The 121,896-nt window shown below is 35.5% G+C and overlaps 3 protein-coding genes across 6 annotated transcripts; 2 read left to right on the top strand and 1 right to left on the bottom strand.

Moving 5' to 3' along the window:
• Positions 1–3,378: 3,378 nt before the first annotated feature.
• Positions 3,379–35,884, top strand: LOC101978322 (cytochrome P450 2C18). Its single transcript, XM_005335308.3, has 9 exons — positions 3,379–3,588; positions 10,545–10,707; positions 10,874–11,023; positions 14,274–14,434; positions 16,296–16,472; positions 23,382–23,523; positions 26,311–26,498; positions 33,414–33,555; positions 35,410–35,884. The coding sequence occupies exons 1-9, from the start codon at positions 3,421–3,423 to the stop codon at positions 35,589–35,591; spliced, it is 1,473 nt and encodes a 490-aa protein (XP_005335365.2). The 5' UTR covers positions 3,379–3,420; the 3' UTR covers positions 35,592–35,884.
• A 24,482-nt stretch (positions 35,885–60,366) lies between these two features.
• Positions 60,367–62,434, bottom strand: LOC101976960 (protein FAM220A). Its single transcript, XM_078020007.1, has one exon. It carries the CDS (start codon positions 62,075–62,077, stop codon positions 61,280–61,282), a length of 798 nt encoding a protein of 265 aa, XP_077876133.1. The 5' UTR covers positions 62,078–62,434; the 3' UTR covers positions 60,367–61,279.
• An 11,148-nt stretch (positions 62,435–73,582) lies between these two features.
• On the top strand, positions 73,583–117,390 carry LOC101963736 (cytochrome P450 2C18). 4 transcript variants are annotated; one of them, XM_078037344.1, is made up of 10 exons: positions 83,826–84,464; positions 88,641–88,803; positions 88,966–89,115; positions 92,411–92,571; positions 96,042–96,218; positions 98,115–98,184; positions 102,767–102,838; positions 105,635–105,822; positions 114,575–114,716; positions 116,457–117,390. In XM_078037344.1, exons 1-10 carry the CDS (start codon positions 84,297–84,299, stop codon positions 116,636–116,638), a joined length of 1,473 nt encoding a protein of 490 aa, XP_077893470.1. In that variant the 5' UTR covers positions 83,826–84,296; the 3' UTR covers positions 116,639–117,390. The 4 variants fall into 4 exon arrangements, with proteins under 4 accessions (XP_077893519.1, XP_077893565.1, XP_077893470.1 ...); XM_078037393.1 differs by lacking the exons at positions 83,826–84,464; positions 98,115–98,184 and adding an exon at positions 73,583–73,795 and having other exon boundaries at positions 102,697–102,838; XM_078037439.1 differs by lacking the exons at positions 83,826–84,464; positions 98,115–98,184 and adding an exon at positions 74,107–74,229 and having other exon boundaries at positions 102,697–102,838.
• The last annotated feature ends 4,506 nt before the right edge of the window (positions 117,391–121,896 follow it).

The raw sequence follows: 121,896 nt of genomic DNA on the forward strand, positions 1-121,896 counted from the left end.
GAAGATAAAACAGTAGCAAAAGTTTATTCCTCAAATGTCTGTCATCCTAGTTATGCACAACCAAAGTACTTGACTTAAAAGACTCAGATAGACCCCAATACAATAATAGTGGTGATTTTAGCACATCTCTCCCACCAATAGATAAGGCATCCAGACATAAACTCATTAAGGATGCTTCAGACCTATAAATATTATAAATCAAATGGACTGAGCAGACATCTATCATATACATAATCCAGCTAAATTAACTTTTTCTCCAGCTGCTCATGTAACCTTCTCCAAAGGAGACAATATTTTTGGATACAAAGGAAGGACTGCCAACACAAGAAACCTATAAATTTCTTGAATCCCAGATGTAATGAATTGGAAATCAACAGCCAGATCATAATGGAATGAAGTTAGCAATCAACAGTAAGAAAAACTTTACAAATAGAAATACCTGGTGATTAAACAATACACTTTTGAATGATGAGTGGGAGATAGAAGAAGTCAGGATAAAAATATAAAACTCCTCTATTTAAACAATAATTAACATATAACATCATCTCTGAAACACTTTGATTTTTTAGACTTTTTAGCGGAAAGTCTATATCATTGTGTACATAAAAAATTAGAAAATTTCAAATGAATTATAAGAACTTAGAAAAATAGGAGGAATTCATTTCCAAAATAATCAGAAGAACAGAAATAATTTAGGTCAGAGCTAAAATTAATGTAATAAACAATAAAAATACAAAAAAATCAAGGTAATTAAGAGTGGTCTTTTGAATAGAGAAACAAGATAAAGAAAACCTAAGTGATCCTAGAGACACAGAGAGACCCAAATTAATAAAATTAGAGATGAAAATGGTGATGTATTCATAGACATTGCTGAAATCTGGAGGATCATTAGAGACTACTATGAAATCTTATATTCTGGTAAATTGAAACATCTAGAAGAAATGGACATTGTAGGCACAGATGACCTACCAAAATTGATCCAGGAATATCTAGAAATCAAAAAAAATTAATGAACTGAATAGACCCTTCTCAGAAAAAGATACACAATCAATCAACAAATACATTAAAAATTGCTCAACATCTCTAGCAATTAGAGAAATGCAAATCAAAACTACTCTAAGATTTCATCTCACTCCAGTCAGAATGGCAGCTATGAAGAATACAAACAACAATAAGTATTGGTGAGTATGTGGGGAAAAAGACACACTCATACATTGCTGGTGGGACTGCAAATTGGTGCAACCAATATGGAAAGCAGTATGGAGATTCCTTGGAAAACATGGAATGGAACCACTATGTGACCCAGCTATAGCACTCCTTGAGTATAAACCAAGAACTTAAAAACAGCATACTATATTAATGCAGCCATATCAATGTTTATAGCAGCACAATTCACATTAGCCAAAGGGTGGAGCCAACCTAGATATCCTTCAGTAGAATACTAGATAAAGAAACTGTGGTATATATACACAATGGAATATTACTCAGCATTAAAAGAGAAAAAAATCATGGCATTTTCAGGTAAATGGATGGAGTTGGAGAATATTATACTAAGTCAAGTAAGCCAAAAAAATAAAAAACCCCAAACAAATGCCAACTGTTTTCTCTGATATAAGGATGCTGATCCATAACGAGGATGGGGAGAAGCATGAGAGGAATGGAGGAACTTTAGATAGGGCAAAGGGGATGGAGGGAAAGGGAGGGTGCAAGGGCATAGAAAAGATGGTGGAATGAAATGGATATCATTACCCCAAGTACATGTAAGAAGACAGGAATGGTGTGACTCTACATTGTGTACAAACACAGACATGAAAAATGTGCTCTATATGTGCAATATGAATTGAAATGCATCCTGCTCCACATGTGTACTATGAATTGGAATGAATCCTGTTATCATAGATAACAAATTAGAATGAATAAATAAATAAAAGAAAAAAGTAATTTAAAAATCAAAAGTTATATATGTGAGAAATTACATGTTAATTTTGACAATACTTGTATATATGAATACTAAATATTATGTAACAGGGTCTTCACAGCAATTTTCCTTATTAAATATATTGTGAATAACACTGCTCTCCAATTTAAAACAAATGCAATATATTTATTGGTACAGCATTACCATTAGTGATCTAGTAGTTTACATCAATCCAATGACATGCAATTCACAACTTCCAAATACTGTCTCATATACCAGCTTGCATATTGTTTCTTGTGGGCTGAGAGTCTGTTCGGTATACTATTTGCCTCCTATCTACCTCTAAAACATCTGCCTCTTTTTCTGTCTCCAGTATTATTGTTTATGGTCTGATACTTTTCATTCCATTACATCTAAATACATACTAACCAGCGAGAGAAGCAGTCCCATCTGGAAGAGGTGAGAGATTGGCAGAGCCATCGTTTCTCAAGCCTCTCCCTTCATAGTTTTGAGATTGTCTCTTCCTCAGTTTTGCCAAGTAAGTTTTACCTCTGTACTGATGGAGCAGGAGAAGCTCTTCTGTGCCTCTTTCTTTTGTGGAATCTATGACCCAGTTAACCTTGGAGTAAATAATGGGTATTGATTTGATGGGAAGCTTGTTAGTCTAGGAACAGAGTCAGTGTGGTGTTTGCTTTACTCTTCTAAGGTGGCTTTGGAGGCAACTCTAATGTAAGCCGTAGCACACCCATTATGGGCATTGGAGCTCATTCAAATTCCAGTTCGGACCCCTGTGAGCTGTGTGAATGAAGGTCTCCCATGCTCACAGAATCTCTGTTTCCCCATTTGCCTAATAAAAAATAAGAATCTCTGTCCTCTGCTCCTCAAGATTGGGAGGGTATTGAGATGCTACATAGCAAATGGTATATACTTTTATTTAGTTATGTCATGATGTACGTTTGGTATTTCAAAATGTTTAAATTGTACTACCCAGTTTATACTTAGTCACTTGCGATGTTAGGTCAACATTTAAAAATATTTAAGAGGTTTGATTTTCAAAGACAAACCATCTTGTTGTTTGATGAATATCACAAGTTCAATAATTTTATATAAAATTTAGAGATACACTGATTTCCCCCAAGTCATGAATTTCCAAGCAGTCATTAGTCTGAGAATCCAGCATGTTTTGGATAAAATCCTAGCTGCACGTGGTTACCACCAAAGGTTGAGTGCTTGTGTGTTTGTTTTTTTTTTAAAATGCCTATTCCTGGGAACTCAGAGTGGCTGAATTAGATTTTCATGGTTAGAGGTTTGGAAAGACACAAGTAAATAATAGTTTGTTTTAATCCTTATCAAGTGACCTATGTACACTCAGAATGATTGCAACTTTTCTAGTTGATTGGCTCAGCAGTTTTTAAGTAAGACACATTCTGATTAACAGGGACCACTATAAAAGTTTTACATTGATTGCAAGTTCACTGCTGTCTCAGTAAAAGAAGGTTTCAATGGATCCAGTTGTGGCCTTGGTGATCAGTCTCTCCTGCATTCTTCTCCTTTCACTATGGAGACAGAGATCTGGGAGAGGGAGACTCCCACCAGGACCCATGCCTCTCCCAATTCTTGGGAATATCCTGCAGATAGATGCTAAAAACATCAGCAAATCCTTAACTAAAGTAAGTATGTTGATGTTTATCCAGTGGGTTGTGAATTGTAAATAAATTAATCCTCCATTTTCAATTAAATATATGCACTGGCAAATTATTAAAAGAGTTTATTGCACCACAAATATTCTCTGTGGATTTTGATGTTTCCATTGCTTTTTATAGTTTTTCATTGTTAGAGGTAATGTAAAGAATGTATCTGGGACCAAAAAAAATCACATTTAATATTTTGATGGAAATATTAAAATGGGAAAATTGTAGTACCCCTTTCCTTCATTGTTTCATAATCAATTACTCTGATTGATTTTCTATTTTCTGTACAATCTAATTTGTTCATGATGATTTTGAGTGAATTTTTATTTCCTTATCTTTACAGTTCTGACTAGTTTCTTTTTAATATCTCTATTTCTTTACTGAAATTCTCTTTCAACTCTGAGTTTTCTCTAATTTATTCCTCAGGGCTTCCTTTAATTTATTGAACATCTTAATAATCATTTATCTATTAATTTCACCTACTTTTATATCAGTGGGATTCCTTGCTGAGGTATTGTGATTTAAGGGGGAAGATTTTTTTTTTGTCTATTTCATTAAGTTTTCAGAGGTATTGGCTTTTTCTTCAATTGAGATGGATTCTTCTTTCTATATTCTATCTATGTCCTTTTGTGTATAGTTATATTTTTTTTGTTGTTGTTGTTTTGGGACTTCTCTCTGTTTTTGATACATGAGTAGGTTCAGGGTTGTGACCTGAGGTCTCCCTCTGGTTGTCCTCTTTGAGGCCTACTTGTTGATTTGGGTCTTTTTTTCTCCTCATTTCTATTTATTGAAGTAATATTGAGGCTAAGGTTTGATTAGAACATGTGTGGGGTGAAATTCGTTGTTACTGGGCTGAGTTGCAATTATTGTTTGGGAGCAAAATGTCTACTAGGTGAACCTGAAGTGACCCACTTACTTTGCAAATCTCCTTAGAGGAAGCACTGAGCAAGAAATAGCACTATTGTTATTAACAGATGTACAGCCTTAGGGCAAATGTTCAGTTTCTATTTTGACATCTGTAACACTTATTGCCACCTCCAGTTCATTAAAAAAGTGACCTGGTGCATGGCTTGTAGGTATTTTTTATTTATCAAAATTAAGTTTCTCTGAAGAAGAAAACTACCTCATGTTAAGAAATACCTATGAGATAGACTGTCAGTAAGATAGTGAAGTACAATATTCTTCATTTCCTTTTGCTCAAGAACAACAATAAGAGAAATAACTAGAAATGAAAAAAGTTCCAGAAGACTTAGGAGTCCATCACAGCAATGCCATGGTATAAAAGCTCAAAAATAACTTCTCCAATGCTAGGAAGAACACTGCCATTTTATCAACAGTTTTCTGTGCTCCAGCATGTTAAAAGAGATCTATCCACTGTGATCAAGGAGGATTCATCCCTGACATCCAAGGATGATTCAACATGCATGAATTAATAAATGTGATACATCATTTCAACAGAATCAAGGGCAAATAGCACATGCCTATTTCAATAGGTGCAAAAAGCCTTTTACATATTCCATATTCTTTGATGATAATACTTTAAAAAACACATGGTACAGAAGGAATTTTTTACATAACACTAATGGCCATGTGTGACTAGCCAATATCTAGAACCATGCTCCATAGTGAAAGTTGAAAGGTATTCCTCCAAAATTAGGGAAAAGACAGGAATGCCCACATTTACTCAGCAGAGAACTGAAATCCAACCAGAAAAAATAAACAAGAAAGAGAAAAAATAAGCAAGAAATCACAAAGAAAGAAGCAAATTAGTCTCTGTTGTGGAATACTCCAAACTTTATCTGAAAACAACTAGAACAATAAATGAATTCTAAATAAGCAGGATACACAAATATTATACAAAATTCAGCAGCATTTTTAACAACAAAATGATAAAAGTTCAAAGAAGTATTTCATTTACAATACCATGAGAAAGAATAAAATATTTAGTAATAAATTTAAACAAGGTAAAAAATAAAAAATATATAAAATATCAATGAAAGAATTTGTAGAAGACAGAAATCCATGAAAAAAATAATCCTTGTTCACATGTTAGATGAATTATTATTGTAATTACTTGAGGTGATATACAGATTCAATGCAATCCCTATGAAAAATTCAATAGTATATTTCACAAAAATTTATCAAGTCTTAAAATTTGCATACAACCTCAAAAGATTCTGAATAACAAATGGTATCTTATGTAAGAAATCTGGGCTTCAATATATGTACATAGTTACAGTAAACAAAACATGGCAGTGTAGGCATAAAGAAGATGCATACACCCATGGATTCCATGAAGAATCTAGGAAATACACCTATTAATTATTCACAAAAGGGCCAGGAATACACATGAGGGAAGAATAGTCTCTTTGCTGAATGACATTTGGAAAACTACATACACATGCAAAAAACAAACTAGACTCATTTCTAACATATACACAAAAATCAATTCAAAATAGATTTAAGACAAATGGAAGACCTGAAACTATAAAATCACTAGAAGAAAACATGGAAAAGATGTTCCATAATCTTGATCTACCAATGCTTTGTTTACAGTCCCTTTTTAATTTACACATAAGAATCATGCATATTTATGAGCCACCATTTCATGTTTTGATATCTGTGTATCTTGTGTAATGTTCAAATTTACATAAAAGTACCTATTGCCTGAAATATTTATCATTTATTAGTGATAAAAATACTTGAAGTTCTCTCTTCTAACTGTTTCAAAATGAGCAGCACATTATCTATCATCACCCTATTGCACAACAAAGTCCCAGGACTTATTTTTCCAATCTAAATCTGAGTACCCATGCATAAAATTTGCCCCATCCCTCCCTCTTGGGGCTAAACCCCACAGTATCTGGCATTCTTGTTTTTATCTTTTTTTAAAGTGTTATTTTAATATGGTTTTATTTTACCTTATTTTATTTTTTTTATTTTACACCAAAATCACATGCAAAAATATAAATACAAAAGTAAAACTAAATCATTCTGAAAACATTTCTGCATACCAAATGAAGCAATCTACAAAAAGAAAAGACCCTATAGAAGGGAGAATAGAGTATCCAAATTTATAAGAAACTAAAAAATCAAAATCAAAACAAAATTAAACTAAAAAAAACTTCATAAATAACCTTATTAAAAATGGGCAAGATGGAAAACAAGTTAAACCGGAGGCCACATACTAAATGAAATAGGCCAGATCCAGAGAGTGAAGGATCAAATGTTTTCTCTGATATGCAAAAGCTAAACAAAAATAATGGGCAAAAATTAAAAGGGTAGATTCCACAAAAATAGAAATTAGTGGAATAGAAAACCGGAATTGAAGGGAGAGAGAAGGGATGGCAAAAATGAAGAACTGTGCAATGAATTTGACAAAATTCACATATGAATATACTACAATGAATCTAGTTTTGTGTGTATTCACAAGGCTCTAATTTGAAAAAAGCACTAAAAATGATAGAAGAAATATTAGTAGAGTAGAGGAAAGGTTTAAGGGTTAAGGACAAGGGAGGAAAAGGAGAAACAATATTGTATTCCATGCTTGCAGAATTATATCAAAATGAGCACTAGTACTTAAATTTTATAAAGGAGCCACAGTAATGTTTATAACTAAAATCTACTAATAGAAAATGGACAAAGAATATGAATATATATTTTTCCAAAAAGCATTCAGATTGCCAATGGGATATGAAAAGATGTTCACATCACTTGTCATCAGGAAAATGCAATTCAAAACCACAATGTTATAGTTTAGAAGTGAAGCATTCCCTACAAGCTCACTTGTGAGACCATGCAAGGTTTGGTTTAATTTTATTTTGCTACATAAGGATTTCCAGTTTTTCCCAGCACCATTTGTTGAAGAGGCTATCTTTTCTCCAATGTGTATTTTGGGTTCGTTTGTCTAGTATGAGATAACTGTATTTATATGGGTTTGTCTCTGTGTCTTCTGTTGTGCACCCTTGGTCTACATGTCTGTCTTGGCTCCAATAACATGCTGTTTTTGTTACTATGGCTCTGTAGTATAGTTTAATGTCTGGTATTGTGATGTGTTCTGCTTCACCTTTCTTGCTAAAGATTGCTTTGGCTATTCTGAGACTCTTATTTTTCCAAATGAATTTCATGATTGATTTTTCTACTTTATGTGGTACACTGGGATTTTAATTGGTACTGCATTAATCTGTATAGCACTTTTGGTAGTATAGCAATTTGGCAACATTAATTCTGCGTATTCAAGAGCATGAGAGATCTTTCTGTTTTCTAAGGTTTTCTTTGATTTCTTTCTTAGTGTTCTGTAGTTTTCCTTGTAGAGATCTTTCAGCTCTTTTCTTAAATTGATTCCCAGTATTTTCTTATTTTTTGAGGCTAGTGTGAATGGGATGGTTTTTCTAATTTCTCTTTCAGAGGCTTTATCAGTGATATATAGAAATACACTATATTTATGGGTATTGATTTTATATCCTACTACGTTGCCAAATTCATTTATTAAATCTACAAGTTTTCTGGTGGAATCTTTTGGATTCTCTAAGTATAGAATCATGTCATTGGCAAATAGTAGTCACTTGAGTTCTTCTTTTCCTATTTGAATCCCTTTAATTTCTTTTGTCTAATTGCTCTTGCTAGAGTTTCAAGGAGTAAAAACAATATGAATAGATATTTTTCCAAAAATCATGCAAATTTTTCAAGAGGATATGAAAAGATGACCACATCATCAGGAAAATGCAATTCAAAACCACAATGTTATGGTTTTGATGTGAAACATCCCCCACAAGCTTTGTGTGAGAAAATGTAAGAAGGTTTGGAAAAGAAATAATTGGGTTATAGCCTTAAACTAATCAGTTAATTACTCCCTGGTGGGAATAATTGAGTGGTAGCTGAAGGCTGGTGGGGTGTGGCTGGAGGAAGTGGTACATTGGGGGCATGAATATAAGGTATATATTTGTATTTGGCAAGTGGTGATTCTCTCTCTCTCTCTCTCTCTCTCTCTCTCTCTCTCTCTCTCTCTCTCTCTCTCTCTCTCTCTGTCCTGATTACCATGTGAGCTGTTTCCCTCAGTGACACACTTCCACCATGCTGCTCTGCTTCACCTTAGGCCCTAAGGAATGTGTGGGCCTTTTATGAACTAAGACCTCTGAAATTGTGAGCTCTCAAATAAACTTTTTCTCCTCTATAGTTTTTATGGTTGGGTCCTTTTAGCCATATCAGTGAACAAGGTGAATAAAATATATTGGGAGATATCACCTCACACCTCAGCATTTGATCTACATGTTCAGAATGATTCAGACTATTATTCAGTTTATTCTCATTATATTTATCAGATAAATCTTCAAATATTGATCAATACATAGCAAGGGTTAGCAAAGATGTAGAAAAAGAGGAAAATCTTGTGCAGCAGTGGTGGGAATGCGAATTGATACAGCCATTACAGAAATGATTGTGTTTTCAGCTTCCTCAAAATATTGAAAAATAGAGCTACCATTTGATCCAATAGCCCACTTCTTAATATATATGCAAAGAGATGAAATCAGTATGTTAAAAGGCATTCACACTCCATATTTATTACAGCATTATCTGCAATAGTTAAGAAATGACACCAACCTAAGCATCCACTTGTGGCTGAACGCATGAATCAAATGTATTTTATATATAAAATAGAATCTTATTAAGTCTTATAAAAGGATTGCCTGTTAATTATCCCAACATGAAATGAGCCTAGAGGCCTTTATGATGAGGGAAGGAGCCACACAGAAAGCCCTTCACTATATGATCTCATTTATATGTGGAATCTTACAAAACAAAGCAAAAAGCCTCAAACTATAGTGATAGAGACTAGAATGGTGGTTAATTGGGGGCTGGGAGGTGAGAAAAAAGATGAGATGTTGGTCCAAGGGTATAATATTCAGTTATAAGGTGAATAAGCATTGGGGACCTAAGACACAGCATACTAACTGCAGTAAATAATAATGCATGTTACACCTGAAATTAACTGACATGTTTTCACCCCACACACATGAAAATGTTAACACAGAGGTGAGACATATATATGATGCATACATTATAGATATAATCAATTTGCAGTGTCTACATAAATCTAAATATCATTTTACACTCTAAATGTATACACTTTTTAATTTTCAATGTAACCTCAATAAAGCCATTAATGGGGGAAAAAAACACCTATGGGTTGAGAACTAGCCTAAGACAGTGAAGGAAAGAAAGAATTAACCATTCAGGGTCCACTGGGTGTTAACAGAATCCTTGTGGGTTTTGCACAAAGCTTAAGTCTGTACCCCATGAATAGCTGCCAGGTGAGAGAAATTGTTCTTCCATGAGATGCTGCATGGCCTGGTGCTGCCTCCCTGGTATTCACTCTCTTGCTGTGTTAGTGATAGCTGTGATTTCAACCTATGAGTCTTAAGATCATCTGGAGTCACTTTTAAAAATATAGACTTCCAGTTCTCATCATGAGCTTACTCAATCAAAATCTCAATGCCACAAGCCCTGCTAATCAGCTGGGTGTTAGTGCAAAGATGGGTAAGCACTGGGGACTGATAAATTGGTATACTTCAGAAGTTGAAAAATAAAATGTTAAGATTTGGTTCTTCTGTTTATTATACATGGCACACCACAAATAAATTTGTAACTCTCTTACTGCATTTCCTTTGCATGTAAAACAGAATAAATAAGTCCTCTAGATGCATTAATGTGAGGATTCGCTATGGTGGCACATCGTAGACCATCAATAAGTGACAGCTATGATTTCCATCACATTTAGGAACACAATTCAAAAATATTTGAAGATTCATCTGACACAATAAAATATAACAGATAATACTGAGAGTAAACCAAATAACAGTCTGAATCATTCTGAACATGAAGATCAAATGCTGATCTTCTCCAGCTAATATCTGCACTTTCTTTCTCCTTTCCAGTTGTCAAAAGCCTATGGCCCTGTGTTCACTGTGTATTTGGGTATGAGGCCCACTGTGGTGTTGCATGGCTATGAAGCTGTGAAGGAAGCCCTGATTGATCATGGGGAAGTATTTTCTGGAAGAGGCAGTTTCCCTGTGGTTGAGAGAGTTACTGAAGGACTTGGTAAGTGTGCATGCATGTGAGGTGGCTGAGCAATGGTCATGGGGAGGAGGAAAATATAGAAGAGAAAGCCAGGTTGAGCTTGACCATTTCTGTGGGTGCCACTTATCTATCTTCTTCCTCTACCTTGCCTGGGGTATCCTCCTAGATTCTGCTCTCTTTCATTTAGGAATCCTTTTAACTTCTGGAAACAGATGGAAAGTGATGAGGCGCTTCTCAGTCATGACTCTGAGGAATTTTGGGATGGGGAAGAGGAGCATTGAAGACCGAGTTCAAGAGGAAGCCCGCTGCCTTGTGGAGGAGTTGAGGAAAACCAAGTGTGAGTGATTCGTTATATCAGTCTCTTTTGCTTTCTGACTTCACTCATGGTTTCTTCCAAGGCCAGTATCTAGTAATTATACTAATCTCTGGTTTTACATTTATTGGCATATCTCCTGGAGAGTTGTAAGGAAAATAATAATGGGACACAGAGACAAGATATAGAGGCAGGAAAAAATGGCTGTTTGTCCAAGCAACCATGTTTATTTATACCAATAGGTTACATTAGGTCATTAGTACCACAACTACGTTATTGTTTAGTGTATCAGTAAGGTTGCTTATACTGCAGTTACATTCTACAGTTATAATATGTAATGTCAGAAGATTTGTGAAACTCTCAAGAAAATCCATTTTCTGAAGTTACTGTTAGGCAGGCCAATCCAGGAGTACCTTATCTTGGTGAAACATTGTCGTTTTCTAGCAAGCAGATTCCTTTATTCTCAGAAGCTATGTGCCAAAGATCAAGGTTGAGGCTGATAAGACTCTAGCACAGAGCCCTTTCAAGTAGGGCATTGCTATAGCAGCTAGACATCGCATATGTATACAGTTATTTTACTAGTTCCTAGGAGAAACTGCAGGGCATTCTAAGGGTGGGAAACAGAGTGCCTGTTACCCTCTGGGTGTTTGCTCACCAGGGAAATGCTTCTGTGTACATTTCCACAGCCAGTATCCCTACAGAAAGTCTCAATAATTATGATTACACTAAATACTTACCTCTCCTGTCTTTTTTACTGACCCAAAGTGTTTTTCACAGTGTCTCTGATTTTCAGCTTGGATTCAGATTGTTCTGTTTTTAAATTTGTCTTTCAAATTAACAAAGAAAAAAAAAGAAAGAAAAAGAAAAAGAAAAAGGAAGAAAGAAAGAAAGACTGACCAAAAATCAGACTTTACCAGTGAATAACATACAAAAGAAATTCCCAGTTTTCCCTAATTACCCTACAACTCTATAACTGAAAGAAACCTTTGTTCTGAAAGCTTTGAACCCTGGAACATTTACAGAGCCTAATGGAGGAGTAGATAACCTGAACGCTTTGCCCTTACCCAATGCTCTATGCTTTCTTTGCATTATTATTTTTTTGTTTATTTCAAATTATTCTATTGTATTTATTATAATCAGTCCATATTAATGAAAGCCACTATGGTATTCCCACATATGTGTGAACATATACTGTTTAAATTCCATCCTCTCTGTCACTCTGCCCTACTCACCACCAGCACACACTCTTTCCCATCTCCAGTGATCACTCTTCTACTTTCAGGGTCATATTTATTTTAGCTTTCACACATGAGAGAGACCAGAAATACTTGACTTTCTGTTTCTGACCTCTTACTTAACATAAAGTCCCCCAGTTCTCTCTTCTTTGCTGTAAATGACAAGATTTGTTTCTTCTTTATGACTGAATACAGATACATCGTGTATGTAACGGAGCATCTTTAGTCACTATTCTGTTGATAAGCACTTAATTTAATATGATATCTAAATTATTATGAATAGTGTTATAGTTATCCTGAACGTGCAGCAATGTATGTTGTGTCTTGATTTCATTTCTTTCATCTATGTACCAGAAGCAGGAAAAAAAGTAGGAGGAAACTCCATACTGTGTTTTTATAATGGTTATCCTAATGTACATTCCCACCAACAGGTATAATGTGTTCTTTTTCTGCACACCTCTCCAATGTTTGTTATTGGTTGTTGTGGTGGTAGTGGTGGTAATTTGTGTTTCTTATTTTCATTTTCATGTTTTGATGATTGCCATTCTAACCAGGGTAAAATGATATCTCTTGGTAGTTTTGATTTGCATTTGCCTGGTGGCTTAATATTATTGATCATTTTAAAAATGTATTTAGTATTCAGTTGTATTTCTTCTATTGAAAGTGCCTACTAAGATTATTTATCCATTTTTCTTTAAATATTCTTTTTAGTTGTTGATAGACCTTTATTTTATTTATTTATATGTGGTGCTAATAGTTGAGCCCAGGGCCTCATGCATGCCAGGCAAGGGTGCTACTGCTGAGCCCCAGCCCCAGCCCCAGCCCTATTTGCCCATTTTTAATTGTATTACTTGGGGTTTATTTGTTTGTTTTCTTATGTATTGTCAATTTTAATCCTTTGTGAGATGAATAATTGACAAATACTATCTCCTATTCTGTAGGATGTCTTCTCAGTCTATTGACTGTTGTGTAGGAACTTTTCATTTTGATGTATTCTACTTGCCTATTTTTGCTTTTAGGATCATATACAAAATAATCATAACTTGTATCCATGTTGAGGTGTTTCCACTATGTTATGTTTTCTTCCAGTTTGTGTAGGGTTTCAGGTCTTACAGTAGAGTCTCTGAGCCATTTTGAGTTGAATTTTGTACAGGTGAGTGAGAAGGATCAAGTGGCAATCTTGTGCATGCTACATTTATTGGAAAGGCTTTCCTTTGTCCAGTATAAGTTTTGGCAACTTTGTGGAAAATCAGTTGATTGTAGATACCTGTTTTCCCTCCTATGGATCTCCATTCTTTCATTGTTCTATTTGCCTGTTTTTCCTTCTCTGTCTCTCAAATTAAGAAAGAAACACATTCCACTTAACTTCTGTGTTACCTTGAATTTACTTTAATATATAAGAATTTCTCACTTTTATTTTCATTGTATATATATATTTGCCTTTTTTCCTTGTAAAACTTATATATTTTCTGCTTGTATTCATTTGTTCCACAAATATACAAAATTGTACATAATTACTCTCTGTTTAGTCTTTACCTTTGCTGGTTTTACACATAAATCTTTCAATGGTGTATACACACACACACACATACACACACACACACACACACACACACACACACACACACCACATATGTGAATGTCCCTAATCCTTTTCCTTTCTACATAATTCCTAATTATCTACAGGTTTAATGGCAAATATGATTCTGCACTGAAATTGAATTAACGGAGGTTTTTAAAGTGATCTTCTAAAATGTTTTCCAAAATACATGCTTCTTTGGATTAGAATAGCTTAAAAACACAGTAGATTTGAATGGAGCATTAGGAAAATCATTATCAAATTGTCTAGAAGGTAAAATTCAATTCAAAATTATAGCAAAATGGGTAATGATTTTTAGCATGCTGAATCTATTCATGTCAAGGGAATTTCTAGATAGATATTGCTTAGAGTTTCTACAATTACCTTTCCCTGTTATCTCTAAGAGAAATATACTTTAATGTATTTTTAATGTGAATTTTCAATGTTTCCACTTCTTTAGCCTCACCCTGTGATCCCACTTTTTTCCTGAGCTGTGCTCCCTGCAATGTGATCTTCTCCATTATCTTCCATAATCGTTTTGATTATAAAGATCAGCATTTTCTAAACTTACTGCGGAAATTAAATGAAAATGTGGCTATTCTGAGCTCCCCATGGATCCAGGTGAGAAAAATCCTACCCCTTCTTCTTGAGAAAACATTTATGTTCTTACTTTGGCAAGTCAAAACTTCTAGTGGTCCAAGTAGTAAAGTGAGTCTAAACACCACAGTCTAACCCAGTGTTTGGTGTCATATAGTGAGCATCAGGAAAATATGACTGAGTCCTTCACTTTATGCACAGAAAAATGAATATCCACATGTAGAGATGACATGCAAATCTATTGGCTTCAGGCCAGTGCTTTTCCTAATACCCCATAAAGCCTAATATTTGTAAAGTACTTTGGTGACTACATTGAGGAAGGTCATGGCACTCAGTGGACACCCAGACCTCTATAAAAAATTTATCATTCACAAGGTCTGCACTCCAATCACCACTTGGAAATGTCATCACATTCCTTGGCACAAATACAGTTATTTGATTCTTGACAAAGGATACAAAACATATGTTGGAGAAAAGATAGCCTTTTTAACAAATAGTGCTGGGGAAACTGGAAATCCATATGTGACAGAATTAAATTGAACCCCTATCTCTCACCCAGCAAAAATCTCAACTCAAAGTGGATCAAGGACCTAGATATTAAACCAGACCCCTGTACCTGCTAGAAAAAAAAAAGTAGGCCCAGCTCTATCATGTTGGCTTATGAAATAAGCATAATGTCTTCAGCAAAACTCCTAAAGCATAATATATAAAATCTATAATCAATAAATGGGATAGTATCAAACTAAAAACTTCTTCACAGCAAAGGAAACAATCAAGAATGTGGAGGAAGTCCCCACAGAATGGGAGAAAATCTTTGCTACCTGCACATCAGAGCATTAATGCCAGGATATACAAAGAACTCAAAAAAAACACCAAATTATCAAAAAAACCCAATAAATAAGTGGGCAAAGGAACTAAAGAGACACGATTCCAAGGAAGAATTAATGAATGTTCAACAAATATATGAAAGCATGTTCAACATCTCTAGCAATTATGAAATGCAAATTAAAACTACACTGATATTTCATCTTACTTCAGTCAGAATGGTAACAGGGTTAAGTTAATGAAATGATGGCATTTCCATGTGTATAGCCCTCAACAAACATTTTTACCTGATGCTTAGCTGGCAGGTTCTGTATTCTTCATTAAAGTTAATTGTGAGATCTTCGGAATTCTACTAAGTACTCTCGTGCGTGGTTACTTCATCCATAGCATGCCCAGCTGCGTTTCACAGTATTTTCAAAGCCTTCTGCGTTCTCTGGTATTTACTCCATTTCTGAGGCTGCTTTATATAAGGAAAAGCAGCGAGCGGCATTGTGCTCTCTTTTTCATTTTTTAGGATTTCTTATTCTTTTTTTAGTTATATATAACAAAAAGATTCCTTTTGATGTAATTATAGAATGATGGAAAAATGTGTCCTAATTCAGTCCCCACTACTTCCCCTGAGCCTCCCCTTGTTGGCTTCTCTCTACTGAGCATAATTCATAATCTCCAAGGATTGTACTCTTTCCCTGATTACCGAAACTCCCTGAAACTCAATTCTCATCTACAAAGCATCAATCATGGTAATTCACATCAAGCTATATTTCCAGATTGTACAGAAAGATTAGACTGAAAGTGGAGAGAATTTATATAAACTTATTTTTATATCTAAAGATGATGGATGAATATAGAAAAGGTTATCATTTCTGATCCCCTGGTCATAGTTGTGCCCCTTAAATCTTTCTTTAAGCTTGGGTATTAGTATGTATGTACAGTGAAAACTTCTCCCTTAAGGTGGAAACCAATTTTTTTTAATTGTTAAAGTTATAGTTTCTAAGATGGACTAGTCATAATATTCATCTTTTTCTTACCTGTTTCTAATAAAAAATTTTTTATTTTGTAGGTCTGCAACACTTTTCCTGTTCTCATTGATTATTTCCCAGGGAGCCATAAAACATTCCTTAAGAATGCTGCTGACACAAAACAGTATTTTTTGGAGAAAATAAAAGAACACCAAGAATCTCTAGATATCAACAATCCTCGGGACTTCATTGACTATTTCCTGATTAAAATGGAAGAGGTAAAATGTGAACAACGGCTCAGTTATCTGATTGCTTCTACATTTTGTGGTTCATTGATTAATGTATGGTTACTGGGGCTAGTTCAGTGGTCAGGCAAGACATTCTTGACAATCACTTTAAGCATATCTTGTTTTTATAGATATGCATCATAGAAGAATTAAAAATGAATTTTAAATAGCTAGAATACATGAATCCTGTTCTATAGATACTAATAATCTACCTGATGAAAGACAAAATCCACACCTCAGGTGAAGAGAAAATGATTATAGACAAGCTAAAAAATATAAAATTGGCATCACAAAATGTGAATTGAAATAATTGTTCCTTTCTCAGTTTGGGGGAGAATGGAAAACTGTACAATGACCAGCCTGTGTAATGGCCCCTTAGTGATCCAGATCAAGTGACTAAAACATACAAAGGTGGTTTTTGTGGGACAGGATCCCTGTTGCCCATTCTAAGGTCAACTAGATGCAGCAGGGAATGTAATCCAGTATCCTCACAGCTACCTGCAGTGGGTACTGCTCTATGGGGAAGAGTAGCTGGTTCATGAGACACTGAGGTTTATAAGAAATTTTCTTAATCAAATATTTCCCTTGATAACATAGTTTTCAGCTCGGTTCCAGAGTTTCAAAACAGTTGCTTTAGAAAGTTCATACTAAGTCAGTAGTTGTTTCTCTGGAAGGACTGATACCTTGATCGTCCTATTCTACCATCTTTGAGTCATTACTTCTGTATGGTCATGTTTTTTAAAGGTTTTTATTTACACATTAGAATTATCTATAAGGGTAGGATGTATTGTGATATAGTCATACATGGACATGGCACAAATTTATCAGTTTCTTTCCCATATACTTCCCATTTCCTTTCTTTTCTCCCTCCCTCATTCCCTTTACCTACTGTCTTTGTCTTTTTTCCATTTTGACAATGTCCTTTACGTTTCCTTTTCTCTCTAGCTACCACATATGAGAGAAAACATGTGACCCTTGACTTTTTGAGTCTGGTTTATCACACTTAGCATTATGTTCTCCAGTTCCATCTGTTTCTTTGAGAATGACATTTTATTCTCTAAGATTGAGTGGAACTTCATTGTGTATACATATCACATTATCTTTATCCATCCATCTGTTGATGGATACATAGATGCATTTTCAAACATTTCTTTTTGTTTCTTTTTTCCATTTATTTTTATTGCTGGATTACAGTTGTAAATTGTGATAGGATTTGTTATTACATATTTATACATGCACCCAATATAACAATGTCATTCAGCCAAAATCACTTTTCAGTATTTCCCCTTTCTGTTACCTCCTCACTTCCCCTGAACCCTTTCTTCTACTCTACTAATTTTCCATTGATTTTCATAAGGTTTTCCCCAACTGTTTTTCTTTATTTAATTCCTTAGGATAATTATTGAGGAGAGGTATAGCGGGGTCATATTGTGGTTCCAGTCCTAGTATTTGAGGAACCTTCATAAAGATTTCCATAGTGGCTGTGCTAATTTACAATCCCAGCAACAGTTTAAAAGTATTTTTTCCCATCTGTGTCATCTGTGGCATTTATTATTTTTTGTGTTCTTGAGGATTGCCATTCTAATTGGGGTGAGGTTAAATATCAGTGTCTGAAAATTTGAATTTTCTTAATTGCTAAAATGCTATTTTTTCGTATACTTGACCATTTGTATTTCTTCGTTTGAGAAGTGTGTCTTTAGTTCATTTGTGCACTTATTAGTTAGGGTTACTTGTGTATTTTGGTGTTAAGTTTTCTGAGTTATTTATGTATTATGGATTTTTTAAAGAGAGAGAGAAGAAAGAGAGAGAGAGAATTTTTTAATATTTATTTTTCAGTTTTTGGTGGACACAACATCTTTATTTTATTTTATTTTTTATGTGGTGCTGAGGATCGAACCCAGTGCCCCGAGCATGCCAGGCGAGCGCATTACTGCTTGAGCCACATCCCGAGCCCCTATATTATGGATATTAATCCTCTGCAGGAAGAGTAGCTTGCAATTTTTTTCTCCCATTCTGTACGTTGTCTTCACATTCTTATTTATATCCTTTCTTGTGTTTAAGAAAAATAAAAAGAAAGCACAGAGACAAGATGCAGAGGCAGGAAAAGAAGTGGATGCTTGTCCAAGTGGCCACGTTTATGGTACTAATGACCTAATACACATTAGGTAGCATAACTTCACCCCTCTGGCCTTGCAGATTGCAATCTACATGGATTTTCTCTTGGTTTGTCTCTGCTCAACTCCTATGGATTTCTTTGGCGGATATTTAATGTTATTAATACTTCTTAAACTCAGGGCTTTCCGCTGTAGATTCAGCTTCCTGCTCACATCATGCATTGCCCTTTCAGGGGCTCTCTGCACAGAAATCTGACCCTGCTCCAATTTGCTTGGTCTCCCAGATCATCCTTTGAAATCTTGGAGGAATCCTTCATGACCCTCTAATTCCAGCATCTTGCATTAATGCAATACTAGAATTACATGTTTGACACCAAGATTTGTCACCGTCTGGATCAACAACCAAGCCTCCAGAGACCATGGCTATGAAGGTCTCCCTATCTGCATCATCCTGCACATTGAAATATCTTCCTAGCTCCTTGTACAAGTAGGGTATTCCCAAGGTTTCTTCTCAAAGGAATTTTTACGTTGACACCTTAAGACTGAGATGGGTGTGGTCTTCCCAATTCCTGAGAGGCTCAAGCCATCTTTCCTATTGTCCTTTTTAAAACTACTTAGCGTCCATTTACTGGCTATAATCTTTTTAACAACCACAAATTCTGTAGCCCCAGTTTTACGTGAACTTTTCTGCTAACCTACAATTTTTCAAGTCTTTCTCCTTTTATTTCTTCTTCTGATTATCACAGTACACTTGACTGAAAGTCACTAGCAATATCCATGACCCAGTCTTAATTCTGTGCAGCCTTAAAATTTCTTCTGCCTGATAACTACTTTAGCACTATTACATTCATCCTCACAGAAAGGCTAAGGACCTGGGCAAAATGTAGATAATTTCTTTTCTGGAACATAACATGAACATGAAAGCAGTTCAGGACCTGGCTATCAGTAAGCAGAGAGTTCTACGCACCAAGGACAAAATATAAACCCAAAGCCACACCCTAATGAACCTTCTCGCAGCTATCTATAATTTCTGCTCATCTGGAAAGATTTTCATTGATTTTTAATTCTGAAGGATAGTTTTGCCTGATATAGTAATTTTGATTGGCAATCTTTTTTTTTTTCAAGGCTGGGAATTCCATTTCCTCCTATCTTTTACTTTCTCAGCTAAGAAATCAGAAGTAATTCTGCCTTGATTACCTCTAATGTGACATGATATTATCTCTTGAGGCTTTTAAAAATTGTTTTTTTATGTTTCTTAGGTGTTTAAGTTTGATGAGTCCGGTAGAGGTTCTTATTTTATCTTTTTTATTTGGCTTTATTAATGTCCTCTATTTGGAACCTCTCTCTCTCCAAAGATATGAAAATTTCACTGAAAATGTTACGCATGTCCTTAACTTTTATCCCAGTTCCTTCTTTAATTCCAAAGTTTTCCCGGATTTCTTTATATTGTGAACTGGGTTTCTTTTCTTTTCTTTATTGCATTATTGCTGATTGGGTTTTAAAGTTCATACACTTTGTCTTAAATATCTAAAATTCTTCCTTTCACGTGGCATAATTCATTGGTGAGATTTTTAATGGAATATTGATTTGACTTGCTTAATTTTTTATTTTCAGAATTTCTATATATTCTTTATTTAAATTCTCTTGTTACTGAGATGCTCTTTCACTTCTTACATTTTCTCTCCTCTTTAGTTCCTTAGGCATACTTTGAATTCATTGACAATTTTAATCATCTAAATTTGTGAATTCAGTTATTGGTAAGTTACATACTTTTGTAGATGTCCTGTTATCCTTTTTGCTCATGTTATCTGGGGTCCTATTTTGTTCACCTGTTAAGAGGGTTTCCTCTTGCTGTTTTATGTGAGGGTCTTTCTAAGTAGTGATAATAAGCCCATGACTTAGCTTCCCCACATCTAATTATAATTTAAAAAGATTAATTCTATCATTGGTATCATTGGACCCCTTTGAAAGGAGAGAATCATCACTCCTACAATGGTAATTTAAGAGCAATCTAATGTTTACAGAAGTCATTACTAATCACTACAACTCTATTGACTAAAGAGTATTGGTTTATAATAGGCTGAGAAGATCAAGTGTTAATATTAGTATATTAAATTTCGTTGGAAAAATTGATAAATTAAAAATAAAGAAATTAGAATAAAAAGGAAAAAAAGAGGGTGTTGGAGGAAATGGAGACACAAGTTAAAATGAGGTGAATATAAAGGATGAAGGACATGATAAAGTAAAGGATATCAGAGAGAAGAAATGGTATATTAAGAGAGAATCCAATTAATTGACAAAATACATAAAATAATTCTGGCAAAACACAAAATTTGGGCAGACACTAGGACAGAGTATCAAGTAGTTGGTGCAACATCTGTCTTTTTGAAAATTTATTTTCCTTGCTCAGTTTTTTGAAATGGAGGTGTTCACCTCCAGAGTTTCAGTTGCAGAATCTCCTAGGAGGAAGAATGTTTTCCCTCATTCTGGTTTAGTGTCCCCTTTATGGCCAGACTGAGTCACAAAATGGGAACTCACCAACTGACTAAATAGTACAGCATAATTTGCTAATTGGTCTTGGGTAATCTATAAGCAAGTGTATCAAGACCCAGTTAAAAAAATCTGAAGTGAAGAAAGGGGGAAAATGAAAAAAAAATAGTGCAATATGAAAGACAAAGGTTAAATTTCAGGGATTTGTAGTTTAACACTTAAGAAATTCAAACATTATTTTTTTTAAAGCTTTCATGGTTTTCCTACTTAACTCTGTCCACTGGGGGATGCTGGGGAATTCTCCCATTCTAAATCAACCAATCAATCAATCTATCTATAATATGTATATATTTAATACATATATATACCCATTGTAATATGTGATATTATAATTTGTTATATTCTGTGCTGCAGTAATTCCCCCAAGCCCTCCTCTCTTTTCTACCTTTGCTCTACTTTATTGGTTTACCTTCTATTTCTTTTCTCTCTCTACCCTCTACCAATAAGCAAAAATATTAAACTTTTGACTTTCTGAGTCTGGCTATTTTTTAGTGTGATATTCTCTAGTTTCATTCATTGATCAAAAAATGTTACAATTCCATTTTTCTTTATGGCAGAACGAATATTGTGTATATTTATCACATTTTCTTTATCTTAATTAAAAATAAAAATCATAACTCTTTATTAGACTGTCAATTGAGGGGCATCTAGGATATTTCCATAACTTGGTCATTGTGAATTTCACCACTATCAACACAAGTATGCATGCATCACTATAGAATACTTACTTTAGTTCTTTTGTGTAAATACCAAAGAGTAGAAGAGCTGAATCATATGAAGTTTCCATTCCTGTTTTATGCAGATCTGTATACTGCTTTGCAAAGTGATAATACCAATTTTCAGTCTCGCTAAAAACATGAGTGTACCTATCCCCTGATATCCTCCAAAGCAATTAATTTTATTTGTATTCTTGATAGTTAACATTCTAAGTGAAGTGTAATTAAATTTCAGTTTAACTTTGTCAGTTCCCTGATCATAAGAGATATTTAAACACACACACACACACACACACACACACACACACACATTGGCCATTTGCATTTCTTCTTTTGAGAAATGTCTGTTTGTTTGCCCATGGACTAATTGGGTCATCTGGTTGTTTGATATTAAGATTTTTTTTAGTTATTTATATATTCCAAATATTAATCCTTTTTCAGAAAAGTACCTGAAAAAAAATTTCTCCACTTCTGTTGGCTCTTCATGCTCCTGTTTTCTTTGCTGTGAAGAAGTTTTTTTAATTTAATGCCATGCTGTTTATTAATTCTTGGTTTTTCTCCTTGAGCTTTAGATATATTATTCAGGAAGTTGGTTTTTTGTGCCAATGTGTTAGAATCCTAACCTAACATTAGATTTTCTGTGAGCCATTTCAGAGTTTCTGGTCTAATTCCTATATCAATTATCCACTTTGAGTTTACTTTTGTGGAAGGTGAATTATAGTAATCAGTTTTCATTCATCTACTTATGGAAATCCAGTTTCTCATCATTACTTATTAAAATAATATCTTTTCTGCAACATGTTTTTGGCAGCCTTTTCAAGTACCAGATGACTGTGTCTATGTGCATTTGTCACTGTGTCTTTAATTCTGAATCATTGTTCTTCATGTCTGCAAATACCATGCTTTCATCAGAGACTCGTGTGTCTTCCATTTTCCTTCACTACGTGTTATAGATTTCATGTGATTTGTTCCCTCCAAAACATATGTTGAATGTAGCAGTGTTGAGAGGTGCTGGCAAAAAATAAACCTCTATTTTTTATAAATCACCCAGTTTCTTGTAGTCTGATATAGCAATGACAACAACAAAAGAAGTAAAATATTGTACTTATACTAGCTTTTATGTTCACGATTAAATCTTGAATTCTCAAAATAATTTTTGTCTTACCTATACTGTGTCTATATTTTGAGTAGAAACAAGAAAAGAGAAGTGGCACCAACAGACACTTGCTTGTATTTTATTGATAAGAAATACATTGCATGTCCTTCCTAGTTACGAAATGGATGGTGAACAGAATATTTAGGTAACAAGGTTCAAGAGGGTAAGAAATGGAGATTTGGTCAATTAATCTGTAATTTACCATATCACACAGTACCTTTTTATAGTATTTTATAACACTTTAATAACATTGTATTATTTTGTGTCTATGTTGACTTAACTTTATAACTATCTGATTTCTTTTGAAGTTATTATAATTATGTACTAAATTATTTGTGAAATAAGTACATTAAATTATTTCTAGGAAAAGAACAAGCCACAGACTGAATTTACCACTGAAGCCTTAGTAAGCCTTTTGAATGATCTGTTTGGAGCTGGAACAGAGACAACAAGCACTACTCTGAGATATGGACTCCTGCTCCTGTTGAAGCACACAGAGGTCACAGGTATAACTGCAGATGGTGAGCAGGGTGCATTTCACTGCAGAAATTTGAAAAAACCACTGCTAATGTCCTCTGTCTTATTTCTCTTAAAAACTTTCTTTAGTGAAATTTCAGTGCCGCTTGTTATGATTAATCCAAAGATAATGAAGGGATAAAAAATAAGAGAACATTGCACAATACGGGACAGTGACTGAGAGAAGTGAAGGACAGCATGGGCAGTAGCAAGGCAGTGGAGCTCTGGTCATGTCTGCATCCCTCTGGGAAATGATTGCAGCATGCAACAGCCAGCATGAGTTGGCCTAAGACTGCATGTTGGACTTCCTAAGGAGAAGCCACTTGGATTATTCTGAGGGTTCTTGCAAGATTTCTGTGGAATTCTTTTCTTATTCTGAAAACGTCATGCTCTAGTTCTAGATCAGGAAAATCAATTCTTTATTGGAGTATAAATAGAAGCTTTAGAAAGTTAATGAGGTGGCAGGGATATTACTATAGACTGAGAAGTTTTCTAAAAGTTTAGAACACTAAACTTTATTTTTGAAATTGTTGCTACTTAGAAGGTGTACCTAAAGGATTTCATTATTCCAGAAGTGTGTTTCCATTAATTTTGTCTTTTTTGAGCAACTCTATTTAGAAACGTACCTTTAAAGAGTTCGAGTAATGCATAGCAGATTACAAGCAAACACCATCTTTTCCTGTTTCAAAACCCCATTGTAAAGTAATCACAAATGAGAGTTACTCCTTTTATGGGAAAAGAGGAAAAGAGATAACAGCCAACAAAACTTCAACAAATTTCTGAAACACAGAGAACACAGGAAGGGACGTAACTTAGCAGAGAGTATCAAGCTATATCTTCTATGTCAGAAGAAAAAGTTGTATTAGTGTAGAAAAGCCAATCTGTGTACCTAAAAATATCCATAAAGTTCAGCATTTAGAAACACCACATGTCAAACAAATTAGGGGAAATTGAGGCAAAAAATAGGAGTCCCTCTATGCTCCAGTGCCCTCCTCTACAACCTCTTTTATCAGTTAAATGTTTTCTCTCATAAGAAGAGAGATTTACACTCTAGAGAAACTGATGCTAGCAGGTCCTGTAATCAATTTTAGAACATCAAAGTCATGTTAAAAATTATATAAACATCAGAATTAAGCCATATATTATTTTCATAATATTATGAATTAGAAGGGTATTAGAGTTCTAAAGAGCAACTGTTATTTTGTATGTTAATAGAAAATGTAAGACCATATGTGGTGGCACAAGCTTAGAATTCCACCTATTATGAGGTTGAAGCAGGAAGTTGAGGCAAATTCAAGGCTAGAGTAGGCCGGCATCTTTCAAAATAAAACAAAAGGTCTGTGGGTGTGGCTCAAAGAAAGAGGATCTGGGTCAATCCCCAGGACAAATAAAACAACACAAAACACAAAAACAAAAACCACTACCGAAACCAACCAAACTATCAAAAAACAATCCCCAAACAACAGCAAAACCAAAACATCAACAAAAAGAAAGGAAAAATGTTTTTACATCCATCTTTGTTACAAAATGTATCCCCCTTTTTCTCTTTCACAGAAAGATACTAGAGTATATGCTCCATCCAAATATTCAAAATCAAGGCAGAGGTAGTCACAGGTTCCTGGGATCAAGATACCATATGTATAAGAAGGGGAGTTTAAAGGAATTCCTGGGAACTAGGCCTAGGAAACAACCAATTGTCCATATTAAATAGATAAAGCAGGTGTAATCAAAGGAAAGTAAAATAAAAGAGAAAATTTGAAACATTTAGTAAATTATTACTAGGAGTTTGAAACATCAACCTAAGCGTATGGATACAATATAAGCAACTACAAAATTAGGAATTGGTATATGTTGTTCAAATATAGGTTAAACATATGCAATGAATGAAACATATACTGTTACTTTACAGGACAAAATTGATTATGCAGTCATAATGTTGTAACAAAATATATTTATATAATAAAAAATTGTGATCAATATATATAGGAGTAGAGAGTGAAAATATGTCAGCTATGTGAGTGTATATATTTATTTGTGGTATGTATTTTGCATGGAGTAGATTTGGATCTTAATGTTTCTTATGAGGAACTCATTAAAAATTGTCTAAACTTGGATAAATCAAGGAACCAAAATATATAATTATTCAAAAATAAGAACATTTCAGAAGAAATTTTTTAAATGATTCAAAAAGTCTACAATTAAGGAATGAGTGACTGAAAAGGGTCCCACAGAAAAACACAAACACACTCATACACAAATATACACATGCACAGAGACATGCATACATATAGATCCATTAGTAGAATTTAATTTTATAATGTCATATATTATTTTGGTGTAAAATTATGTTTCTTCTTGTTTTTCTATCCATGATGATATTAATTATTTAATTACTTATGTGATGACTTGATTTTTGAAACTTTTCATAGTTTCTATTTCTATTTGCTATCATATATGCTAGAATGTTAGGCTTATATAAGTTTATAGATATATTTTAATACCTAGCTTATAGGAGAGTCATGAATGTATGTGACTCCTATATACTTATGTGTATGTATATATGTGTTTTTATATGTGTATCAATACTTGTTGATAAGTATTGATAAATAGAGAAAGTATTATGGTGATCTTTTTACATGTACAGAAGTGCTTGTTGCATATAAGTCATGTCTATAATAACTTTTGGATACACACACAATGCCTCACATAACCCTGAATTATTTTAAGAAATATATTATTTTTCTCTTTTCCATTTGTTCTTATTTGTTTCTTACCAGCTAAAGTCAAGGAAGAGATTGACCGTGTGATTGGCAGACACCGCAGTCCCTGCATGCAGGACAGGAGCAGTATGCCCTACACAGAAGCTGTCCTGCATGAGATCCAGAGATACATTGACCTTGTTCCAACCAATACACCCCATGCAGTGACCTGTGACATTAATTTCAGAAACTACTTCATTCCCAAGGTAAGATTCTTTTTCTCACATGGAAGTCCCCATCTTTGCTGTGTGGCCCTAGTCCTTGCCAACACAGGATAACAGAAGTACAAAACTCACCCATGCAGCACCTTGATGGACTCAGTGCTAGACCAGACTAGGTCATGAGGCTCCATAACTGCTCCTGACATCCAGCAAGGGGAACTCTCCTGATTTCTTCTGCTCTTTCAAGTTTGTTTTGTCTACTCTCAACTGTGTGTATTTCCAAACAAATTTTAGAATCAGTTTGTGAATTTTCTAAAACACTCTCCAGGGATATTTTTCAGCATACTATTAAATCTGTAAATCAGTTTGGAAAGAATTGGCATCTTGACATGTTGAATATTTCAGTTAAAGAACATTGTGTATGTTCTCATTTTCTTTCAGTTTTTAAAATTTTTTTCCAATAATGTTTTGTTTTTAATAGAGTGGTTTCTATACTTTTTGGGAATTTTTTTTATTGATTGTTCAAAACATTACAGAGCTCATGATATATCATCTTTCATACATTTGACTCAATTGGGTTTTGAACTCCCATTTTTACCCTAAATACAGATTGCAGAATCACATCTGTTACATACTCACATTTTTACATAATGGCATATTAGTGACTGTTATATTCTGCTACCTTTCCTATCCCCTACTATCCACCCTCCCCTCCCCTCCCCTCCCATCTTCCCTCTCTACCTCCTCTGCTGTTGTTCAATTCTCTCCCTTTTTCCCCCTCCCCCTTGCCCCTCATAACCTCTTATAATTTTGTGTATCATTGAAGGTCTCCTACCATTTCCATATGCTTTCCCTTCTCTCTCACTTTCTCTCCCCCCATTCATCTTTGTTTACTGTTAGACTTTTCCTCATGCTCTTCCTTCCTGTTCTGTTCTTAGTTGCTCTCTTTATATCAAAGAAGACATTTGGCATTTGTTTTTTAGGGCTTGGCTAGCTTCACTTAGCATAATCTGCTCTAATGCCATCCATTTCCCTGCAAATTCTATGATTTTGTCATTTCTTAGTGCTGCATAATACTCCATTGTGTATAAATGCCACATTTTTTTTTATCCATTCATCTATTGAAGGGCATCTAGGTTGGTGCCACAGTCTAGCTATTGTGAATTGTGCTGCTCTAATCATTGATGTGGCCGTATCCCTATAGTGCGCTCTTTTAAGGTCCTCAGGGAATAGTCTGAGAAGGGCGATAGCTGGGTCAAATGGTGGATCCATTCCCAACTTTCCCAGGAATCTCCATACTGCTTTCCAAACTGGACTCACCATTTTGCAGTCCCACCAGCAGTGTACAAGTGTACCCTTTACCCCACATCCTCGCCAACACTTATTGTTGTTTGACTTCATAATGGCTGCCAATCTTACTGGAGTGAGATGGTATCTTAGGGTGGTTTTGATTTGCATTTCTCTGACTGCTAGAGATGGTGAGCATTTTTTCATGTACTTGTTGATTGATTGTATGTCCTCCTCTGAGAAGTGTCTGTTCAGGTCCTTGGCCCATTTGTTGATTGGATTATTTGTTATCTTATTGTTTAATTTTTTGAGTTCTTTGTACATTCTGGATATTAGGGCTCTATCTGAGGTGTGAGGGGTAAAAATTTGTTCCCAGGATGTAGGCTCTCTATTTACCTCTTTTATTGTTTCTCTTGCTGAGAAAAAACTTTTTTAGTTTAAGTAAGTCCCATTTGTTTATTCTTGTTATTAACTCTTGGGCTATGGGTGTCCTATTAAGGAATTTGGAGCCCGACCCCACAATATGTAGATTGTAGCCAACTTTTTCTTCTATCAGACGCAGTGTCTCTGATTTGATATCTAGCTCCTTGATCCATTTTGAGTTAACTTTTGTGGCTGGCGAGAGAAAAGGATTCAATTTCATTTTGTTGCATATGGATTTCCAATTTTCCCAGCACCATTTGTTGAAGATGCTATCCTTCCTCCATTGCATGTTTTTAGCCCCTTTATCAAATATAAGATAGTTGTAACTTTGTGGATTAGTCTCTGTGTCCTCTATTCTGTACCATTGGTCCACCTGCCTGTTTTGGTACCAGTACCATGCTGTTTTTGTTACTATTGCTTTGTAGTACAGTTTGAACTCTGGTATCGCTATACTTCCAGATTCACACTTCCTGCTTAGAATTGCTTTTGCTATTCTGGGTCTTTTGTTTTTCCATATGAATTTCATGATTGCTTTATCTATTTCTACAAGAAATGCCATTGGGATTTTGATTGGCATCGCATTAAACCTGTAGAGAACTTTGGGTAATATCGCCATTTTGATGATGTTGGTTCTGCCTATCCATGAATAGGGTACATTTTTCCATCTTCTGAGATCTTCTCTCTCTCTCTTTAGGGTTCTGTAGTTTTCATTGTATAAATCTTTCACCTCTTTTGTTAGGTTGATTCCCAAGTATCTTATTTTCTTTGAGGATATTGTGAATGGAGTGGTTTTCCTTATTTCCATTTCAGAGGTTTTAGTTTACAATAATCTATTATGTATCTTATAAATGGCCAGAAGAGACGAGTTCAAATGTTACCAAAGAAACAAAAGGTGATGAAAATGCTACTTGCCCTGATTTGATCATTATGCATGTATACATCACACCATAATCAGTACATTAAAAAAATTGTTCACCACTAAAAGGTCTGCAAAAAAATGCATTTTATTGCTGTCTCACAGAGTTGCCAATGTGGAACAGAGTTTGAGTGAATCAATTATATTCTTTTTTATTCCACTTTCTTTGAAATAATCATTTATTTTGCGAAAAATATTCATGTATTTTATTCTCTTATATAATATTATCCTACATTACCCCATTGGGAATATCATAAATATCTATAGTGCATACATCATAATACCTTTCTAAAATGTTAAATAGTCTAACAATGGAGCAATTTCACCTCTAAGACAGATGTTCATGCTTAATAACTGAATCAGAAAGGTTGAAGACAAAAAAACTGCCCTGTCTCCCCCCACACATCACATGCATATAATATTTCCTTTTAGTCTCTTCTAAATGAATTGGGTACTGCCTTCTGTCAACTGTATCCAATAAAATAAAACGTGAGGCAGCTACTTAGAAATGCAAGTTACCTTAATCTAAGAATTTATCTTACCTAAGAACAGGAAAGACTTCAGTATGAACTCTAGCTCTGCAACTCTTACTCTTGGGTAGATGTCCAATCCCTTTGAGTCTTGGCTTTCTCATTGGCACACTGTTGATAATGCATTATTTGCTTCATTATAATGCTGTAAGAATTCAGCCAGGTAATATATACAAAATAAAAGGTAATACTAGGAGAATTTGGTTTTGTCCGCATCACTGATGCAGCCAAAAGGCTGAAAAGAAAACATGTGTTGATGAAGTTATGTATAAATTACCACTTTCATCTGCTGTTGGCAGGATTCTAACAGGTACACCCATTTTGAAGAATAATTTGGCAGTATATATTAAAATAAAAAATGTGTAAGTCAGGCACAGTGGTATGTACCTATAATCATAGCAATTCAGGAAGTTGAGACAGGAGGATTGCAATTTCAAAGCAAAACTCTATCTCAAATAATAAAAAAAATAAAAATAACTGGACCTGGGAATATAGCTCAGTTGTTAAGCACCCCTCATTTACATCTCTGGTACCTATTAAAAAATTCAAAACAAATATAAAATGTATATACTATAATGTGGAAAGTCTAAATTTTGGCATATACTCCATGTGCAAATAGGAATATCCAATATGTTCTCATTACATAGTTGCTTGTCACAAAGAAATCTTACAAATTGCCTAATGCTTATCAGCAGTGTAATAGTACATTTGTGTTATTCAGGATATATACTGTGGATGTATATATCCTGATATCAACATATCTAAAATTTTTTTATTGAATACAAAATGAAAATACATTGGAATATCTGCTAGTTGGATGAAAAAATAGCAAAGTAAGAAGTTGCATAATCCTGTTACATAGAGATCTACTTGCTTTACATGCATAGATTAATTATGAAGAAATATATTACTAATTGGTGGCAATAGTTGTTTCTGAAAAGTCCAAATTATGTTCTGTGGTAAAGTGAGAGGGAGACTTATTTTTCACCATATATTCATTTTGATACAATGCCTTATTCTATTTTTATTTCTTTATTTGTGTTTTTTAGTTATACATGAGTGTAGGTTGTATTTTGGGTGCCCTACAACAGAAGAGTGGATAAAGAAAATGTGATATATATACACACAATGGAATATTACTCAGTCTATTTTATTTTTAATGGAGTTCTAAGTAATGTGATGTAATATAAAATTCCCTCTCTCTTTTAGTTTCGTTGGTGCTGGTGATCAAACCCAGGACCTTGGGCATGCTAAGCAAGCATTCTGCTATTGAGCTATATCCCCAGTCTATAACTGACTCTCTTATGGGTACAGTCCACTGAGTTATGACAAATACATGCGGTGATGTAACCCCACAACAATTAAGTTATAAAATATTGCTGGGCATGATGGTGTATAACTGTAAAGTCTGCTACTCAGGAGGCTGAGGCAAGAAGATTGCTTGTGCCCACAAGTTTGAAATCAGCCTAGACAGCATAGTGAGACACTGTGTCTATGTAATATGTCCATTACCACATAAAGTTTCTTCATCCTCCTACTACAATCAATCATACTTCCTCACTTCCAGGCCCTGGTGATCACAGATCTGCTTTCCGTACCTATGGTTGGATTTATCACAAAAGTCATATGATAGAATATGACAAAACAATACAGAATCAAATTTTTTTTTATCTCTGGCAGTTTTGCCTTCATTTATTCTTTCTCCAATACTCTTCTTATATAGAACTAAGCTTCTTTTAAAAATTTTTTATTGACGTATGATAATTTTACAGAATAGAGTATTTCATTGTGGCTGATTCATGCATGCACATAACAATAACATCAATTTCACTCCCCAGTACCTTCCTGTGCCCTCCCCTCCTCCTCCCCTGATGCCTTCCTTATACACTGCTGGTCTCTCAAATATTTTCATGTATCTCTGTGTTTTTTTAATGTAACAGAACCTGTTTTAGATTCATTTTCATTTTTATGTATTAATGGTTCATTCTATTTTATTACTGATCTCTGTTCCATTACAATGAATACCATGAATGTTGTTTTTTTTTCACTCATAAGGAGATGAAAAATTTTGGTTGTTTTTAGCTTTTTTTAAAAAAAAAATATAGTCAATATGAACATTTGTGTAAAAATGTTGAGGTGTAATATATTTCCTTTTCTATTGAGTAAATACCTAAGACTGAGATTATTGCATAATTTTTAACTTTATGCTAAACTGATAGAATCATTTTTTTCTTTTATAACTTGTGCTTTATTTCATACATTAAAAAGGGTATTTCCTGGCACAGGATTGCACAATTTATACTTCTTTTTTAAATTTTAATAACCCTAGCTCCTGCAATTAAGTTGTTGATTTATTTCAGATTAATTATTGGTAATATCAAATAATGCTTATGAAACATGTTCCTTTGTTTTCTTCTCATTTTCTTGAGACAAGATTTCTCTATGTTTCCCAGTCTGGCTCCAAACTCCTGGGTTCAAGCAATCTTAATTCCTTAGCCTTCATAACAGCGGGGGCTACAAGCACATGACACCATGCCCAGCCTATCAGTTTCTCTATGAAAAGTGCCCAGTTCTTCTAAAATTTTTGAAGACATATCTGTCTTTATATCCTCAGGAAACATTTGTATCTTCAGGAACCACCACATGATCTGATACTCCCCTCCTCGGCATTTTTACTAAAGACTTAAAGTCAGCATACTAAAGTGATACATGCACCATTTATGTAGCAGCATTATCCACAAAAGTCAACATAAGATCCAGGTTGAATATCCATCAACAGATGAATGAATAAAGAATATGTGATACATATGCACAGTAGAGTTTTATTTATTCATAAAAAATGTAATTATGTCATTTTCAGGAAAACACACAGAAGCTGAGAGCATTATGTTAAGCAAAATATGAAACTCAGAAAGTCAAGGGACATTGTCTCCTGCTATCTGTATAAGTTAGAGAAAATGAATAGGAAAAAAATCTATAGGAGATCTCATTACAATTGATGAAAATCAGTGGAGAAGACAAAAGGATCTGAGGGGGAGTTTAGAGGCGAGGAAAAGGAGAAGTACTAGGAAAGGATACTGACCAAATTATACTATTAAATCATGTGCAAGTCTAAATGTAAAATAAAAAAATCCCACTGTATGTGTAATTGTAATGTACCAAAAAATGGGGAAAAATAAACATCCTCACTTACTCACTAAAACAAAAATGGAATACTTAAAAAACTTTAGCCTTAATTGATGATCTTCACCAAATTGTTGAAAATTATGCTTACTTTAAATTTAGCATTGCTTTTGCATTAGGGGGTGGAAACCTAGGATTTATGTGAAAAAGGACACCCCCACATTTCTAAGGAGAACCAAACATTGTGACCATGTCAAACATTCAGTTGTTTTTTGCCGTACTTTTTATTATCTCAGAATCATCTTATAAACAATATCCTGGATATTTTAAGAGCCAAAAATGACCTATTTTAAAGCATAATCCTACTCAATATGTGTGAAAACTAAAGTGACAAAATAGAGTGTTGAGTAGGAGCAGACACCAGCATCCAAGTTTGATGTTAAGGAGAACAAAAGGTTTGGTGCTCAAGTACTTCAAATGCCATTGGGGACAATTTAGCAATGTCATAGGCACTGTCCTTAAACTCATGCATTTTATTATTTGATGCCTAACTAAGAAATATCAGTGGTCTTCTTTGGACAAGGGTTTCTTATCATAACATTTGGACTAAGTAAAGTCCAACATTTCCTGTAGCTCCATGACTTCTTTAAAACTTGGTTTATCCGTGACTGTTTATTGCAGGGTACAACCATAATAACATCACTGACATCTGTGCTGCATGACAACAAAGAATTCCCCAACCCAGAGAAGTTTGACCCTGGTCATTTCCTGGATGAGAGAGGCAAATTCAAGAAGAGTGATTACTTCATACCTTTCTCAGCAGGTAATAGAAATGTATTTGCATTGGTGCTTCAGGGGGAAAAAACACCTTCATGGGATCAGTTAAACTCACATAATGCTTATTTTGAGGGCTGGTAGAATTGTTCTTTGATCAGGAATAAAACTCCTAGTGCCATGCATTGTGCAAGATCAAGCTACAACATCATTACTGGGTTGGACTACTGGGGCTTTGGGAAAATTGACTAGATCTTCCAAAGTAAGAAAGCTACAATGAGGGTAGATTGAATCATGCCTCAAAATACAACACTGCACTCCCAGAACTCTTCTTAGAAGATTAAATTCATCTCCACTATCCTCATCTTCCCTGTAAAAAGAACCTAACTCCACAACTTTGGTAAGTATATTTCATGTGGTGCCTCTCATTTTCCCCCTGAGCTCTAGGTATGATAAGTATCTACAGCATGCCATGGGCCACCAAAAGGGTCCCACACTTCAGTTAGCCAAGCATATGAATAAATAGATTACTGTAATGCAATATGACTAATCCCGTGGGAGAGAGCAAAAAAGGATTGGTTGTTCATGATGGCAGAGGGAGAAAATGCCTCTTTCCTGTTTACTCATAGCACACAGTGAGGCATAAAATAGATTGAGTGACATTCAAACAAATAAAAGAAAGGACATTAGAGTTGCCTTGTAAGAGGCAAAGAAAATAGACTGAAGAGAGACACAGCATTTTAAGGGAGATAATGAATCATAGTACTAGGATATTTGCTCTTGAAGAAGGATGCCAGAATTTTGTGACTGGAAAATGAGGGTCAGCAAACCTTGGGATTACTATTCTATGAACTATGTCCATTTTCCCAAAGCCCCTAGTTCAACCCAGTAATGATGTTGTAGCCTGATTTTACACAGTGCATGAACACTGCGAGTTTCATTCCTGATCATGTGCTGATTATTCTTTAAGGACACCAGTGCCCCTTGATCTCCCTGCATCTAGTTACTCCTTTGGATATGGTGCCTTTCACACCTTATGAGTGTAATACTGAGTTTCTGGCATATCATTGCCTAAATTCATTCTTTGGCTCTTCAGCTTGCTTTTAGGTCTGGCAATGTAGATACGAATATGACAAAGATTGAGCCCTGCCTTAATGGAACTCTTGTTTCAGAACACTAGAAAAATAGAAAGTAATTATTCAAATAATCTAGGCTTCATTGCTGAGTAAAGCCAAAGAAGATGAGAATCTACAACTGGGAGGAATCACAAAAAGTGCAAAAGAAAAAGAGCAGTTGATCTAGGATCTGAGAGATGTATGAAGTGCATCCTAGTCAAAAAGGAACAGCATGAGATATAGCATGAAATTGCATTGTATGTTTAAGGCTGATAAGAATATTCAGATCAGATGAAAGGGAGGAAAGACCATGGAACATCAGAGTGAAACAGGGAACATACTGAGCTTGTGTTTCTGGGAAAAGATTGACAGAAGCATGAACTGTCAAAAGAACAGTTTTAATGTCCACATGGTTAATAAAGTTCTTGCCATAGAGCTGATGCTCAATGAATATTGATTGAATGAAAAGTGCTGATAAATTATTTGGTGGATAACAGATGTGTTCATTCTTCTAATCAGCCATTCTTTATATTTAGTCTTTTTAAATTTTTATTTGTAAATGGACACAATAACTTTATTTTATTAATATATTTTTATGTGGTGCTGAGGATCAAACTGTGCTTCACATGTGCTAGGCAAATGCTCGACCACTCCACTACAATCCCAGCCCCATATTTACTCTTTTTACATCCATCTATCCATCCAATAACGACTCTGCATTTTTCTTGTGCCAGTCAAAAATACATTGTTCAAGGAGTATTAACTCTTTCTATCTTGGTTATTTTCAGGAAAACGTATTTGTGCAGGAGAAGGTCTGGCCCGCATGGAACTGTTCTTATTCCTGACCACCGTTTTACAGAACTTTCACCTGAAATCTGTGGTTGACCCAAAAGATATTGATACCACCCCAGTTTTCAATGGATTTGTCTCTGTTCCACCGGCATACCAAATCTGCTTCATTCCTGTCTGATGAAGAACAATCTGGCTGCTGCTGTGCTCTCATCTGGAATCTTCTCTTTGGCGCATGCTCCATCTCCTTCTCTGTCAGGCATGTCTTCTCTGACCTGCTTCTCACCATCCTATTTCTTTGAAATCCAGTGACCACCCAACCCCCATTGGAGAGAGTTTCCTCAGTTGTCACAAGGGCATGCTTCCTATTCACTTATTTATTATAAGACTTAAATGAGCCACTCTGTATTTCAATACTCTTGTGTATTATTACTGTGATATATCACTATTAAACCAAGGAAAACCTTTGGAAAATTATGTAAAGTAAAATAAGTCAGGCATAGGAAGATAAAGGCACATGGTTTCACTTTTGTGTGTAATATAAAGAATTCAGACTCTTAGAGTAGTGATAAGTAATGGTTACCACTTGGGAAGGGGTGACAGTGTGAATGGATGGGTAAAGAGGAGAATTTAGTTAAAGGTGCAATGTTTTAGGCAGAGAGGAGGAATGGGTTCTAATAATCTAGTGCAGAACATGGTGACTATGTTCACAATAACGTTGCATACTTCAAAATTCCTAAAGGGGAGATATTAGATATCCAGCCCATAAATAAAGGACAAATAGTTGAGATGATGATCATGTTAATAATCCTGATTTAATCACGCTACCAGGTATACATGTATCACAGTTTCACAATATACCTCCATAGTGCATGTGATCAGTACTTGTCAACAAAAAAACATATCGAACTAGATTAAAAATAAAAAGTGCAATTGAAAACTACATTGTATCCATTTTTAACATTCTTGATTGGCAAAAGAAAATATATCAATCAGGTATTGACAGAAGGAACAAGAGGTAGCCTTATATCTGATAATTCTCAATGATGCTACTCTTAGTATCTTACCAAAATTTATAATTTTCCCTTCACCACCACCTTCCCCATCATTGAACTTCTATTTCCCCTACCCTACTTTTGCCATTTGCTCTTTTTAAAAATTACTCTTTCTCATAAACATATGAGATAAATAGTATTTGTGTTATGCACTATTACTGCCTTAATAAATTACTACAAATATAATGAGTGAGAAACATGCATTAACTATCTTACAGTTCTGAAGTTCAATGATCCAATGCCATCTCCTCTGGGCTAAGATGATTCTGTCAGCTGAGATGGTTCCTTTTGAAGGCGCTAGGGGAGATCCATTACCCTATTTGTTTTCCTCCTGTACATTCTGCCAGCATCCCTTGGCTTCTGAGTCCTTTGTCACATCAATTGAACATCAGTCAACACATCTGCTCTCTCCTTATATCATCTCATTTTTCTTTTATACAAATCTTGCTGGACCTAGGTGTGGTGGTACACTCCTGTGGTCCTATTGGCTTGGGAGTCTGATGTGGAATGATTGCAAGTTCACAGCCAGCCTCAGAAATTTAGAGAGTACCCAAGCATCTTAGAGAGATCCTGTATCAAATAATACATAAAAAGTGCTGGGGATGTGGTTCAGTGGTTAAGCACATTTGAGTTCAATCTCTGGTAACTAACCCCCTGCAAACAAAAACCTTGATGATTGCATTGGACACACCTACATAATACAGTAGAATCTATCCATGTCATGACCCTTGACATAATCACACCTACAATGTCCCTTTTATCATGTAAAGTAAGAAATTTATGGATTCACAGGTTTCAAGGATTAAGATGTAGATATTTTGGGGGTGTGAGGTTATAACAAAGCCTAAGATACCATATTATATCCTACAACTATGAAGATAATTCAGACAAGGCTTTCTTAAGTATCTTGTTCTGGTTCACACATCAGAACAAGGAGGTGAACCCCAGGACAATCTGGCTTTAAAATAAAATTTTCTAATCAGTTGATTTTAATTCTTATTGGACTCAGCATCTTTTAGTTTTATGTCTTTATTGGTAGGTAATTGATATACAGTTAATAATTGTTAATATTTAATGGAAAGGTACTTTAAAAATAAAAAGTGCAGGGGCTGGGGATGTGGCTCAAGCGGTAACTTGCTCACCTGGTATGCGCGGGGTGATGGGTTCGATCCTCAGCACCACATTAAAAAATAATAATAATAATGATGTTGTGTGTCTGCCGAAAACTAAAAAATAAATATAAAAAATTCTCTCTCTCTCTCTCAAAAATAAAAATAAATAAAAAGTGCAAAGAAGTTTTCAGATTTCAAAGAAAACAAAATAAAACCCAATTTCACACCAAGGATCAAGATTCAGGAAAGACTGCAATTTCTCCAAAACATCACAGATTACTAGAATTTTTTAGAGATAGGCCTTAGTGATTTTTTTTAAGGTATTGGAGGTTGTTGGGATTACAGGCATGGAGCACTACACCCGGCTGCCTTGAAGATTCTAAGAGAAACTATTTAAAATCTAGAGACCTAAGTTCAGCCAATTTTCAACTAATTAATAAAGATATATCAGTAAATTGAATTCCTGTATTAGAGGTCTTCAGAGAAAGAGAGAGAATCAAATGATACTTATAGATAGATTGATGATAAATAGATGACAAGGAGTTTATTACAGAAATTGATTCACATGGTTGTGGATACTGAAAAGTCCCATTCTAGGTGATCTGCAGCCTGGAGAGCGAGTCTAAGGGCATGAGAATTGGCAGAGTCATGTTCTTGAAAACACCCCAAAATTATGCTATTGAATATCACTTAATCTAGTCAAGTGGATATCTAAAATTAACCATTGTATTTCTCATGAATTTTTTTGTGAGGGGGAGGGATATTCTTCCAGATGAGAGCAAAAGAAAACAAAAGACAAGAAGGATGCAAAAACAGAAGGTCCAAGAAGATGGTCAAAGGGAAAATCTCAGAGGATGTTTTAAAAGTTAGTCGTAAGAGAAGAGATGGGCTCTAGGGTTCCAGAACAATAAGAGAGAGAGAGAGAGAGAGAGAGAGAGAGAGAGAGAGAGAGAGAGAGAGAGAGAGAGAGAGAGAAAGGAGAGAGAGAGGTGTGTGTGTTAAAAGACTAGAAGTTGCTAACCCCTTCCTCTTTTTGTGTTGCTCACTGATCTGTCAGGTGGAGTGGCCTAAAACTGAAGCTGGTTGAGGTAGCTCTCAGCCTCCCTTCTCACCAGTACAAGGGAGGATGGAATGGGAAGTACTGTAGACTGAAGTTTTGTCTGGGCAGACAAGATTGAGGCATTCCAGGGGGGAGCTGCTGCAGAGCTTTATGAGGAGGAATCCAGCAGTGGAGACTTAAGTCTAATAAGGCCTCAGGGGTCTTGTTGGATGGTATCTGCTCTGGAGAGAGAGATTCGACCAACACACCCTGAGGACCTTGCAAATGCTGAGTTCTACTGAGAGTCTGGATGTCAGGGATCTCCCAAGAATTCTACTCACACAGCAGAGGAGCCAGTCCACACACTCTGCTACCCACAAATTCGAACTTGTCAGGCTTAGTCCCTGAGTGAATGCACCCTCCTGTTCAGTGTCCCTCCAGCTGGTCATGTGAGTTGTCAGATTCAAAGGGAAGATGAGTTAGATTTGCCTTTATTTTTCTGACTTAAATCCCCTTGGGCAAATCCTTATGAGTGTTTCACTCATGCTCTGCTAGGTACACTCTAGCCCACACCTGGGCACTTGTGGTAGCGGTATGGCAATGTTTGCCATGATCATCCAGGCTCCTGCAGCAGGGGGCTGCAGTGTGCCCTCTTCAGGGCGACTCCCAGCCTCAGCTTTCCATGGCCAGTTAAGAAATGCAGACAGCTTTTCAAATACCCGTTCGCTGTGAAGATTCTGGAGCAACAAAGTTTAGTCAACTTTTCTGATCCCCAGGATTTTCCATGCCAATTCGCACTGTGATTCTCTTTCTGTAACCCCTCTCCTTTGTGGTGACCTCTGCTGCGGCAGTATAATGTGACTCAGCTCCAAAGTACTCTTTGTAATTTGAAGTTCTATGCACCTAAACTCATAAGTCTCTAAGACACTCTGACCAATATTGAATTTTAGTTAAATCCCTCTCTTATGATTTAGATAATAGATGTGCCCCCAGGAGTGAGACACATTGCAAGAGGTGTAGATTGGGTAATGAAAGTCTTAACCCAATCAGTGCATTAATACCATGATAAGGATCAACTGGGTGTTAACTGTAGGCAGGTAGGGTGTGACTGGAGGAGTTTGGCCCTGAGGGTGAGGCTTTAGGGTGTATATTTTGTTCATATTCAGGAGAGTCTCTCTCTCTGTCTCTCTCTCTCTCATACACACACATACACACAGACACAGACACACACACACACACACACCCTTACAAACCATATATTATTTGCTGTGGTAAATATGCATAACATGTAAATTGAGTGACATGTATTTTGCATTATTGTGCAACTAGCACTAACAATCATCTCCAGAGATTTTTTTTCATTCTCCTAAACTAAAAGTCTATACCAATTAAACAACATCTCCTATTTCATTATTCCCCGAAAACTACCATTTTACTTTCAGTCCATGAATTTTATCCCAGGTATCTCACAAAAATAGGATCTTATTGGTTTGGTTGTGTTCAAGCTTCAACCATTTGGTAAAATGTGTCATTATAAATTAAGGCTGGGAAATATTCTATTGACTGTATTGGCCACATTTTGTGTATCCATTCTTCCATTGATACATATTTTGGAGTTTTCTTACCTTCAGCTATTTTGGGTAAACATGGATGTACAAATATCTATCTATTCCAGTGCATGCTTTCAATTGTTTTAGACAAATACCCTTAAATGGAGTTCTAGATCATATGGTAAGTTCTGCTTAATTTTTTATTTTTTGATCCATGTTATACAGAGACCTGAAGTTGGACCAAGGTGAAAACTTAGGACCTTCTTAGATCTATCCTGAACATTCATGGTGTTCTAATGTCCCAGGAGTAGGTCAGACATACTTGATGTCATTTATGAACAGCTCTGTTATGGTTTGTAAGTGAGGTGTCCCCCAATAGCTCATGTGTGGGTCAATGCAAGTAGCTCATGTGTGGGTCAATGTGGGTCAATGCATTTTAAAGGTAAAAATGTTTAAGTTATAATAGTTGTAACAGTGAATTAATCACCTGATGGATTAACTTAGTTGTAACTGAAGGCAGGTAGCTATGGCTGGAGGAAGTAGGGCATTGGGGTTTCCTTTGGTGTATATATTTGTATCTGGCAAGTAGATATTTCTCTTTGCTTCCTGATAATCATGTGAGCTGCTTCCCTCCACCGTACTCTTCTGCCATGATGTTCAACTTTTCATTGAGACTCAAGGAATGGACTGGCTGTCTATTGACTGATACTATTGAAATAATGAGCCTTCAAATAAAAATTTTCCACCTCTAACTTTACTCTTTTCAGTTCTTTGAGTCACAGAAGTGAAAATGCTGACTAAAACAAGTTAATTCATCATCTTTTTCTTTTAAGCTTCTTAGTTAACCTATTAATTTCTTCAACTGTTATTCATGATTCCAGTCATCCACAATGCTCAAAAATTGCCTCCAATTGTCTTCCACATATGGCTTTGGTACTAGGAAAGCTCAAAGTCCTGGCAATATACAAATAGCTCTACATGTGGGATCTTCAAGAGATCCACAAGATGAGTCAAATTATGACAAGGTTCTGGAACAGAGCTTTGAGGGAGCTCCAGCTCCATGCTGCTGCCTCCAGTGTCAGACCTCTGCTTTCACCGTGGGCTATCTCTTTTCAGTGCTCCACTACATGTGGAGGTGTAGAGAGGGAACAAGACAACAAGAGAACAAGACAATATCACTATTCTCACTAAGATATTTGCACTTTTGTTAAAAAACTCTTGAAATATTTCTGAAAACTTTGGCTAATTTCCAGAAGTCTGAAAAAAAGTTCAATTCATTGTGCTCTCATTGTTTCATGTTGAAAGGAATTTTCAGGAGTCTTTATCATTTTTTTACTGACATCCTCCAGTATACTATTACATAGAAGTAATAGAGTGGATAACTGCTGAGAGCCATTGCCAAGTAGGAATGACGCATCGAAATCCTTGCCAGCGTACCCCATGTTAAATGGACTTGCCTTGGAAATTTGCTGCGACCTTGCTTGTGTGTTTGAGAAAGGTGACCCTGCTCAATGATCAGGGTGGATCCAGGATTAGGGTGTATCCTGCAGGAAGTATCCCCCTTGGGTTTAGGGCATGACAATAGGAGTTTTAGGGAAGTTGGAGGTTGAAGATTATTCCTGCTGGGAGTAGGGCATGCCTGCTGCCTGAGTTCCCGGCTGATTCTCGGAGAGAAAGTATTTAGGACGTGAATTGTGCGGGAGATGTGGGATTGCCCCTGGACCTGTGTGGAGGCAGTGTGAGAGCAGGAATAAAGAATTGCTGTTTGAACCTACAAAGCTGTGTGGTGGCTCGTGATTCTGTGCCAAGCCGAGACATTGGCATTTGGCAGATAACCTTATTTATCTCAATTTTATGGGGAAAGAGTTCAATATTTCACCGTTAATAAAAAATATATTTTGTAAGATTTTGAAATTATCCTCTTTTAGAATATGGAGATCCCTCTTTTTCTTAGTTTATTGAAAGTAATTAATTTAACTAGGTTTTGAATATTACCTAAAGGGTGTTTTTAACATTTATTGAGGTGGTCACATGTTTGTCAGATGTTCTTCAATTATTGCTACACATTGTACTTTAAATTAGTGTAATGATAATCTGAGGCTCAGGATGACTTTACCTTTCTCCAGCCAGAAGTATGTGTTCAGGAAGCATTTTTAAGGGTAGATCAATGTAATTAGTGAATATAATTATTCAATCCAGGACTCTGGCCTTAAGGCCTGTCTTCAACTTCATGCCTATCTTTATCTTTGGATATAGACTTTCATGGTGACCTTTAGGCATCAACTGAGACCAAGGTATTTAGTTTGTTTTTCCTATTTGATAGGCTCTCAACTCCATATTTTTATTGTATTGCTCAGAATTTGACAAAAATGCTTTTTCAATTCTAAATCTCCTAAATGAAATGGTCAGTCTTTCAGCCTCTTACCTCCTGATTTTAAATCCACAATCATTTCAAATCTCATAAAATATCAAGCTTTCCAATGTGAATTTCCCAATCACTCTGTTTTCTTATTCCCACATTTGACATTGTTTCATGATCATAAATAAATATTCATTTGTGTGTGTGTGTGTGTGTGTGTGTGTGTGTGAGAGAGAGAGAGAGAGAGAGAGAGAGAGAGAGAGAGAGAGAGAGAGAGAGAGAGAGAAAGAGAGAGAATCACTGAAAGAGCAAGACATGGAAGTACACAATCAGTAACATAGATTAGACACTTTTCTTTCAAAATTTTGTGATCATTGTAATGAAATACTGTTTGCAGATAATAAGATTTTTTACTTGAGAAATCCATGAAAGTCAACCCATAAATTTACCAAAGAATTTTAATCCTCAGTATTTACAAAGGCTTGGACAAACTGTCCTTAGTTATACTGACAGTTTAAAAGTAAACATTTATGTAGTATTTAATGTGCTATGTTTCATTGTCTCTGAAAATAAAAGCTCATATACACTATAGTGCACCCATTTTATATCTAAAAAAACATCCAAAGAAGTCCATAAGTAAAAATATATATGTGCATATATATATATATATATATATATATATATATATATATATATATATAAACTCAGTTTTCTTTTTTTAGTTGTAGTTGGACACAATACCTTTATTTTATTTATTTATATGTGGTGCTGAAGATCAAACCCAGGGCCTCATACATGCTGGGTGAGTATTCTACCACTGAGCCACAACCCCAGCCCTGCACATAATCTTTTTATATTAACAATCCAAAAATAATCTAAATATCATCAAAGAGGTATACCTATATAAAAAAGAAAATATTTTTGGCAATTATGAAATAGCCAAACAATGGGGCATTATATATTACATTAATTTATACTACTTGTAAAAATATCTATGACATGTAATTATACAAATGTCATTTTCAAATCACAGATGTTTTGTATACACACATATGTATTTATTCCTGTTTGTCTGTGTTCAAATATCACCATATGTATATTTTCTCCTCTTTTCTGACTTGTCTTAGATTTATTTGTCTCTATGTGGGAGGTTGGGGCAGTCTAACCAGTAGAGGTATAAAGAAAGGGTATATTTGGACAAATTGGAAATTCAGATTGTACCTCATGCTATTCCCTCTTGCTGGAATGATATTTCCATGTTTTTCCCTGAATGCATACACATATACACACATTTACATATAAATACATAAATACATGTCACATTCACAATTATATTCTAATAACCATTGGAAAAGACAAAAAGTACATATGACTCTCAAGTGATTATTTCCCAGGAAATTTACATATGAGTTTGTAGTGGCATACCCTCCTCCACAGAAAATCTTAATTAATCTTCTCTAGAGACCCTCACCATAAATGTTCTTAGACTATCAGCAAGAATTTCTGCAACAGAGTTTTCAGGCAGAAGGAGGGAGGGTATGCTTATGCTTGTAGCACCAGATTGCTATAAGAAAGTAACCCAAGGCTTTCACAGAGGCATTTTCATTTCAAAGAAAAATAATCAGATTCTGAGGAGCTAACAGAGAAATGTCCTTGATTTTGTATCTAGGACTGGGTTCCACTGTTCTGAAAAAAAGTTGCTTTTGTGCAGACTTCTACCTATTGTGAGCCTCTGAGTTCCTCCCCCAACACACTGGGTATAAAGTTCTGAACCTCTCTGAACTTGGGGTTAAGAGGGATGATTTGATAGAGGCAAAATGCCCCCCTTTTGAATCTGGGTGTGGGCAATAAATCTGCTTCCTCCTCTTCTTCCATGTCTGGCCTCGTCTGGCCTACTTCAAGTTGGGCAAATTTCATATTTTTTTTAAATAATTGTAAAGTCATAGAATAATCTCTGATTGCTAATTTGGACTAAAACAAAATATTAAATTTATAAGGTGCTTTCTGTTTGGTAGGCACTGCAAGTTATATGTGATTTATGACCTTAGGACTATGTTACAAGAAGATTTTTATTGGATATACAACAGTAAGATTTCTTTCATGCAGACAAATTTGAACTGGATCTTGAACGGTGGGCAAAATTAATAGACAAAGAGCTCATGGATGGAATTCTTGCCATTAAGGGGTGCAGAATTATTGACATACTAGTCAGAAAAAAAATCCAGCAACAATGATGATAACAACAACAAAAAGCACTTGTTCAAATGACTGAAGGGTCTCCTTCAGAAATCTGGTAATCTTTCTTCAGACTGGCATGAAACAGAGCTCATAGAAGGGTGGTATAGAGCCTAGCCCAACTGCAGGTGGGGTGGTGTCAGTGTCTTTTGGATCCACCAGAGATTTCGAGGTAAAATACTGTAAAATATTGCTTAGGATTAAATACAACTCCATGCAGGACTAGTCCTCTCCCGCACAATCTCTGTTTACAAAAATGACAGATGAATTGATTATACATTTAATTCTAATTCCAAGTTATCAGATGGGAAGGATTAAAGAAATGTGGAATTGATGAATATATTAATAAATGGCTGATTAACCCATAGCTTGTATTCATGTATAGAATCTAGCTTCCTTCCTTCCTATTGCCTACCTTTTCCCTGGAAACTGACTTCTAGGGACTACGTTAAGCAAGGAGCCAGATCTTTTGAATTCAGAGAACTGGGTATTAAAAAGTTTAGAGTAATTATTCTTTCAGTCCCACCTCTTGAGCCACAGTTTCAGCAGTGCAGCAGTGACTGTATTCATCTATCAATACACACCTTTGCATTTTAGGCGTCCACTGTATCTTGGCTAAATATCTATTTGGCTTCCAATGACACCCACTGTCCCTTGCACCTTTCAACCTGGGATGGTAACATCTTCCTGTTGATGCTAGTCCCTAATCCTTTACTACACTTTGCCACTTCCCTTGTCCTGTGTACACCTCTGAAAAACAGCCTCCTCATTAAAATATTCAATTAACATGTTTGAGTGTGTGCCACCTGTTTCTTTCAAAGACCCTTACAAATTAAGAGAAAACACTTAAAGGTTACTTCCTTAAATTTTGTTTTCCTTACACTCTAACTGCTCTTCTTCTACCCCAGTAAGACCAGGCAGGAGCTCCTCTTATTGGCCTTGCACAGCAGCCTCTAGCATAGCATTGGTCAAGCTGCAGTTTTATTGCCTGTGAATTCTTCTTCCTCTCTCTTAGGAAACAGATTTGTTTCTTATTCACATTTGTATCCCTGGATCTCATTGTGGGATTGATACACATAAGATGATCAGTAATGCCATTGATTGAACTGGCTTTTCAGGGAATTGAGAAAATTCTTGGTAGAACTGGACTTCTAGTTGCTCCTGAGAATCTTTTCAGGGTCAGGAAGCAGAATCGATGGGTAGATCCTCCAAACCAGTGAGAAAAATACCTTAAAACCTGGACATTGGGAGTAGTGCCTCTGGCTTCAGAGAAATGGCCATGTGTACAGCCCAGAGGAGCCTCCACACAAAGCCCATCCTCATCTCACTTGTCCCCAGATGCACAGATGAAAACTAGCTTGCTTGCCTGATGAGAAAGCCATGAAGTAGTCACACTTCTTAAAGTTGTCACTTTCATCCAGAAAGTGATCAGGGTCAAACTTCTCTAGGCTGGGAAACTCTCTACCATCATGCAGGACAGAAGTCTTGAATGTCATTGTGTCTGTTACCTGATAGAAGGAGAAACAGATGAACTAGTTTATAAAGGAGTCATGGAACTTAAAAAGAATTAGACATTCCTCACCTAATCTCCTTGTTTTATAATAGAGGAGAGGGAGGCCCACACACAAAAAGAGAATTTATTTGCTCCATGTCACATAACAAAATAACAGTGAAGCCAAATATGTCTTAAACCATGTAATGCCTGGTCCAGGACACTGTGCATTGCCTGCAAGGCCATCCTAACCAGGGTGTAGTCTGACAGCAGCATTTGCTGTACAGAAGATCAAGGAAGCTCTATGAAGTGCATTGCTCTCGACCAACAAATTGCAGTATTGTCTCACAGAGCTGATGTCACTAAAAATTCAGCTAATTTTCTTTATTATTTTTTATTTTTTTTTAAATTTTACTTATATTTTTTATAGACTCAAGTATGATTTCTTCAAGTCTCAATTCCTTGAATGGCCGTGTTCTTGAAAAACCTTCAATTTCCTTGCAAGATGAGAAAGTGTAAGTATACACTCCTATTGCTATGTTCCTTTAAAAACTGTAACATCATCTTTGTAGAGAGCATTTCCAATTTCTAGGTTTTTCAAATATTTAGAGATATAATTTGCACATTCTCTTCCTTTTTAATATAGAATGACTGCTCTCAATGTTCTTCTGTGAACTGGGTTTTCCTACATAATATTATTCTCTTATGTTGTGTTTTATTTTCATTTATCTCTGAATATTTTCTAGTTTTCCTAGTGATTTCTTTTTTAACTTATTGGTTGTCCAAGAGTACGTCCTTTAACATCCACATTTCCTGCTGTTGTTGATTTGTATTTTCATTCCATTGTGATCAGAGAAGATACTTGGTAGGTATGACTTTAATATTTTAAAATCAATTGAGAATTATGCATGATCTACACATGGTTTATCCTGGAGAATATTCTTTGTGTATCTGAGTAGAATGTGGATTCTATAATTGTTAAGAAAAGTGTCCTGTTATGTGTTTGTTAGCTATAGTTGATATCTGATGCTGTTTAAATCTTCCATTTTCTCTTTGGTGTTTGTCCAGATGCTCTATTTCTTATTGAAAGTTGAGTGTTGGAATGCCCCACTTCTATTTTACAACTATTTGTCTCTTCATTTATCAATGCTTGCTTTTTACAATTTCAGGATCTTTTAATCTCTTGATTATTACACATACACTTATAAGGTATGTTGTACATAAATTCACCTCTTTTCTAATATAAAATATTCTCATTTCTAATATAAAATGTCTAATTTGTCTAATTTCATTTCAAATTTTGTTCTTTTTATATATAGATGACAGTAGAGTGTATTTTGACATTGTATATTCATGGAGTATAACTTATTCTATTTAGGATCCCATGCTTGTGGTTGTACATGATGTGGAGCTACACTGGTCATGTATACATATATAAACACAGGAAAGTTATGTCTGATTCATTGCACTGTTTTTCCTATTCCCATTCCACCTCTCTTCCCTTTATTTCCCTTTCCCTAATCCTATGAACTTCTATTCCCCGTCCCTCTCATCTTATGTATGTTAGCACTTGCATATCAGAAAGAACATTCAGCCTTTCAGCAAAATTTTTTATATTTAATTTTTGGTTGTAGTTGGACACAATACCTTTATTTTATTTATTTATTTTTATCTGGTGCAGAGAATCGAACCCAGGGCCTTGCATGTGCTAGGTGAACACTCTACTGCTGAGCCACAACCCCATCCCCTAAGCAAATTTTTATTGATATCTATTGTGTGATATCAGCATACCATCCCCATATTTGGTTACTAATTGCATGGGAAATTATCCACTTTTTTAAGAGAGGAGAGAGAGAGAGAGAGAGAGAGAGAGAGAGAGAGAGAGAGAGAGAGAGAGAGAGAGAGAGATCGATCTGTATTTTTAATAGTTATTTTTTAGTTTTTATTTTTATGTGATGTTGAGGATCGAACCCAGTGCCCCATGCATGCCAGGTGAGCGTGCTACCACTTGAGCCACATCCCCTGCCTAAATTATCCGTTTTTTAACTTTTAATGTAACTGTGTTTGATATAAATCTGTCTCTTATAGATTGTACATTCCTTATATATCTGTATTTTTAATGGTGTTCTTAATACTTTTACAGTTCAAGAGCTGAATCATATTGACAATCCTTGTTCTACTATAATGCTATGTACCCTATATACTTTTGGTTTCTCATTTCTTCTATTATTGACTTAAGTTTTATTTGATCATCATTGTTTATATTGAGCTTTTTATTCCCTTTTGATTTTTAAGTTATAATTTTAGTAGTTACCATGGGGATTGCTGTTAGCATTCTAAATTTACAAATATCTAACTTGAAATAATTCTCAGTTAGCTTTTCAATTGCATACAACTAATTCTGCTCTGATCCAAAAACATTCACCTTTGTCTTTTTTTGGTCACAAATTATATCTTCCTATGTTGTATGTCCATAGAATATATTTATTATTATTTCTTTAAAATAGTATAGAAACAAAAGGAGAGTTAAATACAAAAGTAGAATTCTATTGATATTTATATTTTGGTAGAATTAATACTTCATCAGAATTATTTCTTAAATTTGCAGAAATTTATTTTCAGATATCCTTTTTCCTTTTATTTCTCATTTTAGTGGTTCTCTTTAGTTATACATAAGAGTAGAATATATTTTAATATAATTGTATAAACATAAAATGCATCTTATTCTAATCACACTCCTATTTTTGTGGATTACATGATGGTGGGATTTGCTCTGGCATATTTCTATATTACATAAGAAACAGAATGTTGAGTTGTTTTGGCCCTTCTTGTATGATGGATGTACTCTGAAGAATTTCCTTATCTTTTGGTATATGTTGAAATGTCTTAATTTCCCACATATTGTGAAAGGATAGTGTTGTCAGGCAGAAAATTCTTCATTGACAAATTTCCTATCAGCACTTTAAATCCACAATGCCACAGATCAATGCCTTCCAGCATTTCTGAGGAAAAGCCAACTGTTACTTTTATGAAAGATACTTTATGTGATGCATCACTTCTGTCTTTCTTCTTTCAACAGTCTCTGTCTACGGTTTTGAAGTTTGTTTAAAATATGCCCTGGTTTTAACCCATTTGGAGTTTAGTTTCCAGCATGGGTAGAGTCACAACTTTCCTTGAATGTTAAAATTTTCAGCCTTTATTTCTTCAGAGATGATATGCCTCTGCAAGGAAAGCAAATGGAGACAGAAGCAAGGTGCAGAGGCAAAGCAAAGGCTCCTCATCCAAGCTGCCAGATTTATTTATATCAATAGGTTACATTAGGTCATTGGCGTCATTAGTACATATTGTTCATTATCACAGGTTACAGAGTTGGCAACATTATGCAGCTTATTCCTTAGCTACATACCAAGATGCAATGTGCAAATTTAGGAGCTTTGTATAGCTCTCATGAATGTTCATTGTAGGGTCTGGGATTGTGGCTCAGTGGTAGAGCTCTTGTGTAATAAATGTGAGGCACCGGGTTCAATCCTCAGCAACACATAAGAATAAGTAAACAAAATAAAGGTTTGTGTACATCTACAACTAAAAGAAATTAAAAAAAAAAAAAGAATTGTGTGGGATCGATCTTATTCAGCGAGGAGGTCCACGGAACAGGGTAGAGGACAGTGTTGCTGCGGAGTCCCTAATCAAGACCTTCAGAGACCAAGCAGGAAACAGATCTAATTTTATTGCACAGTTACCATGTATATATATTCTCAAATAGTAGCTAAGCAGATTATAGGCAGCCACCAGTGCAATTTCTGCTAACTGTCCTGGCAGCGATCAATCAAGGTGTGGGCCGTGGATCAAGCTCAGGGACTGCAACACATGGCCTCATGCCTAGGGCTGTGCCTACGGGGTAAGTGGCCTGCTCCTCAGGTGCTTAGCATGAGGGAGTGGCCTGCCACTTCGATGCCCTTAACCTATGCCACGTATGCAGTACTCCATGCACTTTGTCCTCACAAAAGAATATCCATTGCATAAGGTAACTGTTATGTAGACAAGTTTAGATGCAGTGAAACATTGTGGTTGTCTGAAAGAGAGTTCCTCTATTCCCAGGAGCGGAGATCAAGGTTGATGCTCTACATATATTAGTTATCTTACTAGTTCCTGGGAGAAACTGCAGAATATTCCAACTGTTGATAACAAAATGCCTATTATTCCTCGGGAGTTTGCTCACCAGAAGAAATTCGCTGTCTTTTACATTTCCACAGTCAGAACCCTTATATGCCTCTTTTGTCTCTCTTCCCTTTCTGGGACTTCCATCAAGGATGGAAGTCATAATAGATGGAATTCCATAATCTTCTTGGTTCTGTTCATTTTGTTTTGTTCCTTTTTCTTTATGCTATTCATACTGAAATGTTTCTGTTGTTCAGTCCTCATGTTTGCTATTTCTTTCTTCCATTCCTTGAAGTCTGCTGTTGAACTTCTATGCTAAATCTATTTATTGTTGAATCTGTTGTATTTTTAGTTCTGGAAAATCTATTGGTTTCCTTTTTAAATCTCATTCCCCAAAATGAGATTTTTGGCTTTTCCACACATTGATTTTCTGATTATTTCATAAACTTGCAAAAGATAAAAGATTTTATCAAGTAAGTTTGATATCTGGTCTCCTCAGAGGTGTTTTTTGTCAAATCCTCATTTTAGCTATTAAGGGATATTTATTTCTGATATTTTTACACTACATAGTTTTTGCTATCATTGAGAACTAAATAGTTAAAATATTACAAACTGTTAATTCAAGAAATAAAATATTTTTTACCCTTCCAGCAGTACTGTTATTATAATTTTCAAACACTGTATTTCTTGTCATCTGTAATCAACTAAATCTCCATCCCTTTATGTCTGTAGCCAGTCAGTATCCCGAAAGAGATTTCCTTACATTCTTAGATCCAATAAGAAAATAAATTCTTTTTTCTTTTTTGAATTCTTTATTTAAAGCCTCTTGGGAAGTTTCTTGTCCCTCAAATATTTAAACAATGAGTAATGTCTCTGTGCCAGTCCGTTAGCAAACAAAGTCACAATTTTATCAGGACATGGTGGCTCACACCTGCAATCTCAGTGACTCAGGAGAATAAGGTAGGATGATTGCAAGTTTGAGGGCAGCTAGGGAAGATTAGAAAGACCCTAAATTAAATTAAAATGTAAAAAGTGTTGGAGATACAGCTCAGTGGTGGAATACCCTGGGTTCAATCCCTTGTACTGCAAAGGAAAAAGAAGTCACAACCTTGTTGTGTGAAGGAAAAAACAATTGCCATTGCCTAGTTGGAGGCCATCAAGCTGCACAAAAACACAGTTCACTATCCCCCACTCTGCCTCCCATGTAGCTGGGTATGGGGAATGTTAGCCTCTCTGTGAACTGCCTGATTACTGACATTCATCACCAGACACTTTCTTCATCAGGTATTTACGAGGAAGATGCACATACTTGCCCATATTCAAGAGTCCTACTATAATTTCTTCAGATTAATTACCCAAAGTCAATGGTTGATATGGTGGAGAGACAAATGCCTAAATATCTGGGTCTACCATCATTGTGACATTACTCTAGTAATATCACCAAGTTATATTAATATTTTAATCTCTGGCATGGAATGCATTTCCACATAATTATATTTTTGTTTATTTTTTTTCAGCAAATTTGATTTAACTTAACTCTGATAAACTACATGTCTGTAACTGCCCAATCTCCGACTTCACCTCGACAAATAAAAACATTAACCTTGGCTTATAAATGTACTCCCTGAAGTAATTTTAACTTGACTTAAATCTTCAGGATAACTCCTTGAGCTCAGAAATCTACCTGAGGTTGACGTTATCATGGGAGAGGACTGACTCTCTCTAGTTAGTACACATGTTGAGAAGGTTCAGTTCTTGATAAGGGTGCTGATTTACAGTTGGCTAAATAGACCCTAGAGATCCCAGGTTATGAAAGCATTATTAATTTAATGTTAGCCAAGGAATCTATTTCAAAATAATATGTATGTCTTTGTGTGTGTGTGTGTGTGTGTGTGTGTGTGTGTGTGTGTGTGTTTGGGTTAATCATCTCCTGTTCTCAGTATTTAAAATAGCAGCCTTGTTGACAATACTGTGTCACATCTCCTTCTCAGTATAAAACCTTGACTTTCACATTGGAATCACTCCTTCTCTTTCCTTTATCATATTTGTGCAGTTGATGCATCAACTATCTGTCTTCAAGTGACACTTTGAGTGTCACTTCATTTTGTATCTTCCTCTTTATTCCTGTGCTTGTTCCCTGGACCAAGTAGCAGTGGCCTCTCACCTGGATCACAACAATGCTGGCACATCCTGCGTTGGTTTCCCCATTATTGTGCGCTGTGATTCCTTGTAGCTTTTGCTGCCCTAGTAGCTTTTTCTCAATTTCAACTTCATAATAGGTTTGTAGACAAGATTGAGCCCATTTAAAGTTTTGACAGAAGAGGAGAATTGCAGACTCTTGAGTCAGGCTTATAACATCTAGCCTAAAACGTTTCTCATTTCTATTTTTTATTAATTAAGTTTCTGTTTCTCTGAAAATAAGGCAAAAATCTAGCTATTAATTTGTTAAACAAATACTGGGTTTAAAATTTACCTCAAATACAAGGAGTCTCACTGTGGTTAATTCTAGGGATACTACAGTAGCCCCAAGCCTTAGAAAATTGAGTACTTTCCATATTTAGAATGTAGACCTTCATTTTCATGATTAAAATCTCATGTTTCAAGATAATGACTATTCTATGTCCTCATCATATTCATGATTGCAATGAGAAGGAAAAATTCAGAAGGATCATTAATAGTTTTTAGCTTATGGGGTTTTTTTTAGGTAATAAATGTTCTCAAAGGTCTTCTAGCAGTAAAGAGTCTCATAAATAAAAGTCTTAAGCCAACAAAGAGTAAGGCTAAAGAAAATGAAGTCTGGCCAATGATCACAGTGTCTACCATACCACACAGAGGTTTCTTCTTATCCTGGGATCTCCAGGGTTTTTTTTTAGCCAACTGTAAATCACTGTGAGTCATTTTGGATTCAGTAATAATTACAAAAGTTGGCAGATAATTTGACAAAATAAAATAAATTATTCCAAGAAAAAGCAGAAAATCAACAGTTGAAGTTTATTTAGTATCAACCTAAAATTGCTGTGGATGATGTGTTTAGTGCTGGGACAGAGACAATAAGCACCACAGGGAGAGATATTCTGCTCCTGATGAAGCACACACGTCAGAGGTCTGACCACAGATAATGAGCGATATTAATTTCCCAGGGACGTGGGGAAGATGATGCTATTGTGCTCCTCTTGTTTGTCTTAGGGAAGCTTCACTATTTACCCTTCTGTGCCACCAGCTATAATCAGGAGGATGACTGAGAAGTGAAGAGAGCATGGCCATAGGAGAGGCAATGGAGCTGTGGTGCAGTGTCTGGATTTCAAGGGACACTGTGTGTGGCTGGCCCAGGCAGCATAAATCAGCATGGGATTATATATCTGGTTTCTTATGAAAGTTCTACTTTATTTAGCAGATGAAGTCTTGCAGATGTCTTTCCCCTTTGTGATAATTCTAATTCTGGAGTAGGAAAAAGGAAATTCTCCTGACTGAAGTGTAAGTGAAAATCTGAGAAATTAGTGAGGGTTTCTAAGATGGTTTTCACTCTAAGAAGTTTTCTAAAAACTAAGATCCATCATAAAGCTATTCCCCATTTGACAGATGATGAACCTGAAGGAATCTTATTACTGCAGAAGTATGTTTTCATAAGTTTATATCAAGAAAGTAAGAAGGCCAGAGAGAAGGATCAGTAATTTTAATATTCTATGAGAAAATATTACCTAATAAATTTTCTTTTCAAGATGTCCAGTGGTGCAGCACACATGAAACATTCTTTCTATCCTCTCTCTGGATTCCAGTGAAATGAAAGTATAAGGACTAATTCTTTTTTAAGGTAAGAGGAGAGAAAAATAGTAAACACACAGTAATCTTTAAAATAGAAAGTTTAAAGAAATGAAAATGGAAAAATGATCTTAAGAAACAATATTTATGTAATCAGCATGGTTTAAACTCTCAGTATATAAACAAAATTATAGTCTAATATATTCTGTTAAATGGATGAGGGGAAGTCTCTCCATGTGTGTGTGTGTGTGTGTGTGTGTGTATGTGTGTGTGATTGAAGCTATTTGTACATGTGTATTTGTATTTTTGGATTAAGAGATGAAAATTCTTATCTTCCATACCAGGAAATCAATAAGAATTATCTAAAAGTTGACAAATAAGAAACACTCATTGTTTTGAAATATGAACATAAAACTTCAGAAAGTTGTGGAATCAGCTGATAGAATGCTCAGCATGACCACATTTGGGATGTGAGAGTGTGATGGGGCACCACCGCAAATTGCTTATGCAAACAAACCAACAAATATCTACTGATTCATTATAATTTAATTTTTAATACCATGGATTTTTTATATAAATTTAATATCTTTGATTATTGTTTATCTTTCTGCTAGGATCCTAACTTATTGACATAATTATGCTTTTTTATTTTTCTAAACTTTTATTTTATTTACATTACTCCTCATGGATGATGATGTATAGGTATTTGTTGATAATTTGCAATACATAGTTTATAGAAGAGTAATACCCATCTATACTTTGGTAACTCTATATGTAGTAGTGTACCTCTGGACATATCATTTTCATTTACACTGCTTGGCTTCATTAATCATGCTCCATGTAGCACATCAGTGTTATGACAAAGATGACATATTTGGCCTGTCCTATTATTTCTTATTTTTGTCCTACCATTAACATGCAGAAAGAGGTTGTTCATGTGATTGGCAGACACTGGATTCTGTACATTCAGGACAGGAGCTACATGCCCTACATAGATCCTGTGTTGCATGAGATCAGAGATACATTGACCTCATTCCCAATGGCCTACCTCATGCAGTGACCTCTGATGTTAAACTCAGAAATGACCACATTCCTAAGGTGGGCTTCTTCTGTGCTGCACTACAGTGCTGTCAATGTTCCCTAATTCACAGTATTTTCCAAACCTCTAACACACAAGATCACAGTGCTAAAATCTTACCAACTTTACCTTTCTCTGTATAATGGACTTTGTGCTGTTTCTACATTGGGCTATAAATCTTTATAAGAGGAGCTGATATCTGGCAGTGTGAGTCTTCCATGTTTGTTCTGCCACTTCAATATTACTTTAGGTCTTAGGTGTTTGCATTTCCAAATGAATGTTTATCATTCAGCTTATAATTTTCCCCCAGTGACTAATCTGGTGGTTTTTTTTTTCATGGTGAGGGTAAATCGGTTTATGCATCCATACATTTGGAAAGAAATGATATCTTAAACCAATGGCTTTGTCCACTCATGAATAAGGTGGTTTCCAGTGGTTTTGGTTTCTTATTATTTACTCTGTAAAATTAGGTTGTCAGTGTGGTGCTTGTAAAATTTCTGTTAGGATTTACCTGAATGATAAAAATTCTGTTATCATTTAGAATGCCTTTGCCATTATATTTACCTGGTATATGGAAATATGATTGATTTCATCATTCTGTTGATATCATGTTTAGAACCCTCATGAAATTTACTGATTATCTATAGATATGTTTGGAACTTCAAGGTGCATATCCTGCTATCAGGAGTATATTTCCATTTATTATTTTCTAATTCTCATCTCTTAATTTCTCTTTATGGAATTGTTTCACTGGTTAGGATTTATATCATAACACTGAATAGAATTGTTGATAGAGGCATCCTTATTTCACTTCTAATCTGCAGAAATACATGGAGGTTTAAGAAATTAATGTTGAAAATGATGTTTTAAGTAAATTGTGGTAGATATTTCTTATTATATTAAGAGAGTTTGTTCCCTTGTGTTATTTTTGGCTCTGTGTGTGTGTGTAGAATTTTATCAAATATGTTCTTTGTATCTATTATTATAATTGTATATATGGGCTGTTTTTCCTCACTAAATATTTGTATTTTAAGTATGTCGACACAATTGAATTTCATCCATTCCACATTGTTCATGACAATTCTATTTAGAATCCTAAAGTATTTTGCTCTATAACTCTTCTTCCACAAAGTCATCTTGTCAGATTATTGATGTTAAGATAATGTTTACTGCCTAAAGTTAAGTTAGAAATATTCCCTGATGTGGGTCTTATTACATTTCCTTTAATCTTATGACTACTTCAGGATATCTATGAGATATCAGATAATGTTTTATTAAGTTTCATATGTTACACATGAAATAAATGCAGAATTTCAGTCAGTGTTTATCTCCTTTTACAAAATATTGCTCCTTCTCCCTGGGAAAATGGTGTCAGAATGATGTCACACTTCTGGCTCTGGTTCAGCATGGAAGATGATATGAACACAGTCACAAGTAAAATGTAGCAATAAATTATCTCTCTGACATTCTCCTGTCACTGTATTACTGAGAACAATTGTGGAATCACAGCTTTACAATGCTTTCTAGCACATTGTATTTGGGATTTAATTGGTTGGGATCAGATAAGAACAGAGTGACAATCAAGTGAACCTGAGATGATGACTGAATCCCAGGTAAATAAATTTAGATTTTGTTGGAATGTATCTTAACAACCTAGGCATACACTTTCAAACTATCATTAGAGAACAAATTTCACAGCTCATTACCTTGGTAGGTTGCTGGAAGGTTATTCTCATTTTAGCGGGTGCTGAAACTTTAACATATAGTACTAATATAGGATCGACAATAACAGTAAAATTGGTGTAACATTGGATTGAATCTACATTTTAGTAGAAGTTAAACATTCCCAAATAATGTATAAGTTATACATTAGTGCAGGTTTGAAATGAAACTGCTACACCTGCCTTCACTGTAGCATACATGCCACTGAATCTGTCTGAAATAATTTTTTCTTTTCTTTTCTTTCTTTTTTTTTTTAAATAAGAACAAACAAAAAGAAAAAAAAAAAAAGGGTGACTACTTCATGCCTTCTCCTCAGGGAATAGAAACTCATTACCTGATAAGTGCTTTAGATATTTTTCTGGGATTGGATGGAACTTATCTGGTGCCTCCCTGGATCTAATAGATTTGTTCTCTATACATGATTAGGAATGTTCACCAATCTCCATGCACTTCCCTTGATCCATCTTTAATAATGGATAGTGGGAGTTTAAGTTTTGACATAATACATTTCTTCCAAATTAAGAAAACTAGAGTGTGAAGTGTTTGTATACTTCATTTATATACATCACAGAGGTATCAAAGGTCTCCATAGAAGGTAATACTCATTAAGTCTCTCTTTACCCACCAGGAGAAAGCATCTCACTTCCCAACTTGATTGTCTTCTGAATAGTGTTGCCCATTACGTAAGCTCAGCTACAGAATAGAAGTCTCCAATAGCAGAGAACAGCACCATAGACTCCTAACCAGTTAGGGAACAGCTGAGTAATCCATCCATTGTGAAGCAATAGAACCAGTGCTGTGAGAGAGGGTAGCACAGAAGACTGGGGTAGAGGGAGTTATGTGTGAGAAGACACCAGGTTTGTACCCTCTCTTATGAAGCATAAAATGGGTCAAGAAACACTGTAATAATATAAATGACAGCTGAGCTGCCTTAAAAGGGACAGAAAGGAAAAGAAGGAAAAAAAAAGGCAGAGCATTTTGAGGAGTAAATGTACCACCGGAAGAGGATCTTTGTTCTCAGTCAAGAATGTTAGAAATGCTGCTAAGTAACCACAGAGTCATGAAAACATAAAGGATGTGCCAGGATACCCTGAAATAATCACACAACACACTTCTTCCAGTGATGAGCATGTGTCTTGCATCCTGGATCAGCACACCTGCATCATGTGTGCTGAGTCTCTGGCCATGGAATCTCCTTCCTTGATCTTGTCACTTCAATGCCTGCTCTACATCATGGATTGTGGATACCACAATCACAAGGACAGAGACCTCTCTTCAAATCCACATTTCAACACAACAGAAAGATAAACAAATAAATGGAAATCAATGTGTCCAGATGATCTATGCATCAATGAAATCATGAATATTATGTTGAGAAAAACTAATGATGGCAAGATTTTATTGTTTGAGAGAATCATGAAGAGTAGAAAGAGGAAATGCAATTTGACATGGGTGTTGAGGTTGGTAAAAAAAAAAAAAGTGCATTGTAAACAAGAGGAACAGTATGATCCAACAGTGTAAACTACTTGGTGTGTTGCAGACAGATAAACAGAATGTATAACTAAAACTGTGGGTGGGAAAAATTGGGAAAAGTTTCATGAAACATTATACAATCACAAGCAATGTGGATGTGTTTCTAGAAAAACAGATAGAATCTTGAAATGTCAAAAGAGCATCTATGATGTAGGAATATTTAGTAAAGTTTCGGCATGGATATGGAACTCAGTAACTTTTTGAATGATACATTTATTAAGATGAAATGTGAAAGTGGAACAAATTGGATATAACTTTCCTATGTTCATCTATTAATACACCACAGTGAAACTCCACATGATGTACAACAACAAAAATGGGATCTTAATTAGCATTGTAATTAGGATAAGTTATACTTTATAAATGTATGTCAAAATATACACTACTGTCATATATATCTAAAAAGAACACATACAAATATATTTAAAAGAAGATGAAATGGTAGATAGTTAGCAGTCTGTCACCTTTGCCCTTATGACAATCTGGCTGTCCTTCCATACACCCATTCATTCTTTTATTTCTTCATCCTTCTATCCATTCAATGATTCATCACATAATTACTGTGTATTCTCTTAATGCCAGTTAGAAACACAACAATCAGGGGCTGGGGATGTGGCTCAAGCGGTAGCGCGCTCGCCCGACATGCGTGCTGCCCGGGTTCGATCCTCAGCACCACATACCAACAAAGATGTTGTGTCCGCCAACTAAAAAATAAATATTAAAAATTCTCTCTCTCCTCTCTCACTCTCTCTTTAAAAAAAAAAAACACAACAATCATCAGAGTCACAGTTTTTGCACATAAAGAGTAACTATTCTCTTTGTTTTTTATTTTCTGGAAAACACATGTTAAAAGAGGGCCTGGCTCTCATAGAGCACTTTAACCTGAAATCTACAGTGAAGAACCTGAAACCACCCATTTGCCAATGTGTTTACTTCTCCACCACACAGGTGCCTGACTGTTTTCCTGTTGTCATCTACAGTCCTTCCCTCAGGGAAATATTAACATACTTCCCTATGGGGGTTGCCTTCTCTGCCCTGTCTTCTCACATTTCTTCATTTCCACAGGATCCAGATAACACCTTGTCTTCATTTTAGAGTGTTTCCTGTGTCACTGCAGAATTATATCTGCTATTCCCCATGACCTGGTAGGCTGGTATTGGTGACCACAAGTGCCAATGTTTACCTAATATTCAGTTATTCATATGTTATTCAGGTTCAACAGCAAAATGATTAATATGTGACAATTCAGAGCCATTTCTCCTCCACCTGATCAAAATGATAATCATGATTAATTACTGGTGTCAATCTCGACTTTCAATGTGGAGAAATAAATCAGGTAGAAAATTTGGTTCCAAAAGGACATGCTGCCTCAAAATGATAAGTATAGAGCATGGAAAGGGGAAGAGGTAATGAAGCTCTTTGGCAGGGCTTGGGTGTAACCAAGAGGTAGAACACTTGCCTACCATGTGGGAGGCTTGCAATCAATAGGTGATGATCCATACTTACATTAGTTAAGGATTTGCTGATGTTTTTAGCATCTATCTGCAGGATATTCCCAAGAATTGGGAGAGGCCTGGGTCCTGGGGAGAGTTTCCCTCTCCCAGATCTCTGTCTACATAGTAAGAGGAAGCCTACAGGAGAGAATGATCACCAGGCCACAACTGGATTGACTGAAGCCTTCTCTTTTACTGACAGCTGTGAGCTTACAAGCACTGTATGCTTTTGTGGTATTCCCTGATAATTCAGAATGTGTCCTATTGACATAAACTGCTGAGCAAATCAATTGGATAAGTTGCAATCCCTTCTGAGTGTGCAATAGATACCGATGACAATAACAAAAAACTCTTTTTTAAAAAATAAGACATTTATTTTGCTAAAGAACAGATTTTATTCTGCATTTTCCCCAAACACTAAAATAGCACATGGCATAGTAATTTAGCACACAATATAAATTGATATATGCAATCAGTTATCCCCCAAATAGCTGTTTTAAGTCTCACTTTGGGAGTCCTTAAAAACTTACACTTTTAAATGACCTTTATTAATAAAATTATCAATGAACAACAAAAGGAGTCACTTCAGAAAAATCTTAAAAGACATCAACTCTTAGGACTTTTGTAAAGGAGGTTCTTGATTTGCCTCTCTACATCTGAGCCAGAGCAAAGAGTCTCAAGTTCCTTTTTACTTAGGGTAACACTGCTAGGGTTCCTAGTTTGAGATGCTTAAATTTAATATTGTAACTTGTCACCATAGGGCCTCCATTTAAACAGCATTTCAAATGGAAGGAGTATGAGAAAAGAAGTCAGATTTTGCTAAAGACCAAAATTATTCTATGAGATGCAGAAATGGCAACAGCTTGCCATGAGCTTAGCAAGGTTTAATAAAAATACAGTAGGTAGACTTTACAAATATTCACTTCCAGGAGGTGATGAGAGATGAGTTGAGGAGACAAGATGATGTCTGGGACAATAGCCCTTTAAAATGGATAGAGATCTCGAGATACATAAAGAATTTCATGCTTATCTCATATTAAACTGGATATATCAATAATCACCTGAAAGGGTTTTACCAATTCTGAATGTCTTTTAAGCACAATTTAAAACATGCTAAAAATTCCTTCTGCATCGATCAGTTTTTGGTGAGTGAACTTGACTTCCTCTGTCTGGTCAAAGCAGGATCTGAGCAGCTAAGCTGTCTGCATCCAGACTTAATGGGAAAGAAATCATTCTAGGACAACTTCTAAAATTAATCTACTATTTTATTGTTCTGCTTGTACCTTAACTATGGCAGAAGGGATTTGCTAATTGAAAAGGCTGTAGAGCCAGTAACCCCAGTGTTATCTCCAGACCATCTGAGGTACTTTTTACACATGAAAGCATTTTCTTATACTCTGTTGTTTGCTCTGAAAACATGGGCTTTAAATGGTCAAGGAAAACACATCTTGTCTTGTCCTCTAGAAGTACTTCAGGACAGGAGTGCAGTGTTGCAAGCAGCACAGAAAGCAGGTGAGACAGTTCTGACTCAGAGCCTAGTCCCTCGTGAAGAGCACTTGGTGGTTCACCCTTAAAAACTACCATTTCCCACAGTTTCGGATGGACTGGCTGTCCTGACACTAAGGGCTCTCCTTTGGGGCACTGTCCTCTCTGGCTGTCCATGGCTCTGGGCCTGCTTCTTAGCCAATCCCTTCCCAGAGCGTCCCCAACACCGAGGAACACCCCAGCAAGATGCTCTTCTGCAGGAGCAAAGGACAGACCCATGGCCTTGGTTGGAGCAGCTACGGGAGCTAAATTTCTTCCCATTGATTTCTTCAAACATGGAAGTTCTTTGTTGCCACTGTGAAGCCAGAGATCAGTGTCACTCAGATCGTTTTTCATTTCCAATGATAACACCTCATTCTGTGAATTTCCTTTTACATCAACTGCAGACTTATCCATCCAGAAAGGTATATTTTCTGGGCAAGGGCTCTCCTTCTGTGTTCTTTTCTTAAGGCTACATAATTGTTTGTACCAGTCATCTCCTCCCTCCCCCTTTGCTTCTATCAGGCAGGTGCCTAGGGTCCCTCCTCCTTCCCTCATGTTTTGTATTCTTGGATGCAGTGAGCCTGGGGTAACACCTTTGTCAATCAGGGGAGGGCCTTCAGTGGATCTCAAGATGAACCTGTAAACCCAGCTACACAGGAAGCTGAGGCAGGAGAATCACAAGTTCAAGGCCAGCCTTAGCAACTTAGAGACACCCTGCAGGCGCACGTTAAGCATCATGGAAGCCACGTTGTAGAGGTAGGAGAAGTTGATACGCAGCCGCCAGGCCAGGTCGAAGAAGATAAGCAGTGTGCGGGTCAGCCCCTTGCAGAAGACTCCATACGCGAGAGGCGGACAGCCAGGCCCGACAGAGCCGCCGCCATATAGAGACCGGCGCTCCCACTGCCTGCCCGCCGGCCGCCGTCCCTCTCCGCGCCGCGTCGTCCCAGGCCTTCGCCCCCGCCGCTGGCCTGCGCACGGCGGCGCGCTCCGGGAGCGAGGGAGGCGGCGGTGAGGCCGGCGGGAGGGAGGGCCACTGGGCAGCGTGGCACGCTAGGGAAGCGCCTCCGGGAGCCACAAAAAACTCTTGTTATTTATTCTTGCTCTCCTTTCCAGACCTCTGTCTGGGACAGTCTAGTTTAGTCACTCTGAGATCACAGGAACAGGCATTTAAAAACAAACACAAATTCACAACATCTGGTGGTACCAATGTAGAGCCAGGATTAAGAAAAAAAAAAAAATGAAGCATTTGATTAAAAACATTGCTCAACATGCTGGATTCTGAATTATGACTGGTTGGAAATTCATGACTTGGGGAAAATAAGTGTATCTCTGACTTGTATATAAAAATATTGTAACTTGTAATACTTTATCAAAAATTAAGATTGTTTGTCTTTGAAAATCAAATCTTTCAGATATTTTAAAATGCTGCCCTAACATCACAACTGCCTAAGTAGTACAACTTAAATATTTTGAAGTACCAAACATACATCATAACTGAGTTAATGTACGCAGCATTTGCTATTGAGCACCCCAGCCCCCCAAATTCTGGGGAGCAGAGGGCAGAGATTATTATTTTTTAATGTCTATAATGGTATGTTGTGGCTTCATAAGAGGTGCCTCCAAAACCACAGTAGAAAATAAAGGAAGCAAAACACTGACTCTGTTCATAAGCCAACAAGCTTCCTCTCAAATCAGTACCCATTATTTCATTCTAAGGATAACTGGGACAGAGATTCTACAAAAGAAAGAGGCACAGAAGTATTTCTCTCCTTCCATCAGTATAGAGGTAAAACTTATTCAGCAGAAATGAGGAAGAGAAAATCTCAGCTAATTGAAGGGAGGAGGAATTGAGAAAAACTGTGGCTCTGGCAATCTCCCACCTCTTCCAGATGGAACTGCATCTGTTGATGTTTAGTGTAATTCAGGTCAGATGTAACAAAATGAAAAATATCAGACCATAATCAATACTATTGTGGACAGAAACACAGGCAGGAGGTTTAGAGGTGGACAAGAAGCAAACTGTTAGGTGCAGGACAGGCTGAACTATGTTATCTACAGGGCAGACTGAACAAATATTAGCTGCAGGATGGCCCACGCACTGAAACTTCCCTCTGTCTGGTTCTTTATCACCTGTTTGCATCAAGTCTGAACATTCAACCCAGCTCAAGGCTGAACACTCAACCCCCACTCAAGGCTAAACACTTAACTCCCCCTTGTGCCAACATGGCAGCTTGCAGACCCAGAGGCCCCATTAGATTTGGGCTATAAAAACTCCCTCCTGCCGGGGCCTTCTCTCTCTCTTGCTCCGTCTCTCTCTTACTCTCTCTGTCTCCCTTGCGCTCTCTCTCTCTCTCTCTCTCTCTCTCTCTCTCTCTCTCTTTCCTCCTCTGTTGCACTGCTGCAATAAAGATCTCTTAGTCGCTCCGAGTGTTGTGGTCACTTTCCTTTCACAAACAGTATACCAAACAGACTCCCAGCACAGAAGAAACTATGCAAATTGGAATATGAGACTTTATTTGGTAGCTGTGAATTGCATGTCATTAGATTGATGTACAACACTCAATCACAAATGGTAACGCTGTATAAAGATGTGCCTATAAAGATGCCATTGTTATTTGTTTTAGATAGGCAAGCATTGTTATTTATGATGTATTTAGTAAGGAAAATTGCTATCAAGACCCTAGTTACATAATGTTTAATGTTCATGTGTACATGTGTTCTCAAAATTAACATGCAATTTTATACATATTATATCACTCTTTATTAATTACCTTTAATTGAAGTAAAATTATTCCCATTTTAGAAATGAGGAAACTGGGCTTCAGAGATGCAGTGCCTTGGCCAAGGGCACACAACATGTTAGGTTGTAGAACTGAGGTTGGAACTCATATGTATTGAGTCTCAAAGTCTTCCCAAAAGCAAAACATACAGTTCAAACAAGTTCAATATTTACTAAGTATATATTATTTTGAGACTTTTATGATCATAGTAATCAGTGACTGTTGCAATAGTCACTGACTTAATAATGGCAGCAGTCGTTGTTTAAAAAGGTGGATCATAAAACTTATTTTTTAACCTTTAGAACTTTCATTAACTCGTGTCTTGGTGAACTCTTTATCCATGTCAAGGTGAAGCAGCAATTTTTCCTGTGACTCACAGTGGTGTGACATGTAATCCAACATGGCTATCAGGCTCTAAATACTGATAGAACCACACCTATTTATTTTGGAAAAAATTAATTTTCAGATAATTAACTTTATTGTGTATGAGATGAACTTTTCTATTCTCTTCTTCATTCCATGATGTCCTGGCCTGAACTTTTCTCTTTTTATAGAAAGGGAGAAGCACACTACATACCAAAATATAGCGTAAAACAAAAAGAAGGGACTTTATAGCAATGAACTGCTATGATAAAAAATCAACTTCACACATGTATCTAATTATACACCTACAGGATTAAGTACAGTAAGAGGTAAATAAACCCAAAAATAACAGAAGGAAAGAAATAATCAGGATCAGAGCCAAATAAGTGAGAGATATAAAAACTATAGAAGATTAATGAAAGATTCTTAGGAGAACAAATCAAAAAAATCTTTAGCTAGACTAAGAATAAAAAGTAGAATAAACAAGTAAATAAAATTTGAGATAAAAGTAGACATTAAAATTTATAACAGAAATATAAATATCACTTATATTATTAAAAATTATAAATCAACCAATGGAAAATCTAATAGACATGGTTAAATATACAGACACATATAAACAACCATAAGTGCTCTATGAGATATGAAAACCATAAACAGACCTGCAGCAGTCTGTCTGGCACAAAATCACCGAGCCACCACAAAAGCCTTGTAGATTCAAACAGTAACTCTTTATTCCCGAACTCTCACCGGCACTCTACACACACCACCTGGGAATCCACTGCTTCTACTCCGCTCCATGCACCAATTCTCTCAGAACCCTGCGAGAACTCTACGGGAACTCCAAAGGAGGGGGCACCTGAGGCAGCAGGATATGCCCTAATCCTGGAGCCACCCTATTCCCAGCAGGATCCACCCTAAACGCAGAGCCACCCTAATCCCTGAGCAGGGTTACCTTTCAACCCCCAAATGCCAAGCATCATTCCTACTTGGCTATGGCTCTCAGCACAGACCAATAGTGAATACTAATATTAAGTCAGTAATAAAATATATTCTAATCAATAAGGTAAGTATAGAATAGCTTCATTGCTGAATTCTATCAAAGTGTCATAGAAGAATTGACAACATTTTATGGTCAAATAATTACAAATAATTGAAAGGGAGGATAGTCTTTTACACTTATTCTAAAAGGACATCATCATACTCTTTATAAGAGGGTCAGAAAATTTTGATTTTTTTAACCTTTAGAATTTGCATAAACTCAGGACACAATGAACTCTTTCTCCAGGGCAAGCAAAAGATAACTTGCTTCCTGACTCACAGAAATCTGAAGTCCAAACCAATCAAGTCAGTATAATCTCTGAGAGAAACACACTGCCTTGTTTTGAACAAAAAACCCCTGAAGGCTCTCTTTGCACCATTAACTTAATTCCTCATGACATGAGTGTTTCTATTCTTCTCCTACAGAGGCTCTTAACTGAACTTTTCTCTTTTTATAGAAAGAAGGAATCACACAACATAGCAAAAGTTATGGAATAAAGAAAGGCTAACACAAAGAAAGAATAGCAATAAATGCTGCATCAAAAAATAAAAATAAAAATTTCGTGTAACCTAAAGATGCATCTCAAAGACCTAATAAAGCAATGGAAAACTGAAAGTAATAGAAGAAATAAAGTAACAAATATCAGATCAGAAAAAGATATAATAATCTAAGAAAAGCTAGTGAAAGTTAAGTTTTGAAAAATTACACCAAATCAGTAAACTTTTAGTTAGACAAGGAAAAAAGAAAGAAATGAGAAATAACAAAAGACACAATACAACTGATACCACATAAATATAAAATAATATTAGAGACATTTATAAAAACTTTGTGCCGATGTAGAAGAAAACTGAAAAGAAATAGGTGTCTGGATATAGGTAAGTACCAAACTTGAACTATAGGAAACCATTAAAAACCCAAATAGACTGATAATGTCCATAATTTGAGTCATTTTGAGCTGACTTTTGTGCAAGGTGAATAATAAGTATCTAGTTTCATTCCTCTACATATGCCTCTCCAGCTTCCCCAGCACATTTGTTGAAGATGTCATCTTTTCTCCAGTGTGTACTTGGTGTCTTTGTCAAAGGTCAGATGACTTCATCTTTGTGTGTTTGTCTCTTTGTCTTCTTTTCTATTACATTGGGCTATATATTTATTTTTATGCCAGTACCATACTGTTGGTGTTACTATAGCTCTGTATTATAAAGTAAAATTGGATATGGGGATACCTCCAATATTGCTTTTGTTTTGGTTAGAATTGCTTTTATTTTTCTGAATTTTTTATTTTTCCATATGAATTTTAGGATTTTTTTTCTACTTCTGTAAAATATATTACTGGTGTTTTGATGAGGATTGCTTTGAATCTGTAGACTGTTTTGGATAATATGTTTATTTTAACATTATTTATACCTATCCATGTAAGTGTGTGCGTGTGTGTGTGTGAAAGTCTAATGCAAATGGAATTACTTCCCTGATTTTTTTTAATCAGATTGCTTATTTGTATATGGAAAAGCTATTGATTTGTATATCATATTTATATGCTGCTACATTGCTGAATTTCACTATTAGCTCTATAATTTCTCTGGTGAACTTTTTTGGGTTGTATATATATATATATATATATCTTGTCATTTGAAAACAATGATCATTTGACTTATTTTCCTATCCATATCTTTTAATTTCCTTCTATTGCCTAATCAACCCTGACTAAAATTTCAAGTATTACATTTATATTGAGTAGGAGTGGTGAAAGTGAACATCCTTGCATTGGTACTGATTTTAGAGGAAATGATTTCAGTTTTTCCCCATTTGTTATGTTAGATTGGGATTTGTTGTATACAGCATTGATGATGTGTAAGCAAATTCCTTCTATCCCTGTTTTTTATTAGTGGATTATGATTATACATAAAAGTAGGGTTCACTGTGACATAAGGACACATGCATATAACATAATTTGCTCCTTTACACACTCCCTGGTCCTCCCACTTTACTTTCTTTACTGGCTCCCTTTTTGTTGTTGTTGTTGCTGTTGTTGTAGGTTTCATTTTGCATTGTTTCTTATTGAGTGCATTATAATTACATAAAAATTTGGATTCATCGTGCTGTTTTCATATGTACACAGTATATACATTGTATATCTAAACTATATTTTCTTTATCCATTCAGGTATTGGCAGAAGCCTAACATAACTTGGCTACTGTGAATTGCACTCCCTTAAACATTGCAGAGCATGTATTGATATTGCAGGCTCATACTAGTGCTTTGGGATAAATTGTGAGGGTGGAATAGCTAAGTCATAGATAGGGTTGTTCATCCTTGGTCTTCTGAGGAATCTCCATACTGATTTCCATAGCAGGTGTAATAATTTGCAGTTCCAATGACAATGTATAAGTGTTTCTTTCCCCCCCACATTCTTGCTAACATTTATCATTTATGTTCTTCATCATGGCCACTTTATCTTGGGGGAGATGAAATCTCAGTGTAGTTTTGATGTGCATTTTCCTGTATGCTAAAATGTTAAACATTCTTTATATAGTTGGTGGCCAAAGTATTTTCAGTCCTTCTTTAAAAAAATATCTGTTTAGCTCTTGGGATTTGTTTGTTTATTTTCTCTTTGTGTTTTTGGTATTAACTTTTTTGAATCCTTTATATAATCTAGATATTAATCCTGTTGAAGGAGTACTCACAACCACAAGAATGGGATCCAATTATTAATAACTTATACTCCATGTATGTATGATATTTCAAAACAGACTCTGTCAAAATACAAAACACAAATTACTGTCAGGTATATATAAAAAGAACAAGTAAAAATTATTTTAAAATATTTTTGTTTAAAAAAGAGAGTACCTGACAAAGATTTTCTACACTTCTATAGGCTTTCTTTGCCTGCTCTTGTTTCTAGTTTCTTCAGTTTTTATTATGAATGGCTTAAATATTTAAAAGACTTTTTCTGTGTCTATTGAGATGTTCATGTGCATTTGTTTCTTAATTCTATTGGTGATTAATTATATGTATTGATTTGCTTATATTGAACAATCTTCATCTGTAGAAAGAAAACAAATAAATCATGATGGACAACTTCTTAATGTTTTCTTGAATATAATTAGCTAATATTTTATTAAGAAAATTTGCATCTGTCTTCATCAAGGATATTGGTGTCTTGTTTTCTTTCCCATATGTATCCTCATCTTGTTTTAGTATTAGCATGATTCTGGCTTAACAGAATGAATTTGGATATATTTCACTCCTTAATTGTATCTCACTTACCTCTTCAATCCTAAATATTCTTGAGTTTGGTCACTTAATATTTTTGCAGATTTCTTGTATATCCTGATCTGTTTTTCTAATTACTGACTAAATATTCAAGTTCAGTACTTTATCTTCGACACCTAAAAGTTTGTTTGCTATATGACAAATTTATAGACATATTATTGGTAAGACTTTTAACTGAATTATTTTATTCATTGAGTATTTCATTTCCAGACTTTTTGTATGATTATTTTTCATAATCTGTAGCTCTTCAGTGAATTTCTCATTTGTATCCTGTACTGAGTTTCTTAATTCATTCAGTTGTCTTTCTGTGTTCTCTTAGAATTTGCTGATAATTATCCTAGTCATTATTTTGATTATCAACATTATACATTTTTCATTTCTATATCATCAGAGTCAGTTTCTGGTGAATTATGGATCTCTTGCTTTGTCACATTACCTGTTTTTTCATATTTCTGGTGTTCCTGTGTTGAAATTAGGAATGGAATTTTTCTCCCACTTTTATTTAAAATCTTTTTAGGCCTCTTTATGGCCTTCTTTTGGTGAAGTATTCTGGAATATCAGGTTTGGGGGAATTCCTAAATATATTTCTAAGTTGGTTTTGTAGTGTTATTTACAATCCATTTAGTAAGGAAAAATGCTTTCAACACCCCAGCTACATAATGTTTAACCCTCATATGTACAGGTATGCTCAAAATTAATATGTAATTTCACACATATTGTATCACTGCTGATTTTCTTAATTACTTTTAGCTGAAGTGAAATTATTCCCACTTTAAATATGAGGAAGCTGGGCCTCAGAGACACAATGCCTTGGCCAAGGGCATACAAACTTCACGTGGTAGAGATAAGACTGGGCACCATATGCCTTAATGTCATAGTTTCCTCAAAGTAGAAATACAAGGTCAGTGTGTACTGAAGATGCCTTATTTTACATTATTGCCTGATTACACTAATTAGTAACTTTCGAATAGTCACTGACAATAGTTGCAATATTCATTGCTTAAAGGTAGGTCAGAAGAATTTGAATTTTTAACCTTTGAATTTATCTTAACTCAGGAGTTGATGAACTTTTAATCCATGTGAAGGTGAAGCAGTAATTTGCTATGTGACTCACAGAACTTTGACCTCTAGACTAACCATCTCAGGCTCTAAAAACTAAGAAAACCACACTTTTTTATTTTATTTTTTGATAAAATAAACTTGATGGCTTTCTTTAGACCATTAGCTTCATTCTCTATGAGATGAATTTCTCTCCTCTCCTTCTTAATTCCATGAAACTCCTACCTTATCCATTGACTTTGTAATAGAGATAATCAGATGCCATATCAAAATTATGGGACATAGCAAAAGCAGTACTAAAAGGAAGTTTATGCAATAAATGTCTACATAAAGAAATGAGTTTCAAATATATAACCTAATGATGCATCTCAAGGACCTTGTAAAGCAAGAGGAAACTAATCCCAAAATCAATAGAAGGAATGAAATAACAAAGATCAGAAAATAAATAAGTGAAGTGGAGATTTAAAATACAAAAAAAAATCAATGAAAAAAAGTTTAAAAATAAAATCAACAAACCCTTAGCTCCACCAAGAATAAAAAAAGAGAAGGTATAAATAAATTAAATTAAAGATAAAAAATGTGGACATTACAATTTATATCACAGAAATACAAACTGATTATCTCTATTACAAAGTCAATGGATAAGGTAGGAGTTTCATGGAATTAAGAAGGAGAGGAGAGAAATTCATCTCATAGAGAATGAAGCTAATGGTCTAAAGAAAGCCATCAAGTTTATTTTATCAAAAAATAAAATAAAAAAGTGTGGTTTTCTTAGTTTTTAGAGCCTGAGATGGTTAGTCTAGAGGTCAAAGTTCTGTGAGTCACATAGCAAATTACTGCTTCACCTTCACATGGATTAAAAGTTCATCAACTCCTGAGTTAAGATAAATTCAAAGGTTAAAAATTCAAATTCTTCTGACCTACCTTTAAGCAATGAATATTGCAACTATTGTCAGTGACTATTCGAAAGTTACTAATTAGTGTAATCAGGCAATAATGTAAAATAAGGCATCTTCAGTACACACTGACCTTGTATTTCTACTTTGAGGAAACTATGACATTAAGGCATATGGTGCCCAGTCTTATCTCTACCACGTGAAGTTTGTATGCCCTTGGCCAAGGCATTGTGTCTCTGAGGCCCAGCTTCCTCATATTTAAAGTGGGAATAATTTCACTTCAGCTAAAAGTAATTAAGAAAATCAGCAGTGATACAATATGTGTGAAATTACATATTAATTTTGAGCATACCTGTACATATGAGGGTTAAACATTATGTAGCTGGGGTGTTGAAAGCATTTTTCCTTACTAAATGGATTGTAAATAACACTACAAAACCAACTTAGAAATATATTTAGGAATTCCCCCAAACCTGATATTCCAGAATACTTCACCAAAAGAAGGCCATAAAGAGGCCTAAAAAGATTTTAAATAAAAGTGGGAGAAAAATTCCATTCCTAATTTCAACACAGGAACACCAGAAATATGAAAAAACAGGTAATGTGACAAAGCAAGAGATCCATAATTCACCAGAAACTGACTCTGATGATATAGAAATGAAAAATGTATAATGTTGATAATCAAAATAATGACTAGGATAATTATCAGCAAATTCTAAGAGAACACAGAAAGACAACTGAATGAATTAAGAAACTCAGTACAGGATACAAATGAGAAATTCACTGAAGAGCTACAGATTATGAAAAATAATCATACAAAAAGTCTGGAAATGAAATACTCAATGAATAAAATAATTCAGTTAAAAGTCTTACCAATAATATGTCTATAAATTTGTCATATAGCAAACAAACTTTTAGGTGTCGAAGATAAAGTACTGAACTTGAATATTTAGTCAGTAATTAGAAAAACAGATCAGGATATACAAGAAATCTGCAAAAATATTAAGTGACCAAACTCAAGAATATTTAGGATTGAAGAGGTAAGTGAGATACAATTAAGGAGTGAAATATATCCAAATTCATTCTGTTAAGCCAGAATCATGCTAATACTAAAACAAGATGAGGATACATATGGGAAAGAAAACAAGACACCAATATCCTTGATGAAGACAGATGCAAATTTTCTTAATAAAATATTAGCTAATTATATTCAAGAAAACATTAAGAAGTTGTCCATCATGATTTATTTGTTTTCTTTCTACAGATGAAGATTGTTCAATATAAGCAAATCAATACATATAATTAATCACCAATAGAATTAAGAAACAAATGCACATGAACATCTCAATAGACACAGAAAAAGTCTTTTAAATATTTAAGCCATTCATAATAAAAACTGAAGAAACTAGAAACAAGAGCAGGCAAAGAAAGCCTATAGAAGTGTAGAAAATCTTTGTCAGGTACTCTCTTTTTTAAACAAAAATATTTTAAAATAATTTTTACTTGTTCTTTTTATATATACCTGACAGTAATTTGTGTTTTGTATTTTGACAGAGTCTGTTTTGAAATATCATACATACATGGAGTATAAGTTATTAATAATTGGATCCCATTCTTGTGGTTGTGAGTACTCCTTCAACAGGATTAATATCTAGATTATATAAAGGATTCAAAAAAGTTAACACCAAAAACACAAAGAGAAAATAAACAAACAAATCCCAAGAGCTAAACAGATATTTTTTTAAAGAAGGACTGAAAATACTTTGGCCACCAACTATATAAAGAATGTTTAACATTTTAGCATACAGGAAAATGCACATCAAAACTACACTGAGATTTCATCTCCCCCAAGATAAAGTGGCCATGATGAAGAACATAAATGATAAATGTTAGCAAGAATGTGGGGGGGAAAGAAACACTTATACATTGTCATTGGAACTGCAAATTATTACACCTGCTATGGAAATCAGTATGGAGATTCCTCAGAAGACCAAGGATGAACAACCCTATCTATGACTTAGCTATTCCACCCTCACAATTTATCCCAAAGCACTAGTATGAGCCTGCAATATCAATACATACTCTGCAATGTTTAAGGGAGTGCAATTCACAGTAGCCAAGTTATGTTAGGTTTCTGCCAATACCTGAATGGATAAAGAAAATATAGTTTAGATATACAATGTATATACTGTGTACATATGAAAACAGCACGATGAATCCAAATTTTTATGTAATTATAATGCACTCAATAAGAAACAATGCAAAATGAAACCTACAACAACAGCAACAACAACAACAAAAAGGGAGCCAGTAAAGAAAGTAAAGTGGGAGGACCAGGGAGTGTGTAAAGGAGCAAATTATGTTATATGCATGTGTCCTTATGTCACAGTGAACCCTACTTTTATGTATAATCATAATCCACTAATAAAAAACAGGGATAGAAGGAATTTGCTTACACATCATCAATGCTGTATACAACAAATCCCAATCTAACATAACAAATGGGGAAAAACTGAAATCATTTCCTCTAAAATCAGTACCAATGCAAGGATGTTCACTTTCACCACTCCTACTCAATATAAATGTAATACTTGAAATTTTAGTCAGGGTTGATTAGGCAACAGAAGGAAATTAAAATATATGGATAGGGCTCTGGGCTGCTCTCCCTCCTTGAGTGAGCACAGAGTCCCAGCGCGCTGGAATGGATCCCCAATAAATATCCCCTTTTGCCAATTGCATGGAGTCAGTCTCTTGGGTGGTCTCTCCCTCCGACAATTCGCCAGACCTTTATATTTGGTGTGTTGGGCAAGAACAGTGCATCGCTGGACAGGGAGACCCTAACAAAGGACTGCTTCAGGGGGTAAGTAAGGCGCCTTTCTCTCTCTCTCTCTCTCTCTCTCTCCCTCCCTCCCTCCCTCCCCTCTTTCTTCCTTTCTTCTCCTTTTCTCCTCCTTGTTTTTCTTTCTGGATCGCTCGGGTTCGAGCTCCCAGAGAGCGTCTGTCTTTTGCGATCGCTCTTTTGCGATCGCTCGGGTTCTGGTAAGCTCTCAGAGCCTTCTGGTTTTGGGCTGGAGAGCGTAAGCTCTCAGAGCCTTCTGGTTTTTCTGGTTTTCTAGTTTTGGGTTGGCAGAGTGTGGTTGTCAGCGGAGATCCTAAGCTCCCCCTTGCGGTGGCGGATAGACTTGTCCCTGAAGCCACAGACCACATCTCCTCAAAGGACACTTTGGGAGACTCTGGCATCTGTATGCTGCTGCCAACCTGTCTGATCTTGCTGGCAACTATTCTTTCTCTCAGGTTGAATTCACTGTCTGTTTTTAATCTTTGCCTCTGAACTTGTGTTACAAGTTTACTGTTTACTGTGTGTCCGTGTTTGTGTCACGTTTGTATTGTCTCTCTGTGCTCCAGAGCAGAATGGCACACCCTCGGAGTTGAATGGCCCCCAGGAGAGTCCCTCCATCTCTCTCTCTCTAATCTGCAAAGTCAGAGATATTGTCTTTCAGCCGGGGCCGCATGGCCATCTAGATCATGGCTTCTAACCTTTCAGGACCTCTGCAAATCTCTTCCTGCATGGGTGGGGTCCGCGCAGTTTGCTGGGAGGATTTCACCAGGTGTTAGGGAGGATCTGTCCTGTCCCTGTTCCTCCTGGCCCCTCCACCCACCAGTCCTTTCGGCCCCTTTGCCATCTCTTCTCCCCGAGGGGGGGTGCTCCGGTGGGCGGGGTTGGAGGTAAGGTCGGCGGGAACCACCCCTCCCCCTCCTCTGCCGGTGACCATTTCCACAGAAGTGGGGTGGGCGGGTCAGAGATGGAGTCCCTCCGACCACCCAGTGAGCGGGGAAAGGTGGCTAGGGGCACCCGGCCTTTTCCCTCCCTCGGTGGAGGCAGAAGGGACCAGGTCCCCAGAGTCTGAGTCCTCGCTTCGGAATGCAGCCCCAAGGCAGGTGGTAAACTTTGCTCCCCTTTGTTAAACAAAATTAGGAAAACAATGTTTTCTTTCCCTCCCTTAGTCGGCTTGAGTGCAAATAGTGATGCCTGCTGATTAAATTGGTGTTAATTGGCTTTGGGGAATGGGTTTCTGAAGCATTATAAACCAGATTGCCTGGGATTGGATCTATTCAAAGGAGCTAATCTTGCAAGTGAAAGGGGAAATTGAGGAATTCCCAGCAGCTGCCAGAGCCTTTTTCGCTTTGGGGAAATTTCCTCATTCTTTCTCTGCACTGCAAAGATTACTCCACCTAAATGCAGTAAGCCAGTCACACTGAGACTCTTGATTTTACATCTATAGTTGCCCCTACGTGAAAACATCTGGTCCACTCAAGGAAAAGTCTATGGTGCCACAGATGGGAGTCATAATTAAATGAAAGTTCAAAACCTGGAGAGATATATTCTTATCTGGTTGTCTGATTTTTTTTAAGATAATCTAGGTTAAATGTGTGTCTAACAAAAATTAATTTTTTTTATTGTAACAATCTGGTATCTGAATGGGTTTCTAAAGCATTGCACTATCTTGCAGTTAAAAGTTGGGTTTAAGCAATTGTTTAGTTTGGTTTCAGATAGTTCATACCAGAGAACTTAAATACTTAGGATAGAAAATTAAAAATAACTCTACTTCCAAGTTGGCAAATAACTCCCAATCACTCAGTTTTATTTTTTCATCAATTTTTGAACTGGGTAGCCTAAGGAGATTTCACTAGATATACAGTGCATTGATTTGGACAAGGATAGTAAATTATGATTTGGTATCTGTTTCTCTCAGTGTGTAAGATTTAGGAAAAAAAGTGTTAAATTAAAACGTTGGTCTGGCTTATTAAAATGACATTAGATAATTAAATAACAACAGTCTTGGAAATTTTTAAAGCTTAATTTCAGATATACATGGTAGTGTGGTAGTGCGTGGTTCTTTTTAAAATTTTTCAGGCAAATTTAATGTAACTTAATGCTACTCTAGGAACTTCAGAACAAGGAAAGTGGCTTAGAGGTCCTAAAAAAATTTCTTCTGATGGTAGAGATCCTATTTCTAGTTTTATGTGAGCAAGTTTTTCTAGTGTAAAAAGATATAAAATTTTTGGAATTGCTTTTTAAATTTGTATTATAATTTTCGACATTTAAACCTGGAAATTATAACTTAAGGTTAAAATGCCTTAGGCCTAAAGTGACTGCTTAAAATAGCAGTTTTTCCCTGCTCCTTCCAGATCTTAGCCAGGGCTTAAGCCGATATGCAAACAGAAGCAGCTTGGAGCTCAGGCCCAAGGGAAAAAAAAAAAAAAAAAAAAAGAGTAAAAGTGTCTTTTTACCTGAACTCAAACTAGACCAAACCAAGAAGTAAATTGAATGGTATTTACTAATTACTGGCTGGTCATCTTTTTTAGGACTCTTGCTTTTTCTTAGATTCTGTATTTTTTTTTTTTAGCTCAATATTTTGATCCTACAGACAAGTTAATGTTTTCTGATCAGTTCTATTTTTGATCAACTGTGGAGTTTTTAAACATTGCAACGGAGATTTCACCTGAGAAAACAGCTAAAAGGCCTTGTATATGTGTGCACACTTGTGTTATGTGTTGTATGTCGGTATGTCTGTATGTGTGTATGTCCATATATCATGCAGTTATATGACAATTGGCAGATATATGAGGAGCGCTCATAAAAAATTAAAAAAAAAATGGATCCAAATATCTTTGATTCACGTAATTCAAATGGTTCAATTTAGATTGGGTAAACAGATAAAAGTAAAGATGTCTTTAAGATAAACTTATAAGTTTCTCTAGGTGTTCAAAAAGACCCTAATAAAATGTTAACTCTGCTTAAATTCAAAAGTTTACAAGTATTGTTTCAAGATGTGAACAGAAGGAGGTTAACAGATGAAAAAGAGAAACTAGAAGTTTCTAGGTATGGATTTAATAGAGGGAAAATGTGTTTCTGGATAAGAGTTTAAGTAAATAAGAGGGTTTAAGTAAGTGATAAAAAAAGTCTGTGTAAGTTGGTTATAAGTGTAAGTTTTTGAACAGGTAATCTTTAAGAAATTAAACAGCTGATTAAACAAGTGCTGTTGTTTTAGAGAATTGTGCTATGTTATTTCTTTAAAAGCCAAACTTGGTTAGCATAAAATTATCAATGCAATTGTGATGTTACTAATGTGTTCATATCTTCCAGGTATACAAGTCTGTAAGGTAGAAGCTTTACAAACTGGTGTTCTAAAGTTGTATGGTAATTTTAGGTTCAAAAAAACATGTTGGAGATTCAATTATATCATTTGTGTTCTATAACTGGACTTGTTATCAGTAAGATATATAAAGTTCTATGTTGCTTTCTACACTGAGACACAATTTGAATGTATTTTTAAGTTAATGAGAGCCTAATCTGGGTAAAGGTTTTATTGTAAAACACAGAAGTACTTTGCTACTTTTCTACAAAAGGTTAAAAGCTTTCGGCCTTTCTTTAATTCTTGTTTTAGATGTGATATTATGTTGTGTTTGCTCAAGTTCACAACAATTTATGTAGGCTTTGTAAAATGATGTCTAAAAAGCAAAGATCAGCTTCAGAACTATAGTATTTAAGACTGTTTCTGTCAAGTGTGTCTGTATCTGCCAAGAGAGACTGCATGAAGAGCCCCACCTTGAGATAAGGCTCTATGTCCCATCTCACTGTATGTGAAAGTGACTATGAAAGAAGTAGGCCAGATTTCAGTGCATTTAAGGTTGTGTCCAAAAGTTGGTTTTCGTCACGATTGCCAGGATCTCAAACAGGGGATTATAATGTATAACTCTGCCAGAATCCAAAGTAGCTATTACATAAACTAAATATGTTTTTATCCTAGTTAGTTTTGTTTTGTAGTTTGCTTTTAGATGGTCTAAGGATTGCCTGTTAATGTTTTAAAGAGGTACTGCTTTAAGAACTCACACCCTGGCTTAACTTAAGATAAGGAGTTATCACCTACAGGATAGAGAGATAGGTACTAAAGCCCAGTACTTAGTATAAGGCTGTTGAAGTTTATTTGCTGGATGTTTAAGATTAAGTTTTAAAATTAAAGTTAAATTAAAGGGGCCAAGAAAACCAATATTTGGCTCTTGCCCTCTGAGTCAGTCTGAATCAGGGATAGGGTCTTCTCCAAAGGGCTCTGCAACTCTAGGCCACATAACCTCCTGATCAGGGAGATTAATGAGACCAGTGGAGGACAGAAAGCCAATCAGTGCATTTGCTGTGAAGAGGAGGGTCATCAGAGAAGGGAGACATCTCTGATGCTTCCGAGGGAAGCCACATGGTCAAGCAAGGCCTGGACCCATCCTAGTGCAAATGGCACTAGCAGAACTGAGAAGCTGCTGTGAAGTTCCCGAGGACTTCCAGGAGATTCAACTGACTGTTAATAATAGATGGAAACAAAGTCAGTTTGACTTGCTTCATCTTAAACACTTAGCAAAGATGGTCGAAGCCAAAACATAGCTATTCCTAGACATTTTAAATGATAATAATAGTTAAATGTAACTTCCAACAATAAGTAGACTGGAGGCTACAAAAGAGATTCTTAGAAATGCCTGATAACTGTCAAAGGGACTGTTAGAGTAGTTTTAGTCTAAGGCCTTTATTTCTAACCAATGCAGGTAGGCTTGATGTTTGCTAGTACGGTTATCCAGCCCTGAGTAGCAGAATTAAAGATTTTTCTATTAGACACAGAGGTCAGTAAAAGGATTTTGCAGGATCAGATGGCATTAAATTATTAGACTATATCTTAAAGGAAAAGACATCTGTAACCCTAAATGTTAGTTGTTGTGTTGACATCCCTGACATTTCTGACAATGTGACAAATATCCTTAAAGATTTACATGCTCAAATAGAAGCCATGTCCTCAGCAACATTGTCGTGGAAACAGTATCTTAACTCCTAGTTCCTGGTACTGCCTGATAGAAAACATTGTTGATCTTTGTCTTGGCCATTATACTCATTGGCCATTTCTGTGCTGTGGCATTTCTTGCTGCATCAATCTGGTTCCAGTACTAATGAATTCTTGTTTCTCTTATAGACCACCTATCACTCGAATGGCCCTCCAGCCTATTACTTCTCAATTGGACTTTTAGCATGGACCACTCGATAGACCTGATATTTTTAAGGGGGACTCCAAACTGCTTGCCCCACACTGTCCCTTTTCATCCTGAAGAAGCCAGAGAGATCATCTTCGTCCCCCTTCCTCACATCAGTAAGGAGTTCCCAAATTAGAGGAGGGAATGAAGCCAGATTTAAAGTTAGGTAGTCAGTGTAGTTAGATAAATCGGGGTCTAATACCGAGTGAAATCTAAAACGGAGGCCATGCTAAAAATGATTCCAGGAGACACAGGACAACTCGTGGTAATCAGAAGGCAATATGCTCCACTGACAGAGATAAAAAAATGAGACTCCCCAATAATTATGATTCATTACTTTTAAGATTAAAAGTCAGAAAAAGGAGTGGGGAATGAAAGGGTAAAGTTTCTAAGCTGGAAGGCTTGAATGTAAAAGATTAGGTATTATTGAGTTCCTCTGTTACACCCAGATTCCTGAGATAGTTAAGACAACACCCTACTAGCCATTTAGCCTAGGGCCCTGTGCAGTTTGTCACAGGGCCTGAACCAATCAGTTTGAATGTGTACCCCGCTTAGGAATGACCAATCACCCCTGCCCGAGCTGTTCCCGCCAATGAATTTGCCAATCACGTCTCAGAGTTGTTGTTCAATTTCCCTGCGCCTCATGATGATTTGTTCTGATGTATGCAAAGCCCACCAACCTCTCCAAAAAGTGTACTTAAGCTCTGCTTGACCTTTGCTCTGGGCTCTGGGCTGCTCTCCCTCCTTGAGTGAGCACAGAGTCCCAGCACGCTGGAATGGATCCCCAATAAATATCCCCTTTTGCCAAAAAAATAAATAAATAAAATAAAATAAAATATATGGATAGGAAAATAAGTCAAATGATCATTGTTGTCAAATGACAAGATATATATATATATATATATATATATATATATATATATATATATATAACCCAAAAAGTTCACCAGAGAAATTATAGAGCTAATAGTGAAATTCAGCAATGTAGCAGCATATAAATATGATATACAAATCAATAGCTTTTCCATATACAAATAAGCAATCTGATTAAAAAAAATCAGGGAAGTAATTCCATTTGCATTAGACTTTCACACACACACACGCACACACTTACATGGATAGGTATAAATAATGTTAAAATAAACATATTATCCAAAACAGTCTACAGATTCAAAGCAATCCTCATCAAAACACCAGTAATATATTTTACAGAAGTAGAAAAAAAATCCTAAAATTCATATGGAAAAATAAAAAATTCAGAAAAATAAAAGCAATTCTAACCAAAACAAAAGCAATATTGGAGGTATCCCCATATCCAATTTTACTTTATAATACAGAGCTATAGTAACACCAACGGTATGGTACTGGCATAAAAATAAATATATAGCCCAATGTAATAGAAAAGAAGACAAAGAGACAAACACACAAAGATGAAGTCATCTGACCTTTGACAAAGACACCAAGTACACACTGGAGAAAAGATGACATCTTCAACAAATGTGCTGGGGAAGCTGGAGAGGCATATGTAGAGGAATGAAACTAGATACTTATTATTCACCTTGCACAAAAGTCAGCTCAAAATGACTCAAATTATGGACATTATCAGTCTATTTGGGTTTTTAATGGTTTCCTATAGTTCAAGTTTGGTACTTACCTATATCCAGACACCTATTACTTTTCAGTTTTCTTCTACATTGGCACAAAGTTTCTATAAATGTCTCTAATATTATTTTATATTTATGTGGTATCAGTTGTATTGTGTCTTTTGTTATTTCTCATTTTACTTATTTGTTTTCTTTCTTTTTTCCTTGTCTAACTAAAAGTTTACTGATTTGGTGTAATTTTTCAAAACTTAACTTTCACTAGCTTTTCTTAGATTATTATATCTTTTTCTGATCTGATATTTGTTACTTTATTTCTTCTATTACTTTCAGTTTTCCATTGCTTTAATAGATCTTTGAGATGCATCTTTAGGTTACATGATTTTTTAAAATTTTTTGATGCAGCATTTATTGGTATTCCTTCTTTGTGTTAGCCTTTCTTTATTCCATAACTTTTGCTATGTTGTGTGATTCCTTCTTTTCTAAAAGAGAAAAGTTCAGTTAAGAGCCTCTGTAGGAGAAGAATAGAAACACTCATGTCATGAGGAATTAAGTTAATCGTGCAAAGAGAACCTTCAGGTTTTTTTGTTGTTGTTCAAAACAAGGCAGTGTGTTTCTCTCAGAGATTATACTGACTTGATTGGTTTGGACTTCAGATCTCTCTGAGTCAGGAAGCAAGTTATCTTTTGCTTGCCCTGGAGAAACAGTTCATTGTGTCCTGGGTTTATGCAAATTCTAATAGTCAAAAAAGTCAAACTTTCTGACCCCCATTTTGAAGAGTATTATGCTGGCCTTTTAGAATGCATTTAGAGAAATGCCCTTCCTTTCCATTATTTGTAATTTTTTGACAAAAAGATGTTCTCAGTTTTTCTATGACATTTTGTTATAATTGAGCAGTGAAGCCATTCTATCCTTATCATAAGATGGGATAATATTTTATTATTAATTTCATGTTACTACCAATGGCTAATCTGTTTATGGTTTTCATATCTCAGCTCACTTACGGTATTTTATATGTGTCCATAAACTTAACCATTTCTATTAGATTTTTCCATTGGTTGATTTATAATTTTTAATTTTACAAATGATCTTTTTATTTCTGTGATATCAATTGTAAGGTCTATTTTTATCTCAAATTTTATCTGCTTTTTTATTTTCTTTTTATTCTTAGACTAGCTAACAAATTTTTGCTTTCTTCTCATAAAAAAATCTTTCATTGATCTTTTGTAGTTTTTAAGTCTCTCACTTATTTCTGCTCTGACCTTTGTTATTTCTTTCCTTCTGTTAATTTTGAGTTTATTTTCGTCTTGCTGTACATGATCCTTTAGATGCATAATTAGATAAATGTTTGAAATTGATTTTTGTATCATAGCAGTTCATTGCTATAAAGTTCCTTCTTAATATTACTGTTGCTATATGCTATATTTGGTATGTGGTGTGCTTCTGTCTTTCTATAAAAAGAGAAAAGTTCAGGAAGGGCATCATGGAATGAAGGAAGGGAATAGAAAAGTTCATCTCATAGATAAAAAAGTGAATGATTTGAAAAAATATCTTATTAATTTTATCCAAAATAAGAAAGTGTGGTTCTATTAGTATTTAGAGTCTGATAGCCATATTGGATTACATGTCACTCCCCTGTGAGTCACACAACAAATTGCTACTTCCTCTTGACATGGATAGCATTCATCAAGACTTGAGTTATGCAAGTTCTAAAGGTTAAAAAATAAAAGATTTATGACCCACTAATTTAAACAATGAATGTTGGAATTATTAAGTCACTGAGCATTTCATGTCACTGATTAGTGTAATCATGGAAGACTACATAATAATATATACTCAGTAAGTATTGAACTTTTTTGAACTGTATGCTTTGCTTCAGGGAAGACTTTGAGACTGGAGGCATTTGAGTTCCAGCTTCAGTTCTACCACCTACCATCTATGCACCCTTCGCCAAGGCCCAACTTCCCCGTTTTAAAATGGGAATAATTTTACTTTAGTTAAAAGTAATTTTAAAAATCAAAATTGATATATGTGAGAAAGTATATGTTAATTTTAAGATTACCTGTACACATGAACATTTTGTAACTGGGGTCTTGATAGCAATTTTCCTTACTAAATAGATTGTAAATAACAAAGCTCTCCAAATTAAAATAAATACAATGGTATTTTTATAGGATACATATTTATTTGTACAGCATTATCATTAGGAATCCAGTAGTTGACATCAATCCAATGACATGCAATTCACAACTACCAAATAAAGTCTCATATTCCAATTTCATATTGTTTCTTGTGTGCTGGGAGTCTGTTTGGTATACTGTCTGCCTCCTGTTCACCTCTAAAGCACATGCCTGTTTTTCTGTCCCCAATATTATTGCTTATGATCTGATATTTTTCATCCCGTTACATTCGATACTAACCAGCAATAGAAGCAGTCCCATCTGGAAGAGGTGAGAGATTGGCAGAGCCATAGTTTCTCAAGCCTCCCTCTTCAGTTCTCTTAGATTGTCTCTTCCTCAGTTCTGCTGAGTAAGTTTTACCTCTGTACTGATGGAGAGGGAGAAGCTCTTTTGTGCCTCTTACTTTGGTGGAATCTATGACCCGGTTATCCTTGGAGTGAAATAATGGGTATTGATTTGAAGGGAAGCTTGTTGGTCTATGAACAGAGTCAGTGTGGTGTTTGCTGTACTCTTCTAAGGTGGCTTTGGAGGCAGCTCTGATGTAAGCCATAGCACACCATTATGGGCATTGGAACTCATTCAAATTCCAGTTTTGACCCCTGTCAGTTCCAGTTCTGCCCCTGTCTTTCCCCATTTGTCAAATAAAAAATAATAATCTCTGCCCTTTGCTCCCCAGGATTTGGGGAGTGTTGGGGTGCTAAATAGAAAATGTTCTATAAATTTATTTAATTATATCATGATGTATGTTTGTTATTTCAAAATGTTTAGATTGTACTACCCAGTTTAGTCTTAGGCACTTGTGATGTTAGGTCAACATTTTAAAATATTTAAGAGGTTTGATTTTCAAAGACAAACTATCTTTTTTTTTTTTTTTTTTTTTAAGAGAGAGTGAGAGAGGAGAGAGAGAGAGAATTTTTTTTTTTAATCTTTATTTTTTAGTTCTCGGCGGACACAACATCTTTGTTGGTATGTGGTGCTGAGGATCGAACCTGGGCCGCACGCATACCAGGCGAGCGCGCTACGGCTTGAGCTACATCCCCAGCCCCTATCTTATTTTTTTGATGAAATATCATAAGTTCAATAATTTTATGTAAAAGTCAGAGATACACTTATTTTCCCCCAAGTCACGAATTTCCAACCAGCATGTTGAGCAATGTTTTGGATAAAATGCTTTATTTTTTTCTTAATCCTAGCTGCACATGGGTACCACCATAGGTTGTGTGCTTGTGTGTTTGTTTTCTTTCTTTTTTTTAATGCCTATTCTGTTATCTCAGACTTGCTGAACTAGATTGTCATGATTAGAGGTTTGGGAAGGAGAACAAGAGTAAATAATAGTTTGTTTTTATCCTTATCAGGGGACCTTTGTACAATCAGAAGGGATTGTAACTTATCTAGTTTATTGGTTCAGCAGTTCGTGTCAATAGGACACATTCTGATTAACTTGGAGCAGTATAAAAGCTTTACATTGACTGCAAGCTCAAAGCTGTCAAAGTAAAAGAAGGCAGCATCAATGGATCTTGTTGTGGTTCTGGTGCTCAGTCTCTCTTGTATTCTTCTCCTCTCACTATGGAGACAGAGATCTGGGAGAGGGAGACTCCCACCAGGACCCATGCCTCTCCCAATTCTTGGGAATATCCTACAGATAGATGCTAAAAACATCAGTGAATCTTTAACCAATGTAAGTATGTTGATGCTTATCCAGTGGCTTGTAAATTGTTAATAAATTAATCCTTCGGTTTAAATATATATATATGCACAAGCAAATTATGAAAAGAGAATATTGCAAGACAAATACTCTCTGTTGATTATGATGTTTCCATTGCTTTTTATAGTTTTCATTGTTAGACGTAATGAAACAATACATTGGGGATAAAAGAACCATTTACATTTAATATTTAATGGCAATATTAAAATGGCAAAAGTCTGGAATACATTTCCCTGTTTCATAATCAATTACTGTGATTTTCTATTTGCTGCATAATCTAATCTCCATAATCCTTATGGTTTTGAGTGAATTTTTATTTGTTTATGTCTTTCATCTCCAATTCTGACTAGATTGTTTTTTATGTGTCTATGACTTTATTGAAATGCTCTTTCAACTGAGTTTTCTCTCCTAATTCTTTCCTTAGGACTTCCTATAGTTTATTGAAAATTTTTATAATCAGTTTTCTATCATTTTTCTCTGGAATTTTATGCTCTTTCATATCAGTGGGATTTTTTGCTGGGGCATTGTAAATTAAGGAGGAAGACTTGTTTGTCTATTTTTTCAAGTTTTCAGAGGTCCTGTACTTTTACTTCACTTGAGATGGATTCGTTTTCCATTTAAAACCTATGTCCTTTTAGTGTGTAGCTACATTTTGGGAAGGCACTTCTCTGTGTTTTGGATATATGAGTACGTTCATGGGTATGACCTGAGGTACCTCTGTGGTTGATCTTCCTTGGGGCCTGGTTGTTGGTTTTGATGTTTTTTTCTCCTCAATTCTATGTGTTGAAGTAATGTTGATGCTGAGGTTGGCTAGAACATGGGTGGGGTGAGATTCTTTGTTACTGGGCTGAGTTGTGAGTATTGCTTGGGAGCAGGATATCTACTCTGTGAACCTGAAGTGACTCACTCACTCTCCAACTGCCCTTAGAGGAAGTGCTGAGCAAGAAATAGCACTATTGTTACCAATAGATGTATAGCCTTAAGACAAATGTTCAGTATTTATTTTGACGTCTGTAACACTAATTGCCACCTACAGAGGAATGGTGGGATCAACAATACAAACTGTGAGCAAGATCAGTCATTAGACAGCAGGGGTCTAGTAAATTACCAGCTGTGTTAATAGTCATAACAACATGAATGAGGTACAAATTGCATAAAGGATATAATTTTATTTTTTAGTGAAATTACAGTTTCTTATGTGAAGATAAAATAGGTTAGAAAGAAGAAAGTTTGAAATGTTTTAAAAAGTGAAGCCTGGAGAGACAGTATATAGACCACAAATGTTGACTATAAAGAGGGAGAAATAAAGAATTAACCGTAAGTAGTCTACAAATTAAAAAAGAAGAAGAAGGAACAGGAAAATTTGAGTATTATTAGGAGAAGAGAGTGAAGAAGGGGCAATAAAAAGGACAAAAACCAAGGTATAGCAAATAAGTAAATATAAAATCAAAACAATTCAAACCTATATATGAATACATCCCTCCTCTGTGAAACCAAAGCTAAATAATAAACAGGTACAGAAAAAAAGCAGTTAAAGTGAGATCAAAATTATGTGTTTACATATATTAAACCTACTCATACTATGAGAGCACACATGCCCATACACACCCCCAAACACAATTCTCACACAATGGAAAAAAGTAAAAATAAATTACAGTGAAATGATATTTGAAAAAAATTTAATTTGTTTAATTAGTTACACATGACAGTAGAATGCCTTTTGACATGACAGTAGTGCGTATTTTGACTTATTATACATACATGTATTCCATCTAGAATCCCATTCTTCAAGTTGTACATAATGTGGAGTTACAGTGGTTGCATATTCATTTATGAGCAAAGGAAAATTATGTCTGCTTCATCCTACCGCCTTTTCTAATCCCATCCACTCTCCCTGCACTTCATTCCCCTTTGTCTAATCCAGTGAACTTCTATTCCTCCCCTCCCTAGTCTTCCTTGTTGTGGGTTAGTATATACATGTGAAAAAAAAATACAAAAGTGAGGTTAAATCATGCTAAAAATAATTATGCATACCAAATGAAACAATGTACAAATAGAAAAGACCCTATAGAAGGAAAAATATAGTATCCAAAATGTAGAAGGAACTAAAAATCAAAATCAGACAAAATTAAACTAAACAACTTTTCAAATAACCTTATTAAATATGGGCAAAGAGGAAAATAGATAAAACTGGAGACCATCATGCTAAATGAAATAGGCCAGATCCACAAAGCAAAGGATTGAATGTTTTCTTTGATATATGGAAGCTAGACCAAAATAATGGGCAAAAGTTAGAAGGGTAGATTCCACAAAAATAGAAGAAATTAATGGAGTAGAAAAAAGGGTTTGAGTAGAGAGGAAGTATGGCAAAGTTGAAGAACTATGCAATGAATCTGACAAAAATTGCTATGTACATATATGAATGTATTACAATGAATCTACCTTTGTGTGTATTCACAAGGCTCTAATTAAAAAAAAACACTAAAAATAATAGAAGAAACATCAGTAGAGTAGAGAAAAGGGAAAAGGAGTAGGGAGAAAGGAGGGAAAGGAGAAGCAATGGGGACTGAATTAGAATACATTATATTCCATGCTTGCAGAATAACATCAAAATAAGCATACTTAAATTAAAAGAAAGGAGCTTCAGTATTATTTAGAACTAAAATCAATTAATAAAAAGTGGATGAAGAATATGAATAGATATTTTTTTCAAAAAGCATGCAAATTTCCAAGAGGATATGAAAAGAAGCTCACATTACTTATCATCAGGAAAATGCAATTCAGAATTACAACATTATGGTTTGGATGTGAAGCATCCCCCAAAAGCTCACATGTGAGACAATGCAAGAAGGATTGTAAAAGAAATTATTGGGTTATAACTTTAAGGCAATCAATGATTTACTCCCTGATGGGATTAACTGAGTGGTAGCTGGAGGCAGGTGGGTTAGGCTGGAGAAAGAGGTGCATTGGGAGCATGAATATGGGGTATATATTTGTATCTGGCAAGTGGAAATTCTCTCTCTCTCTTGCGAGCGCTCTCTCTCTCTCTCTCTCTCTCTCTCTCTCTCTCTCTCTCTCTCTCTCTCTTTGCCTCTCTTTTTCTCTCTCTCTTTCTCTGCTTCCTGATCACCATATGAGTTGTTTCCCTCGGCCACACTCTTCCACCATGATGTTCTCCCTCACCTTCAGCCCCAAGGAATGTGTGGGCCTTCTATGGGCTAAGACCTCTGAAATCCTGAGCCCTTTTTCTCCTCTACAGTTGTTCTGGTAGAGAACCATTAATACATACATACATATATATATGTATGTATGTATTAATGGTACCTCAATAAAGCTGTTAATTTAAAAAGTTTTTTAAAAAAACAACTATGGGCTGAGAACTAGAATAAGAGAGTGAGGGAAAGAATTGATCATTCAGAATCTACTGGATGGTAACAGAATCCTTGTGGGTTTTTCACAAAGCTTCTTTCTGTACCCTATGAATTGCCAAGTGAGAGAAATTGTTCTTGTATGAGATGCTGCATGGCCTGATGTTGCCTCCCTAGTATTCACTCTTTTGCTGTGATAGTGATAGCTGTGGTCTCAACCTATAAGTCTTAAGATCATCTGGGGTTTTAAAATATAGACTGCCAGTACTCATTGTGGGCTTACTGAGTCAAAATCTCTATGACACAAGTCCCGAGAGTGACCCAGAAGAAAACAGACAAGTGTTGGTATAAAGGTGGATAAGCCCTGGGGACTGATAAATTGTTAAACATCAGAAGTTGAAAACTAGAGATTCAAATTTGAGTCTTCTGTTTATTAAAAATGATATTCTACAAATGAGTTTGTAACTCTCTGACTTCAAGTCCTTTGCATGTAAAACAGGACAAATAAGTCCTCTAGATGCATTGATGTGAGGATTAATTATTGTGTAGACATCAATTGCTTGAGTGGGTATGGCACATAGTAGACCATCCTTAAGTGATAACTATGATTGCCATCACATTTGTGAGTACAATTTGGAAATATTTGAAGATTCTTATGGCACTGTAATATATAATTAATATAATGAGACTAATTTGAATAACAGTCTGAATCATTCTGAACATGTAGATCGAATGCTGATCTTCTTCAGCTAATTTTTGCATTTTTCTTTCCCATTTCCAGTTGTCAAAAGCCTATGGCCCTGTGTTCACTGTGTATTTGGGTATGAGGCCCATTGTGGTGTTGCATGGCTATGAAGCTGTAAAGGAAGCCCTGATTGATCATGGGGAAGTATTTTCTGGAAGAGGCAGTTTCCCTGTGGGTGATAGAGCTTCTAAAGGACTTGGTAAGTGTGCATGCATGTGAGGTGGCTGAACAACGGTCATGGGGAGGAGGAAAATATAAAAGAGAAAGCCAGGTTAAGCGTGACCATTTCTGTGGGTTCCACTTATCAACTTCCTCTAACTTGCCTGGAATATCCTCCTAGATTCTGCTCTCCCTCATTTAGGAATCATTTTAACTACTGGAAGCAGATGGAAAGTGATGAGGCGCTTCTCAGTCATGACTCTGAGGAATTTTGGGATGGGGAAGAGGAGCATTGAAGACCGAGTTCAAGAGGAAGCCCGCTGCCTTGTGGAGGAGTTGAGGAAAACCAAGTGTGAGTGATTCATTATATCACAGTTTTTTTTTGCTTTCTGACTTCATCCATGATGTCTTCCAAGGCCAGTATCTAGTAATTTTACTAATCTCTGGTTTTACATTATTTGTATATCTCCTGAAAAGTCTCAATAATCATGATTATGCTAAATACTTACCTCTCTGTGTCTTTTCTATTGACCCATGAAAGTGTTTTTCACATTATCTCTGATTTTCAGCTTGAATTCAGATTGCTCTGTTGTCAAATTTGTCTTCCAAATTAAAAAAAAAAAGAAAGACTTAAAATCATACTTTAACAGTGAGTGATATAGAAAAGAAATTGCCAGTCTTCCCTAAGTACCTTCTAACTCCATAGCTAAAAGAAACCTTTGTTCTGAAAGCTTAGAACACTGGAACATTTACCTCATCTGTCAGAGGAATACATAACTTGAAAGCTATATAACTTGAAAGTTTTGCTCGTGCCCAATGCTCTGTGCTATCTTTGTATCATTTTTTTATTTGGTTTTTAAATTATTCTATTGTATTTTTATTGACATGTAATCAGTCCATATTAAGAAGGGTCATTATGATTTTCTTACATATGAATGCAGCATATACCATTTAAAATCCATCCTCTCCACCTCTCTATCCTTCTCACCACCAGCATATAAACTTCCTCATCTCCAGGAATCACTCTTGTACCTTCAGGTTCACATTCATTTTAGCTTCCCCACATGAGGGAGACCATGCAATACTTGGCTTTCTGTTTCTGATCTCTTACCATAAGGTCCCCCAGTTCTCTCCTCTTTGCTGCAAATGACAAGATTTCTTTCTTCTTTATGACTGAATACAAATACATTGTGTATATGTAATAGACCATGTTTTTCACTCATCTGTTGATATAAACATTATAATATAATCTTAGTTTTTAGAGTGTCGTAATTTTCCTGAACATGCAGGAATCTCTGTTGTATGTTGATTTCATTTCTTTCATCCATGTACCAGAACTTGGATCATATGGAAGATCTGTTTATGTTTGAGGAAACTCCATACTGTTTTTTTTTAAAAATAATGGTTATCCTAATGTACATTCCCATCAACAATATAATGTGCCCTTTTTCTACATACCTCTCCAATATTTGTTATTTGGTGTTGTGGTGGTGGTAATTTGTGTTTCTTATTTTTCTTTTTGTGTTTGGATGATAGCCATTCTAACAAGGGTAAAATAATATCTCTTGTTAGTTTTGACTTGCATTTTCCGGATGGCTAATAATATTGAGCATTTTTAAAATGTATTTATTGGTCAGTTGCATATTAAGATTATTTGCCCATTTTTAAGTATATTACTTGGAGTTTGTTAACTTTTTATTTCCTTATATATTGTCAATTTAATCCTTTGTTAGATGAATATTTGGCAAATATTATCTCCCATATGAGCATGTCTTTTTTGTCTATTGACTGTTGTTTAAGAGCTTTTTAGTTTCATGTGATCTATTTGCCTATTTTGCTTATAGGATCATGTAAAAAAAATCACTTGAATCCATGTTGAGGTGTTTTCCCCTAGTTTATTTTGCGGTTCAGGTCTTACAGTAAGGTCTCTGAACCATTTTGGTTAATTTTGTACAGGTGAGTGATAAGGGTCAAGTTGCAATTTTCTGCATGCTACATTTATATAAGTTTTGGTAACTTTGTTGAGAATCAGTTGAGTATAGATGCATGTGTTTTTCACCCCCTGGGGATATCCTTTCTTTTCCATTGTTCTATTTGCCTATTTTAATGCCAGTGCCAAGCTGTTTTGCTTATGGTGGTTCTTTAGTGGGCCTTAAAGCAAGGCATTGTCCTGCCTCCAGCTTTGCTCCTTTGCTCAAGATTGTCTTGACTGTTTGGATTCTTTTGTGCTTCCACGTGAATTTTAGGATGGTTTCTTCTGGTTCTGTAAAGAACTTCTTTGGTATTATTATGGGAATTGAATTGAGCCTGAAAATTGATTTAGATAGAATGATCCTTTTAATTATGTTAAATCTTCAATTTCTGAACATGGGAGATTCTCTCTCTCTCTCTCTCTCTCTCTCTCTCTCTCTCTGTTTTCTTCAATTTCTTTTTGTAATATCCATTGTAGAGGTTTTTCACTTCCTTGGTTAATATTTTTTAATCAAGTAAACTTTAAATCTGTAGTTTTGATATTGGATACTTAAAAAAATAAAAATTATTGTTCACCTATTCGTAATTTCCTTTTTAGAGAGTCCCCCCAAAAAAGAACATTTTCCTACTTTAATTTTTAAATTTTTACTACTTTAGTTTCTTCACCTGTAAAATGACAGGATTGAGTAAAACGATGGCCAGCATTAAAATTAGCCAAACTATATTGTTCTACTGGTGAGTATATGATTCAGAGAAATTATCAAGAAGGTCACAAGGGGCAGGATGGCCAAATAGATTATATTTTGAGACAATTGAAGATGACAGGCTCTATTTCCTAAGATGGAAAAACTTCCCTCTCAATTTTTCTTTCCGTCTCTCTCAAATTCTGTTTATGAACTTAACCTCTGTGTTACCTCAAATTTACTTTGAAATAAAAATTTGTCACTTTTATGTTTATAAATGCATGTCATTATTTATGTATGTTTGCCTTTTTCCTCATAAAACTTGAATGTATTCTGCTTTTATTCATCTGTTCCACAAATATACAAATTTGTACATAGATTCTCTCTATTTGGTCTTTATGCTGGTTTTTTACATGGGTCTTTCAGTGGTTACCATCTATATGAAAGATTCATATTTAAAACCAGCACAGGTAAAGACTGTGTGTGTGTGTGTCTGTGTGTGTGTGTGTGTGTGTGTGTGGAGAGAGAGAGAGAGAGAGAGAGAGAGAGAGAGAGAGAGAGAGAGAGAGGTAAAGAAAAATATATATATTTACAATGATCATCCCTAATTTCTTTTGCTTTCTATATAATTCCTAATTATGCACAGGTATAATGACAAATATGATTCTACACTGAAATTGAATTAATAGAGGTTTTTAAAGTGATCTTTTAAAATGTTTTCCAAATAAGTGTAACTTTGGGTTAGAATGGCTTAAAAACATGGTAGATTTGAATGGAGCATTTCCTAACCATTATTAAACTGGCTAGAAGGTAAAAGTCAATTTGAGACTAAAGTAAAAGTGATAATTTTTTAGCATGCTGAATATTTTCATGTCAAGGGATCTTCTAGATAGATATTGTTTAGAGTTTCTACAATTACCTTTCCCTGTTATCTCAAAGAGAAATACATTTTTTATTTTTTAATGATAATTTTTAATGTTTTCACTTCTTTAGCCTCACCCTGTGATCCTACCTTTCTCCTGGGCTGTGCTCCCTGCAATGTGATATGCTCCATTGTCTTCCATAATCGTTTTGATTATAAAGATAAGGATTTTCTAAACTTAATGAGGAAAATAAATGAAAATGTGCAGATTCTGAGCTCCCCATGGATCCAGGTGAGACAATATCCTACCCCTTCTTCCTGAGAAAACATTTATGTTCTTTACTTTGACAAGTCAAAACTTCTAGTGGTCCAAGCAGTGAAGGGAATCTAGACACCACAGTCTAACCCAGAGTTTGGTGTCATGTAGTGAGCATCAGGAAAATATGACTGAGTCCTTCACTTTATGCACAGGAAACTGAATTTGCACATGTAGAGATGACATGCAAACCTATTGGCTTTCTGGCCAGTGCTTTTCCTAATATCCCATAAAGCCTAATATTTATAAAGTACTTTGGTGACTACAATGGAGTACAAATGACTACAATCTTGTCACTCAGTGGACATCTAGTCCCCTGTGGAGAACTTATCATTCACAAGGTCTGCACTCCAATCACCACTTAGAAATTTCATCACTTTGCTTGGCACAAATACAGTTATCTGATTCTTGACAAAGGATCCAAAACATATGTTGGAGAAAATATAGCCTTTTTAACAAATGGTGCTGGGGAAATTGGAAATCCATATGTGACAGAATTAAATTGAACTCTTATCTCTCACCCTGCACAAAACCAAACTCAAAGTGGATCAAGGACCTAAGCATTAAACCAGAGCCCTGCACCTATTACAAGAAAAAGTAGGCCCAACTCTATAATATTAGCTTATGAACCGCCTTCTTCAACAAACTCCTAAAGCACCGGATGTAAAATCAAGAATCAATAAATGGAAAGATGCCACATTTTTTTTTATCCATTCATCTATTGAAGGGCATCTGGGTTGGTTCCACAGTCTAGCTATTGTGAATTGTGCTGCTATGAACATCGATATGGCAGCATCCCTGTAGCGTGCTCTTTTAAGGTCTTCAGGGAATAGTCCGAGAAGGGCAATAGCAGGGTCAAATGGTGGTTCCATTCCCAGCTTTCCCAGGAATCTCCAAACTGCTTTCCAAATTGGCCGCACCAATTTGCAGTCCCACCAGCAATGTACAAGAGTACCCTTTTCTCCACATCCTCGCCAGCATTTGTTGTTGTTTGACTTCATAGTGGCTGCCAATCTTACTGGAGTGAGATGGTATCTTAGGGTGGTTTTGATTTGCATTTCTCTGACTGCTAGAGATGGTGAGCATTTTTTCATGTACTTGTTGATTGATTGTATGTCCTCCTCTGAGAAGTGTCTGTTCAGATCCTTGGCCCATTTGTTGATTGGGTTATTTGTTATCTTATTGTCTAATTTTTTGAGTTCTTTGTATACTCTGGATATTAGGGCTCTATCTGAAGTGTGAGGAGTAAAAATTTGTTCCCAGGATGTAGGTTCCCTATTTACCTCTCTTATTGTTTCTCTTGCTGAGAAAAAACTTTTTAGTTTAAGTAAGTCCCATTTGTTGATTCTTGTTATTAACTCTTGTGCTATGGGTGTTCTATTAAGGAATTTGGAGCCCGACCCCACAATATGTAGATCGGAGCCAACTTTTTCTTCTATCAGACGCAGAGTCTCTGATTTGATATCAAGCTCCTTGATCCATTTAGAGTTAACTTTTGTGCATGGCGAGAGGAAGGGATTCAGTTTCATTTTGTTGCATATGGATTTCCAGTTTTCCCAACACCATTTGTTGAAGATGCTATCCTTCCTCCATTGCATGCTTTTAGCCCCTTTATCAAATATAAGATAGTTGTAACTTTGTGGATTAGTCTCTGTGTCCTCTATTCTATACCATTGGTCCACTCGCCTGTTTTGGTACCAGTACCATGCTGTTTTTGTCACTATTGCTCTGTAATATAGTTTGAAATCTGGTATCGCTATACCGCCTGATTCACACTTCCTGCTTAAAATTGCTTTTGCTATTCTGGGTCTTTTATTTTTCCATATGAATTTCATGATTGCTTTATCTATTTCTACAAGAAATGCCATTGGGATTTTGATTGGCATTGCATTAAACCTATAGAGAACTTTTGGTAATATCGCCATTTTGATAATGTTAGTTCTGCCTATCCATGAACAGGGTATATTTTTCCATCTTCTAAGATCTTCTTCTACTTCTCTTTTTAGGGTTCTGTAGTTTTCATTGTATAAATCTTTCACCTCTTTTGTTAGGTTGATTCCCAAGTATTTTATTTTTTTGGAGGATATTGTGAATGGGGTAGTTTTCCTCAAAAAAAAAAAAAAATAAATGGAATGGTATCAAACTAAAAACTTCTTCACAGCAAACAATCAAAAATGCAGAGAGAGTCCCTACAGAATGGGAGAAAATCTTTGCCACCTTCACCTCAGACAGAACATTAATTCCAGGATATACAAAGAACTCAAAAAACAACACCAAAATACCAAATAAGCCAATAAATAAGTGGGCAAAGGAACTAAACAGACACTATTCCAAGGAAGAAAAATGAATGTTCAACAAATATATGAAAACATGTTCAACATCTCTATGAAATGCAAATTAAAACTACACTGATATTTCATCTTACTTCAGTCAGAATGACAATTATCAAGAGTTACCACCACCTTAATCACCACAAGTGGATTAATGCCCTGGTTCAATTAAGGCTCTCATTTCTCAACTATTTCATTTCTAAACCCCCTTGTATTTTCTCACACATGAGCTCATGGGGAACACCTCTCATCTAAACCATAACAACATTTCAGATGGCATCTGACCTGACAAGGTAATAGAGTTAGTCTAATAAAATGATGATATTTCAGTGTGTACCATCCTCAATAGATACTTTTGCCTTATGCTTAGTTGGCAGGTTCTGCATTCTTCATAAGTCGATTGTGAGATCTTGTGCATAGTTACTTCATGCCCAAATGTATTTCACAGTATTTTCGAAACCTTCACTATTCTTTAGTATTTACTCTATTTCTGAGGTGCTTCATATAAGAAAAATCAGAGAACAGCATTGTGCTTTTTAATTTTTTTTAACTTGCATTAGTTCTTTTTAATTATATTTAACAATAAAATTCATTTTCACATAATTATAAAAGCATGGAATATGATATGTTCTAATTCAGTCCCCACCACTTCCCCTGACCCTCTTCTCCTCCCTCTCCCTGTTCTCTTCCCTCTACTCTACTGAGCATCATTCATAATTACCAAGCATTGTACTCTTTCTCTGGTTACCCAAATTCCCCTAAACTCTGTTCTCAACTACAAAGTATCAGTCATGGTAATTCACACCAAGCTATATTTCCAGATTGTAGAGAAAAATTAGATTGAAAATGGAGAACATTTATATAAATTTTTATCCTTAAAGATGATGGATGAATATAGGAAAGGGTTATCATTTCTGATCCTCTGGTCATATTTCTCTCCTTGTAATCTTTCTATAAGCTAGGGGATTATTATACACATACAGTGAAAACTTCTCCCTCAAGGTGGAAACCAATTTTTTTAAAAAAACTTTAAAGTTATATTTTCTAAGATGGGCTAGGCATAATATTCCCGTTTTTCTTATCTGTTTCTAATAAATAAAGGTTTTTATTTTGTAGGTCTGCAACAATTTTCCTGCTCTCATTGATTATTTCCCAGGGAGTCATAAAACATTTCTCAAGAATTCTTCTGATGTAAAACAGCATTTTTTGAAGAAAATAAAGGAACACCAAGAATCCCTAGATATGAACAATCCTCGGGACTTAATCGACTGCTTCCTGATTAAAATGGAAGAGGTACACTGTGAACAACAGCTCAGTTATCTGATTGCTTCTACATTTTGTTCATTGATTAATTTGTGGTTGCTAGGGCTAGTTCAGTGGTCAGGCAAGACATTCTTGACAAGCACTTTAAGCACATCTCATCTTTATAGATATACATGAATTATTATAGAAAAATTAAAATTGAATAGTTAAATAGCTAGAATACATAAATACTGTTCCATAGATATTAATAATCTACCTGATGAAAGACAAAATTCACACCTCAGGTGATAAGGAAATAATTATAGACAAGCTACACAATATAAATTTGGAGTCACAAAATGCAAATTAAAATGATTATTTGTACACAGTGTATAAGAGAATGGGAAACTCTACAATGGCCAGACTGTGTAATGGCTCCTCAGTTATTCAGATCAAATGACCAAAACATATAAAGGTGGATTTTATAGGACAGGATCCATGTTGCCCATTCTAAAATCAACCAGATGCAACAGGAATGCAGACCAGTATCCTCACAGCTGCCTGCCGTGGATGCTGCTCTATGGGGAAGAGTAGCTGGTTCATGACTGAGATTTATGAGAACTTTTCTTAATCAAATATTTCCCTGGATTCTGTATTATCACTTAGATTCCAGAGTTCCAAAACAGTTGCTTCAGACAGTTCATACCAGGTCAGTTGTTTCAGGGCTATACATGGAAGTTATTAGTCTACCATCTTTGAGTTGTTACTTCTGTACTGTCGTCTTTTTTTAAAGGTTTTTATTAATACATTAGAATTATCCATAAGAGTAGGATATATTGTGATATATCATACATGCACATAGCACAAATTTGTCAGTTTCTTTCCCATATACTTCCCATTTCCTCCCTCTTCTCCTTTCCCCCATTCCCTTTCTCTAGTGTCCTTCTCTTTTTTCCATTGTGACAATGTCCCTTTATTTTTTTTTTTATTTCTCTCTAACTGCTGCATATGAGAGAAAACACATGACCCTTGACTTTATGAGTCTGGTTTATCTCACTTAGCACTATGTTCTCCAGTTCCATCTATTTCCTTGAAAATGACATTTCATTCTCTAAGATTGAGTGGAACTTTATTGTGTATACATACCACATGATCTTTATCCATCCATCTGTTGATGGATACATATGTAGGTTTCATAACTTTGGCATTGTGAACTGTACTGCTATAAATGTGTAGGCATTGCATTGCTAAAGATGTGACTTTAATTCTTTGGGATAAATATCAAGGAGTGGGATAGATTAGACATTTTGTGTTTCCATTACTACTCTCTTGGAGATATTTCATAGTGATTTTCATGCTGATTAAACTAATCAACAGTCCTAACAATGATGTAAAATTGTTCTTTTTTCTTCACATTTTTTCACATTTCTTAATGTTTCTTTTTTCCATTTATTTTTATTGCTGGATTACAGTTGTACATAGTGGTAGGATTTGTTGTTACATATTTATACATGCACACAATATCACAATGTCATTCAATCAAAATCATTTTCTAGTATTTCTATCTTCTCTCACCTCCTTACTTCCCCTGTTCCCTTTCTTCTGCTCCACTGATTTCCCATTGATTTTCATGGGATTTCCCCCAACTTTCCTTTTCTTATTTAATTCCTTAGAATTATTATTGAGGAGTGGTATAGCTGGGTAATGTGGTGGTTCCAGTCCTAGTATTTGAGGAAACTTCATAATGATTTCCATAGTGGTTGAGCCAATTTACAATCCCACCAACAGTATAAAAGTGTCTTACTTTTTCCTTTGCATCATCTCTGGCATTTATTATTTTTTGTGTTCTTTTTTTAAGAGAGAGAGAGAGAGAGAGAGAGAGAGAGAGAGAGAGAGAGAGAGAGAGAGAGAGAAAGAGAATTTTTTAATATTTATTTATTTTTTTAGTTTTCGGAGGACACAACATCTTTGTTTGTATGTGGTGCTGAGGATCGAACCTGGGCCTCACGCATGCCAGGTGAGCGTGCTATCACTTGAGCCACATCCCCAGCCCCATTTTTTTTTGTGTTCTTGATGACACACAATCTAATTGGAGATTAAATCTCAGTGTCATTTCAGTTTGAATTTCCTTAATTGCTAAAATGCTGATTTTTTTTATATACTTGACCATTTGTATTTCTTTTGAGAAGTGTGTGTTTAGTTAATTTATGATCATAAATTGCCTTTTAAGGGGCTGTTTGCACAGGAATCTGACTCTGCTCCACTTTTCCTGTCCTCCCAGATCTTCCTTTGAAATCTTGGTGGAATCCTTCATGACTCCCTAATTCCAGAATCTTGCATTAATGCAGTACCAACACTACATGGTTGACACCAAGATTTGCAGCAAACAAGGCTCAAGGGACAATGGATACAGCAGTCTCTCTGACTGCATTATTCTGCACATTGAAATATCTTCCTAGCTCCTTGTGCAAGTAGGGTATTCCCATGGTCTCTGCTCAAAGAAATTTTTACTTTTATACCCTTAACCCTGAGGTAGATGTGATTTTCCCAATTCCTGAAAGGCTCTCAAGCCATGTTTCCTATTGTCCATTTTTAAAGTACTTAGCATCCCTTTACTGGCTATAATCTTTTTAACAACCACAAATTCTGTAGCCCCAGTTCTACTTGGACTTTTTGGCCAAACTACAATTTTGCAAATCTTTCTTCTTTTCTTTCTGCTTCTGATTATCATAGTACACTTGGCTAAAAGTCACTATCAAGATCCATGACACAGCCTGAATGCTGTGCAGCCTTGAAATTTCTTCTGCCTGATTAATAGTTTAGCACTATTAAATTCAGCCTCACTGAAAATCTCAGGACATTGGCAAAATGTAGACCATTTCTTTGCTGGAACATAATATAAATGTCCTCCAGTTCAATTTCCAAGAGTCCCATCCTTTGAAACCTGATTAGCCCCATTTAACTCTCCAAAGTCCTATCTACAATCTGGTCTTTGGGTTCTCACCAGAATCACCCATTAAGCTCCACTTACAACATTCTGAGGGATTAGTAACTTGCATCTCTAAATTTCAGATTTCTCCCCCATCAAACCAATTCCAAAGACTTCTGAGCCACATGGAAAAGTTAGTCATATCAATGGCCCCATTTCCAATACCAATTTCTCTTTTAGTCAACTTTTTTTTTTTTTGTGACTCCAGATCTGACAAGAACAACATAGAAAAGGAAACATTTATTTTGGCTCATGGTTTCAGAGGTTCAGTCTTTGGTTGGCCGACTCCACAGCTCTGGACCCAAGATGAGGCAAAACATCATGACAGAAAGGCATGGTGGGGGAAAGCAGTTCAGGTCACGGCAACCAGGAAGCAGAAGGACAGCTCCACTCACTATGGACAAAATATAAACCTAAAGTTGCGCCTATAGTGACCTACTTCATCCAGCTATCTATAATTTCTGCTTATCTAGAAATGCTCTTCCACTTCTGATATTTTCTATCCTCTTTAATTTCCTAGGCATGCTTTTAGTTCATTGATCATTTTAATCATTAAAGTTTTTAATTCTCTGATACCTCATCTGCATCTAAATCTGTGAATTCAGTTATTGGTAAGTTACATATTTTTTGTAGATATCCTGTTGTCCCTTTTGCTCATGTTATCTGGGGTCCTGTTTTGGTCATCTGTTGAGATGGTTTCCTCTTCCTGTTTTATGTGAGGGTCCTTTGTAAGTAGTTATGTCTCAGGAATAAGCCCTTGACTCCATATCCAATTAGAATTTTAAAATAGTAATTCAATCATTCGTATCAATGGTATCCCTTTGAAAGGAGAAAGTAGTCACTCATACAATGGTAATTTAAGAGCAAACCATACAGCAACCTAATGTTTACAGAAGTTATTTTTTACTGATCATTAAAACTCTATTGACTAATGAGTACTGTTTTATAATGGGCTGAGAAAATTCAGTGTTAATAGTGGTATATTAGATTTCATTGGAAAGTTGGACAAGTTAAAAATAAACTAGAATTAAAAAGGAAAAAAGAGGATGTTGGAAAGAATGGACACACAAGTTAAAATGAGGTGAATATAAAGGATATGATATGGGAAAGGAAAGGATATCAGAGAGAAGAAATGATATACTAAGAGAGGATCCAATTAATTGATAAAATTAGAGATAATTCTGACAAAACACAAAATTTGAGCAGACCCTCGAAATCAGTATCAAGCAGTTGGTGTAATATGTTGTTTTATTGAAAATTTATTTTTCTTGCTCAGGTTTTTGAAATAGAGGCCTTTCCCCCCTGGAGTTTCAATTGCAGAACCTTCTGAGAGGAAGATTGTTTTACCCCATTCTGGTTTAGTGTCCCCTCTCTGTCCAGACTAAGTCACAGTATGGGTACTCACCAACCAAGTGAATAGTATAGCCCAAGGAGCTAATTGGTCTTTGTTAATCTACAAGCAATTGTACCAAGAACCAGCAAAAAAATGTAAAGTGAAGAAAGGGGAAAATGGGAAAAATAGTGCAATATGAAGACAAAGATAAATTGCAGGGATTTGTTATTTAACACTTAAGAAGTTCAAACATTATTTTGTAAGCTGTCATGGTTTTTCTACTTTAACTCTCTCCACTGGGGGATGCTGGGGAATTCTCCCATCTAATTTGGTATATATTTTGGGCATAGCATAATTTGTTAGATTCTGTGCTCCAGTAATTTTCCCATACCCTCCCCTCTTTTTTCCCTCTGATCCTCTTCGTGTACTCTATTCATTCACCTTCTATTTTCTCTCTCTACCCTCTACATATAAGCAAAAAAGTTGAACTTTTGACTTTCTGAGTCTGGCTATTTTTTAACATGATGTTCTCCATTTTTATCCATTGTCCAGCAAGTGACACAATTTTATTCTTCTTTATGGCAAGATGAATATTGTATATATTTATCACATTTTCTTTATACATTTGTCTGCTGAGGGACATCTAGGATGTTTCTATAACCTGTAATCGTGAATTGTACTGCTATCAACACCAGTATGCATGCATCACTACAGTATACTTACTTTAGTTTTTTGGGGTAAATATCAAAGGGTAGAAGAGCTGAGGAATATGATGGTTTCATTTCTGCTTTGTGCAGATCTCCACACTGCTTTCCAAAGTGGTTGTACCAATTTTCAGTCTGACCGAAAATGTATGCTCCTTTCCCTTGAGATCCTCCAAAGCAATTATTGTTATTTGTATTCTTGATGGTTAACATTCTAAGTGGAGTGTGATAAAATTTCAGTGTGACTTTGGTTGGCAGTTTCCTGATCACAAGAGAGGTTGAAATTTTTCTTTTTTGTATATTTGTTGGCCATTTACATTCCTTCTTCTGAGAAATGTCTGTTTAGTTTATTTGCCCATTTACTGATTGGGTCATCTGTTTGATGTTAAGGATTTTTAAAAATTATTTATATATTCTAGATGTTAATCCCCTCTCAGAAGAATACCAAAAAAAAAAAAAAGATTTTCTCCACTTCTGAAGGCAATTCATGCTCCTGTTTTCTTTGCTGTGAAGCAGCTTTTTAATTTAATGCTATCCCACTTATTGATTCTTGGGGTTTTTTTCCTTGAGCTTTAGATATCTTATTCAGGAAGTTAGAATTCTCACCTTAGGTTTCTTCTGGCCATTCCAGAGTTTCTGGTCTAATTCCTATATCATTGGTCTTCTTTGAGTTTACTTTCATGGAGGGTGAGTGATACTAATCAAGTTTCATTCTTCTACATATAGATATCCAGTTTCCTCAGCATTGCTTGTTAAAAATAATTTCTTTTCTTCAACATGTTTTTGGCAACAGTGTCAAGTAGCCACCAGGTGGCTGTGTCTATGTGGATTTGTCACTGTGTCTCTTATTCAGTATCATTGTTCTTCATGTCTGTGTTTTTACCAATACCATGCTATTATCAGAGACTCAGGTGCCTTCCATTTACTTCACCACATATTATGGATTGCATGTTGTTTGTTCCCTCCAAAACTTATGTTGAAAGTTGTTCTCCAATGTAACAATGAGAGGTGCTGGGGAAAAGTAAACCTCTAAAACCTCTATTCTTTACTATTCACTCAGGTTCTGGTAGTCTGGTATAGCAAGAGAAAATGGACAAAAACATTGTACTTATACTAGTTATTATCTTCATGATTAAATATTCCAATCTCAAAGTAATTTTTGTCTTACCTACACTGTGTGTCTATATTTTGAGTATAAAGAAGGATACAAAAGTGGCAGCAACAGACTTTTTCTTGTATTTTATTGATAAGAAATATGTTGCATATCCTTCCTAGTTACAAAAAGGATGGTGAACAGAATCTTTAGGTAAAAATGTTTAAGAGGGCAAGAAATGGAGATTTGGTCAATTAATCTATAGTTTACCATAACACAGAGTAGCTTTTTATAACATTGTATTCTTTTGTTGCTATGTTGACTTAACTTTATAACCATATAATTTATTTTGAAATTATTATAATTAAATACTAAATTAATTGTGAAATAAGTGCATGAATTATTTCTAGGAAAAGTGCAATCAGCAGACTGAGTTTACCACTGAAGCCTTAATCAACATTGTGAATGATCTTTATGCAGCTGGGACAGAGACCACAACCTCCACTCTGAGATATGGACTCCTGCTCCTGATGAAGCACCCAGAGGTCACAGGTATGACTACACATGGTGAGCAGGGTGAATTTTACAACAGAAATTTGACAAGACACTGCTCACTAGCTCACCCCTCTGTCTTATTTGTCTTGAGGAAGACACTTTATATAAAAAAATTCTGTACTCCCTGTTATAATTTGTCCATATTAAATGAAGGGATAAAAATAAGAGGACATTGCACCTTAAGGGACAGTGACTGAGAAGTGAAGGACAGCATGGACAGTAGCAAGGCAGTGGAGCTCTGGTCATGTCTGCATCCCTCTGGGAAGTGATTTGCAGCATGCAACAGCCAGCATGAGTTGGCCTAAGACTGCATGTTGGTCTTCCTAAGGAGAAGCCACTTGGAACATTAGGCGTGTTCTTGCAAGATTTCTGTGGAAATTGTTGCTTATTGTGAAAATTTTATGCTTTAATGCTAGATAGGGAAAATCAAAACTCTTCATTGGAGTGTAAATAGAAACTTTAGAAATGTAATGAGGTGGCAGGGATATTACTAGAGTCTGAGAAGTTCTCTAAAAGGTTAGAAAACTAACCTTTTCTTTTTAAGTGTTGCTACTTAGAAGATGTGCCGAAGGGAATTTCATTATTCCCAAAATGTGTTTCCATTAATTTTATGTTTTATGAACAACTCTATTTAGAAATGTTCCTTTAAAGAGTCCCAGTAATGCATAGTAGATTAAAAGCAAACACCACCTTTTCCTGTTTCAGGACCCCACCAAAACTATTATAAAGTAGCCACAAATGAGAAATACTCCTTTTTAAAGTGGGGAAAGAGGAGGAGAGAAAACAGCCAACAAACCCTCAACAAATTTCTGAAACATAGAGAACAGAAGGAAGGAACATTATTTAGTAGAGAATATCAAGCTGTAGCATATATGTCAGAAGAAGAAGTTATATTAGTGTGGTAAAGTCAATCTCTGTACTGAAAATTATCCATAAGTTTCAGCATTTAGAAACATCAAATGTCAAAATAGTTAGGGGAAATTGAGGCACAAAATAGGAGCCGCTCTGTGCTCAGGTGCCCTTTACAATAGCTTTGAACAATTAAATGTTTCCCTCTCATAGGAAGAGAGGTTAACTCTCTGGAGAAACTGAAGTTAACAGGCCCTGTAATTTATTTTAGAACATCCAAGTAATGTTAAAAATCACATGAACTTTCAGGAATAAGCCAGATATTATAAAAAGAATTATGAATCAGCAAGACATCTGAGTTCTGAAGAACAATTGTTATTTTTCATGTTAATAGAAAATGTGAGAGCCATTATAACCCCACCTATTAGAAGGTTGAAGCAGGAAATTGAGGCAAATTCAAGGCTAGCCTGGGCCAGCTTGTCTCAAAACCAAAGGGCTGTGAGTATGGCTTAAATATAGAGGGCCTCTGGGTCAATCCCCAGAACCAACAAAACAACACAAAACACAAAAACAAAAACCCCTACCAAAACCAACCAAGCAATCAACAAACAATCCCAAAACAACAACAAAACCAAAACATTAACAAAAAGAAAGATGTTTTTAGATCCATCTTTGCTACAAATTTATCCCCTCTTTTCCCTTTCACAGTACAGCATAAGCTCCATCCAAATATTCAAAGTCAAGGCAGAGGCAAGGCAGTCACAGGTTCCTGGAATTAGGAGACCATATGTATAAGAATGGGAGTTTAAGAGACGTCCTGGACACCAGGCCTAGGAAACAACCAATTGTCGATATTAAGTAGTTAAAGCAGGTGTAATTGAAGATAAGGAAAATTAAAGAAAGAATCTGAAGTTCAAACATTTCGTTAATTATTACTAGGAGTTTGAAACATCAACCTTTGGATACAATATAAGATAAACAACTTGAAAATTAGGAATTGGTATATGTTGAACAAATAGAGGTTAAACATATGCAATGAACGAAACGTACACAGTTACCTTACAGGTGAAAATTGGTTATGTAGTCATAATGTTGTAACAAAATATATTGATATAATCAAAAATTGTAATCAAAAATATATAGGAATAGAGAGGGAAAGTATGTCAGCTATGTGGGTGTGCATATTTATTTGTGATATGTATTTTGCATGGAGTAGATTTGGATCTTAATGTTTCTTATGAGGAACTCATTAAAAATTGTCTAAAATTGGATAAATCAAGGAACAAAATAGATCATTATTTAGAAAAATGAACATTTCAGAAGAAGTTTCTAAATGATTCAAAAAGGCTACATTTAAAGAATGAGTGATTGAAAAGTTTCAATCACTCATACACAACATACTCATACACACACACACACTCACACACACTCACACACACTCACACACACTCACATACACAGAGACATGTATAAGTATAGATTCATTAGTAGAATTTAATTTTATAATGTCATATATTATCTGTTGTAAAATTTATGTTTATTCCTGTTTTTTCTATCTGCACTGTTTATAATTATTTAAATAATTATGTGATAACTTGATATTTGGAAACATTTTATCATTTCTGCTTATACTGATATCATATATGCTAGAATGTAAGTTTATAGATATATTTTAATACCTAGATTATAGAAGAGTCATGAATGTATGACTCCTATATATTAATGTATATTTATTCATATATATCAGTACTTGTTGATAGATATGGATAAATTAATATGGATAGTTATAGGTTATATCATGGATATCCTTTTACATGTGCAAAAGTACTTGTTGCATATAAGTCATGTCTCTAATACCTTTTGGATACACACACAATGCTTCACATAACCCTGAGTTATTTTAAGAAATATACTATTTTTCTCTTTTCCATTGGTCCTTATCAGCTAAAGTACAAGAAGAGATTGACCATGTGATTGGCAGACACCGCAGTCCTTGCATGCAGGACAAGAGCAATATGCCATACACAGAAGCTGTCCTGCATGAAATCCAGAGATACATTGACCTCGTTCCAACCAATCTTCCCCATGCAGTGACCTGTGACATTAAATTCAGGAACTACTTCATTCCCAAGGTAAGATTCTTTTTCTCATATTGAAGTTCCCAAATTCGCAGTATGGTTCTAATCCTTGCCAACACAAGACGAATGAAGTACAAAACTCACCCATGCAGCACATTGATGGCCTCAGTGCTAGACCAGACTAGGTCATGAGGCTCCATAACTGTTCCTGACAACCATCAGGGAGAACTCTCCCAATTTCTTCTGCTCCTTCAAGTTTGTTTTGTCTACTCTCAGCTATTTACATTTCCAAACAAATTTTAGAATCAGGTTGTTAATTTCCTAAAACACTCTCCTGTGATATTTTTCAGCATATCATTAAGTCTACAGACCAATTTGGAAAGAATTGACATTTTCACATGTTCAGTATTTTATTTCATGAATATTGTAGATGTTCTACTTTATTTGGGCTTTATTTTGTTCTAATAATGTTTTGGTTTTAATTAAGTAACACATTTTTTGAAAGTTTTTTAGTAGTAATTAATATTTTAAAAGCTAATATAAACTGTACAATTTAAATAATGCCTTTTCCCATTTGTTGTTCTTGGCACATGGACATATTGTTACAGTTCTATTTGATGATTTTATATCTAGAATTCTTTTTAACTAACTTTTTAAGTCATTGATAATAATTAGTGTTTAGTTTCATTTGGAAATTCTGAGCACATTATCCTGCTATCTTGTTAGTATTTGTTTTATCTATTATTTTCCGTTTCTTAGTGACCTTAATTTCTGGTTGTTGTACTGGCTTGGATTTCCAGCACAGTATTGAAAAGAAGTGGTTTGTTGAGCATACTTTAAGGTTTGTTTTGACTGTAGCAGAAGTTGAAGTTTTCACAATACCCTATTTCATGTGATGTTTTATGTACATTTTGGCAGATATTCTTAATCAGATGAGAGAAGGTTTTCTTTTCTTATAGTTTATCATTTTTTAACACTAATGTATAATTTTATCAAATGGATTCTCTATATCCATTGATCATGTGTTCATGGTCATATATGTTGGTCCTTTCTCCACGAAATATGCATGTTGTAAGTACATGCACATAGCAGAATTTGATTTTCCAGAATTTGATAAAGACTTTTTCTCTTCCCACAATTTTTTTATCTGTACACTCTTGTTATACATATTGATGGGATTTATTGTTACATATTTGTGCATGCACACAATGTAACAATATAGTTTGACCAATATTACTCCCCATTCTTTTGTATTCATATTTTGACAGATTATTCTCCAATTTTTCATATAAAAATTACATTGTCATATTTCTGTCAAAGTAATGCTGGCCTCATAAAATAAAGGAGATCATATTTCATACTTTGAAACTATTTTTTTTTGCCTTTCTATACTGCTTGTTTTCTTTTTGTGGCCTCTTAGTTGTATCTTTGGAATACTAGTAATATTTGCCTATGCACAGTTATATAAGAAAAGCTGCAGTTTCAGATAATGTTCATCTTGTTCCAGAAAGATTTCTCTCCTCCTCTACCTTGTAGTTAGAATGGTATAACACCTCCCGACCTGACTCAGAGTGGTGGACTAACATAGTTAAAAATTGACCACAGCTATAAGCCAACCCCTGAGGTTCCTCCTTCTGTGTAATCTTGGAACCAATTTTTATCACAGCAGCTTTCCAATGAGTCCACCATACAGGTTCTATTTTTAGTTAGACTTTTTGGTCAGTATGTTCCAAGCTACTCTATTTCACTTAAAGCCGGAACACATTACCAATGCAATTTACAACTGATTGAACTAAATATGTGTTTTCGTTGTGGAGAAAGAATTATAATTTTAGTATGGTTAGAAACATTCTTTTCATCTTCTGGAGAAGAGGGAAAGGAGGACTTTCCTGAGAGGTGACAGGCCTTGAGCTGGTGATGACAGGTTTCATACAAGAGTTCGACTTTTAAAATTCACTCTGTTTTCAGCAAACAATGCAAGCAGGAGATCTTGTTATGTCTGGCCTCTTTTGAGTAAAGAGGGCCTAGAAACCAAGGAAAAGAGCGTTTCCTTTCTGCATGGTACATTCCAGTGAAGGGAGTTTGCTCACTGCATACCTTATTCTAATGACCCCTTATGAATTATAAAAATGAATTCTGCAGTCACAGGATTGAGTCACTCAACATAATTGTCTATGATAATCTGGCAAATTTTTCCTCTAATGGGCCAGATAGTAAATATTTTAGTCTTTTAAGCAATAGGGTCTCTCCTGTCACTTCTTGTCTCTGCCATAGTTACACAAAAACCTTCATAGATGATATGTAAATGAGTGCAAAAAGTATATTCCAAAATTCATTCATTTATTTATTTATTACTTATTTTTTACTTTTATTTATTTTATTTTTTTAAATACATGACAGCAGAATGCATTACAATTCTTACTACACATATAGAGTACAATTTTTTCATATCTTTGTATATAGAGTATGTTCACGTCAAATCATGTCTTTATACATGTACTTTTTTTTTTTCATTACAATTCTTATTACACATATATACCATGATTTTTCATATCTCTGTTTGTATATAAAGTATGTTGACACCCAATTCGAGTCTTCATAAATGTACTTTGGATACTGATGTACATCACATTCCACTGTCTTTGCTAATCCTCTGCCCCCTCCCTTTCCCTCCCACCCCTCTTCCCTATCTAGAATTCATCTAATCCTCCCATGCTCCCCTTCCCTACCCCACTATGAGTCAGCCTCCTTATATTAGAGAAAACATTCTGCATTTGTTTTTTTTGGGATTGGCTAACTTCAATTAGCATTATCTTCTCCAACGCCATCCGCCATCCATTTACCTGCAAAAGTCATGATTTTATTCTCTTTTAATGCTGAGTAAAATTCCATTGTATATGTATGCCACATTTTTTTTATCCATTTATCCACTGAAGGGCATCTAGGTAGGCTCCACAGTTTAGCTATTGTAAATTATGCTGCTATAAGCATTGATGAAGAGTAATTTTTATAATTTCCATATGAGAAAAGATATATATTTTTCAATTTAAAAATTACTAGATAAAAGGCTATATGTGAACAGATGACAGACTGGATTTGGATGGGTTGTGACTTGAAAATTACTGGTCTGAGCCCTTTCCCTAGAACTTTCTGAATGATAGAAATGTTCCATATCTCTGTTGCCTCATACAGTAGCTACTAGCCACACAAACCTGTTCAGTGCTTGTAACATTGTTAGTGCAAGTAAGGAAATGAATTTAATTCATTTTTACTTACATAAATTTATTTCAAATTTATGTAAATTTTAATTTAATTTAATATTTAACTAATCTAAATTTAAATGTGTGGTATAAAGTTGATTGTGTTGAACAACACATATCTTAGGCTTTTTCCAAGTAGGATTCATTATCTTTCATCATAGGTAGATGAGGGGCAACAGATATAATTAGATAGTGGCAATAAATCCTAGTGTTCTAAAGCACATTAGGATAACTTTGGCTTACAACAATTTATTATGTATCTTACAAATGAGCAGAGGAGAAAAGTTCAAATGTTACCCCCCCCAAAAAAAATCAGGTGATGAAAATTCTTCTTACCCTTATTTGATCATCATGTATATATCACACCATAATAAGTACATTTTTAAAAATAAATCCTTCCCCACTAAAAGCCCTAAGAACAAGCAAAAAATAAAATATATATAATATATACATTTTAGTGCTGTCTCACTGAGCCAAAACTGATTTGAATTTCACTTAATCAATTATAATCTTTTTATTCCACTTTTTAAAAAATAATAATTTATTTTGCTAAAAATATTCATGTATTTGATTGTATGATCTTATCCTACATTATCCCATTGGGAGTATCATGAATATCTGTAGTGCATATAACATAATGTCTTTTTAAAATGTTAATAGGAGCAATTTCACCTCTAAGGCAGATGTTCATACTTAAGAACTGAATCAGAAAGGTAGGAGACAATAAAACTGCTGTCTCCATACACATCCCATGCACACATAATTTTGAAGCAGTTTATGAAACAATTTTGAGAATGATGACACTTCCTCTGAGATATATAAGGATCAATGATAATTACTGCGTTAAGAGTATGCCTCTTTTGTATTGGGGAGTTCTTATTTCTCAGCCAGGAAAATGCAGAATCAAGATCACAATTGAATACATAAGTAAAAGTGTTAAAGAAGTGTCACTTGTGTGAAAGAGTATTTCCACTTTGTCTCTTCTAAATGAATTGGGTACTGCCTTCTGTCAACTGCATCCAAAAAGAAAAAGAAAAAAAAAAGAAAAGAAAAGAAAAGTGAGACAGCTACTTAGAAATGCAAGTTACCTTAATCTAATAATTCATCTTACCCAAGCGTACTGAGGACTTCAGTATGAACTCTAGCTCTGCAAGTCTTAGCTGTCATCTTGGGTAGATGTCAGATCCCTTTGAGTCTTGGCTTTCTCTTTGGCACCCTGTTGAAGATACATTATTTGCTTCATTATGATACATTATTTGCTGTAAGAATTCAACCAGGTAATATCTGCAAAATAAATGCTAATACTAGGAGATATTGTTTTTTCCCACATCACTGATGCAGTTAAAGGCTGAAAAAAACATTGTGTTGATGAAGTTTTGTATAAATTATCACTTTCATGTGCTGTTGGCAGGATTCTTAACTGGTACATCCATTTTTAAGAACAATATGGCAGTATGTATTAAAATAAAAATGTGAATCAGGCACAGTGGCTTACACCTGTAATCACAGCAGTTCAGGAGGCTGAGGCAGGAGGATTGCAAATTCAAAGTCAGCCTCAACAGCTTAGTGATGCTCTAGCAACTTAGCAAGATTCTGTCTCAAATAATAAAAAATGAAAAGAGCTAAGGCTGGGATGTGGTTCAGTTGTTAAGAACCCTTCATTTCTATCTCTGGTACCTATTAAAATATGAAAAGAGAGGCTGGTTTTGTGGCTCAGCATTAGAACACTAACCTAGAACATGAGAGGATCTGGGTTCGATCCTCAGCACCACATAAAAATAAATAAATAAAATAAAGGTATTGTAGCCAACTATAACTAAAAAAATAAAAATATTTTTCAAAAAATGAAAAGAAAATATAAAATGCATATATTGTGATGTGGAAATTCTAAATTATATATATATATATGTGTGTGTGTGTGTGTGTGTGTGTGTGTGTGTATACACACACACTCCATATGCAAACAGGAAAGTCCAATATGTTCTCACTACATAGTTGCTTGTCACAAAGAAATTTTGCAAATTTCCCAAAGCCTATCAGCAGTGTAATAGTACATTCATATTATTTAGAATGTATCCTGTGGTTTATATGTCAATATCCCTAATTTTTTTATTAAATACAAAATGAAAATGTTGTGAAATATCTGCAATTTGAGTGAAAAAAACGCAAACTAAGAAGTTGCATAGACCTGTTTCATACAGATTTGTCTTACATGCATAGAATAATTATGAAGGAACATATTACTAATTGGTGGCACAGTTGTTTCTGAAAAGTCCAAATTAGGTTCTGTGGTAAAGTGAGAGGGATAATTACTTTTCACCATAAATTCATTTTGATACAATGCTTTGCTCTATTTTTTAATTCATAGTTATAAATGACAGTAATTTTATTTTGAGTACTCTTCAGCAGAGTGGATAAAGAAAATGTGGTATATATACACAATGGAATATTCTTCAGTCTATTCTATTTTTAATGACGTTTTAAGCAATGTATTGTAAATTCCCTCTTTTTTTTAACACTGGTCATTAAACCCAGGGTCTTGTGCATGCAAAGCAAGCATTCTACCATTGTGATACATCCCCACTCTACAACTGACTCTCTTATGCGTACAATTCAATGAGTTGTGACAAATATATGTAATGATGTAACCACACAACAGTTAAGGTATAAGATTTTTATATTGCTGAGCATGATGATGTATAACTGTAGGCTCATCCACTCAGGAGGCTGAGGAAGGAGGATTGCTTGTGCCCACAATATGAAATATTGTGCCCATGTATATAATTTGTATATTATATGTCCATCACCACATAAAGTTCCTTCATTCTCCTATCACAACCAAGCATACTTCCTTACTTCTAGTCCCTGGTGACCACAGATCTACTTTCTGTACCTATGGTCTTGATTTATCATGAAAGTCATATGATAGAATATGACATAGAACAATACAGAACCAAATCTTTTATCTCTGGCAGTTTTACCTTCAAATATTCTTTCTCCAATAATCTTCTTATATAGAACCAAGTTTATTTTTTAGAATATTTATTGGTGTATAATAATTATTTATTTTTTTAAAAGAGAGAGAGAGAGAGAAAGAGAGAGAGAGAATTTTTTTTAATATTTATTTTGTTTTTAGTTTTTGGCGGACACAACATCTTTGTTTGTATGCATCTTTGTTTGTATGTGGTGCTGAGGATCGAACCTGGGCCGCATGCATGCCAGGCGAGCGTGCTACTGCTTGAGCCACATCCCCAGCCCTATAATAATTATAAGTAACAGAATGTTTCATTGTGGCTGATTCATAACAATTACAATTCATGCACATAACAATAACAACATTTTCATTCCCCAGTACCTTCCTGTGCCCTCCCCCCCCTTCCCCTGGTACCCTCTACACACTACTGGTGTCCCATATATTTTCATGCATCTCTGTTATTTTTTTTTTATTTTTAATTTTTTTATTGGTTGTTCACAACATTACAAAGCTCTTGACATATCATATTTCATACATTAGATTGAAGTGGGTTATGAACTCCCAATTTTACCCCAAATGCAGATTGCAGAATCACGTCGGTTACACATCCACAATTTTACATAATGCCCAATTAGTAATTGTTGTATTCTGCTACCTTTCCTATCCCCTACTATCCCCCCTCCCCTCCCTCTGTTATTTTTTAAATGTAGCAGGACATGTTTAAGATTCATTTTGATTTATATGTATTAGTAGTTCATTCCCTTTAGTACTGAGTACTATTCCACTACAATGAATACCATGAATGATTTTCTACTCATTCTTAAGAAGATGGATGATTTTGGTTGTTTCTAGTTTTGGTTTTTAAATATAAGTAATATGAACATCTGTGTAAAAAGTTTGACGTGGACTATATTTTTCTTTCCCATTAAGTAAATACCTAAGACTGAGATTATTGCATAATTTTTATCTTTATGCTAAACTGATATAATCAATTTTTTCTTTTACAATTTATGCTTTATTTCCTATGTAAAAAAAATATTTGCTAGCACAAGATTGCACAATATGCCCTTAATTTTTTTTTCTAGAATTAATCATTTTAGCTCCTGCAATTAAGTTGGTGATTTATTTCAGGTTAATTATTGGTGGTATAAAATAATGGTCATGAAATTCATTCCTTTGACTTCTTTTCATTTTCTTGAGACAATAATTCTCTGTTTCCCAGGCTCACTTCAAACCTCTGGGTTCAAACAATCATAATGCCTTAGGCTCCATACCGGATGGGGCTATAAGCACATGCCACCAGGTCCAGCTTATTTGTTTCTCTATGAAAAGTGTCCAGTTATTCTAATACAACTTTTTGAAAACATATCTGTCTTTATATCCTCAGGAAATATTTGTATATTCAGGAACCACCACATGACCCAGTACACCCCTCCTTGGCATTTTTTTCTAAAGAATTAAAGTCAGCATACTAAAGTGATACATGCATAGCCATGTATAATTCACAATAGTCAATATAAGCTCCAGCTTAAATATCCATCAACAGATGAATGAATAAAGAAAATGTGGTATATATACACAGTGGAGTTTTATTTATCCATAAAAAATGTAATTATGTCATTTTCAGGAAAACACAGAAGCTGACAGTATTATGTTAAGCAAAATAAGAAACTCAGAAAGTCAAGGGACATTGTCTCCTGCTATCTGTAGATGTTATAAAAAACAAAAAGGAAAAAAAAATCTATAGGAGATCTCATTATAATTGATGAAAGTCAGTGGAGAAGACAACAGAAACCAAAGGAGAGTTTAGAGGCGAGGAAAAGGAGAAGTACTAGGGAATAATACTGACCAAATTATACTGTTAAATCATGTGCAAGTCTAAATGCAAAACAGAGATACCACTATATGTGTAATTTTAATGTACCAAAAATGGGGGAAAATAAACATCTTCACATACTCATTAAAACAAAAATGGAATACTTAAAAAACTTTATCCTTAATTTATGATCTTCACAAAATTGTTGAAAATGATGCTTACTTTAAATTTAGCATTGCTTTTGCATTGGGGGTGGTGAAAATCCCCACAATAATTGTGGTGAAACCCCCACAATTATAAGGAGAATCAAATTGTGTGACCATTTTAAACATTTAGTTGGCTCTTGTTGTATTTTTTATTATCTCAGAATTGTCTTATTAACAATATCCAGGGCATTTCAAGAGCCAAAAGAGACCCATTTTAAAGCAGAATTCTATACAAGATGTGGGAGAAGTGAAGTGACAAAATACACTACTGAGTAGGGGCAAAGACCAGTGTCAAAGCTTGATGATAAGTAGAACAGAAGGTTTGGTGCTCAAGTACTCACTACTTCAAATGCCACTGGGGGCACTTTAGCAAGGACATAGACACTGGCCTTAAACTCATGCATTTTATTACTTCATTGTCTACCTGGAAATATCAATGCTCTTCTTTGAACAAGGGTCTCTTCTCATACCATTTGGACTCAGTAAATTCCAACATTTCCACCAGCTCCATGACTCTACAACTTGGTTTATATGTGTCTGTTCATTGTAGGGCACAACCATAATAACATCATTGACATCTGTGCTGCATGACAGCAAAGAATTCCTCAACCCAAAGAAGTTTGACCCTGGCCATTTCCTGGATGAGAGTGGCAAATTCAAGAAGAGTGACTACTTCATGCCTTTCTCAACAGGTAATAGAAATGTATTTCCATTGCTGCTTCAGGGGATAAAAAATCTTAATTGGATGAGTTAAACTGCTTATTTGTGGGCTGGTAGAAATGTTCTTTGCACATGATCAGGAACAAAACTCCCAGTGCCCACATACTGTGCAATACCCGGCTATAGCATCATTACTGGGTCTGATTACTGGGGTTTTGGGGAAAATTGACCTAGATCTTCCAAAGTAATAAAGCTAAGTGAGAGTGGATTGGTTCATGCCTCAAAATACAACACTGCACTCCCAGAACCCTTCTTAGATGATTAAATTCATCTCCACTGTCCTCATCTGCCCTGCAAAAAGTATCTAACTCCACAACCTTGCAAAGTATCTTCCATGTGGTGCCTCTCATTCCTCTGCTGAGCTCTGCAGATGGTAAGTATCCACAGCACAGAATGGGCCATCTAAACCATCCCACACCCAGTTAGCTAAGCAGATGAATAAATAGGTTGTTGTAATCCAATATGACTAGTCCCTGTGGGAGAGAGAAGAAAGGTTCAGCTGGACATGGTGGTAGAGGAAGAAAATGCCTCCTGCCTGTTCTCTCATACCACACAGTAAGGCATAAAATGGATTGAGTGACATTCAAATGGAAGAAAGGACATTAGAACTGCCTCAGAAGAGGCAAAGGAAAAGGACTGAAGAGAGGCAGGCATTTTAAGGGAAACAATGAACCATAGTACCAGGATATTTGCTCTTCATGGAGGATGCCAGAGTTTTGTGACTGGTAAATTATGATCAGCAAACCTTGGGAGTAGGGTAGATTATCCTTTAAGAACACCAGAGCATCTTGATCTCCCTACAATTAGTTCCTCCTTGGAATACAGGGTCCTTCACACATGAAGAGCATGCTGAGTCTCTGGCATATCATTACCTAAATTTATTCTTTGGCTCTTCAGGCTTGCTAGTAGGTCTAGCAAGAACTGAGCCCTACCCTTAATGGAACTCTTATTTCAGGAGGCTAGAAAAATAGTAATAATTCAAATAATCTATGCTTCCTTGCTGAGTAAAGCCAAAGAGTATGAAAATCTATAGCCTGGAGGAATCACAAAGAGTGCAAAAGAAAAATGGCATTTGATCTGGGATCTGAGAGCTGTATGAAGTGCATCCTAGTCAAAGGAACAGCAGCATGAGATAAAGCTTGAAACTGCATTGCATGTTTAAGACTGATGAGGTTCTTCAGATCTGATGAATGGAAGATGATTGTGGAACATCATACTTGGAACAGGGAACAGAAGTAATCAGCATGTGTTTCTGGGAATAGATTTTATGGAAACACGAAATGTCAAAAGAACAATTTTAATATGGACATGGTCAATAAAGTTCTTGGTATAGAGCTGATGCTCACTAATATTAAGAGAATGAAGAGTGTTGATAAATTATTAGGTGAACAACAGGTGTGTTCCTCCTATTTAATCAGTCATCCTTTATATTTAGTCTTTTAAAATATTTTTTGTAAGTAGACACAATACCTTCATTTTATTAATATTTTTATGTGGTGCTGAGAATCAAACAGTGCCTCATATGTGCTAGGCAAATGTTCTACCATTGAACTACAACCCCCGCCCTATATTTACTCTTTTTGCATTGATCCATCCATTGATCCATCTGTCCATCCACTCAAACATCATCTAAAATGACTTTGAATTTTTCTTTTGCTAGTCAAAAATATACTGTTCCAGGAGTATTTACTCTCTCTCTTGGATATTTTCAGGAAAACGGATTTGTGCAGGAGAAGGTCTGGCCCGCATGGAACTGTTCTTATTCCTTACCACCATTTTACAGAATTTTCATCTGAAGTCTGTGGTTGACCCAAAAGATCTTGATACCACCCCAATTGTCAATGGATTGATCTCTGTGCCACCCACATACAAGCTCTGCTTCATTCCTGTTTGATGAAGAGCAGCCTGTCTCCCTGCTGATGTGCTGTCATCTGGAATCTCCTCTTTGGGGCATGCTCCGCCTCTGTCTCTATTAGGCATGCCTTCTCTGACCTGCTTCTCTCCACCCTATTTCTTTGAATCCAGTGAACGTCCAACTCCATTGGAGAGAGTTTCCTCAGCTGTCAAAAATGCATGCTTCCTATTCACTTATAACACATTAACCACTCTGTATTTTAACATTTTTGTGCTTCATTATTATGATATATCACTATTAAATCAAAGAAAACCTTGGGAAATTATGTAAAGTGAAATAAGTCAGGCATAGCAAATTAAAATCACATGGTTTCACTTTTATCTGTAATACAAAAAAAAATCAATCTCTTATAATAGTGATAAGTAATGGTTACCAGAACTTAGGAAAGGGTGAAATGTAAGTGGATGCGTAAAGAGAAGAAGGTAGTTAAAGGTACAAAGATTTAGGCAGACAGGAGGAATGAGTTCTAATGATCTAGTGCAGAACATGTTGACTGTGTTCCCAATAATGCTGCATACTTCAAAATTCCTGAAAGAGAGATATTAAATACCGTGCCCACAAATAAAGGACAAGTATGTAAGACAATTACCATGTTAATTATCCTGATTTAATCACTGGACTATGTACACATGTATCATAGTTTCACAATATACCCCCACAGTGCATATGATCACTACTTGTCAACCAAAAAATATATGGAGGTAGATTAAAAATAAAATTGCAAATGAAAACTACATTGTATCCATTTTTAACACTCTTAATTGGTAAAGAAGTTGTTGCTCAGTTATACAGTGCTTGCCTAGCCATGTGTGAGGCACTGGGTTCAATTCTCAGCACCTCATATAAATAAAAAATAAAACTCCATCAACAATAAAAAATTTTAAAAAATATATATATGCACATATATATATATAATATATATATATATATATTATATATATATATTAATCAGGTGTTGACAGAAAGGTGGTACATTAGGCAGCCTTATATCCTAACAGAATGACAATTTTTCAGATACTACTCTTACTATCTTACATGAAAATTTATAATCTTCCCTTCACCACAACCTTCCCCCATAGTTCAACTTCTGCTTTCCCTACCCTGCTTTTTTCCTTTGCTCTTTTATTTTTTTTACTTACTCTTTCTAATAAACCTTTGAGATAAATAATATTTGTATTAGGTACCATTACTGCCTTAATAAATTACCACAATACAGTGACTGATTAACATGCATTAACTATGTTATAGTTCTCAGGTTCAAAGATCCAATGTCATCTCCTCTGGGATAAGATGATTCTGTCAGCCAGGATGGTCTCTTTTGAAGGCTCCAGGGGATATAAATTTGCCTAATTTTTTCATCTTGTAGAGGCTGCCAGCATCCCTTGGCTTCTGTGTCCTTTGTCACATCAATTGAACATTAGTCACATCACATCTGCTCTCCCCTTATATCCTCTCCTTTTCCTTTTATACAAACCTTATTGAACCTGGATGTGTTGGTCCACTCTGGTGATCCCATTGCCTCAGGAGTCTGAGGTGGAATGATCATAAGTTGACAGCCTCAGCAATGGAGGCCCTAAACATCTTAGAGAGATCCTGTCTTAAAATAATAGATCAAGAGTTCTGGGGAGTAACTTGGTGGTTAAGCATGCTTGAGTTCAATCTCTGGTAACAATGCCCCTGCAAACAAACAAAACCTTGATGATTACATTGAATATACCTGCATGACACAGGAGAATCTATCCAAGTTATGACCCTTGACATAATCACACCTACAGTGTCCCTTTTTTCATGTAAAGTAACAAATTCATGGTTTCAAAGGTTTCAAGGATTAAGATCAAGATGGTGTGGGATGTGAAGTTATTATTAAGCCTATGAGATGATTATTATATTGCTTTACTACCAAGATAATTCAGACAAGGCTTTGTTAAGTATATTGTTTGAGATCAGACATCAGAACAAGGAGGTGAACCCCAGGGTCATGTGTTTTCAAAAGAAAGGTTTCTAATCAGTTGATTTTAATTTTATTAGGATCAACATGTTTTAATTTTATGTCTTTATTGTCAGGAATTTGATATACAGTTAATATTTATTAATATTTAATGGAGAGGGAATATATTTTCAGATTTCAAAGGGAAGAAACCAGACTTAATACCAAGGATCAAGATGCAGGAAGGAATGCAATTTTTTAAAAGCATCACAGTGCACTAGAATTTCGTAGACATAGGCCCTGAGAAAATTTTTTTTTGGGGGGGCACTGGAAGTTGTTGGGATTATAGGCATGCAGCCCAGCACCAGAATGTCTTGAGGATTCTATGAAAAACTATTTAAAATCTAGAAATCTAAGCTCACCAACTTTCAACCAATTAATAAGAAAATATCAGGAAATTGATTTTCCTGTATTAAGGGTCTTCAGAGAAAAAGAGAATTAAATGATAGATATCTATAGATGAAAAATAGATGACAAGGAGTTTATTACAGGAATTGTCTCACACAGTTGTGGAGACTAAAGAATTCCCTCAGAGATACAGATGCATCAATCTCTATTGGCTAGAGCTGTTTGCTTTTATGTAAACATTTTCATTAAATAATAATTTCAATATAACTACAAATGAAGAGTCTGAAGGTTTCCAACATGTGAAAGTGATAAATGTTTGAGGAAGTGAAAATGAGAATTATTGTAATGATAATTACACATTTTGTATGAATTGAATTATCATACTGTGCCTCATAAATATTAACAGATATGATGTGGCAATTCAAGACAAATTTAAAGAAAGAAATAGGAAGCAGGGGGAATAGTACTTCTCGCCAAGATGAGTGACAGAACTAATTCATTGAAATTTAATATTGGATGGCCAGAGACTCTGAAATTCTGGTGTTTTGAACAGAGGATAAAAAAGGGTGCATTGGAGCCAAATTAATGGCAGTAGCAGTTATTGGGTCACCATAGAGGGGAGAATCTATACAAACAGAAAGAAAAACACAAACAAATTTGGCACAGGAATATTGATAAACAGAAAAGAAGTCCGAATTTTGCTAAATCAGAGGTGGCATAGGGAACTGGTGCTTGAAAAGTGTTCATGTTTCTTAAAATTTAAGCAGAAAACTGTGGTAGGGAGCCATTACAAACAGATCATACTGGAGCTTGCTGTTACAGGAAACTGGGAGATCATAGCAAATACTGCCACACTATCCTAATCTACACCTACCATGTGGCCTGGGTACTTCTGACAGAACACAACTGAAACAGGCACAGAGAAAATTGTACCCAGGGGGATCAAGTCAGAGATATGGAGATGAGTGCAACTCACTTTCCCTTGTCTGCGGGCTCCTTTGACCAGCTGAAGATGATGGTTCAACTGAACAGAAAGGCATGATTGCATTTGGGGACTGTGCCTTAGAAGGCCATATCTGTAGGTGGAAGAGTGTGTGAGACCTGCCATGCCCCATCCACCTATGCTGTTGGTTACCCTGTCCTGTGAGTAGAATTCTCAGGAGACCCCTGAAAGTCAGATGCCCAGCAGAGATCAGCATATGCCTAACCCTTCGGATGTGTTGATCTAATCTCTCCAAAGTATATACCACCTTATAAAATTTCTGTGCTTTGATAAGAACTAGACTCCAGCCACAGAAGCATTCCATTTATAACTCTGCATCATCCCTGCCCTGGGAGTGCATCAATCTTGTCTATCTGGACAAAAGCCCAATACACAGTACTTCCCACTGTATCCTACCTTGCATGAGTAAGCAGAGAAACTGAGGACCATTTCAATGAATTTTGGTTCCAGTCCTCTCCAGAATGTAGTTTTGTTAGCAACACAAAAGGAGAAAGAGTTTAATAACCTCACCTTTGCTTTCTTTAAGGGCGATAGAGAAAAAAACAAAACAAAACAAAACAAAAAAACGGGAAAAAGTGCAGTCTGGCAATAAAAAATGAATTATCCATCCTTTTCTATAGTTTTAACCATCTCCAGTGGAGATAATTGTTTCATTTTTCATTAAGAATGTACCAGGTAGGATGAAATTGGAAGTACTGTCAATTGGATCTTTGTTTAGACAGACTAGATCAATGTGGGTGGGGCTGCTGCAGGAGTTCTAAATGGGAATTTCTGTCCCCAGTGGCTTGGCTGTAACCAGGTCTTTAGAAATTTGTCCAGTTCTATTCTGGAGATTAGATCAATACATCCTCAGGCCAGGAGGAGGCAGAATTCTTCTGGGAGTCTGGATCTTAGGAGCCTCCTGCATATTCTCTCTCTCTCTCTCTCTCTCTCTCTCTCTCTCTCTCTCTCTCTATATATATATATATATATATATATATATATATATACTTCTTATAGAATGGGGGAGACAACCCTCCACCACCCATGAATGTGGCCACTCTCAGCCTCAGTCCCCGAGTATAGTCATGCCCACCTGTTCACTTTTTCCACCTCCTTCAAATGTTCCTATGCGCCAAGAGACTCAAAGGAAGAGAGAATTGCACTCTTCTCTCTCTCTCTGACTTGTCTCCCCCTGGGGTACAATCTTCTCTGTGGCTGTTTCATTCAAGTTCTGCTAGGCACAACCTAGCCACAGGGTAGGCACCTGTCTGGACAGTATTACAGTATTTACTATGATCTCCTGGGCTCCCAGAGCAGCAAGCAGTAACGTGACCTCCTCTAGATGGCTCCCTGCCTCAGCTCTCAGCCTGCACATTGAGAAACACAGCAATTTCCTAACACTATTCTCTGTGAACATCTGTGTCAGCTAAATTCAGGCTGCCTTTTCAGTTTACAAATTTTCATTGTACTTCTCCCTCGTTTGTGTTATCCTTCTCCTGTGTTAGAGCCAGCACTGCTACTGCTGCTTCAATCATCTTGGCTCCAAGGTATTTTTTCTTGTCCCTGTTCAATGTACCCAAATTTTTGGGTATCCAAGAGTCTCTATCCCACATTGAGTTTTAGTGAATTTCCTGTTTCACCCACCTTGCTAAGAAGCAGTAACCTGCTGCTTGAATCTTGAGCCACAGAGCCACTGGTAATGCAGCCTTCTTCTAATCCAATATCTTAATTTCCCCATTTGAGGTCTGTTATGAACAGTGCTGTTAGGGACTTTACTGTAAGTAACTCTTGGTATATTAGTAAATGCTTTCAGCTCAATACATACATACAAATATAATTTCTGGATACACATTGTGTTTCATTTTAATGAATACTCCTAAAGAGTTATCCAAATGGTTTGTCCAATTTAAAATATCA

This window comes from Ictidomys tridecemlineatus, chromosome 1 (assembly GCF_052094955.1).
Source record: "Ictidomys tridecemlineatus isolate mIctTri1 chromosome 1, mIctTri1.hap1, whole genome shotgun sequence".
Lineage (NCBI taxonomy): Eukaryota > Metazoa > Chordata > Mammalia > Rodentia > Sciuridae > Ictidomys > Ictidomys tridecemlineatus.

Bases quoted from the DNA above. Each gene is read 5' to 3' on its own strand.
- LOC101976960 (XM_078020007.1), bottom strand. From the start codon at position 62,077: ATGAGGGAAGGAGGAGGGACCCTAGGCACCTGCCTGATAGAAGCAAAG.
- LOC101963736 (XM_078037344.1), top strand. From the start codon at position 84,297: ATGGATCTTGTTGTGGTTCTGGTGCTCAGTCTCTCTTGTATTCTTCTC. The intron at 105,823-114,574 runs GTAAGATTCTTT...TGTTCATTGTAG, and splicing joins GGAACTACTTCATTCCCAAG to GGCACAACCATAATAACATC. The intron at 114,717-116,456 runs GTAATAGAAATG...GGATATTTTCAG, and splicing joins CTTCATGCCTTTCTCAACAG to GAAAACGGATTTGTGCAGGA.
- LOC101978322 (XM_005335308.3), top strand. From the start codon at position 3,421: ATGGATCCAGTTGTGGCCTTGGTGATCAGTCTCTCCTGCATTCTTCTC. The intron at 3,589-10,544 runs GTAAGTATGTTG...TCTCCTTTCCAG, and splicing joins TCAGCAAATCCTTAACTAAA to TTGTCAAAAGCCTATGGCCC. The intron at 16,473-23,381 runs GTAAAATGTGAA...AATTATTTCTAG, and splicing joins TCCTGATTAAAATGGAAGAG to GAAAAGAACAAGCCACAGAC.